Source organism: Mytilus edulis, chromosome 13 (genome assembly GCF_963676685.1).
Source record: "Mytilus edulis chromosome 13, xbMytEdul2.2, whole genome shotgun sequence".
NCBI lineage: Eukaryota > Metazoa > Mollusca > Bivalvia > Mytilida > Mytilidae > Mytilus > Mytilus edulis.
Window position 1 is genome coordinate 61294102 of NC_092356.1, and position 106813 is coordinate 61400914.

The 106813-nt window shown below is 32.1% G+C and overlaps 4 protein-coding genes and 1 long non-coding RNA gene across 8 annotated transcripts; 4 read left to right on the forward strand and 1 right to left on the reverse strand.

Annotated features, from left to right (window-relative positions):
- The first annotated feature begins 6732 nt into the window (after positions 1-6732).
- Positions 6733-27825, forward strand: LOC139500021 (uncharacterized). The gene is made up of 5 exons (XM_071288713.1): positions 6733-7198; positions 9972-10142; positions 11063-11192; positions 21202-21489; positions 25025-27825. Exons 1-5 carry the CDS (start codon positions 6750-6752, stop codon positions 25199-25201), a joined length of 1215 nt encoding a protein of 404 aa, XP_071144814.1. The 5' UTR covers positions 6733-6749; the 3' UTR covers positions 25202-27825.
- Positions 27826-31223: 3398 nt separating this feature from the next.
- Positions 31224-42405, forward strand: LOC139500449 (uncharacterized). Its single transcript, XM_071289187.1, has 6 exons — positions 31224-31254; positions 35242-35322; positions 38868-39010; positions 40393-40553; positions 41487-41671; positions 42344-42405. Exons 1-6 carry the CDS (start codon positions 31224-31226, stop codon positions 42403-42405), a joined length of 663 nt encoding a protein of 220 aa, XP_071145288.1.
- A 6204-nt stretch (positions 42406-48609) lies between these two features.
- Positions 48610-50431, forward strand: LOC139500022 (uncharacterized). The gene is made up of 2 exons (XR_011658291.1): positions 48610-49597; positions 50039-50431. It is a non-coding gene; the product is annotated as an uncharacterized lncRNA (long non-coding RNA).
- A 9979-nt stretch (positions 50432-60410) lies between these two features.
- On the reverse strand, positions 60411-87807 carry LOC139500712 (ubiquitin carboxyl-terminal hydrolase 5-like). Of its 2 annotated transcripts, XM_071289537.1 has the most exons (21): positions 87643-87807; positions 81205-81308; positions 80203-80328; positions 79437-79488; positions 78368-78486; positions 77718-77824; positions 77123-77358; positions 76250-76344; positions 75648-75841; positions 75208-75279; positions 74599-74674; positions 73823-73945; positions 73280-73433; positions 72433-72490; positions 71426-71548; positions 70882-70970; positions 65598-65702; positions 64829-64972; positions 63318-63451; positions 61288-61405; positions 60411-60713 (listed from the first exon to the last, which is right to left on the reverse strand). In XM_071289537.1, the coding sequence occupies exons 2-21, from the start codon at positions 81301-81303 to the stop codon at positions 60541-60543; spliced, it is 2397 nt and encodes a 798-aa protein (XP_071145638.1). In that variant the 5' UTR covers positions 81304-81308; positions 87643-87807; the 3' UTR covers positions 60411-60540. The 2 variants fall into 2 exon arrangements, with proteins under 2 accessions (XP_071145638.1, XP_071145639.1); XM_071289538.1 differs by lacking the exons at positions 81205-81308; positions 87643-87807 and adding an exon at positions 81125-81132.
- LOC139500713 (cell division cycle-associated protein 3-like) lies at positions 87779-99367 on the forward strand. 3 transcript variants are annotated; one of them, XM_071289541.1, is made up of 4 exons: positions 87779-87894; positions 94865-95084; positions 96913-97125; positions 97974-98446. In XM_071289541.1, exons 2-4 carry the CDS (start codon positions 94871-94873, stop codon positions 98222-98224), a joined length of 678 nt encoding a protein of 225 aa, XP_071145642.1. In that variant the 5' UTR covers positions 87779-87894; positions 94865-94870; the 3' UTR covers positions 98225-98446. The 3 variants fall into 3 exon arrangements, with proteins under 3 accessions (XP_071145642.1, XP_071145641.1, XP_071145643.1); XM_071289540.1 differs by having other exon boundaries at positions 87882-87980; positions 97974-99367; XM_071289542.1 differs by having other exon boundaries at positions 87885-87994.
- Positions 99368-106813: the final 7446 nt, after the last annotated feature.

Sequence of the window (106813 nt, forward strand, 5' to 3'; positions counted from 1 at the left end):
TATGAAAAGGGAAAGTTTGCTTCAAAAATTTTCATTAATGAACCTCTTATACAAAAGTTAACCGATATCTTCAAAACAATTAAAAGATTATCATTGCTAACATTTTTGAAAAAGGAAATAAAAGACAAGCAGTTAATGGCTGATAAGAACAACAAAACATTGAGAGCAGATGAAAAAAAAAATGTCGGCTGCTTGTCATAGCCCAGACAAGATAGTTGGTTTTGCGATAGGCTCTCCAGTTTGAATTAGGTCCTCTTCCAATGTATCTTGCAAACTTTGATGGTACACATGTAATGGAAATTAAAATCTGTCCTGGATGGTTGTTTTAGAAAATGGTCATTCCTTAGGAAAGCATGTGGATATTTGATGACATGGCAGTTATTCAACCCATTACTAGGATACCAAGCACTTTTTTTATTTGGCAATTGTTATTTTAAAAACCATTCTTTAGTTTCGAAAAGAGGTCCCGCATTGATTTTGTCACTGATAAGTATCCCACAATATCCATAAAAAAATTAAAACAGCAGTTCCTTGGGAGGGCAAATCATTACGGTAAGTTCTAGACCATCACAATCGTGTTCTTGGGAATGAAAGAAATGTTTGTTAGTTGGGGAAAACAAAGTTGCTCTTGTTGAAATCTTTGGTTTGGAAAAGAGTAAATAATCCTATAGATTTATACTTGAATGTATTGATTTATGTGTATCACATGCAAGTATATGCCACAAAATAAATGTTGGAAATGAAATGGCGTAGAATGGTTTTATCTTATAATCAAACAGGAAGAAGCCGATTACAAAATGTTTCTTAATGCAAAAATATGCAGCTGACAAAAGTTACGACTCCATTGTTATAAAACCTTCTGACATTGATTTTGAAGTATTGGCTTACTATTTTCACAGTTGCATATCAATTCTAACATTGTTAGATTGGTGAGAATGTTTGTAGAAAACTGCCAAGATTTCACGGCAGTACAGTACAGGTTGTGATTCAGTAAGTGTTTTGTCTGGTAAAGGAAAAAAAGCAAAGTATTCGGCTTTTTGGCACGTTATGTGTTTTAGAAGGTCTATTCCATCGTGGTGAAACCTTTGAAGAGGTTGACGAAGAGTTGGCAAAACACTCGAGAGGTTTTCGTGTTCTATATATGGCTACGAAATTAAAAATATCGACGAATAAAGATCAGAACGTTTTGAAATGCAACAAAAAAAAAAGATTTATTGTCATCTACTGCCCCCAACAAAAGATGCAATGTTAAAGCACATTAAACCATCCAACTTTCAGACGAAGATTTGGAAATCTGCTCTTAAACACAACACTGGTCTGTTGCTAAACAACTATAGTTGGATTGTTTAGAACGATTTGATCAGTATCAATTGGAAAGACCAACCACCAGCGTTAGATGCTTTAATAATTCTGAAGTGCTGTTCATTTAAAGCTGGTTGTGCCAACAACAGATGTTCATGTGTTCAACAAGGTTTATCCTTAACAGATACCTGTATGTAAATGCTCGAAAGGTTGTAGATATAAGGATTATTAAAACGTTGATATTGCTAACGATGACGACCAATATGATGGAAATGATGATAATGATAAGTCGGTAGATGCAGGTGACCAAACGGATGATGATTCTATGGATTGACCTTTTGCGTGACCGAAGTTAAAATGTAGTGATTCGGTTGTTAAAAAAAAATAAAAAGATAGAGATCTAGAAACCCTGACAGTTTTGTGTGTTTTAATATGCAAGTTATTTTATGAATATGATGTAAAAATTTATGACAGAATCGTGCATTTCTAGTTGCCTATGTTTGTGTCTGTCGTTGATTCTATGTTTTTGTTTCTTACCTTTAAATGGGTTTTTTTCAACAGCCTTTACATTGTAGTTACATTATACTCTATGTTTCAATATAAAAAAATATACCATTTTATCAAGAAAATTAGTACTTTTGCTGCTTTTCATTCAAAATCATGAATTTTGGAAATTACCCACCCCCTTTTTTCTTGGTCCTCTACGATTTGAAAATTAATTGAAAATTAGCCTGCGTTTGAATGAGATATGATTTGTTCCATTTAATAAAAAGAATAGTACTGAATTGTTGGTTATTTTTACATTTTTCTGTAAATATGTGCAAACCAAAATTTTTGATATACTCTTAAATAAGTCCCCTTTTTACCCCTTTTGGACACTTTTTCAAAAGTCTAACACCTCTTAAAATATTCTTCATATATTACTCTTTAAATTTATACCAAAAAATTGCGGTACCCTGGGTTGTAACACAGAATCGAAATTTTGCCCTACCAGCTGATGGACTAATATGATCTTTTTTTGTTCAATCATTTATGAAAGTGAAATAGTGCAACAATTATTCGCTGAGAAGCCAGTTTGATTCAATTTTATCAAAACCAGTTAGGAAACATCGCTGGTGAATTAAAGGAAGAATACCTGGTATGATTGCCAATGAGACAACTCTCCACAAGAGACCAAAATGACACAACTATTATAGGTCACCGTACGGCCTTCAACAATGCAAACTGACTTATTCGACCTCATAATCCGTATCCATGCGGCATTCTAAACTAAGGACGGGTATCACGAACCTGTCCTGTTCGTTTATTATAGGAACAGAATATCAACATTTAAAGTAAAACTACAAGGTAAACAAGGTTAAACCAATTGATTGACTGATTTAATCTACAAAATCAATTTCATACTATCGAATTCCTTACTAGTCTAGTAATGGTCTTCTGATAGTATGTATATATATATATATGTGTACGACCGACACTCGGCTAACCGAGAGATAGGTCGGTTAATCTATATTGAGTATGTGGCTATATCGGCGGTGGGTCTGTTAATCGGGTTGGTTATACGTCTGTTAAGAGTAAAACTCACAATTTAATGTTAAACTCTGTTAAATATACCGATTTTTTGCATATTATGAGAATCACATCAAAAAAAGAAAAGAGTCTGACAAAATAATATCTATCATAGAACATTTTCCACCAGTAAAAAAAATGCATAGCCTGCGCTATTTTAAGTAAAACGAAAAGGCGTCGCGCAAGTATGTGTTTTTATGCTTGTACGCATAGCAATATTTTGGATAAAAGGCTATAACACATTTTTAGATATGATTTAAAGGACACAAAATAGTACTTTGGTTGTAAAAAATTAATTGTCATTGATAAATATTTCATAATTGTTATATAAGTTGAGTTATACCACATTTTAATGAATATAAGGGGAATACACTGTCAGTCTGTTAATGGGTTGGACAATTCAAATCGTGTCAGTTAAGAGTTATTTAGTCACGACTGTTTTACTACCTTGAGTTTATATTTTCACATTGAAAAAAAATGAGATGTACTTGTGACGAAAAAAATACAATACGGTGCAACAAGAGCACTTTTATTTACATTTTTTTTCTTTGCATTTCATTAAAAGGGTGTGTCACTTCAATATAGCGTTATATGGATTGATTGGCCGCTCGAATTGGCATGAATTTATTATTTACGCCAAGTTATCAATCAGCCGTATTTTTTGGTCTGTTCAAAGTCTATGAATCTTTCATATGTTGCAATGCAGCTGGTTAAATTCAATGCGTTTTCCTTAAAATACTAAGGCTTTTTTACCTCAGGAATAGATTACCTTATGCCGGCGTCACACATTGGCGTATAGACCGGCGTGCACCAAACGTACAGAGAAAATTGACAAAGTCGGTATACGTTAGTTGCACGCCATAGGGACGCTTAGCAATCGTTCAAAGCGTGTTGCATAAGTTTGAAGTACGTCGAAATACAAAGGTAACATTGAGAAAGGAAATGGGGAATGTGTCAAAGCGACAACAACCCGACCATAGAGAAGGCAACAGACAAAGGCCATCAATGGGTCTTCAATGTAGAAAGAAACTCCCGCATACGTAGGCGTCCTTCAGCTAGCCCCTTACAATATATGTATACTAGTATAGTGATAATGAGCGTCATAATAAACTCCGAATTATACACAAGAAACTAAAATTAAAAATCATATAAGACAAACAAAGGTCACAGGCTCCTGACTTGGGACAGGCGTAAAATTGCGGAGGGGATAAACATGTTTAAGAGATATCAACCCTCCCCCTATACCTCTCGCCACTGAAGGAAAGTAAATACGCTTGATGAACGCTACAACCCGAGGAAATTTGTATGCAGCATAAAAAACATACAAAATACGCCAACATACGTTTCTTGAACGCCGGATAAACGCTTAGCCTTAGGTCAACTTCTAGTACGCCCAATACACGCTTAAAGCTCGTTTTACACACGTTGAAAATATGATTGACAGGTTAAATGCATCCAAAATTACTAGCATATTGGCAGCGTAAATGATTTTTAACACGCCGGAGCTATACGCTGATGTGTGACGCCGGTATTAGTTGTATTTCCTCAATACTTTTCAACTTCGTTTTTGGCCTTTTAAACATTTTTTTCGAGCGTCACTGATGAGTTTTTAGTAGAAGAAACGCGTGTCTGCCGTAAATATAAGGCGTAAATATCAAATTTCAATCCTGGTATCTATGAGGAGTTTATTTGCGGTATATATTTTCCTTTGTACCGAGTCATCATTCTCATTTTCTGCCGCATAAGGAAATGTCTGTACCAAGTTTTAAACCGTGGTTCTCAACAAGAAATTGACATAAGTAAGGTTTTTTTTTATATTTGTGTTGGGTGCTGATTTAATGTGTAACAAAAAGACAATTTTATATTCCTGTAAATCACAATAAATGCATAATATTAATTTTATTTTTCGAGTAATGATGTATTCCTATGATATCGTAAGTCATTTAGCCGACTCGCAGTCCGCAAACGTGCTTGTTTTTCTATCGAGTGACCTTCAAGGTGGTGTTTGTTTGCATTATAAGCATATTTCAGTTCATTTGATAAAATAAAATCAAAAGTGAAAACTAAATTATGCATATGTTACACATGGTCTTATAATATTAAACGTTTAACTTGAGTTTTCCGCGATGTACGATCACTACATACAAAGTAACTACCAATCTGTTTATCAGTACTGTATGAAAACGTTTGGAAACTTAATGTGATGATACAGTGCATGTAATATCAGATGCATCAATGGCAACATATAAATTTATGTTTCATTGTTCATTGTTGTTTTTATAGATTCTAGCCACTAATCTTGAGCCTATCCCTTTATTCAGATAACACCCCATATAGCAATTAAATCATACTTGTAATGTCATTCATAACTCTTAACAGACCAATTAACAGACCGGGTTTTATACATCCGACCCATTAACAGACCATACTTTTTATCAAAAATTGATTTATGTCACCAAAATACAGTTTTTCGTGTAGATTTTTCACATATTGATGTTAATATGGTAAACAAACATAATGCCTGTCTTTTTTTCGATGTTCAAAAGATTGCAAGCAAGTAAACTCAATTAACTTGTCATTTGTGTGTACATTTTGCGTGTGTAAAATGTGTATAAATTTACTGATGAGTAACTCGCCTTTTCATTTTATAGATCGTTTATTGAAGCTAGAAAACAAATAATTACACCACTGTATTCAGTATTCCAAATCATTTTGTCAGCTGACATGAATAGTTATTATGGTATAAATATTATTAAAAAGTTATACAATGAAACATAGTGACCTTGCACTGATTTTCACGATAACACCTGATTAACAGACTTTAGCCAACCCGATTAACAGACCCACCCCCGATATAGCTGACAACTAAAATAAATCATTCAAAGAATATCTCAATTAAGTAAACAGGCTTCCGATTCTCAACAATGTGACAGCTTATATTGAAAATGTGTCCCTTATTGTCTTGTATAAATGCCACCTTGACGCACTCCTTTACGGTTTAATAGTTTTAATAACATTTTTAAAATACCCCTGTTTATTCAAATTCAAATTCAAATATTTTATTGGACAAAGCACATATGATACAATGCGTATTCCAAGATATAAACACATTAAACATGACAATTTATGCAAATACAACATAAAGAAAACATTTGAAGTACCAATTATATATGTAATATCGCCGTATTACATAGTATTATACTTATGGTAGACCAACTGACATTAGATTATTATTACGAGCTTCAAAAGCTTGACTTAAATAACTACATATTTGTCTGGTGTTAACTAGATTTACTGGGTTAAGTAAATAGATCGTTGATTTAATATCATCATCATTATTAAGGTTTTTGAAAATATCAAACTTCTCTCGAAGGTCTTCATATAGAGGACAATGTAAAAGAAAATGAACTTCATCTTCAACTTTATCTTTACAAAGTTTGCAGTATCTTTCACTTGCTAAAATTTTTGGTTTGCTATACCTCCCAGTTTCAATTGCAAGTGAATGTGCACTTATTCTAATTTTTGTAAGCAGTGACCTATCATATTTTTTAATATCAAATCTTAAGTAAGCTTTCAAGTCAAATTATGAGCACATTTTACTATAAAATCTTAGTTTACCTGTGTTTATTATGTTTGACTGAGAATAAGCCAAAGGTAAACGGACAGAAAGTTACAGGACAAAAATTCACTGGACATAAATTCACAAATTATTTGTGGACAATTATTTGGATAAGTACGAGAAAGATCTTGAAATAATTAACGACACTGTCACAGTCATATAACATGAAACTAATAATAATTTGTAAACTCCCGCGTTAAATATGTACATCAATTACTAGTTTCTGTCCCTTTGCCGCAAGGTAACTTTCTCATCAACAATGGAATTTGAAGAAACTCTGTCACAGGACGGGTTAGGCATGAGACCAGTATTAAAGCTTGAAAATGAAAACCCTCATAAAGCAAGTCTTCCAAGATCATGCCATGTCAATTTTAAGCACACGAATCGTTGCCGTGAGGGGAGGTATCCCGGTCGAAAACGATCTCGCAAACTTCCCAGCTGCACTACGGCCTGGGATGTTACAGACTTGGATTCTGTTGGTATTTATTATAAAGATAAGCCAGATAAAATGTCGACAATACTTGACATGGTTTACAGTGAATCAGAGATGTTTGGAGGTTTATCTTCAGAACAATCAGAATTTGTTAAAACTCTAGAGAATTCTTTTACTTTCTCATTTGACACCAGTGACTTGCTTGTTTATTCAAGTCAAGGATTAGACATGTTATTAATAGACAGCATCAAAGAAGATGTGAATGATAATGGAAGGTAATAATCCATGAACACAACAGAGCTCTCACTATGGAGAGCAGAGGTGGATTTAGGGGGGGCAGCCCCCCCCCCCCCTTTTTGGGAAATAATTTGGCTGGTTATAAGGGAATCACTGAAGCGTGACTGGAGCGTGCCCCTCTTAGGCCAGTCATTGGCATGGGCCCCCACTAATGAAAATTTCTGGATCCTCCACTGGAGAGTTCTGGACTCCTGTAAATCTTGGTATCGGTAGTCGGTTTCACAAAAAATAAAGTTATGACTAAGTTTTTTTGTAAGCAGACTGGTTTGTTCCTGACTTACAATCAATTTTATTGTAAGTTTTTTTTTGTGAATCTGACTTCTGATCTGTTCTCGCCCAATACACTTTCCCACCCTTCACTGTAAGATTCACACCACACACTTTCGCCCACCAAGTCTGTTCGTATCATTCACCTTTGCACTTAATTTTATTCAAATACCAGTTTAATTATTACAAAATGTAGATAATTTTCTATATATATACAGTACCTAACCAAAAGTATAGGTTACCTGCATTTATTTGCTATATATATATTTATGTTTCATATAAAAACATATTTTTTTTAAAAATATTTTGAAGTCATTTATGGTTGGATTTCTATATTATAAACAATGTGTTAAAAGAAGAAGAATTGTCTAAAGAATATTTGTTAACTTGGCCAGTTTTATTTTCATTTGTTTTTGTTTTCTCTTGATGTACATTGTAAACACAGATAATAAAACTGTACAATTTATATATATATATATAATTAGTCATATGAAACAAGTGACTGGTGAAATAATGTTTATTCAATTTTTGAACCAATGCATGTATTTATCACTTTTTACGCAAACATATCATATAATCATCAATTTTTTCACTGTCTGTTATGATTTAAAAATATGGCTACTAATTATTTATCGTGTTTATAAGCCGTAGTTTACCGATTGTCACCTTATATATGTAGTAAACAATCAACAAAGAAGCATGAATATTGAGCACATGTATAACATGTACAATCAGATAATAGTTTATTTCAATGAGAGATCCATGCGCATTGTGATCACAGGAGTTTTTTTAGGAGATGGGTCATGCTAAGGTCACTTTGCATACGGAAAATATGCTTCCTGGAAGCAAGCAATAAAAAAAAAGTAAACTTTATATGATCTAAATGTGGAGAAATCAAAGAATTCTCTGCAGAAAAAGTATATTTACATACATGTAGGTTTTATAATGAAAACTATCCATTTTAGTTATAAAAAAACATATGCAACCTCTTTATTTTGAGGTTTCATCATGTTCATATGACTGTAATTTGGTTGAAATATATTATAGCAAATTTATGAATAGAAAATAATATTTGTGTTTATGTTCTGAGGAAATGAAACTGATCCGCACAAAAAATCGGTGCATTACGTTTGCGCGCATTACCATTACATTTTTTTGACAGGTAAACTTAGGTAAACTCAGGTAAAATACAGATAATAATACTTATTTATTCATTTATTTGTTTAATTTTTACAATTTTACAAGTATAAGTACCCCTTCCGTTATTCTAAGTCCCCTGCTCACCAACGATGAGGTGGGAGTTGGATTTCGAGCAGGATAAGTCAGTTTTATTATGCACAAGCACTAAATCCTAGAAATATATACAGATAAAAATGTTAAAAGATAGCTGATATAAAGGTAAAAGTACTGATATTACATGATTTTACATGTCTTGGTGTAACTTTACAAACTAACTTTAAGTATTTACTAATTTTAAAATGCGATCACTATTCGTTGAAACACTATTCACTCTTAAATATTCGCAATGAAGTTACATGTATGCCTTAAGCTATAACGGGGTTTATAATGATCATGAGGGGTTTATCATGATGATGATCACTTTATTCAATACATACATGAATATATAATTCGAATTAACAAATAATTTCAAAATTAATAATTGATTAGTCATATTTATTATGAAAAAATATAGTCAATTATGATTTGATTTATTTATCATTGATATTTTTACCTGAGTTTACCTGTAAAATGAATGCACGCAAATGTAATAAAAAGCTGCGCGCAAACGTAAAACATTTTAATCCCCAAATGCGTGCAAACTTAGTGCGCCCCAAAAAATACAAGCATTATGTCATTTGTATGTTAATTATGTATCATTATTACTGCTACTTATCATGTACATGTTTATAAACAGCTAAATTTGGTATTATTATTGTGTGATTAAAAATCATGATTGTTGTTTTATAAACTTCCTTTGATGAAAATACTACCTGAGATTACAAAACTTATGGATGAATTTATCAATCTGTTTATTTAAAAGTCACAATAATATATAGATCTTTAATCTTATATCTTATAACCAGTTTAAAAGAAGTAAAACATAAACATTAATGCGTTACTTCATTATAAAAGTATTATTTATCAATCTGTATTGTCACAATTGGAAACTAAAACAATTACAGGAAAGAATTTATTTGTGTTACATTGTACATGTAGATATGACAAAATCAGGTTGTACTGACACAGACGATTCCAATATACTGTCATCTGACAAACACATATATTTACCACTCCATGATTTATGCGGTTTATATTTACAAATTGTGACTTTGATGAGCGTTGCATGTCTTATTGGCACTCATACCACATCTTCTTATATCTATTATGATAGAACCAACATATTTTTAAAGTATAAGATACATGTATGCCTATTTGGGTGCTAGCCCTATCTAACATGTCTAATTTACACATGTTTAATTTCAGAATTCTGACAAATCTTGGTGAACATTTTATTAGAAATTTGATACTGATGATAAAGTGTTATGATTTTGAAAATGAAGGTAGCTTGAGGAAATATGGCAGAAAATCTGGATCAGAAGCTGTGTTTATAGATTTGTTTACAATATTTGTAAGAATGACTGGTGTTTTAGCAGGGTAGGTACATTTATACAGTACTGTATAAGCTCTAGGTGTATAGATATGCGTATGCAATTTTTGTAAAAATGTCTAATGTATTACCTACATGTAGGTATAAGAAAGAAGATGTGGTATGATTGCCAATGTGAAAACTCTTGAGAAGAGACCAAATTACACAGAAATTAACAACTATAGATCACTGCACGGCCTTCAACAATGAGCAAAGTGGCCATAAGTCCATATGACATAGTCAGCTATAAAATCTGTGTTTACTTTGTACAAAGTTGTAGTTGTATCCTTATTTACTATATAGTATCACCAATATAAATTTTAATCCATTTTGAATTGTGGACCTCCAAACGTTTAAAATTTGATATGGGTTAAAAATGTTCATCAGGTTTAGATAGATCTGTCTGCCCTGAAGGATTCACACACATCAGACAACCTGCTGTTGGGTTGCTGCCCCTGAATTGGTAATTTTAAGGACATTTTTCAGTTTTGAGATATTATCTTGAATTTTATAATAGATAGAGATAGAGATAAACTGTAAACAGCAAAAATGTCAACATGATTAAAATTGTCAATTGACCTTCAGGAGTTATTGCCTTTTAAAGTCTATTTTTCACAATTTTTTGGTAAATTTTTGTAATCTTGTACAAAAATCTTTTCCTCTGAAACTACTCAGTTAGGTTCATTTTGGATAGAGATAATTGTAAACGTCAAGCATGTTCAGTAAAGTAAGGTCTACACACAAGTGACATTGCCAAAACAGAATTTTGTCATGAATTCTATTCTAAATGTTATGGAGTGACGTTAGTTTACTATGCCCTACTGTGCCCTTACAGCCATGACAGCACATATACCAAGGTGAGCAACATCAGCTTTTAGAGCCTCTAGTTATTCTTATATTTATGTTGTATTATTTCCTGTGGTTTCAGTCCAGGTGCAATGTTCAAGTCGACTATGAATATTCTTCAGAAAAGTGTAACAGCAGAACCAGACGTTGTGATTCTTGCTGGAAACATACTTGAAAATCCAAAAGTGGTGTGTGCTGTGTCTGTTGTAGAGGTATGATTCAAAATGGAATTTTCACAAGAAAGGAAAGGTCTTATTTTTAGAAAGTTTAAAAATTGGTAGCCATTTTTAAATTGGTATAGAAACCATGTGAGCAATATGTACTCTTTACAGTAAATCTTTTAGAAAAAACATGTACAATGTACTAACGGGTGATAAAAAAACACCAAAATCATTGAAGACATACTATATACAGTCATGCAGTTTCATTTCCCACGACACCCTTTGAGTTCTCAATACACCCAAACTGTTTTCGATCAAGCCCAGAGTATGCTGTCAATTTCCATTTGTTTAGCTCACCTGTCCAAAGGGCCAAGTGAGATTTTCTAACCACTTGGCGTCAGTCATCCTTCGTTGTTAACTTTTACAAAAATCTTCTCCTCTGAACGCTGAACTTGGCCACAATCATCATTTGGATATCTAGTTTAAAAAAAAATTATCTGGTGACCAAGCCAACTTACCAAAATGGCCCCTATGTCTAAAAATAGAACAATGGGGTAAAATGTAGATTTTGGCTTATATCTCTGAAATCAAAGCGTTTAGAGCAAATATGACATGCGGTAAAATTATTTATTAGGTCGTTACCTATCTGCCTTGAAATTTTCAGATGAATTGGACATCCTGTTGTTAGGTTGCTACCCCTAAATTAATTATTTTAAGACATGTTTGTCGTTTTTGGTTATTAGCTTGGATTTTATTATAGATAGAGATAAACTGTAAACAAGCAATAATGTTCAGCAAAGTAAGATCTACAAATAAATCAACATCAGTGAAAAAACTATGTGAATTAAGTTTTATATCCTACACTGAATTTTTGATGTCACCCTAAGTCAACATGACCAAAATAGTCAATTGACCCCTTAAGAAGTTATTGCCCTTTATAGTAAATTTTTATCAAAAATTTTCATAAATTTTGTAAATTTTTACGAAATATTTTCCACTGAAACTACTGGGCCATGTTCATTATAGATAGAGATAATTATAAGCATCAAGAATGTTCAGTAATGTAAGATATATATACAAACACATCACTATCACCAAAACACAATTTTGTCATGAAACCATCTGTGTCCTTTGTTTAATATGCACATAGACCAAGGTGAGCAATTCAGGCTCTTTAGAGCCTCTAGTTTTTAACCTAAAGCCCAAGACGAGTACACAATTTTTTTGCGATTTTAATTTGAAGTTTTTCCATGTTCAGGGTCCCCCTTAACCACTCTCTATATCTTGGCTTCAAGAAAAACCAACAACAGTCAACTAAACATACATGAAACACTACACAGTAAAAATACAGGTTGAGCAACAGTAACCTAAAAAGGTGAACCCTTGCTTAAAGGTCAGCAGTTACTGCTTCTCTAATGAATATATCTCATTATTCTTGCTAAATTCAATTCTGTCATGTCTGTGTTTCTATTGACCCTAAACCACAAAATTAAATATGATAGAAAGAAATGTGAATACATTGCCAACATTTTAAGCTCACCTGGCCCAAAGGGCCAAGTGAACTTTTCCCATCACTTTGCGTCCGGCTTCCGTCATCGTTAACTTTTACAAAAATCTTCTCCTCTGAAACTCCTGGGCCAAATTAAATCAAATTTGGCCACAATCATCATTGGGGTATCTTGTTTTAAAAATGTGTCCAATGACCGGGCCAACCAACCAATATAGGGGCCATGGCTAAAAATAGAACATAGGGGGAAAATGCAGTTGTTGGCTTATAACTTAAAAACCAAAGCATTTAGAGCAAATCTGACAAGGTAAAATTGTTTATCAGGTCAAGATCTATCTGCCCTGAAATTTTCAGATGAATCAGACAACCCGTTGTTGGATTGCTGCCCCTAAATTGGTAATTTTAAGGAAATTTTACTGTTTTGGGTTATCATCTTGAATATTATTATAGATAGAGATAAACTGTATAGAGCAATAATGTTCAGCAAAGTAAGATTTACAAAAAAGGCAACATGACCGAAATGGCTAGTTGACCCCTTTAGGAGTTATTGCCCTTTTTAGTCAATTTTTAAACATTTTTCGTAAATCTTAGTTATTTGTACAAAAATCTTCTCCTCTGAAAGGGCCAAATTAATCCAAACATGGCCACAATCATTCTTGGGGTATTTAGTTTAAAAAATGTGTCCAGTGAACTGGCCATTCAACCATGATGGCCACCACAGCTTAAAATAGAACATAGGGGTAAAATGCATTTTTTGGCTTATAACTCAATAATCAAAGCATTTAGAGCAAATCTGACGGGGTTTAATTGTCCATTAGGTCAAGATCTATCTGCCCTGAAATTTTCAGATAAATCAGACAACCTTTTGTTGGGTTGCTGTCCCTGAACTGTCAATTTTAAGGAAATGTTACTGTTTTTGGTTATTATCTTGAATATTATTATAGATAGAGATAAACTGTAAACAACATAATGTTCAGCAAAGTAAGATGTACAAATAAATCAACGTGACCGATATGGCCAATTGCACCCTTAAGGAGTTATTGTCCTTTATAGTCAATTTTTAACAATTTTCATTAAATTTGTAAATTTTCACTAACATTTTCCACTGAAACTACTGGACCAAGTTCATTATAGATAAAGATAATTGTAAGAAGCTAGAATGTTCAGTAAAGTAAGATGTACAAACACATCACCATCACCAAAACACAATTTTGTCATGAATCCATCTGCCTCCTTTGTTTAATATTCACATAGACCAAGGTGAGCGACACAGGCTCTTTAAAGCCTCTAGCTTTTTAGTATGGGTGATTTAGTTAGGTAAGTTTCATTAATATTTTTATTTCAGCTTTAACAAAGTTTTACTACTTTAACTATGAAATGAAAAAAAATACCACTTTGTAAATTTTTTATATATGTCTAAAACTTGTGCTTTTCTTGTTACCCTAATCAGGAATACTCAAAACTAAGAATGTTAAAGCAGAGTGTATAAAAATATTTTAATACAGTTGTCCCCTACTTTGCATACTGTGAAAGTACTTTAATTCGTGGGTATCAATTTTCGTGGTTTGAGCAATATTTACATGTTCGTGGGTTTTTAAATTCGTGGATTTTAGTTTTCTAATAAAATAATTGAAGAAATTAAAGCCTTTAGACGCGAAGATTACAAATAGTCTGGATTGAAGGAAACTGCAAAGTAAACATTGACCCATGTAAATCCTAGTGAGAACACTTATTAACCCAAGATAAAATGATCAACAGATTAAAGACCATCAAAGGTGTTAATAGGCCATAAACATGTTACCTAAAGAAAACAGCAACATAAACAAATGCTTTAAATGTATCTTAAATTGTCAAATGATTTTTAGGCAGTTAAGCTGCCTTATGCGAGCACCCTAGATTTGTGTGCTACCCAATAGATGCTGAAATGTGTGTCATTGTTATTATCTAGCTGGATGTTATGTTATTTATAATTAATTGGACAGTTTTTTCATACTTTTTTATTCTTGATTACAAAACATATGACCAGAAAAAACTTAAATGATTGTCGATTTATCCAACAGTTTTGAAGTTCCACCTAGGAAGTAGGGCACATTAGGAATCTTTATGTAGTTTATTATCCCCTGAGATTTTGGCTAAGCTGTCAAAGAACAAACGTATGAAATGTTTAGTTGCCGAAAATCTCTAAAGACAAGTAGTTTAGATTTCCCAAATGGCAAAAAGCGTAGGAATATTGTGTGTCGTCAATACGTAGTCAACTACGTCAGTAGTCTAAAAATAGGTTTCACTGTTCATGCTGTTGGCGGCAATTTTAAATTATAAGACGAAATTGTTGTATCTTTTCAATTTGGAGGAGGGGTTCAAATAAGCGGTTGTCGATTTCTGTGACCTCCCACTTTTGCAGTCGGACTTTCGACTTGGTTACTAGCTACGCTCCACATGCCCTGGTCAAATTGGCACCCATAGCAAAAGTCAAATCGGCACCTGGTTAAATTGGCATCTAGTCAAATCGGCACCTATTTAAAGTCAAATCAGCATCCAATAATATTTGATGTAATATATGGGACTGGGACTATTATGCTAAGTTATTTATTTAAGTATCCTAGCATAAAAGTCTAAGATATATATAAATAATTCTAAAAATGTATAAATTCGATCGTGATCTATTTTGGGGGTTGGATTTTATCATGCATTACACATGTTACATGTTAAAAAGCATCAAGCAGTTAAAATACAAAAGTTAATTATTTAAATCGACCAGTTGCCGATTTAACCATGTGCCGGTTTGACTAGAATTCGCCCGACTTGAGAGAAAAAAAAAAAATAACTTTGCAAACTTTTTAACAAAGTCTCCTAATAAACGATCTCAAGACTTGTTTTTAGCATTATTATTCATGACAGCGATGTTCAATTTATTCAACCTCTAACTTTATACAGAAAATCGCCGACAAAGATTGTGTGAATCGTATCTGACAAAAACAACATTGAAAACAAAACGGCTGACGTGAGAAGAAAATTACAATATCGAATCCGATTCCGGAAGCGGATATGGGTAATTCCGGGTTTTGGCTATCAACTTTTAATAAAATCAGACAGATGACAAAATACATCTTTGCATTGTAAATAAATATAAAGACTAGAATTGAAAACCATAGGATATAAGTGAAAGAATGAAAAAACAGAAAATATTTTGTACTGAAAGTCAAAATATTTTTTGACAAATTTTACTGTGAATCCGATACAGTGTGAGTCTTTGTGACAGCTAGGAACAGTATATCTAACAATGTATATGGTCCTGGTGACAGTATAATTTTTCTTTATCAGTGATAAATGTTGGTAATGCAAGTTAGATGCTTTTAAAGTGTAAACATTTACTGCAATTTCAATGGGTATGTTTTTACCAATTTTTATGGATCAGTTGAAATAGCTGGAAGTTTCTTTTTTTACACATAAAGTGCAACTAGATTATATGATATCTGAATGTAAGCAAATCATATGATATGTATGTGGAGTCCTTTGGGACACTTTACCCCCTCCTGTTTAATAACTTTGAAACGGATTAGATCCCCACCTCTCAGCACATATACATTCATGTATGGGACTATATAGCTAATCAAATGAAATACAGGAGGAGTCCTTGGGGTCACCCCACCCTCCTGTTTGGGAACTTTGAAACAGTCGATATCCCCAACCTGAACCATATATATTTATGTATGGGACAATATGATAAATCAAATGAAATATAGGGAAGTCCCTGTGTGTCATCCCACCCCTCCTATTTGAGAACTTGGAAACGGTCGAGATCCCCTCCCCTAAACCATATATTCATGTATGGAACAATATAACAAATCATATGAAATATAGGTGGAGTTCGTGGGGCCACTCTATCCCTTCCTGTTTGTGAATTTGAAAACGGTTGAGATCCCCATCCATAAACCATATATATTCATGAATTGGACAATATAACAAATCAAATGAATTATAGGGGAGTCCCTAGGGTCACTGCACCCTCCTGTTTGAGAACTTGGAAACAGTCGAGATCCTCACCCCTGAACCATATATACTCGTGTATGGGACTAAATAACAAATCCAATAAAATATAGGGGGAGTCCTTGCGGTCACCCCACCACTCCTGTTGTTTCAGAACTTGTAAACAGTCGAGATCTCCACCTTTAAATTAAACCATATATTTTTATGTATGGGACAAGAGAACTTATCAAATGAAATATAGGGAGAGTCCTGAGTGTCACTCTACCCAATCCTGTTTGATAACTTGGAAACAGATGAGATCTCCACCCCTCAACCATATATATTCATGTATTGGACGATATAACAAATCAAATAAAATATAGGGGAAGTCACTGGGGCCCCCCACCCCTCCTGTTTGAAAAATTTATAACAGTCGAGATCCCCATCCCCTAAACAATATATATTCATGTATGGGACAATATAAAAAATCAAATGAAAAATAGGGGTAGTCCCTAGGGTCACCCCACACCCTCGTGTGTGTGTTTTGAGAAACTGTAAAAGATTGAAATACCATCTTCTAAACCATATTCATTTCATTCCTGTTTGTCATTTCAAAAAGATTGAATGACATACAAGGTCAATCTCAAAGACGTAACATATGCATTTCACTTTGCTAGACCTAAGATTTACCTAACACCTGTCATTTTATTCCAACATTAGACATCATGGACTTAGGGTGAATGTGGGAGTCATTTACATTTACTATGGACAGGTCAGACCTCACCATTGATCCCTGTAGTAGTAAACATTTGTCTAGTTTGTCTCATAGCTTTTATTCATACTTTTACAAGCTCGTACTACAGTCAACTAATACGAACAATTACGATCAACTAGAAGAACTGCAATCATTGCGAATTTGTACCACTGCTGACTCAAGACTCATGACCACGAAAAAATATATACTTGATATATGCGTTGCTATTGAAAACCGTGATAAAATATGAATTATTTGCCTTAATGATTATTTCATTAAATGAACAGAAATGTACAATTATATATGAATGTTTAATGTTTGTTCTTTTAAATCTTAAAAAAAAACATTTAAGGTAAAGGAACAGTAAATGGGCTATGTCGCAGATTTTGCTAAAAAAAAGATTGCATACAACCTTGGCTCGTTGAACTACAACTGAAAATCGAAAAAAATAATACATTTATCTCTTTTATTATCTGAAAAATTGCAGATTCATTTCTTTGAATATGGGTGAATATTTGTATAGAAAGCACATAAAATCGGCGAAAAACCTTCTAAAATTTGAAAAAAATAATACATTTATCTCTTTTATTATCTGAAAAATTGCAGATTGATTTCTTTGAATATGGGTGAATATTTGTATAGAAAGCACATAAAATCGGCGAAAAACCTTTTGTCTTAAAATCACCAAACCTCTAATTCTACTCCATAGATTTTTCTTAAAAAGCTATATATTGTTGACACATAAATTTCTGTTTTAATGATATAAAATAATCATAGGGTCACCGACTTCGTTTTTTGTCTAATAATCAATTTGTTACCTTGTTGGTAGTGAAAAACGTTAAAAATCAACGTTTTACGGCCTGCAACGCGATAACGTTACGATTATTTCGACGTTTTGTTGGATTTTTTTCACAAATAATACAACTTTGAATGATGTATACCGTAAAAACGAAGTCGGTGACCCTATCTTTATTTTGCATCATTATAACGGAAATTTATGTATCAACAACATATAGTTTTTTAAGAAAAATCTATGGAGTAGAATTAGAGATTTGACGATTTCAAGACAAATTTTAGAAGGGTTTTCGCCGATTTTATGTGCTTTCTATACAAATGTTCACCCATTTTGTAAGAATTCAATCAGTAATATTTCAAATGATAATTGAGATAAATGCATTATTATTTCAATTTTCAGTTGAAATTCTTCGAGTCAGAGTTGTATGCCAAAATTGACTGAAATCTAAGAAATAGCCCATTTACTGTAACTTGACCTTAAGCAACATTGCCGCAGTTTTCATTATTATGTTTGCCTTGCATTGGTTTTTGGTTAACTGACTACAGTGCTTTCGGCGTTTTGATTGTCATAATGAAGCCCAGCATGAAATTATCATTTCCCATGTGTACGAAAACTATGAGGATGTAAGGTGAATTCGAACACTTTAATATCATACATTGTTATAATAGCATATCAATACCGGAAATCTGACTTTCATCATCAAGATTGTTTTTTATGAGAATTAAAAGATCTAAAGTTGTACAGTTTAGGTTATTAAAGATTAAATGAGTATAATCTTGCATGCAGGTGTAGTTATGTGACTGCTATTACAGTATTCTCCGATTTGGCGTTATTCAATACATTTTTTAGATCATATCAGTAGTCAAACCTACATAAGGATCTTTCTTGTCTTGATTTGGACAATGATTGTTTTATTTCTGATTTTCGTTGGACACTTAAATTCGTGGATACAGTCATCCACGAAAACCACGAAAATTGGTACCTCACGAATAAAAGTACTTTCACAGTATATTTTTTTTCTGTCCAAATGCAATATAACTAAACATATTTCTTAGAAACTTTTATAAATATCTTATACCATGTATACAGGCATGTAGCTATATAGGCTAACTCAATTTTCAATATACCTTAAATTTACATTGCACTAGAACACACCCGTGATATCGCGGTCCGTGACTGAATTTAAGTATCTAACTATGCGCAAGACTTATTTTTGTATTAGTATTGTCATCTGATAAAGTCATGCCGATTATAAGATAGTTATCACAGTTTTCTCTGCTTTCAAATCTTTCTGTTTGACCCGTCTAACTGGAACTGATCAATTATTGGTAATATTAATTATTTGGAAAAACAAAACGTCCTGGGATGGAGTATTTTTTTTAATCAACAGCATTGTCCTATATCAGTTATAAATAAAGTTGAATTCTTTGATTCGCTGTTTTACTTCATACCCGCCTGAGACTACTATAACACATAGTAGTCTCAGTGCCCGCTAACAAATTGAAAACTGTACCTATACGCCTTATTTTTAGTATTCGTATTGTTATCTTATAAAGTCTTACTGATTAAAATACTACAATAGGTAACAATTTGACAATTTAGTAGTGTCAACCCTGTGATTATGACCCGTGTATATAGCATATCCTGAATACACCGTTTGGTGGTGCGCCTGTCAAATGCGGAACGTACAGATAAGGTAATAGGTAACAGATGAATATACTATTGGTATCGGTATCGGATTCGACCCGGAACTTCTTAATTATTGGCAATATTAATTACGTGGAAAACAAAAGGGCCTGGAGTGGTGTAATTTTTAATCTACACCTTTGTACTATATTAGTTATATATAAAGTTGAATTCTTTGATTCGTCGTTTTTACGTGATGACGGCTGACAAATTGGACCTCGTAATTTTAGTATTATAGATAGCTCTTTAAAATAAATATTTCTGCACAATTTGTTTTAAAATGCTAGACATTGCTGAAATCAAGCTAAAATGTCAATTTTGTGACAATCCTTGAAGAAATCAAATGAAGAAAAATGAGAATGCAATTCAATGCAATTTTTTCCAATCAGCATAACTTTTTATGGCCCATTCATGGGCATTATGTTTTCTGGTTTGTGCGTCTGTCCGTCTATTCAACTGTCTGTGCATCCGTTCATCCCGCTTCAGGTTAAAGTTTTTGGTCGAGGTAGTTTTTGATGAAGTTGAAACCCAATCAAGTTGAAACTAAGTTTTAATTTTAATGCCAAATTAGAGATTTTCCCCCATTTTCACGGTCCACTGAACATAGAAAATGACAGAGTGGATGGGGCATTTGTGTACTGGGGACACATTGTTGTTTGAAAAAAGTTGATTGGCACTGATATTTTTTTAACATGTCCCACACATTGCTGATATAAACCTTTGGTGTAAACTTGATGATATTTGGCAAGAACTATTCATGTTGAGAGCACTAACAATACTATTTTTGTGTAATTAATATTTCCGAGAGCATAACTCTTTCAAAAGCAGTTGGTTGGCACTAATTTTAAAACCTGTCTGAGACATTGCTTATATAACCCTTTGATATAAATTGCATAAAATCTGACAAGAGTTGTACATGTCAGAGCGCTTACAAGATCAGACAACATTAACTGGGTAATTTTACGTCCCTTAAAACATGTCCTGTGTGGGACATAAAAGGACCTTATAAGAAAAGCAATGCATATTACATACAAATAATGTTAACTTTCAAATAGTGTTATAAGAAAAGCAATGCATGTTAAACTTCCAGAGCACACGAGATCACCCCTAGTTTTTGGTGGGGTTCGTGTTGTTTATTCTTCAGTTTTCTATGTTGTGTCATGTGTACTATTGTTTGTCTGTTTGTCTTTTTTATTTTTAGCCATGGCGTTGTCAGGTTGTTTTTAGATTTATGAGTTTGACTGTCCCTTTGGTATCTTTCCTCCCTCTTTTACATACAAATAATGCTAACTTTCAGATAGTGTTTTAAGAAAAGCAATGCATGTTACATACACATAATGTTAACTTTCAGATACAATGTGTGGAGAAAGGTATGAGTTATTGTCAGAAAAGCAGACAGAAAGATCCTGAAACATCATCATCACTATCATCATCATCATTATCAAGTGATAGTGAACACTCAGATAATGATGAGAAACCTGTTCATGATCAACCAGATATTTTCAAAAGAATTCCCTCAAAACTTTTAGCACAGCATGGTGGACAGCTTCTAGTTCTTTCTCAGCTATATACTGGTCAGCATTTCACCAAGGATAAGATAAAAAAGCTAATTCCTGGAATTATTGTCATGGGAACCCAGGTAAGAGGTTTATAGAAGTAAAAAAAAAGTAGCTATGATCAATCCACTGATATTGATAAAAACGTGGGGTATACTGTTTTACTTCTGTCTCACTCTGTCTGTCTGTCTGTCTGTCCCAGGTATATTTTTCGTCACATCTCATCAGGAACGATATAATTTTAAGGAATTTCTGAAATTTGATTTCAGGGTCAGCTATACCGTATGATGTGTTTTCAGATTAATCCCTCAACAACTTTCTGGGCTGGTGTAGGTATCATCCGTGAGCAGTAGCTCTCAGTTTTACTTGTTTTTTTTAGCTCACCTGGCCCGAAGGGCCAAGTGAGCTTTTCTCATCACTTGGCGTCCGGCGTCCGTCGTCCTGCGTCCGTCGTCGTTAACTTTTACAAAAATCTTCTCCTCTGAAACTGCTGGGCCAAATTAATCCAAACCTGGCCATAATCATCTTTGGGGTATCTAGTTTACAAATTGTGTGGCGTGACCCCGCCAACCAACCAAGATGGCCGCCACGGCTAAAAATAGAACATAGGGGTAAAATGCAGTTTTTGGCTTATAACTCAAAAACCAAAGCATTTAGAGCAAATCTGACATGGGATATAAATGTTCATCAGGTCAAGATCTATCTGCCCTGAAATTTTCAGATGAATCAGACAACCAGTTGTTGGGTTGCTGCCCCTAAATTGGTAATTTTAATGAAATTTTGCTGTTTTTGGTTATTATCTTGAATATTATTATAGATAGAGATAAACTGTAAACAGCAATAATGTTCAGCAAAGTAAGATTTACAAATAAGTTAACATGACGGAAATGGTCAAATGACCCCTTTAGGAGTTATTGCCCTTTATAGTAAATTTTTAACCATTTTTTGTAGATCTTAGTTATCTTTTACAAAAATCTTCTCCTCTGAAACTGCTGGGCCAAATTAATCCTAACTTGGCCATAATCATCATTTGGGTATCTTGTTTAGAAATTGTGTGGCGTGACCCCGCCAACCAACCAAGATGGCCGCCACGGCTAAAAATAGAACATAGGGGTAAAATGCAGTTTTTGGCTTATAACTCAAAAACCAAAGCATTTAGAGCAAATCTGACATGGGGTAAACATGTTCATCAGGTCAAAATCTATCTGCCCTGAATTTTTCAGGTGAATCGGACAACCTGTTGTTGGGTTGCTGCCCCTAAATTGGTAATTTTAAGGAAATTTTCCCGTTTTTGGTTATTATCTTGAATATTATTATAGATAGAGATAAACTGTAAACAGCAATAATGTTCAGCAAAGTAAGATTTACAAATAAGTTAACATGACCGAAATGGTCAGTTGACCCCTTTAGGAGTTATTTCCCTTTAAAGTCAATTTTTAGCAATTTTTTGTAAATCTTAGTTATCTTTTACAAAAATCTTCTCCTCTGATAATACGTGGCCAAATTAAACCAAACTTGGCCACAATCATCATTTGGGTATTTAGTTTTAAAAATGTGTGGCGTGACCCGGTCAACTTACCATGATGGCCGCCATGGCTAAAAGTAGAACATAGGGGTAAAATTCAGTTTTTGGCTTATAACTCAAAAACCTAGGCATTTAAAGCAAATGTGACATGAAGAAAAATTGTTTATTAAGTAAAAATATATCTGCCCTGAAATTTTCAGATGAATCAGACAACCTGTTGTTGGGTTGCTGCCCCTGAAATGGTAATTTTAAGGAAATTTTGCTGTTTTCGGTTATTATCTTGAATATTATTATAGATAGAGATAAACTTTAAAATACAATAAATGTTGGCAAAGTAAGATCTATAAATAAGTCTACATGACCGAAATTGTCAGTTGACCCCTTTAAGAGTTATTGCCCTTTATAGTCAAGTTTTAACCATTTTTTCGTTAATCTTAGTAATCATTTACAAAAGTCTTCTCTGAAACTACTAGGCCAAGTTAATTATAGATAGAGATAATTGTGAGCAGTTAGAATGTTCAGTAAAGTAAGATGAACAAACACATCACCATCACCAAAACACAATTTTGTCATGAATCCATCTACGTCCTTTGTTTAATATTCACAAAAACCAAGGTGAGCGACACAGGCTCTTTAGAGCCTCTAATTTATAAATTTATAAACTAATTTAACCTCCCCATGTCAAAATGGACCTGTCCAAAGTAAGGAAATGTTTTGTTAGTATACATATCCATGTGAATAGTTGAGATGAACTTTATATAATGTTGCTTAGTCTACCCATTATTTTCTTGCATGAACTGAATTGCGTAAATTGCAACACATCAGGATGGTGTTTCGTTTGTGACTTCAGCCACCTGACCTATTTAGTTTGTCTCAACCAAATGTTTCACAGTTCTTGAGTTATGTCCCTTTATATATGTGAACATTTGTCAAATTTGCAGTTCTGCAATTAAACTTTATTTTTCCGCAACCAAATATTATGAAACTTATACACAATGCTTATTACCACAAAACACAGATCAAGATTGAATTTGGGTGGTCTTACTTTCACAGTTCATGAGTTATTTCCCTTTATAAATGGGAAAATTGTCAAATTTACAGTTTTGATAATCTTTCTGCCTTAACCAAACTTTATGACATTTAACAGGCTTAAACACAATACTTTTTATGCCCCACCTACGATAGTAGAGGGGCATTATGTTTTCTGGTTTGTGCGTCCGTTCGTCCGTCTGTTCGTCCGTCCGTCTGTCTGTCCGTCCGTCTGTTCGTTCGTCCGTCTGTCCCGCTTCAGGTTAAAGTTTTTGGTCAAGGTAGTTTTTGATGAAGTTGAAGTCCAATCAACTTGAAACTTAGTACACATGTTCCCTATAATATTATCTTTCTAATTTTAATGCCTTATTATATTTTTTATCCAATTTCACGATCCATTGAACATGGAAAATGATAGTGCGAGTGGGGCATCCGTATGCTTTGGGCACATTCTTGTTACCATCAAAATTAGATGAAATAGTAATTTGGATGGCTTCACTTTCACTTCTCTCAAATTAAATCCCCATTTACAATAAGGAAACAAAATCTTAATTTGCAGTTTCTTCACTCTAACATAAGTTTGCCTTATGTCACTTTTGTCATTCTTATGTTATGTCCCATTGTAAATTGAAAAAATGCAAAATTTGCTGTATGTGTTTCAAGCAGGGACATCAATGTCCTTTGGAAACATTCTTTATTTATTTTGTAAAGAGAAATAAAAGAGCTTGTTACTTCATATTTTATATAATATTCTGTATAGTTTGAAGTTTCAGTCTTGCCCTTAGATAATGAATTGTTTTAAAGTTCAAGTAAAATAATAGAAAGAATCTGTCAACAGCTAAAATGATCAGCAATACAAGATTTACAAAATTGCAAATATGACTTATACAATCAAGTAAGGGCTGTTCCATTAAAACATACATGGTACCCCTGGAAGGCTCTTTAAAAAGTGACCACAGTGACCATCCATAGAAGCAATTTAAGAGTCCTGCATAGCCATACATTTAAATTTAAGTATGAACAAGATAAATGCTCTAAATACTTTTAATTATTTGTGCTTTCAGGTGACTTTTACATTACTTGAGTACAGTGTTAACCATATGAAAGATTTATTCTTAAATAATGTAAATAGAAAAGAAAGAAGCTACATATATTACACAGAGCCAATGGATTACCTCAAGAAGGACGATCGTAATTTATTGTTTGAATCCATTGTGAGGTTGAGTAATGTCAAACACTGATTCAAAGTGTCAATTGTGAGGTTGAGTAATGGTCAAACACTGATTTAAAGTGTCAATTGTGAGGTTGAGTAATGACAAACACTGATTCAAATTGTCAATTGTGAGGTTGAATTATGTCGACACTGATTCAAAGTGTCAATTGTGAGGTTGAGTAATGTCAAACACTGATTCAAAGTGTATAATCAGTTTACCCTGAGAAACAAAAATCCAAGATATGATGGCGTCTCATTGAGGAACATGGCCTAAAAAGTGTACAATCAGTTTACCCTGAGGAACAAAAATCCAAGATATGATGACTTCACATTGAGGAACATGGCCTAAAAAGTGTACAATCACTTTACCCTGAGGAACAAAAATCCAAGATATAATGACTTCACATCACATTGAGGAACATGGCCTAAAAAAATACATAAACATACATGTGTAATTGGTGAACATGGGATCTATATATACATTAGCATCAGTTCGGGAACAAAGACTCAAGATATCATGACATAATATTGAGAAACACAACCCAAAAACATAACAACAAATGATTGAGCAATATGGATCCAATTGCATAACCTTTAGAAACGAAAATACAAGATATCATGACTTTTAAAAAGGAGAAATATTGCATCCTATTAACATAAAATTAAGAAATATGGATCCTATTACAGCATCATATTAAACCTTAGAGAACAAAGATCCAAGATATCATGATGTCATATTGAGAAATATTGCCTCCAGCAATAATTAACATGGATCCTATGTATACAAAAGCTTAATCTTCAGGAACAAAAATCCAATATACAGTACAATTTGTGACATCCTCTTAGTTATGTCCACCCTCTTGCATGGTCAACATCCAATGGTGAATATTTATTGGGGTATTCAATCTTGAGATGTTGGCCATTTATTGGGGGTAAAAAAACATAGGTTGATGTTTTATCTAATTATGTTACCTGTAAAAATCAATTAGGGTTGAAGTTTTCAGCTGGTATGGTACATTAATATTTACCTGTACAGGTAACTAAGGTTTCTTTTAAAATTGACATTTTACCTTTTTTTGCAAATGAAGAATAAAATATTGTTTTAGTCTGTTAATTTATTATTGTCTTTAATTAAATTTTATTTTTTTATTTTTAATTGTTTTGTTTTTCATTTTTGTATGATTTGTTTCTTACTGTTTTGTTTCTTATTCTTCTTAGTAAGAATCTTAAGTAGAAATGGCAAAAAGTCAAAGATAACGTTATTGATTAGCATTTGAAATAAACAGACTTTTAATAATTGTTTTTTAAGTAAAAATTTTATATAAATGTACATGATGTACATTGTATTCAATTGTCTGTTAACATTTTTAAATGAGATATTACCATTTGGTTCTGTTGTCAAAGTTAAGTTTTTGAGTTTTTGGTCTTTTTTTTCTAATACTATATGCAATAGGTCAACTATATTAGGTGTATCAAAATATTTTATGATCTATATGTCAGTCACACAGGTTTTATTTGACCCCTTTTTCACGGTTCATTGCTAAGAGTATTTGTGTTTTCGTCTGTTTTCTTAATTCATAAGCAATATGTCAACAATACATGTCTGCCTGGCATGATCCATCTGCACTTGACTTCATTTTCATGGTTCAATGATCAATGTTTTGTTTTTTGGTTAATGTTGAGTATATGTAAGTGTAATAAAGCTTTATTTTTAGGACTATCAACATAATATCAATGATAAGTAAAGAAGGCGAGACATTTCAGCGTGTGCACTCTTGTTTATGCTTTATAATTTATACAATTTGGAATTTGGAAATCATTGTTAATTTAAATATATATATCAAACTCTTATTAGAAACTTTGCCACAATTGAGTTTATATATCTCTGGTAATTAACCATCAGAACTCTTAAAAATCTCGTCTCTTTATTTGCACCCGTGAAGACCCCTTTTACAATATACAACCACATACATTGCATCATATTTAATCAACTATAGAACTATATACTTTTCACTTGTATTTTAATAATTAAATTACAGATTACTTCGAAAGTCAATAAGGAAATTAAAATAAATTAAGTTATTATAGACGAAACAATATCTAATCAAATATGAAATGATAACATGCGAGGCTAAATTAACAATGTACGTCCTGCGTTTCATATCCTATTGCATTAAATGTTCATATGTTATTGTGTTATCAAATGCACCAAATTGTGTGGACATAACATACTCGTGATGATAAATATATCATATAGATCTTCAAAATGTCCAATGAATTAATAATGTCCTATTTCCTGTTGTTATTAAATTAATTTAGCGTAATGTTTTATATATAGCAACTAAAACTGATTACTATAAATACTTGATCGCAAAACGATTCAACACAATTAATCTCTCTCCTCATAACTAAATCTCGGTGAGTTATCTTAAGTTACTTTGATTTTGATTTGATAATCTTTTGACATCATTACATGTTCTGATGTGTACAATCTGTATCAGAGAGACTAATCCAATTTTTTTATTTCTACCTAGAAATTTACAAAACATATTTACAGCTTTTTTCATATGTATTAGTCATATGTGCACGTCGTTCAATTTCTTAAAATTGTATATACTGACACATAATAACTTAAGATTAAAAAAATAAAAATACCGAACTCAAAGGAAAATTTCAAGCGGAAAGATCGTTATCATTATTAATGGCAAAATCAAAAGCTTTAATATACCGAACGAATGAAAAATAACTATCATATTCTTAATTTGGTACAGAAATTTTCTATGTAGAAAATGGATGTTCAACCTAGGTGCATAGCTAAACGTTTTACCTGTATGGCAGTTGCATAAAGTTTCATTACATTGGCAATGAAGTGTGAGCAAACTAAATACTGAGTAAAGACGTCATAAGGTTTGGTGCAACCATCAAGTGGGCTCCTGGTGTATAATCGTGACGTGGGATTGGCCGATCGTTTGTAAGAGTGAAAAAGCAAGCGTTATCAATAAAAAAAAACAATAAGCGCGGGGTCAGGATTAAACACTCCTTCCACAATTGAGACGCCCAGTCAATATTGTGTTATAATTGTAATGCTTTATGCCCGCGTCACACTGTCCCGATTTTTATATACGATGGAAACCCGAATGCAAAAATTGTAAGTTCGTACGAAGTTGGTCCCGATCTCGTTAAAATACCAAAAAGTGACCGAAGCTAGTACGATGAATAACGAAGTCTATACGATGGTGCCGAAATTATATACGATAGCAAAAGATGGACATACGAAGGTTAACCGAAGACGGAAATTGAAGCTTCATATCTCAGCCGAAGCCTACACGATGGATTACGAAGGCTACACGATGGATTACGATGATGGCGCGATGGCAATACGATGTCTCAAATACGTTCTACCTGTTTTGAACTTTTTTATGATACGAACAGAATTTCGACAACATATCGTTTCTCTACAAGTCTACCATGCATGGCGGGAAATCGATCTTTTTGTCTTATTCTTATAAACTTAGTTTATTATCCCCTCGCCAACTACATGTAAATTGCGTGTAGGTAAAATTGTTATGGACACTCTAGAGCCAAAATGCTCAAAACTTGGTATGGTGTTACTCGTTAAGAATATCTTAAGTGCTAGTGACTTAAAAGTTCAAAGGTCAAGGTCACAGTGGCAGTTGTAATACAAGGCAATATCACCCTTGTGGACACCCTAAAACTAATATGCTTCAAAAGATTTTAACCACATTTGGTATATTGTTCCTCCTTGTAATGATCTGACATTTTTTACGTTCAAGACCAAAGGTCAAGGTCATGCAGATGGACTTGTTTTTTTTTCCTTGAAATGGCATAATACATAGGAAATTGGTTGCTTAATTTTTTACCTGCTGGTTCTAAAGACAATATTAAAGGTTTTCCCAGTTACTGAATGTTTTGTTTGATTTCTAAAAAAATAGTTTATGTATCAAATATGCATATTCAATTTACCATTTTCGGCATGTGTCATATACAAATATAGTGTCCATATTTGTCCCCAATATGCTACATACGAGGGGATGCCACGCTCGGCATTGCCTTGTTTGAACTGTAAAATGTGTAGACTAGTCTGAATAAACACCCATAATTATGCCCATGTTTACTGATCTATCTTAAAGGTTAGGTAATGGGTTCGTTGATTCCTTCTATTCAAAAGAGCTCTTTTCAGGAAAATATCATAATAATATAGACAAAAGGAAGAATGTGGAGAAAGCAACAAATGCGTCAAAATATGACATATAGAAATTGGTTATTGAGTAAACATTTGTGTGACAACAACTCAGACGATACATAAACAAATCAGAATAATGAAGAAAAAGTTGGTTTCCCTATGTGTACCTGCAGTGTTGAGTTTATGATTTTCATTATGTTACTTGATATGAAAAATAATAGTTTACTTGTACAAGTAAATCCTGAGCCTGTAATAGCTGCTCTTCTTGTTCCATTTGAATTAATAGAAACAACGCTGTCGCCTTTCTTGATCTCATAGAATCATATGATATGAGCTCCATGTTTTGTAAACGCCTTTCTTATCTGTCGTATGAGACTGACCAGTGCATATCGCGCATGGCACTTTAAATGTATTTTAGCGCGAAAAATTAACTTACATTAAGCTGGATTTATTGCTGTCGTACTTTCATCTTGTCGCCTTCTTACTTTTATTCGACGGCAACACGACGGGATTACGAGGTCTTCACGTAGTCGTGTTGCCATCGTAAGACCTTCGGGTTGCTTCGTGATTCATTCGTGTAGACATCGTTATGTAAAAACTGCCCGCTGGAAACGATGGAAACACGAACGCAATACGATGTTTAAAGATGTATTCCCGGTGACATTACGATGGTGAGTATGGTGATACGAACTCAATACGAACCCTCAACATCGGACGCATCTTCGGGGATTTTTTAACATGTTAAAAAATTTAGAACCCTTCCCGAAGTTGTCCCCGAAGGCAAGAAAAAGTGGCCGATGGGTCTACGATGGTTAAAGATGGCACTTCGAATAGCCCGATATGATACGATCAGTCCCGATTTTGAAAATTTCAATAATCGTGTTGCCATCGTCGTAAAAATCGGGACAGTGTGACGCGGGAATTAACATTTACTATAATGAAATAATGTGTGAATCACAAGAGTTTATACATGTTTTTGTACTACCTAGTATCTCTGATGATAGCAGTTTACCCTCTGTTACAAAATAACTACTTAAAATTTAATTAACTTTAACAATAAAAAAAATAAAGGTTGTACATCTATGAAAACAGACATAGATAATATCTTTACACAGCCTTAACTTTTTGTCTAAATTATTTGCGTAAGATTTTCAAATTAAACGTATTGTAAAATGACAAAACTGCTTTATTGACTAGATCTTGTTTTCTATGTAATTGATTGTATGTGATTATTTGCTTAATGTCCATTAGAAAATGATTCATCCCTTGACCATTTTGACTGTTTAGTATCAATTTCATTCATGTATTGGAAAGATCAAAAGGTTGAATTTTTGAAAACAGTTAAACAGTTGTAGTTTTTCTGTTTGAAATGTTTTACACTAGTCATTGTTAGGCCTGTTATAAAAAGCTTGCTGTTGCTGTAACTAAAGCTTTAGCTATCCAAGGCTCCGTATGTAAGGCCTAATTTTGACCTTTAACGGTTTATTTGTTACTCATTGTGATTTGAAGAGAGAGTTGGGACATTGGCACTCATACCACATCTTCTTATGTCTATATAAAAAGATATATACAACAGAAAAACCAAGAATATTAAACGTGTATGAAATTGGGTTTTGAATGCTGTCTCGAGACCTTAATAGTGAATAAACTTGCCGTGACATAAGAAATATTGAGGGATAAGGGTTAAACGGATATACATTTAGCCCTTTGTACAGCCTCTCAATTTCAGCGTTTCATATAATAATACTTATATTGTTATCCTATCTGTTCATTATTATTTTCCAAATATTTTCAGTCTGTCTTAGGTATCATTCTATCATTTTGCTAATGTGTAGAAAGATCAATAATGGATTTTGCATTGTCCGGAACATTCCAGCGTAAGTTGTATACTGAACATTATTGACAGTTAACGTAAAAATATTAGACGATGTTTTTTTACTTCTAATTCGACAGAACGTTCATTTACAAATAGTATCCGCTAATGGTCTGAACACATTAAAAATATGTATTATGATGGTAAGATACAAACGACAACCACTAAATTACAGGGTCCTGACTTGAGATAGACACATTCAGAATAAAGTTTGGTTTAACATGTTTATTGGTGGCTAACTCTAGCTAGTTTGTCATTAAAAAGAAATATAAGAATCTACATATGTTCTAAAATGTATTGTTAAGACAACAAGCATATGATATATCACTACACAAATGTAACCATCATATCAATAAAGTCAAACCAAACACTAGTATACTAACTTCAAATAGCACATATTATACAATTATTTCAAAACAGTCAACCTAATCATAATGACGTCCATTTAACTTATTGTTTCTTCTGCTTGCAGTTTCATTCCAAACAATAGTATTTAGAAGTTATATATAACAATAAGAACGTATGAAAATATAAGTATCTTTATTTTCTAAAAAAAAAATTTTGGACGACAATCATATGATATCTCACTTCCAGTCTCTTGTCAACATTTTTAACCAGACGATTCATTTCAAATAATATTTTAGTGTGAAATTTGCCCTTCTAACATTTGTTGAACAAACATATAATATTTGTTTTTCGTTCATGATTTTGTATATAAATTAGGCCGTTAGTTTTCTCGTTTGTATTGATATACATAATAATTACACTGGTATTAAAGAGATAATGGTAACTGCAATTACGATTATCCCGGCCAATATGGCGACGGTAGATATAGGTAAAATCTTTACACTCATTTTTCTTACATGTAGCATGCTTTTGTCAATAGTTACTCAGCTGCAAGGTTTATCTATACCATTACATCATATTTGAATCGTAACGGTGCACTGGAATTGTCTAAGCGCTGTGAAAATAGCCGTTGAACAATTCGGGATGATAATCGTAACTCTATGGTATTTTTCTTCTTTGATAATCGTAATTTTCTTAATCGGATAATAGTAACTGAAACATAATAAATGTGTCTTTCAGCATTTCAATGGTATTTTGTGTGTTAAAAATGTAAATGCCCAGTTTAACGATGAAATTAACGCATATAAAAATAAATGAAGAGACTTACAGGTTAATATTTGGATAAATTTACCTATATATCTCTATTTGATGAGAAAAAGGATGAATAAGCTATATCCCATATTCTAAAAGTGCAAACTTTCAATTCATTGCTCAAAATGAAAGTCACGTATACAACATTTTCATATGTCATATGTTGTTTGCCTCTTATATCACGTTTATACTAAAATTCTGTGCGAAATGAACAAAAGTTTCCATCAATAACTTTATTTATCGCTATTTTGTGCATTTTTCCTTTGATCTTTTTTGTGATAATTTTCATATCATGCTTCTCGCTTGAGATGGAAAAATTATCGCTAGAAACTAAGGAGGCCACGTGGCGTTGCTAACGAAATTAACATTCAAAATTGACAACGTCGTCATAGGTAAAATAGCGATAATCAGATTCTCATTGGTCATCTCAACTCGATGGCTTTTCTCACTGTCGATGTACCAGCTCAAGCCAGAAAATCAATCTCGTTAAGATAATCAACGATAATCTATAAAACTGCATGATCGGATTTAGTGTTCATATCTGACCCCCCATATCTCCCTTTTCCTTATAATTCAATAAATTCAGCCGTCCATATTTTTCCCTTGGATTCACTTTTTTCTATTTTATACTGATATAATATATGATTTAAAAAAAAATAAGTTCAACTGTTTTGATCAAATTATACCCATGTATTTTAGGACGTTTTTTTAAACAGTGCAATGGTAAAGGATCTAGAATAGTTACCAGTTTATTGTTACTATTGTTTATTGTCGCTTTTGTTTTTTTTACTTTTGTTTATCGTTACTTTTGTTTATTGTTACTTTTGTTTTTTTGTTTTTATTAGCCTTACCTATAGTCTTACGAATCATTTGACAGACGAAAAAAACCCACAAATATGTATATTAATAAATTACACCAAAGGGCATAAATGTAGATCATCACAGTCGGAACTGGTTTAATTACAAAGATGTTTATAGATTTTGAAACAAATATTTTGTGCTTCAGAAAAATGCATGAAAATTAGGTAAGGCTAATTTTTGGTTTCATTTAATAGAAAAGTACTAATTATATGGCAAGCATGCAAATACAAAAATGTTCCTTGTTTAGTACCTTCAATATTTTTCTCTACAATATCTTCCATGCATATGTATGCAGCATACTTTTCATATACCGAGTATTTATGAATTTTTTATAAGTTTGTTTCTTATTTTGCGGAATATGCGTAATTTAATTCTCAACTTTGCAGTCATTCTTTGAATAAGTATTTCTTGTAAGAAAATTTAAAGCCACATCAATTTTATTTCTTGATTTTCGGGATTTTGGCCAAACTATTAAAGAACACAAATCCATGTTTGGCAATGAACTCCACGTTACTTAATTGCATAATACACAAAGAATCCGATGTAGGGCCAATCTTTCTCTAGTCTTATATAGCATTAAATGTTTCAAGGATGTCATATTATCATAATTCAAAATTAAATTTGTGTTTTTTATAGTTTATGTCTGAGATACTGAAATTTCAGTGACAGTCATGAAGTAGCCAATATAAATAAGAAGATGTGGTATGTTTGCCAATGAGACAACTTTCCACAAGAGACCGACATGACTCATCATTAACAAATATAGGTCACCGTACGGTCTTCAACAATGAGCAAAGCCCATACCGCATAGTCAGCTACAAAAGACTCCGGAAAGGGACTGTAAAACATTTTTCGAAGTTATCCCTTATTCATCATAACTTTTAAGTTGTGATATCATCCATGAAAAATGATCGAAGTGACATGAAAACTGTAGCAACTAATTTCTCGTCAAACTGTTTTTGACGAATACTAAATGTCTTTCCTGCTTCGTTATGGCATAACAGGCTATGTTCTAGAATTAAATCAGCAGTGGCTTCCCGGGGGCAGAAATAGCACATATAACCACATGCAATAAATGAATTTAAACAATATTAACTATATTTACTATTTACTTCAGGATAAATTAATTTTTGTTTACTGTCTTAATCAGAAATATGATATAAGGTGACACATGCGTGTCGCCTGACAATTATTGTCATGTATCATAATTTCCATCGCTCATTCACATATTTTGTGGCATACCTAGTGTTTGGAAATTTCTGTAAATTAACAAAGTTCGTGTTTTCCCATTTCCAAATTTCTTGAAGCTTTTCACCCTTCCAATTTTATGATATATTAGTATGTAGCTGTTTTCATCAGAACTATTGATTATATATGCATTAAAAGAAATGTCATAAGATGTTGGTACGTTTCGTAAATAATTCATCGCCATAATTTCATAATATGCTATCAGATTTACGTTTTAAGTGTCAATATCAATAAAACAGTTTCCAGTTACGATTATCTTTTTTATTTTTAGATACCATAATTACGATTATCTTTTTTCCGAGTTACGATTATCATCCCGAATTTTTCAACGGCTATTTTCACAGCGCTTAGACAATTCCAGTGCACCGTTACGATTCAAATATGATGAAATGGTATAGATAAACCTTGCAGCTGAGTAACTATTGACAAATACATGCTACATTTAAGAAAAACGAGTGTAAAGATTTTATCTATATCTACCGTCGCCATATTGGGATAATCGTAATTGCAGTTACTATTATCTCTTTAATACCAGTGAATTATGTCTATTCGGGATCTTTATAACTGGCTATGCGGTATGGGATTTGCTTAATGTTGAAGGCTGTGTGGTAATTCCCATAGTTGTTAATTTATGTCATTTGGTCTCCATACCATGTCATCTTATGATTAATATTTACGTTTTGAAAAAAATCTAGATATTATTTAGATCTTGTTTTACTTTCAGTCATCACATTTATCTCATCGATGTTAATGGTATACACTAAAGGAGAAGACTGGGTTCATGTATTTACAGCGACCACTGGAGGTAAGAGTGTTATCCTGAATATGTATATCTTAAAGTTTAAAGTAAAAATTATTTTCGATGCTGATTAAATATATATGTACATACAGTTGTTGGATAGCGGTTGATTATGTTTTTTCTATATGGTACATTGTTTTATGAATATACATTAGTGTGTCTTTCTTTTCTCTTCGTTGTAATCATTGATTTAATTGTATTCATTGATTTAATTGTATTCATTGATTTAATTGTATTCATTGATTTAATTGTATTCAAATAATTGTAATCATTTTGTAATCAGTTTGTACCAAATTTAACATGTGATTATTCTGCATGTAAAAAGTAAAATCACAAAAATACTGAACTCAGAGGAAAATCAATTAGGAAAGTCCATAATACATGGCAAAATCAAATAACAAAACGCATCAAAAATGAATGGACAAGAACTGTCATATTCCTGACTTGGTACAGGCATTTTCAAATGTAGAAAATGGTGGATTAAACCTGGTTCTATAGCGCTAACCCTCTCACTTTAATAACAGTCTCATCAAATTCCGTTATATTTACATGATGCGTTAAATAAACAGTCACAATCAATAAAATAGTCAAATATGGGTAATACTTAATTGACGTCTTTAATTGACAATAAAATTTATTTGATTTGATTTGATTCTATGGACCTCCCTTGTTTGAAATGCCTTAAAGTTCGGTCGTTTGTTTTACTTTTTTAAAAATAAATAAATAAGTAAAATACAAAATTGGTTAAATCAATATACCCAAACAACACTAAAACTAAAGTTTTAACTATTCAAATTCCCAAACAAATATTTATTATATATTCTGTGATACTGTTGTTTGATAAATAAAACAAATGTTTTACTATACAATTACGATAATTTGATTGAAATAAGTTTTCTACAGGTACAATCAAACTTCAAAATCAAATCTTTATATCTATTGAAAAATTTAGTAAAGGTTTTAAGTAATTTACGATAACGAAATCCCTGGCTTGATAATGCACCAGTAATACATAGATAGCGATCGTTATAATTAAAAACGTCACAACAGATGCGGCCACAGTGAACGAGCTGTCAAATATATAAACGCTGTAAGATGGTGCAAAAGAACATCACCATCTTAAAATGGAAAATTAACAATAGGGAACGAAAAATCGTCCCTTTTGTCGTTAATTTTAGTGTGGAGTTTCCTGTTTAAAACCGAAATATCTTAATCAAGGAAAGGACAGTTAAAAACGTTTAAATTTGATTTATTCAAAGTAAGTTCCTTTGGGTAAATTTTAGCAGTGTATTGATTAAATTCTTGATTATTTAACGAAAACATATCATTAATATAACGGTAAGTGTTGTTGAATTTATCAATAAAAAGCAATTTAGACGAGTCTTTACTGAGTTTAGTCATAAACTGTGACTAATAACATTAGAAAAAACAAGTCTGCTATTACAGGGGCACAATAAGGACCTAAATGGATACATACAACCTGTCGATAAACTGTGTTGCCGAAATGTACACAGATAGTAGCAAGGAGAAAATTAACAGCTTCAATCATCTCATCACACTTCCTGTAAATATATCTAGCATATTTACTTTTCTCATTAGAGAGGAAGGCTTTAAATGAGTTACAGCAAATATGTACCAAACGACCATTTATTTAAATAGGAAAACTTGATTTTGATAAGATAGGATGGAAGTGTAGTGTAATGTAAAGAGAAGAAGAATCAAAAGGACCATCAAAAGCACGTAGTTTTATCTAAACGTCCAAAGACTTTGTTACACTAAAAAATGTTTACCTCTGTACTCTTCACATCAAATTTACTATTATATTCGAATTTACATTTGTACGTTGTTTTATTTAACGCCATTTGTTTCCCATCGAATTAAGAGTTTTCTTAATGACAATACATCTTATATGAATGCTAAATGTAACGTCTATGTTATATAGGCACCTACGTTTCAATAGTGTATTTTACATTGTAATGTTATACCTCTGTCTCAAGTTAGATTGAAGGTTGTCGCCTGTTTTTGAGATTGGGAATTCAATAAGATCATATTTTAGTTCTTTGTTCTACTTAATGAACTAATTCAATCGTTAAGAAAACATCTTATCCATATTATGATTAGTGGCTAGAAGTTCGATTTTGTTAAGACATTTGCGCATTTATCAATATTTCTCCTTCTTCAATGTTGTTGATCCTTCGGGTACTTGAGTTTATATATCTTAACTTGTTTGGAGTTTGAATTCCAGATATATAATTATATTGAAATTCCTACTCATCTATTGCATCGATTTTTCAACTGTGTTAAAAAAAATCTGATTTTCACTTGTTACAGATACATTTTTTGTTTAAGAATGTCATTTGGGTTTTGTTTTCGATAAACTAGACGTTTGTATATCAGCAAATAATTTGTTTCCACCATTAAAAATAACAAAATCCACCCAAGACTAGTTTACATATTTTATTTCAAATGTGTTACAGAATGTTTTATCGTCTCGCTCGCCTTTATTTTAAACAGTGGCAAAAGATCCAAGAAGGACATTCAAGTCCGTATTCGGAAAATATAAAAGAAAATAATAAGAAAGAAGACCCTGAGCAACACAAACCTCAACAAAAATCGGGGATGGTCGCAGGTTCTCCGGAAGAATAACAAAATCTTTCTCACACGAGGCAGTCGTTGTGTTGCTCATATTAGTATAAGTTTCGATGAAAATTTGCAATCGGTTATGTCAGATTCGATGAAAAGAGGGCCGGATGTACTTACAAGAATTGAACATCATTATTTGAAAATTTAAAGATTTCAGTTTTTAAAGCAGCGACTTCCTTTTAGACACCTATCTTTTTATTTCTTCGGAAACCAGTCGACCGAAGTTATGTTTAAATCAATTAAGGTATAACGTCACAGAACCATCCTTGCACCGAGTACCCAAATTGAACCTATTCAACATAAACAGCTGAGAAATTCGTAAGAGTTTTCTATAAGACTAAACAATTTGTATTTCTATTAATTGACATTATGCACATCTTACAAATGTCTTACAAAAGAGGTGAATATATTCAAATATGCACTCAACGTTCACAATTTATATCAACAGATGTAGCTTTCACTGCAAAAAAAATGTACGATAACGACGATATGCGACGTTCATTAAAAGTCATCTTTTTAAAAGGAACAAAACAAATATGCCAAACACATCCATTAATTTTTTTTAGTGAGCTTGAATAAATGTCAAATGGTTCTAAATGTTTGAAAAAAAAAGACAAAACATCTGTTTATCGGTTGTTAATGATGTGAATATAAGCATGGATGCAATTTGGGTACTCCCCATTACGGAATCATGGATAGATTGAATGTCGATTCAACGCCACGAATCAATATGGATTAAAAATTAAATTGGTGTATCTATATAACAAAGAGGGATACGGCTACAAAATCAACATAGAATGGACAATTTTGTCTTGACTATAAAATAACGCAGTTAAAAACTGTCAAAAAGGTGCAATTTGGTTACCCTCACTTTAGACTATACATTCTATGTATGTACCATTTTGTAGGGAAAGGTAGTGTTTATAACTTGTATACTGACGAGAATTCATCTGTTCAGGAACAAAGAACCAAAGAAATTTCCTCATCGACTGTCAAACGCCATTACAAGTCTGACCTCATCAATTACTGGGAACACCTCAATATTGAAAAAGTAACGTTACAATCATTTTTAAATGTATAATTTCACATAATCACGTACAGACAACTGCAACTTTGCATAGCTGATACAGTAAAAAAATAAAGTCTCGAGGCTTTGACCTCTAGTTGCTAAATACAATCTACCATATCTGGTCTCTGAAGACAGTTCTTAAGTTGGAAAACATTCCGCATCTTCTTATTGTTGTGTTACGTAATGCATTTTTGTTTTCTTACAATAAAATAAAATAATCATAGATACCAGGACTAAACTTTGTATATACGCCAGACGCGCGTTAGACTTTTCTGGTATTGCATATTTATGTCCGTGAATGATGATACTAGAAATTTATCATATAAGCTTTGTTTTTTGTGATTTGTAAACTTTGACAAGGACTATAAAATACAGTTGTCAATGAGAACCCATGTTTTAATATTCTTTGTGTGAACGGAAAAGATAAGTTAATGGTTTCATGTCTTGTAAAATGTAATATGCTTAAATCACCTTTGAAATTTTTTTTCTACTACTGTATTTCTTGAAGTAAATAGACTTTTGTAAAAACAAATACTAGTACATAAATATACAAAGATGTTGTATGAGTTCCAATGAGACAACTCTCCATACAAAACTTGATTTGTAAAAGTAATCCAGATAAGATCAAAGAACTGTCTTCAATACGGAGCATTGGCTCACACCGAACAGCAAGCTATAAAGAGCCCCTTAAATGACTAGTGTATAACCATGCAAACATGAAAAACAGCAGACTTTTCTATATGTAAATACGAGAAACGAGAAACATTTATGAACCACATCAGCAAACGACGAGCATTGAAAATAAGGTTCCTGACTTAGGACAGGTGCAAACAAATGCAGCAGGTTTAAACGTTTTAATAGGTAAAAACCTTCACCCTTATCTGAAACAATATTGTAACATCACAACATAGAAAGACACCATATCAATTGAAATAGAACATGTAATACATGTATGTACATTTTTCATTGCTTTATATATTTTCAACTAATTCTCAAATGTACCATACTTATAATTTAATACGCCAGACGCGCGTTTTGTCTACAGAGACTCATCAGTGACGCTCAGATCAAAATAAGTACAAAGTGGAAGAGCATTGAAGCCGAAAAATTCAAAAAAGTGCTTACCAAAATGATATATCTGAAACATCTACTGTAAATTCAGAAATTATTGCGTGCGTTTTTCATTTTGATTTTGTCCTTTTAGAGTAAAAAGCGATTCTAAATTTTGCGATATCGTGGAAAAAAAACTGTAGATTCAAAATACGAATTCAAATAATTGCGATTATTATTCTGTCGCCATTTTCCACATAATAAAATTATCGCCATAATTACTACATTTACAGTATCCCTTTTTATATTAACAGGTGAAAGTATCGATCAATAAAGATGGTGCTGAAAGAGAATATTTTATATTTAATGGGACGAAGAGTAGCAAAACAGACTGGTTTTCTCGAAAAAGACTACTGAACACTAGTTATCAGGATTTGAATTCGACAATTCATACTAATTATTTTCAAATTAACGGGTATGTAAAATCTACCTATAGTTTTATTTTGGTCAATGTGGCCATGTACATAATGGCTCATTTGTTTTATCACCAAATATGTGATAATTCATTCCGTTATTAACGTCAATGTAAAAGTTACTCGTAACGGAATTTAAATGGGTTTTCAAGCTTTCTTGTGTCATTTAATGTTTGAAACAAATATCATCCGAGAGTTTTTAATATTAGAAGATAAAAAGATCCAACATTTTTATTTCGTATTCAATAGTTTATAGTTTTTCATGTGCTGAAGTCCACAAATTGTTCCTCTGTTATTAACAATCCAAGATGGCCGAAGACACATAAACTGTATAACTAATGTTTAAAAGTAACCTCAAATTGGCAGGTCTCATTTTATCATATATTAAAATATGGAGATGAGGTATGATTGCTATGAGACAACTATAAACTTAAGTTGCGATTAAGTAAATGTGGTACGTGTTGCTCATTCTTTTGGTTGTCTATGTTGTGTTTTATGTACTGTTGTTTGTCTGTTTGTCTTTTTGTGTAAGAAATATTGTTGTCAGTTTCTTTTCGAATTATGCGTTTGACTGTCCGTTTGGTAATTATTTGTCTCCGTTTTATGTAATAGTCCTGTTAAATATCTCAAACCACAGATATGGGTTGTTTATATGCACAATGTATCTAAGAGTTTGGAAGTGTTCGACGTAGTGGGTCTCTTCTTGTATTTGAAAACATTCAATGTGAATCTTGAACCTCATTCTTACACTAACAATTAAGGATTACATGGAGTAGTCGAACTTATTCTTTCTTATGATTATATTGGTTGCATGGGTAATGTTTTCAATTTGTGTGTATTGAAAATTTAATATCATTCGATCATGTTAAGAACAATCTAAATATTGCCTGTAATTGATCAATGCATCTTCTGAATAATCTGTATGTAATTTATAGAGACCAACAAAATAAAAGACGTTTTTTCATCAACAAATATTATGCTGGTTGCCAATATGATAGTGGTTGGCTAGTGGTATTGGATATGAATGCCAGGCGTTCGTGTACATGGGGAAAAAAATATAAACAGCAGGGACCGCTTGTGTCATACTGTCCATCGCACGTCGCTTGTATATATGACAAATGTATGTATTTACATTATACAATAAGCTCATAATCAAATATTGAAATGAGGAGATAATGATTAGATGAAAAAAAGTTGACAAAACGTTCGATAGTGTTCATTTTGGAACTAATATATCTCTCTTGTTGCAAAGTTCCGTACTGAATCAATCCTAACAAAATATGTACATTAGGACAGTTACTTTGATATGTTCAGTGTAAATGTTTGTACAAATATCCAAACACTTATCAATGTATCTAAAACTATATAATTGGTTGGCGTTCTCAAGATCATTCTAAGCTAATATAGATAAAAGAACAAAATCCTGCTCATTCTTTTATTCAAGATATTTTTGTTTTTAACTCTCTTAAAAATAAGATAATAATATCATTGTAAACTTTTGATCTAACGTATTTTAAGTTTTTTTCAGTAACTCGTGTAAGCATCTCGTAAACTCGTCGAAGAAAATTAAAACTAAACAACCCATATCGTCTTTCTTGTTCGAGTAAGCTTTAAAAACTCAAAATAAAAGAACAGAGGGCACCATAGAAAAGCAATTTGACAATATTAATTAAATCAAATGCACATCTTAAATTACACTAAATATTAAAGTAGAGACATAAATGATGCTAATTTTTTTTACAACAATAAGTTGTATTCTACAATGCAGTATCAGTGTTTTGTAAATATATAGTTGCAGGTAAAGATGATATGCTGGCTGATAATTTAGAAATATATATCAAATGTAAGTATTAAAGAAAGGCTGTTCAAAAGTCATAAATCGATTGAGAGAAAACAAATCCGGATTACAAACTAAAACCGTGGGAAACACATCAACTATGAAAAGGAAAACAACGAACGAAACAACGGAACACTGAAGTGCAACAAAACAAAAACGAAAATGAAACATACACAGAAGTGAACAATTAGATAACAACTGGCATATTCCCCTTTGGAACAGAACATTTAAGAACAAAACAGTTGGTTGAATCTGGTTTTATGGCTGTTAAACGTCTGTGCTTTATGGCAATGTTAAACAAACCGCTAGTTTTTTTAATTAGGTTTACTTATCTAAAGTATTTTATTACAATTACAAGAATATTTATATAGAATATTGTGTTAGTAATAGTGCAACTAACAATGTCGGCCTTTTTTCCAAAATCGAACTGTGTAAAACAAATACATCCTGTGCACAGAGTTGCTACAAACTAAAATCGTACACATTAACTGCGGGATTTTTTACATTTACATACAAATAGAAAATAAAAAAAAAATAGAATCGCCACTATAGTCCGGCGGCTACAAGCATATTTCAGACGGATTGTGCACATCCTGCTACAAGCATGAAATTTGGCATAGACCTTCCTCAATTATTACTCTTTCATTTCAGATAGGGAGGCATGTGAAAAAAATGTCTCACTTCCGGTAAAATCCAAAATGGCGGACGTCATACTTGAATCAGCCTTATATCGAAGGCTAGTATTAGAAAAGGTGTTATTATCATGCGTCTAGCATAATGTTTGGTTATGTACTACTTTTGGATAAATTAAATAGATAAGATGTCTTCAGAAACCCTACTTCCGGTTAAAATCCAACATGGCGGACATTGTACTTAAATAAGCTTATTTTTTAGGGAGGGTAATTGAAATGTATTTTAACATATTGCTACTATCATTACATTGTGCAGGAACCTTTCTTTGGTGCTTCTGATCGATACAATGTAAAGACATATGTCTTAAAACCCCTTACTTCCGGTAATATCCAAAATGGCGGACATTAAAATATCAATTAATTATTCAAATTTTCAACTTTTTTTAAAATGTAAAGAACATGATTTTTTTGTGCTGGTCATTTACCTTTTGCCATTAAGTTATCCCCAAAACCACTTATTCTATCATGTTGTAAATGTTTAAATATAAAGTTGACCCTTCCGGTAAACATATGACGTCAATTTCAAAGATGAGTCCTCAATCTATTTCTTCGATGTAGAGTTTTGGATAGATTGATAAAAACAAAATAAAATCACTATTGTACTAACCCCTATTTAAAATTACTACAATTTTCGGCCAAAAATAACGACATGCACACATCGCAGTGCACGGGAGACCCGATTTTCCACATTAAAAACTACCGCAGCATCCTTTCTTACATCCACAATGTACAAGCTTCTGTTTTTTAAAAGATATCCTCTTTGTCTTTACCTGGAGTGGGTAGCATACCCATCTGTTAAGTTTGTGCGATCTTACAGTAATATCCCGGTGATTTAGTTTGATCAATCATCATTCTTTATATTAAAGTCACATCTTCAAATACCATCAATATCTCCCACGTAGTATTTTTTTTTTCATTTCAAGAACAGAGATAACCAAACACAACAGGTAAAGAAATGGATAACAATAAGTGTGTCAGATCACTCACTGCCTAGTGCATTTGAAAGGCCATTGATAGCTATTAATCCAAAGTCTTTTGCCCTCCCAAACACACTCCATAGTTCGTCTACCTCTATGTCACGGAATAGCGAAACAGTAATGACAGCATCATCAGTAACGACTGTTCGAATAATGACTTGTTTAATTTCGTGTTTCACTGCATCAGACACATGAACCATGATTCTTGTGTCTGCTTTTAAATGTGAACTTGGTGCTAAACTTGAAATATATCACGTGGTGGATAAGATAGAATATCCTGACCATTTGTTGCTATAACTACCATACGCAAAATTTATGGATGTGCGAAACAATACCACATTCTTTGTAAATGTAGGAAATCAGCTCTCCGATTGTGAATTGCGGCCTAACGAGTATGCTGATTGGGTATTATGTCCTTACCTTAATAAAATACCTTGAAACTGTAATACGAGTGGATGAAGTCTTGGTTGCGTATGGTAGTTATAGCAACAAATGGTCAGGATATTCTATCTAATGTTAATGTTAACCCAATCTGATAAGGTTTTTTTCGATCTTACAACAAAACAACGTATCGTTGTTAATAACATTAAATTTATCAAATCCATATGGTGATGTTGGCTGGTCAATCATCATTCTAACTGCTAAAGTCACATCTTTAAACGCCTTTCATGTCACCAACGCAGTTCGTTTTCCAGCAAACGTGTTATCTTTTAATGCCTAGTGCATTTGAAAGATCATTGATAGATATATATCTTACGATTTTCCCCCTTCCTAATGTAAACCAAAGTTTTTCTGTCCCTATGTCACAGAATAGCGAAACAGCAAAGACATCAGTAGCGACTGTTCGAGTCATGACTCTGTGTTTCACTGCATCAGACACATCGATCTTGATTCTAGTGTCAGTCTCTTCGTATATACATGTTGCTAAATTTGAAACATCATCAAGTGGTGGATAACATTGAACATCCTGAGCATTTGTTGCTACAACTATCTTGTAATCAAAATTGTATTGAGCAAGCTGCTGTGAATAAAAACTTAAAAGTTGTTTTTTATTGTCGTCATCTCTCAGAAAACATTGCCAATTTTGAGGATGCTTTAACCCTGGATTCGTCTGTGTATTCCTCTTCCCCTAAATGTTGCTCTTGCTTCTTTTAGCAGCTTTCAAACTACCCGTATTGTCTGTGTTCGCATCCGACACTATATCCACTGTGAACTTGTTACAGTTTCAAGGTGTTTCCTAACGAGTATGATGATTGGGTATTATGTCCTTTAAGTTACCTTAATACAATACCTTGAAACTGTAACAAGAGTGGATCAAGTCTTTGATGAGTATAGTAGTTGTAGCAATAAATGCTCAGGATGTTCTATCTTATCCACCACGTGATGTATTTCAAGTTTAGCACCAGGTTCACATAAAGAGACAGACACTTTAATCATGATGCATGTGTCTGATGCAGAGAAACAGAGAAACACGAACTTAAACGAGTCATGGTTAACAGTCACTGATGATGCTGTCAATACTATTTCGCTATTCCGTGACATAGGGGCTGACGAACTATGGATTGGGTTTGGGAAGGCAAAAATCTTTGGATTAATATCTATCAATGGCCTTTCAAATGGTGATGTTGGCTGGTCAATCATCATTCTAACTGCTAAAGTCACATCTTTAAACGCCTTTAATGTCACCAACGCAGTTCGTTTTCCAGCAAACGTTCCAGCAAACGGGTTATCTTTTAATGCCTAGTGCATTTGAAAGATCATTGATAGATATATATCTTACGATTTTTTCCCTTCCAAATGTAAACCAAAGTTTTTCTGTCCCTATGTCACTGCAGAATAGCGAAACAGCAAAGACTTCAGTAGCGACTGTTCGAGTCCTGACTCTGTGTTTCACTGCATCAGACACATCGATCTTGATTCTAGTGTCAGTCTCTTCGTATATACATGGTGCTAAATTTGAAACATCAACAAGTGGTGGATAACATTGAACATCCTGAGCATTTGTTGCTACAACTATCTTGTAATCAAAATTGTATTGAGCAAGCTGCTGTGAATGAAAACTTAAAAGTTGTTTTTTATTGTCGTCATCTCTCAGAAAACATTGCCAATTTTGAGGATGCTTTAACCCTGGATTCGTCTGTGTATTCCTCTTCCCCTAAATGTTGCTCTTGCTTCTTTTAGCAGCTTTCAAACTACCAGTATTGTCTGTGTTCGCATCCGACACTACATCCACTGTGAACTTGTTACAGTTTCAAGGTATTTCCTAACGAGTATGATGATTGGGTATTATGTCCTTTAAGTTACCTTAATACAATACCTTGAAACTGTAACAAGAGTGGATCAAGTCTTTGATGAGTATAGTAGTTGTAGCAACAAATGCTCAGGATGTTCTATCTTATCCACCACGTGATGTATTTCAAGTTTAGCACCAGGTTCACATAAAGAGACAGACACTTTAATCATGATGCATGTGTCTGATGCAGAGAAACAGAGAAACACGAACTTAAACGAGTCATGGTTAACAGTCACTGATGATGCTGTCAATACTATTTCGCTATTCCGTGACATAGGGGCTGACGAACTATGGATTGGGTTTGGGAAGGCAAGAATCTTTGGATTAATATCTATCAATGGCCTTTCAAATGCACTAGGCAATGAATGATCACACACACTTATATCTGACCAATACCTTTACCGGTTGTAATACTGTTCTCTCTTTGCTTGAAAAGGAAAAAAAGACTGCGTGGGAGACATTGATGGTATTTGAAGATGCGACTTTAACATAGAGAATGATGATTGGTCAGCCTAAATCACCGAGGTTTAAATTTAAGATCGCAAAATAATATCAGATGGAGCTAACACGATTAACGAAGCAAGAAATTCCTTTTTTTTCACAAAACGGAAGGCTAATTATAAGTGAGGCTATTCCCACAACTTGGTCTAGTCTTTTCAAGCATGTGAAATGTGCAATATACTAATGCAGGTGTTTACTGAGACGACTTTGAGATTGGCTCTTATGCTATCCAGTCCAGACACTAATGGATTGCGAAGGGACAAAGAGGGTCCCTTTGAAAAAAACTCTTTCTTAGGCCTCGTAATTTTTTCAGAAGCTTGTACATTGTGGATGTAAGAAAGGATGCCGCGGTCAATTTTAATGTGAAAAATCTTGTTTCCCGTGCACTGCGTTGTGTGCATGTGGTGGTGACTGAGAAAAAACATGTATTCCTGACAAATAGTAGTTATTAAAAAAAAAGTTTTTGTACTATAGTGATTTAATTTTGTTTTAATCAATCTATCCAAAACTCTACTTCGAAGAAATGGATAGAGGACTCATCTTTGAAATTTACGTCATATTTTTACCGGAAGTGTCAACTCTATGTTTAAACATTTACAACATGATAGAATTAGTGGTTTTTGGGATAACTTAAAGCCAAAACTTTAATGACCAGCACAAAAAAAAAACATTTTCTTTACATTTTAAAAAAAGTTGAAAATTTGAATAATTAATTGATATTTCTATGTCCGCCATTTTGGATATAACCGGAAGTCAGGGTTTTTAAGACTTATGTCTTATACATTGTATCCATCAGAAGCACCAAAGAAAGTGTCCTGCACAATATAATGATAGTAGCAATACGTTAAAATACATTTCAATTACCCTCCCTAAAAAATAAGCTTATTTAATTACAATGTCCGCCATGTTGAATTTTAACCGGAAGTAGGGTTTCTGAAGACATCTTATCTATTTAATTTATCTAAAAGTAGTAAAAAACAAAGGTTTGTACCAAATATTTTGATAGTAGCATGATAATAACACATTTTTACACACTAGCCTTCGATATTGGGCCGATTCAAGTATGACGTGCGCCATTTTGTATTTTACCGGAAGTGAGACATTTTTTTCAAATGCCTTCGTATCTGAAATGAAAGAGTAATAGTTAAGGAAGGTCTATGCTAAATTTAATGCTTGTAGCAGGATGTGCACAATTTTTCACAAAGCCGCCGTACTTCTACAAAAGATAAGACACAAAACAATTTCCAATATGCATTACAAAAAAACTTCGTAACTAAATACTTGAACGCTGAATTAACAAATACCGAGACTTGTCTTAAAACGATGCGAATTCAAACTCAGCAAAAGAGTCATATCAGGTGATAGGTCACGGTCGATACTTAAAAGACCGTGCAGACGAATTAAATAGTTAACCAAAATCTAAGACGTGGAAAACGTCCATATTTAGTTTTGTATTAAACCATTGCATTGAAACACCTGAACATTATGTTATCTGAATTGTGATATTCGAACAATGACATCACCTAATAAATTATATAGTAAACAGCAGTGGCAATACGATTTTATTTAAATCAGCTTAACAAAGAAAAGATAAAAATGTAATCATTATTGTATAACTTTTAATATGAAAATAAGAAGATGTGGTATGATTATCAATGAGACAAGTTTCCTTAACAGACAATATGTCACAGAAATTAACCACTTTAGGCCCCTTGTGGCCTTCGACAATGAACAAAACACATGACGTTAAGTTATGAAAAAAAAAATAGTTTAATAATTTAAATATAAAAAAGAAGATGTGGTATGGTTGCCAATGAGATAACTATCCACAAAAGACCAAAATGACACAAACATTAACAATTATAGGTCACCGTACGGCCTTCAACAATGAGCAAAGCCCATACCGCTTATAGTCAGCTATAAAAGACCCCGATAAGACAAAGTAAAATAAATTCAAGCGAGAAAACTAACGGCCTTATTTATGTAAAAAAAATGAACGAAAAAACAAATATGCAACATATAAACAAACGACAACTCCTGAATTACAGCCTCCTGACTTGAGACAGACACATACATAATTAATGTGGCGGGGTTAAACATGTTAGCTGGATCCCAACACTCCCCCTAACCTGGGACAGTGGTATAACAGTACAACATACGAACGAACTATAAAAAGCAGTTGAAAAAGACTTAACTCATCAGATAGACAAAAAAATAAAAGTGGACGTGGCCGGGTACTTATACATCCCGACACAAAAAGACAAAATGAACAGATCTGAGAGTACTCGCAGTTATCTGACAGCTAGTTCAAAGCCATTAACAACTAATAATAAAAATCATGCCTCTAAGAGATATAGGAAGATGTGGTGTGAGTGCCAATGAGACAACTCTCCAACCAAATAACGATTTAAAAAGTAAACCATTATAGGTTAAAGTACGGCCTTCAACACAGAGCCTTGGCTCACACCGAACAATAAGCTATAAAGGGCCCAAAAATTACTAGTGTAAAACCATTCAAACGGGAAAACCAACGGTCTAATGTCTAATTTACACATTCTGATCACATGTTTAGTTCAATCACCTGATTGTGTTCAGAACGGACGTATCACAACAGCCGTTCCAAAAACGACAGAGTTTTCAAAAACAACCATAATTACTCCATCGTCATCAGGAGAAATGAAGGATATCCAAATTAAAATACAAGAACTCAAGAAGGATTTATATGTGAATCCAAAGTTAACATCAAGTAAGTATGTTTAAACAATTAAAGATTAGTTTAGTCGTACATAAAGGCACCATAGTATACCGCTGTCCAATTATCACTGGACATTTGTGTCATGTTTTTATAGTTACAAAGACATAACGCGTTGTTATTACTAATCTTTGTAAAAGCGATGGGCGACTTTCTTGGTAGTGCGATAGATTGACGTTGACGAAATAATTGCAAACCTTTCAATCTACATCATTGAGCAAATAAACTTGTTGGCTCAGACGATTAAAACATATAGTTGGATATTAATAGAGATTTTCTAATAGATTTTTTATTTTTTACTACAAAAACTTATTTTGCTTTTGCTGTTGAAATATAGCATTAATATAAATGTATAACAATAATGCAATAAAAAAAAAATCTTTTTTTTAATTCTCAAAAACGAATTTGTTGGCATATTATGATTCTTTTTTTCAGGATACAATAGATCTGTGAATAGTGTATATGACAGCAGAATATCATCAGTAGCTATAGGAACAGTGGCAATAGTATTCATTTCAATTGTTTTTGGAACTATTATTATCTTAGATTTGATGAAATTCGTCAATCATGTAAAAGGTATTATCATTCGACAGTGACGGTACGACAGTGTGAAAGATGGATAACCAAACAGAACATTTTACATTTTAAATACAATATTGATATTTATAGATATGTAGAATACAAAATGGAAATTTAGAACACAATTAGCAACAATAACGATGATAGTAAATGATAAACATAGTAACTATGATAAAACTGTGGTTCAGATCATAATCTATTTATCATTGCATTTTTACCATGCTTGCGATAAATGTTATTTATATAGTGTTATATTTTTTTCTTTGGTAATCAATAGGTGTTTGTATACAACCCTTTAAAAAAGTAAAATAACAAAAATACCGAAATTCGCCTTAATCAAATAGGGAAATCAAAATCTCAAGCACATCAAACAAATAGATAGCAACTGCCATATTCCTAACTTTAAAAAGGCACGTCAACTGGTTTTATTGCTTTTTTTTATTTTCTTATGTAAATATATTTTTCCCTTGAAACAATATAATACTTTTCAGACAACAATATTCAATGATTTATAAAATGCATATTTAGCTTTCCAAAACCGTGTGAATTTGCTGACAGCACTTTCAAAAGTTCAAATAACAAAAACAATGAACTTTGAGGAAAGTTCAAACCATATGTTCCTCTCAAATGGCAAAAAAAACCTCAAATATAACCAACGAATGGAATACAACTGTCATTACTTTTGAGTTTCTGGTTTTAGACAGGTATTTCATATCCAGAGGAAGTTAGTTGTTAAGTATTGATGTAGATATGTCTGATACTGTTGAACATGGTTTCGAGCGTCACTGATGAGTCTTTTGTAAACGAAACGCGCGTCTGGCGTACATACTAAATTTAGTCCTGGTATCTATGATGAGTTTATTTACAGATGCGAAGAAAACGCATTCTTAGCTTAATCTTTATAATGCTTGTTTAACGGGCCCTGTTTTGGATAAATGGGCAGAGCTAACGTCGACAATTGTTATTCCCATGCAGTCAATATTTCCTACGTATGAAATGTGTGTGAAAACATGCAATTCTCTTCATTTTTTTAAAGACAGTTATTTATTTTGCTATCTTTCTACTTGAAAATCTCTGTGAACATTAATGATATACTAAAAATATAACTGTTTTGCACATACTTAACTATTGCTCGTAAGATAAAATAACCTTATTTTGTTATACTTCATTTTTTTAAGACTGCATATGACCCTTAGCGTAAATTTTCAGAATTACTCAACAAACTGTTGTTTATAAAGTGAAATTATCATAACGGATAGTTCGGCAAGCGAAATCTATTGCAAGGGCATACAATTCGTGGCAAGTGAAGACTGTGTACTTATCGTTCATCATTATATTCGTACATTATAATAATTATGGTAGATGTTGTGTATACGATAGAAATAGCTGTACGACAATCTTGCAATACCCTGAGACGACATTTAGCTGAAAAAAGGGGCAATAGGACCCCAAACAAATACTAGGTTTTCAATCTCTAGCTAAAAAACTAACATACTAGAACCCCAAATTTATTCTTTTGTAAGCGTCTATGTACGACTTTAGTAATTTATAACGAAATTAGAAAAATAGTATATGGTTTTTTTTTCTTTATAAACATATATATATATTTCTATTGGCTAATACATAAATATATACGGCTCTCAATGATCATATGACATTTTTGTAATCACATTCAGCGTATAAACGGAGAATTTTCTTAAAGGCCTTTATAGGTTAAGAATAACTTTATAGAACAAACGGGTTAAATAGCTCTATTCGTTATGAAGGGGTTATTTTTTTCGAAAAAAAATTGAAGAAAATGAAGTTTTCCTTTTTTATTTGAGAAGCGCAAATTTCAAACTGAAATATCCAAACGAATAGTTATGACGGTATATTTTTCCTTTCTCTCCTTCGGAGAATGAAATTATAAGTCTTAATCTAATGAGGTTTTAGTTAACATGACTATTATAACTAGCTGTTAAGGTTAAAACGATATATAGATCCATTCCTTTTAAATGTTAGATTTGATCGTTTCTGATGAAGATTGATCTAAGGCAGCGGTTTGGAAGTTGTTGATTAAGGGTTATTTAATTTCCTAACATGTATGTGACATTACGGTGTTCCTTCATAAAAGCATGTTGAAACAGAGGGTACTGTCTTCTGTTCCGTGTGGGCAAGCAGTTTTCACACAAAGCACACCTCATATTGATATAGAAAAGAGGTGTCATTATCATGTTTTATCTTTCCTTTGCACTTTTATTCCAGAAGAAAATAACAAAACACAATCATTATCATTCGCCAATAATTCAAATTGAGATTCGATCACTGCAGCGATTTAGATTTCTGTCATTTCACAGATAACTTGTAATTGATGGTAATTGCTTACATCATGCCAGAGGTACGCAAAGGCATCTTCCATTGCTATGCATTCATCAGGATTACCAAAGTTATTCGGTTGAATATTAGCTGAATCAGATGTGTCCCAATTAGTATATTGAAATAGGTCCCCATCTGGTTGTAACCAAAGAGTACCTAAGAATAAGCCACTAATGAAAGTACCGTTCAAATTCTCATCGCGGAAAATCTGTTCTTCGAAGAAAGCTTGCTTCTTGTTGTTATTGATTTCAACTAGATTGGCGCCATATTGTGAACATGTATTCATTGCCATCTCGCACACCATAGTTTCCCGTACAACTTTATAGCAGGTGTTGATATGCCGCATGTATATAAATCCATTGTGAACATCACACCACTTTCTGTATAATAAGAAGTGTACCCCGGGGATGGGCACTATTGTTTCATATGTTTCAGAAGTTCTACATATACCATTTTCGAATGCAAGGGAAAGACAATCGTTGGCTAATGTACACTCAAAATAACACTCAATCCTTGATCTAACAGTTATATTCTGAATTAAACCAGCTTCTAAAAACTTAGCTATTTCAATGTTAGCAGACGTACCCTGTACAAATCTGAACTGTTGGTCAATTCCATTAATGGTTGCAATAGATGAGTCACTAAAGTTTTGTGAAAATAAAAACAGCAATAGTAAAAGTAACATTGTTATTGTGTGTAGGAAGTTAGTCGTCCGATTTTATAATATCAAACCAAAATCTGTAGATTCGAATGTTAGATCACAATCCTACATCGGCACACAAAATTGCAATTCTAATTATCTATATGATATCTCCATTGTGTTTTATATATTTTCAAATCTAAATTAGTCTATTAAGATATCATACCAGATTCGAAATTTAACATGTCAATTATTATTATGTATGGCAAAAATCAATCAGTCAATTGTAGCAATCTTCAATTGTTACATACATGTAGCAGGGAATAACATCTGCAATTGTTGACCCTCCGGCTAATATACATGTGATGAAGACATTGAATAAAAAGCCAAATCTAGATTGAAAGTTTAACCACGGTTTTTTAAATAACACGGTACTGTATGTACTCGGAATGAATGAGCATCTGATATTACATGTAATTGATGCTTTTGTCAAACAGAGGCGGTAATTAAAATCGTAACTGACCAATCAAAATGCTGACATTATTTGAATAATGAACTTGCTGCTTGTCTGAAACACTATATTCATCACAATCGAAAGCAAATACCCCATCACAACTCTGAAGGTCAAATGGATTTAAATAATAAAATAATCCAATACATAAATATATATCGTGGTCACTTTGTGCTAAGCGTTGAGAATAAATATTTTCTTTAAGTTTAATTATATTGGACAGAAAACAAATATAACTCAATAAGTACAATAATTAAATCGAGTTATACAATTATTTGTTTTAGAAAATAAAGCATTCCTCCACAAGGTATAGCATAACAGAAACTTTAATTGGCAATACTAGTCATGATTTTATTTGTGTTTTAATAGCTCTGGAACCAATCTTAATTGATCAGATCAAGTACAGAGCTTAAATACGTATATAATGGTACTCTATATTGGAAATCTTATTATTTGAAATATCATTTAATCACTCGTTTTTTGTTGTTGTCTATGGAATCAATTATGACATTGGTATATTTTGATTAGATTTAAATGTGTGTCAACAAGACATATTTACCACTTCCAATGGCATAATATTTACACATACTAATAGTACCCTGTTGTTGTAATTATTCCTCTCGCAAAATAATGGCATATGGGAGTTAAAAAAACAATCATCTCTGACTGAGGTGATATAGATTCAGATTCAACATTTAATTATAGTGTCACAACAAACAAACATAATTTTATATAAAAATTCACAACTCTTCAACTGCGTATTTTATTTTAACTTTTTGTTATTCGAGCGTACGTCACTCATGAGTCTTTTGTGTACAAAACGTGCGTCTTGTGTAAATACATAGTTTCGATCGTGGTATCTATGATGAGTTTATTTAAAAATTTTATGAAGGTTTCTTAAGATAACAATATATTCATACGAATTTGTTAACACATTAACATTTCAAATTTACAATGACCATCTATACTACATGAATGTCAAATATTTCTTTCTATAAAAACTAGTGAAATATAATTCTGTTTTATCTCAATAAAGTGTTGTTGCAGATTTCGGCTACTTAGTATTACAATTATAATTATAGCAAAATTCTCATTATTAAATAAAAGTATAACATTTTCACTTTCTGACGGAAGTTATTAAGTTTATTAGGATAAACAGCTTTATGCATCATGATATGTGTTCAATCTACAGGAGTTCATCTTCAATAACAGAACTACAGGTGTCTCATAACTCTTCATGAACTTGTTTTTTCACAACTTCCATTTTCTATTAGTAGGGAAGCTACCCAACAAGTAAATCTTACAAATTGTTTAAAAATAGTTATTGAACTGAAATGTATTTGATAAATATATTGTTAATTATTAAACACATAAGTGCTTTTGCAAGTCCTCAATATACCGCAATCTGCATATGCAACAACACTTCTACACAAGTCGGGCTTATCAAAATATCTTCCTCGATTTGTTTGATATTATAACTATAACTCAGAATTACAATAATTGCTCATAATTATAAAGGCAACCGTAGAATACTACTGTTCAATAGTCTAAAATCGATAAAGCCATAACAAATCCGGATTACAAACTTAAACCAAGGAAAACACATCAAATATCAGAGGAAAACAGAAAACCAAAACAACCGAACTGCAAAAAAAAAAAAACCCAAAACACCAACAAACATAGAAACCAAAGTTTATACCACCTTTATTAGTCTAAAGCTCCAAGTCTCAATTCTAGCATAACACTTTCTACTTGACCTTTTAAAAATTCTATATTTTATTATATGCTGGTCTATCATTCAACCCCTTGTCTCACATCTAAAGATGTTTGACCATCAGCTAACAAATTGTGTTTTCCAGCATATTTAAATAGCTATGGTAATATTATGTGTGCATTTAAAACTCCCGTGAAATGTTTCATGACCCTGTTTTTTGTATAGTTTTGAAGAAAAATAATGTATACAATTAACAATTCCAAGTCTCTACTGGTCAATTTTGCTACTGCTTTGGCCTTTAACGATCTTTAACGTAGTAGTCTGAAAATTTAGTCAATAGCAAGCCTAAATATTTACACATACCAATAAAAACAAGAGGCTCTCAAGAGCCTGAATCGCTCACCTTAATTCTTTTGGTTAAATCTCTCATCAATGATTATTTTGGCTTTTCAATTTATTTAAATGTTCTTTGGATCGTCCTATTTTCTTCAAAAGCCAAAAAAAATAATCATTTTCTCCTATGTTCTATTTTAGCCATAGGAGCTATGTTTCTTGACATACAAGGAAATAAAATATAAAATTTATACTAGATATTCTGAAACTCATTTAGCCTAAGTTTGGCTGAAATTGATACAGCAGTTTCAAAGGAGAAGATTTTTTAAAGTAAGTCAGCATGATGAACAAATTGTGAAAAAAGTCTTTAAAGGGCAATAACTACTTAAGGGGTCAATTGACAATTTTGGTCAAATTGACTTATTTGAAGATCTTACTTTGCTGAACATTATTGCTGTTACAGTTTATCTCTATCTATAATAATATTCAAGATAATAAACAAAAACAGCAAAATTTCCGTAAAATTATCAATTCAGGGGCAGCAACCCAACAACAGATTGTCTGATTCATCTAAAAATTTCAGGGCAGATAGATCTTGACCTTATAAACAATGATACCCATGTCAGATTTGCTCTAAATGCTTTGGTTTTTGAGTTATAAGCCAAAAACTGCATTTGACCCCTATGTTCTATTTTTAGCAATGGCGACCATGTGTGTTGCTAGATCAAAACGTCGGATACAATTTATAAACTAGATACCCTTAGGAACATTCAGTTAAAGTTTAGAAGTATTTGGCCCAGTAGTTTCAGAGGAGAAGATTTTTGTAAAAGATTACTAAGATTTACGAAAAATGGTTAAAAATTGACTATAAAGGGCAATAACTCCTAAAGGGGTCAACTGACCATTTCGGTCATGTTGACTTATTTGTAAATCTTATTTTGCTGAACATTATTGCTGTTTACAGTTTATCTCTATCTATAATAATATTCAAGATAATAACCAAAAACAGCAAAATTTCTTTAAAATTACCAATTCAGAGGCAACAACCCAACAACGGGTTGTCTGATTCATCTGCAAATTTCATGGCAGATAGGTCTTGACCTAATAAACAATACAACCCATGTCCGATTTGCTCTAAATGCTTTGGTTTTTGAGTTATAAGCCAAAAACTGCATTTGACCCCTATGTTCTATTTTTAGCAATGGCGACCATGTTTGTTGATTGATCATAATTTCGGATAAAATTTATAAACTAGATACCCTAAGGAACATTCAGTTAAAGTTTGGAAGTATTTGGCCTAGTAGTTTCAGAGAAGAAGATTTTTGTAAAAGATTACTAAGATTTACGAAAAATGGTTAAAAATTGACTATAAAGGGCAATAACTCCTAAAGGGGTCAACTGACTATTTCGGTCATGTTGACTTATTTGTAAATCTTATTTTGCTGAACATTATTGCTGTTTACAGTTTATCTCTATCTATAATAATATTCAAGATAATAACCAAAAACAGCAAAATTTCCTTAAAATTACAAATTCAGGGGCAGCAACCCAACAACGGGTTGTCTGATTCATCTGCAAATTTCAGGGCAGATAGATCTTGACCTGATAAACAATATTACCCCATATCAGATTTGCTCTAAATGCTTTGGTTTTTGAGTTATAAGCCAAAAACTGCATTTGACCCCTATGTTCTATTTTTAGCAATGGCGACCATGTTTGTTGATAGATCAAAACTTCGGATACAATTTATAAACTAGATACCCTAAGGAACATTCAGTTAAAGTTTGGAAGTATTTGGCCCAGTAGTTTCAGAGGAGAAGATTCTTGTAATAGTTTACGACGACAGACAATGGACGACGACGGACGCCAAGTGATGGCATAAGCTCACTTGGCCCTTCGGGCCAGGTGAGCTAAAAAAGGTATGTACATTAGACTGTACTGTAAAAAGCTCAAACTCCCCAGTAGATCTAGATCCAATCAGCATGCAACTAAAGGAAAATAGTTCCAGACCAAAATTAACAGAGATTTCTTATGGTTATTTTATCATTTACATCAGACTTTTGGAACATTCCATGTAAATTCCAATTTTTTTGTTTGTTTATAAGTTCAATTATAGTCACATTATTCACCTCTTAAATTGTGGATTCTTTTATTTTTGTGGGTTCCAATTTTCGAGATTATTGATTTTGTAGTTTTACAAAAGTCTGCATACCAGCCTTTAGAAATTTGAACTTATTTGAATATTGAATTAGAGGTCACAATTCGCCTGTATCCATTAAATCCATGGAAATGGTATTCCACGACCAGGGATGTTGTACAGAATTCTTTTTTACATTGATTTAATTCTTGTGTTTACCGGAGATTTTGTTCACACAAATTTCATTGCAATCTATGCACAATTTTGATAAAAAAAACAACTATATAAAGTTTTTATATTAAAGTATACATGATCATATTAATGATAATTCATGTCAACACAGAAAATGGGGTTGGACATAACATTGGGAAGTAAACCTTCAATTTGGCGTAGAATTTTACTATAGAGTACAAATGTAACTAACTGAAACATCAAGTCTTGAAAAATCTTGCAAACAATTAATGTCAATTCAGACTTTTACATTACACTATGCAATGGATTGTTTGTGTTTAAAAAAAGAAATTATAGAATTAACAATATGTACGTGTTTTAATTGATAATCCTTAGTGGTAAAATCTTGAAAGTTAAAGTGTAGATTTTTTATATCTGATGCTAAAATGTTTTTTTCACACTAATGCTAGTGGCCTGTAATTTTAATATAACTGGGGTAAATGCATAAAAAGGTGTTGTTTTGAAAACCTTGAAACCAGAAGTTGAAATCTGCTCTTACACACTCTTATATTTGTCATGCTTATAATACAAATGATTAAATTTTTTTCATACTAATTTGGTGCATGTAGTCTGTTGTCTATTATTGTATTGTTCTTGTTGTATCCCCTGTCTATTTTCTTGAGATATATTTTATTTACTTGTCCTTATGACCAAAGTTTCATTATGTAAACCTTCCATTGATGAAATGAAAAGCTTAGTGATCACATCAACCTGTATTTTAAGCTGTTATTTCGGGTAAATTATGTTCTTGTAGTATTGGCGAGAAGTCCTGATGTCAAATTCAAATCAGTTTTGGCCCTTGAGAAACACTCAATATACAAAATAGAATTTTTGTGCCTGCCTGACCAAGTGAGGAAGAACCTACCAGCCCAACAATGCACCAGTTGAGGAATACTAGTATGCAGGGAGGGTTGTCCACAGAGGAAATGAGACTAAATGTCTCCTATGCAAGGTCTGCATGTGTAGAGCCAATGTGCTTGTAGATAAGCAGAGACCTATCAAAACAACTCTTGAAGAAAAATGGTAAAAATAATCACTGAAATGCTTGAGGATGAATGAAATTTTAGAAGTTACCAGTGACTAGTTTCCATCAAGGGAATATAAAAAGAAATGCAAAATATGTAACTAGTAAAATTGCTGAAAAGTTTTCTTTGCATTAAAAATTATTGAAGGTGTTAGGAAGTATATGACGGGTGGTAAATTGAACTATAACAGCTAGTCAGACTGCTATGAACCAAGCAACTAATTATACAAAGACCATGTATATGATGGCTTTACACATAGATTGGACACATCAATCATATAGTGGGAGGAGACTGACCTCACTTGGCTTTCAGAATGATATACTATTTGCTGTGCAATAAATTCTATTATGTCGGTTATCATAATCTGTATTTCCTCACCAAGAGTAAAATGTGTTTGTGAAATGTATCTTATTAAGAAAGGATCAGTGTGCATCCTAGTGAGACTCCATTTGTAACCTTAAAGTGTCAATGCTGTCCTTAATTTCCATTTGCTATATTGGTTTCTCATAAAAAAATTTACATGTTTAACATGTGGTCATGCAAGAGCTTTCAGTAGATTGCCATATGGTTCTGGCTTTGGTCATTGTTAAAGGCAGTACAGTGACATAAAATTGTTGGTGCAGTCATATATGATCAATAACTCTTTGTATAACTAGTAGATCAGATGTATATTGCCATCTTGTATAATAGATAAACACAATCGGACTAGATCCTACGAAATATGCAAATTTATGTATGTTTAGAATTATTGTCTTATAAACATGATAAAGGACATTTTGTTTTATATCTCATTTTTTCAACTGTTTTCATTAAAAATTAACATTTTTTTCCTTTAATTTTGACTTGTAAGGGGGCAATGAATTAGATAATCTAACTTTAATAAAGGAATATAAAGATAATTTACCTATATTGTTTTGAAGCAAGTAAACAAGTCATGTGACCCCAATTTTTATATTTATAATCTGTAAGTACATTATAATACCAATTGTTTTTATTCAATTCTAAAATTATCTCATTGAGTCTTCTTATGTATAATGTTTACAAAATGTATTAATTTTGCACAACCTACATGTAGCTTGAAGAAAGCTTTGTGACCCTTACTTTTGATTTGATTTTTTTCAAAAAAAGCATGAACAAAACTTAATTGGCAAATTTAAAAAAAAATTCTACTGTTCTTTATTCAGATGCTTCATTCACCATAATTAGTGCATGAATTGTGAATTGAATTTTAGTTTTTCCAGTTCAGCTGAGCTTCATAAAGAGACTAAATATGCTGTAACAATTTTTCTAATTGCAAAATTTTATTTTGCATACATAAAACATTTGTTGTACAAGTACTATAACAAAGTTTTTCACAATAATTTCAGTCATAAAGCACTAATCAATGGATTTTTTTCTTTATTAATGTTTTCTTAAACTCGTTGGTATAGATATAAATAAGCCAGATCTTTGGGAGGATGTTCTGAGACAGCTACCTTTTCGTCATTGAATATCACCCAGCGTCCATCTTTTATAATATGACACACATAATGGCCTACTAGTGATGATGTTCCCATATGGCTGATGAAGGCAACCAGTTTATATTCTGAAAATAGATAAATATTGTGATCAAAGAAAACTAAGTATAAAAACATTCTATTTCAAGTTGTCATTTAGTGCCAATTTTTTACTACATAAGAAAATGCCTTTACCAAGTCAGAAATATGAGTTATCATCCATTCCTTATACCAAAATCATATCCATAAAAAGTCTTTGTGTGTTCTTAGGTTTTTTGTATCAATGCAGAGAATTTAATAGCCCGTATAACATGTATAATGTAATAGAACATGACAGAAATTTGCTAAACAAAAGAATGTGTGTTTGCATCATCCATTTGTGTAAACTGTTACTGTGGATTCATAATTTTCATTGGATACCATTTTTTTGTTTTTCTTGGATTCAGTTGAACCACAAATTCAATTGTTCATCAAATCATAAATTTTCTATTGGCTTTGTATGCAACGATCCCCGAAAATAAATGAATCCACAGTAAGCAGTTCTGAAACACTGCTAACTTGTACAAAAATGCTGTATAACATAACAATTGGTACACAACATATACAAGTAAAATGGGTTCTTATTGAAAATCGTACAAGTATCCAAAAATCTGATGAACTTACTTCCATTTCCATCCCTAACATTAGAAGTTTCTTGAGGTGTTGATTCCTCTGTTTCCATGGTATCCAGCTGATCAGCATGACTAAATATCCAATCAACTGCTCTCTCTACATTTCCTTCCTAAAACAAAAATATAAAATAATAACATTTACACAACAGGTTTTTCATGCATAACTTTACATACTTTTACAATACCAGATCTTTGCTATCATCAAGTAAGTTTACACAATATCTTGCAACACAATTTATACTGGTATGAAAATAAGGATATTGTGTTGTTGAAATTGGCTTTTAAAAATAATGGAAATGATTATAAACTAACAAAACAGATTCTTTGTCCAAATTTGGCTTTTCTTTTGGTCCTTTTTGGCTTCTCAGTGCTCTAGATCTTCAAAGTTTGTTCAAATATTTTTGTCTCCAGCATCACCCCATTCCATGTCGTTGCAGAGGGTAAAACAAACAAACATGACACTTTTAAGTTACAAATTTAATACCCCAGTAGGTCAAATTAGATACGATATTTTCAATAATAAAAGGCATAATAATGTCATATCAAATCTTAATCATTAGTTGTTTTTCTCTTTAGGGCACAGCTATCTTATTTGAAAATACTTTCCCTTAGTACTGTCAATGTATATTTGTTCCACTGGAAACTTTGTTATAAACAAATCCTGATAAAATATACTATACCACTTATTCTGATAGGAACATTTACTGTATTATCTATTTCAGTGGCAATTAAAGAACCTTAGTGAGCACGCTCACATACCCCACGTCCCCACATTGTCATTGGAGAAATGAAATGTGTGTAAGAAAAAAAAATTGTATAAGAAAAAAAAATTGAGTCATAATTTCCTGTCAATATGCACATAGTTTGTCCTTATTATCTACAAAGTTTTTATGAAATTATGTTGTGTGGTTTCAGAGGAGTTGCGATGACAAACTGTTGCAGAAGTACATTGAAACAAATAAGTTTAAAGGGGTGCAACTCCTAGAAAAAAAATTGAATCATAATTTCCTGTCGATATGCACATCTACAAAGTATGTCCTTATTATCTGAAAAGGTTTCATGAAATACTGTTGTGTGGTTTGAGAGGAGTTGCGATGACAAAAGGTTGCAGTAGTATATTGGGCAAATATGTTCAAAGGGGCGTAACTCCTGGAAAAAAATTGAATCGTAATTTCCTGTCGATATGCACATCTACGTAGTATGTCCTTATTATCTGAAAAGGTTTCATGAAATTCTGTTGTGTGGTTTGAGAGGAGTTGCGATGACAAACTGTTGCAGTAGTACATTAAAGTAAATAAGTTCAAAGGGGCGTAACTCCTAGAAAAAAAATTGAATCGCAATTTCCTGTCGATATGCACATCTACGTAGTATGTCCTTATTATCTGAAAAGGTTTCATGAAATTCTGTTGTGTGGTTTGAGAGGAGTTGCGATGACAAACTGTTGCAGTAGTACATTAAAGTAAATAAGTTCAAAGGGGCGTAACTCCTAGAAAAAAAATTGAATCACAATTTCCCGTCGATATGCACAACTACATAGTATGTCCTTATTATCTGAAAAGGTTTCGTGAAATTCTGTTGTGTAGTTTGAGAGGAGTTGCGATGACAAACTGTTGCAGTAGTACATTAAAGTAAATAAGTTCAAAGGGGCGTAACTCCTAGAAAAAAAATTGAATAGCAATTTCCCGTCGATATGCACAACTAGATAGTATGTCCTTATTATCTGAAAAGGTTTCGTGAAATTCTGTTGTGTGGTTTGAGAGGAGTTGCGATGACAAGAAACAGGACTGACGGACTGACAGACGGACGGACTGACGGACGGACGGACGGACGGGTCAAAAACATTATACCCTCCGCAACCCGTTGCGTGGGGTATAATAATATTCCATAACATTTTTTCCATTTGGAACTTCAAAAATATTATGAAGGCTTTTATTTTGTGACAATACCGTGTTTGTTCCAATGGAACAGCTCAACTAAAAGCAATATTATACTGATATTAAGTGATGTAAAAACTTTACTTACTGTAGCTTTCAAAGCTTTGATTGCCTGTTCTCTACTGAACCCCATAGACATTATCATCACCAATGACTCTTCATTGGGTGTAAACGAATCTTTCTTGTTCTGTTGTCCTGGTAACTGGAATGGTGAGGAGAAATCTGAAAATATAATAATATAATATGCATAAAAATAAGGCTAACAATTTCCTATAGTCTTATCACACTTTCAAGCAATATACTGTGGATTCATTCATTTTTGTTGGTACCAATTTTTGTGATTGCAGAAACCTTGCATATTCCTTTACCTAGAACTATGTATTGTTGGATATTGTTTTGATTTTATTGAAGTTATCTAAACAAATACATGCTTATTGGCTTTATATAGCCTCATGGTGAGCAGGATCTGTTTACTGTTTAGCAGCACCTTAGTAACCTTTGGTATTTTCCACCTTATTTGTTATATCTTACTTATATGGGCTAGACAATCATGACGAGTGAAACTACAAGCTACTGCTCACTGATAAACCTGACAAAATATAAGTATTCAGTTAACAGGAAGTTGTTGAGTGATGAATCTGAAAACGCATCACAAGGTATAGCTGACTCGTATCAAATCAAATTTCAGAAATCCATGTAATATAGTTCCTGAGATAAAGGAGTAGGTTCAATAAGACCCTAAAATGGCCCTCTTTTTTACCTCAAATTTTAAATTATAATTTTTTTTATCAATATCACAATGAATCATAGCTAATACATTGACTAGATATGAAATAAGCTTATTTGTTAAAAATTTACATTCCTGCGTTCTACTGATGACGTCACAAACATTACTCATTTTGATTTTCCACGAAAAATCAATGAAAATTGAAAATTGGTAAATTTTGCATTGATTATTGGACAGGAAACATAGAGTGCATACGTCGACAAAAAAGATTTTTTTAACACAATGCTTGTATTGACATTTTACATGTTTAACTTGAATATTTAGTTTGTCGACGCCTGCTCTCTATGTTTCCTGGTCCTAAATTTGGTTGAAATCTTGCCAATTTTGTCAATTTTCGTCAAAATCTCTTATTTGGATTTATCTCTTATTTTGATTTATTTTGGATGTAGAAATCAACTCTTTAGAATAAAAACTTTGACGTATATAGTTCAATTTTACTTTCTAACATGTCTTTAAGACAAATTAAAACATATTTTATCTTGTACAATTGAATTTTATAATCGTGGCCAAATATGGCCCTTTCCTAACTTACTTAATTTTCAACTGCTTGAATGTCATGTGTTAAATGATGTGTAAGTGTTCAGTAAACAGCAAGTTGTTGAGTAATAAATTTGAAAAAGCACATTACAAAGTGAGCTGATTCATGTAAACCCTGAAACCGAATTTCAGAAATGCTTATGATGTAATTCTTGAGAAATAAGGGATGAAAAATGTTCATGGGACAGATGGACGAACTGACCAATTGAAGAACAGACAGAGGTAAAACAGTTTAACCCTTCTTTTTTAAAGGAGGGGTATAATAATTTACTGACCATGATCTTCCATATGTTCCATCACCCAGTTCATGGCAGATTCTACTCCACTATTGTTTGTATTAAACACAGCCTTTTTACAACCTTCTACATTAAAACCCATGTCAGCTAATTGTTGTACTGTTGCCTCATCTATTCTTACTTCTGAAAATAAAGATTGCTATGAAATAGTTTACTAAATCTTTTTTAATATTTTTCTTTCTTTTCTTTAAAAAACCTGGATTTATGTACATCTTCAACTTTCCCCACTCTCCAAAATTGTTGGTTAGAATTATATAATTCACGACAAAAATCCCTATTTTGTTGACCTTGTATTGCTGAACATTTTATCTGATTAGTTTTCTCTTTTTGATAGTTTTTGCCAAAAACACAAAAAATCTTATGGGTCAAAGGTGGACAGACATTTCACCTTTGTGACCTATTTGTACAATACAATTTCAGTTATGATAAACTATTGTAGATCTTGTTTTGCATTATTTTGCTGTTAAAAGTTTTTTCCTTCTTTAATAAGAATTTTGGCCAAAAAAGCAGATCATAGGTAAAAATCTTTATACAAGAACTTCTTTTAAGAATGATACATTCAATTTGATTCTTTTCTCAATCCTACTATAAAAAGAAAATTTATCTATTTATTAAAAAGAAACAATAGGTTTGTAGTAAAAATAGTCAATGACAACATTTTGTGTGACAAATATCAAAAGAAAAGAACATGCAAGTGGAATGATGGCATTAAACAAAACCAAAAAAACTGAATAAATTTTATTCAAACCTTGTGCTTCTTGTTGTTCACCAGGTAAATCTTCCTCCCCTGGTTGTTTTCCTAACCCTCGTAAAGGTGTTAGGTCAAGGTCATCTGGAACATCTACTGAAACATCTGTAATCAAAATAAATTTGTTTCAAATTATTTCTATATATGTCTAATGTTTTCATATTATCTGATTAAGGATTAAAGTTAGAAAAGAGCTATTGTTTCTAAAACTCAAAATATTCTCACATTATATCATCTCAGATTTTGAAGAAAAGAGACTACAGACAATATACTTAGAACCTAAATGTGAAGTATTATCTCTGTTCTTGTATTTAAATGAATATGGGAAAAAACTGTATAAATATCATGCATCCAAAACAATTTTGTGGACTTAAATTAATCATATTGAACACTCAAAGCCAAATATTTGATAGCCAGGATGTATTTAAACTGAAACAGTTGAAGATCTATATGACCAAAAATAACCTTAATATAATAGCCAAACCTATCCAAGGTCTACTTTGTCTGAGGGTGATGAAGCCATAGTATAATTGTTTAATTATAAATAGACAATTTTATTAAATGGGGATGTGTCCATATCATATAAAGTTATAAGAGACATATAAACTGACAAACAGTTAAAGTGATACTAGATGTGAGTTTTGTGGTAATAAGTATTGTGTATAAGTTTCATAACATTTGGTTGAGGCAAACTTAAGTTTGAGAACAGAAACTTAAGATTCACTTATTTATCTTTTTATAAAACAAGAGTGCACATGCTGAAATGTCTCGCCTTCTTTACTAATTATTGATATTATGTTGATAGTCCTAAGTATAAAGCTTTACTAGAACACACCCGCGAAATCGCGGGCATTCAGAGCGGAGTTAAAAGTATGTAAAGTGTTGTTAGAAGTTTTATACCTCCTCCTTCATTTCCCAATTTTTGGTTTTCTATCAATTTCAATATGAACATACATTTGGTACAGTGTTCTCCCCAGGCCGTTTAAGCGTCGCGGTACCGCGACGCTATATTTTTTCACCGTGATGCTATAATAATTCCCGCGACGCTATAATTATTTTGAAGATGCTATATTTTAATACTTGTCCTCAATTTTGAACTTTCATCTATTATCGATTATGATCATAAAAATTAAATCACCTTTAATTGTAATCCCTTTAAGTCGGACATTAAAAGCAATTAAGAGATTAAATAGCCAGGTGTTAATTGCCCTCAGGGTTATAACTGTTTGGATGCGAATATCCAAAGCTGACACTTGTGACATGACTAATACCACGTGTCTGCAATCACCAATTTCGACATGGAAAAATGCAATCCCAAAACAATTCGAAATCTACGTTTTGTATAACGAAATTTCAAAGATTGAAACGATTTTTTTTTTTTTTTAAAAGTCGTTTATTTTGTGCAAGGATTTGTATAGTATACTATACAAATCCTTGTTTTGTGCAACTCTCCAAAAATTACTTTCTTTCTCTTCCGGTAATACGAGAACGAGAATTTTGGTTTTGAGCTAAAATAAGTTTTATACTTCTTTAAAAAGTTATCATAACTGGCTTAAGTTTATGTTTAATCCATTTAATGCATTAAAAGCGTCTTATTCATTCACAATCTTTTGTCAAACAATGTTTATTCTCGGACTCATTTTCGTAATTTCTACGGCCGCCATTACACATTTTTGTGTAAACTACGAATTGGAACCGGACCAGATATGACAAAATCCGCATTTTCACGATAATGACAACAGATGGACAGTAGACAGAAAAAATATACCAATTGAGAAAACTACGCATTAACAGACTATTTGTTAGATAACTTTGTTAAAAATACATATCATTTTGATGTAAAGATAAGAAATAACTGGGACTAATTCATTGAGTGCCATGAAACAATGATATTCATAAACATGATAAAAAAAAAATTAAAGTGATTTTTTTTTTGCTTCTTTATCTTTACTTAATATAATATAAAAATTAGTTAATTTTGGGTACTAGATATTTAGTTTTGTATATATACAGGTTGCACTATAATGAACCATTCATTCATTTGACTTATTGTTGGGTAACTGAAACCACATATTTATTTTTATTTGGCACAAGCTAGCTAGGAAAAAAATAATTCTGTAACTATAAATGAATAAAGAAAACATAAACTGAAACAACTGTTTTTGTGGTTATAGTTTAATTGTATTCTCAGTTATGAATTGAACAATATAAACTAAAACATATAAAGGAAATAGAGCATCAACGCGACGCGACAAATGACATTAAAAAAAAATACAGTTATATTTTTTTACGCAAAATGTGATGCTATCCAAAATTTCTGGGGAGAACACTGTAGTATGTTATGAACATTTAAGTAAGGAGCCTGTAGTTCAGTGGTTGTCGTTTGTTTGTGTGTTACATATTTGTTTTTCGTTCCTTTTTTGTACATAAATAAGGCCGCTAGTTTTCTCGTTTGAATTTTTTTACATCGTCATTTCGGGGCCTTTTAAAGCTGAGTATGCGGTATGGGCTTTGCTCGTTGTTGAAGGCCGTATGGTGACCTATAGTCGTAAATTTCTGCGTCATTTTGGTCTCTTGTGGAGAGTTGTCTCAACATGGCAATCATACCACATCTTTTTCTTTTGTAATCAATGAATTTTGTAAATAAAATACACTTTATTCGTACTATTTGTTTGTTCAAAGTATACAGAAAAACGCAAACCGGAAGTATAATCTGACTTAAAATTTCGTCCAATGACGGGACAATATCCGAATGCCTTTTTTCTCGTTTTTCTCCCAAAATAACTCAATCTGAATAATCATATGAATGGATGACAAATGCGACTATGCACTGTATATATAGGACACAGAGTCGTGTTGATTAATTTATTGTGGAAAGAAGAGAAGCGACACCAAAAATGAGGTCTTCTCGTTTAATAGTATAGATTAAAAACTGTCACATAAACTTAGCATTAACCAAGATAACTAAACAAAGACCAATGAACCATGAAAATGAGGTCAAGGTCAGATGAACCATGACAGGCAGACATGTACAGCTAACAATGCGTCCATACAACAAATATAGTTGACCTATTACTTATAGTTTAAGAAAAATAGACCAAAACACAAAAACTTAACACTGAGCAATGAACCGTGAAAATGAGGTCGAGGTCAAATAAAACCTGCAGGACTGACATATAGATCATAAAATATTTCCATACAACAAATATAGTAGATCTATTGCATAAAGTATGAGAAAAACAGACCAAAACACAAAAAACTTAACTATAACCACTGAACCATGAAAATGAGGTCAAGGTCAGATGACACCTGCCAGTTGGACATGTACACCTTACAGTCCTTCCATACACCGAATATACTAGACCTATTGCTTATAGTATCTGAGATATGGACTTGACCACCAAAATTTAACCTTGTTCACTGATCCATGAAATGAGGTCTAGGTCAAGTGAAAACTGTCTGACAGGCATGAGGACCTTGCAAGGTATGCACATACCAAATATAATTATCCTATTACAGTACATTCCGGTTATTTGCATAGCCTATTTGTCAGACGATATTATGCAATAAAGCGGAGTATGCTTATATCCGAAATGCCAAATTACGGAGTCAAATAACGTCGGTAGTGCAGATCAGTAAAGGAAATCCCTTCAGAAGAAAGATGAACGTCCAAAATCCAATTACAACATATGGACTGCTTATTTATTCTAATAAAAATATTTGTCTAGTGTCAGACATTTTATTTCATTGTGCATTCTTTCAATAAAGTTTATAAACACATTTTGTTTTTAGTTTATTTATGTACCGACTTTTCCTTTACCTGTGATACGAAAATAAAATTGTTCTAAAAATAGATTTGTTTCTATGACCCGGATGTACACATTACATTGTTACGCTTTGATTAAAACAAACTGTTTAACAATGGTACACAGTTTATAATCATTTTAAACAATAAATGTGTAATGAACTGCCTTTAATATGCAGTATTTACCGATTGCACAATGATGTAACACTTGTACTTTAACCTCGTGTATGCAAAGCAGTTTTAACAAGTAATGGGGCCCTGTACGGGTTATTTGCTGGACACGAGTGTTGAAAGTTAGAAAATATGATAATTGGAAGTAAATGTTCTTTTAAAAAATATTTAAAAATGAAAGATTGAATTACAAAATTCTTCAACCATATATAAATGTCCTGTAATATTTAACATAAATGTAGATCACCCCTAGCCGAATTACGAGATTAACACATTGGATAAAGATCGATAATTAGCAGGCGTTAATGTTTTAAAAATTCATCAAAAATTTAATCTATGAACAATGTTTGAAACCCAATCAATAATTAACACCTTTGGAAATAGATCATAGAATGGTTGTGTTTTTACAACAATCAGCTGATTGACATTTTTATGACCTCAAGGCTTAAAATAGAATATGGAAACTTTACCTGTGTAAACATCGAGGACTTTTTTATAATCATATAAAAACGAAAGAAACTGTTTTAAAACTTTATTCAAATAACACAGAAGTAAATGTGAAATAATGATGCATTCAAGAAAAATATACTTACCAAATTGCCGTTTCCGGTCAAAAATCTCATCAGTTTTAACTAAGCATATCTAGCTGGCGATTATTTTCTATGCAATTAACCGAAATGCCACTTGTAAGGCTATGCATATAACCGGACAATTTATCATTAGACGAATGGGAAATGGTTTTGTGCAGGAGAAAAGTATGCAAATAACCGAATTATGCTATTAAGCGGTATGCAATTAAGTGGAATCGACTGTACTTATAATAAGAGAGAATTCAACATTACAAAAAATCTGAACTTTTTTTTCAAGTGGTCACTGAACCATGAAAATGAGGTCAAGGACATTTGACATGTGACTGACGGAAACATCGTAATATGAGGCATCTATATACAAAGTATGATCAATCCAGGTCTTCCACCCTCTAAAATATAAAGCTTTTAAAAAGTTAGCTAACGCCGCCGCCGTAGCCGCCGCAGCCGCCGGATCACTATCCCTATGTCGAGCTTTCTGCAACAAAAGTTGCAGTCTCGACAAAAATAAAAACAATTAAAGTGACTTCAACAAAATGCAAACTTGATCTGTAATTTGTGGTATTAAATAAGCATTGTGGATAAGTTTCATAACATTTGATTGAGATACTCAAGTTAGAGAACGGAAAACAACTTTGGGACATACAGACGGAAAAAAGGGTTCTTATGTATATGTGTTGAATGCTCATCATATTCTATTAACAAACAATAAAAAACATACCTAGTTTTCTAGGGACCCAATCATCTCCAATTGTAAATTTCCTTAACTGTACCATTAAGAAGTCTGGAAATGTAGAAAATCTATTTCTCCTGGAATAAAAATGTTATAATACTTCAGCCCGATTACATATCTTATTGTTTATTATAAAATTGTATGAACTATAGGTTTAATGTGTCAGCATGAATAATAAGAAATCGAAAATCACATTTTCTTCTTCTAATTTATCTCTGACACTTTAATTTGTACATGTATATCATGCATCTCTTTGTTTATTTTGAACATTAATTACAATAATGTTCAGGTAAAAGAAGATTATGTTAACCAGAAAATATTATTTTACTATTAATTTTTCATCATTCATGAGTTTTATGGGATACCGTGAACCACACATTTTAGTGCTAATATACAGAATTTGTCAAAACCTTTATATAGAAATTAAATGTTATTAATCCCGATTTACAAAAAACAGATTCATGCTAAAAATAAATAAATAAATCAAAATAGTATCAAGTTTAAATTCTTACTGCCATAGAATGTTACTTACTTGCTTGCTACAGATTTTCCTTTTATTGCTGAACTGTAAAAATCTTCTATAGTTTCCGATGCAGCAAAACATTCTAAACAGGAAACCAAAGGAATTCTGGGACGAACTAGGTCTTTTGGATCTCTGAAAGGGAATTAGATGTTTAATTTGTTTTGTTCTCTTGACTTATAAAAAAACAAAATATCTTATAATTGTAATTGAAATTGATAAATACAAAAATGCATTATCAGCAGTAACGAACAACATTGCTGAGCTGAAATGGAAGTCTGGTGGCTTGTTCAATTTTACTGTTCAAATAATAATTCAATTAATTAATGATTTTTTTGTATCATCAACAAAATTCATCTAATGGGAGTTATTACCAAAAACTTGTATCAAAATCAGTGATATGTATATTATATAAATACATCAGCATGTAGTTCAACATGTTATTACATAAGCAACATGACGGGTACCACATGTGGAGCAGGATCTACTTACCCTTCCGGAGCACCTGAGATCACCCCTAGTTTTTGGTGGGGTTCGTGTTGCTTATTCTTTAGTTTTCTATGTTGTGTTGTGTTTACTATTGTTTGTCTGTTTGTCTTTTTCATTTTTTACAAGGTGTTGTCAGTTTATTTTCGAATTATGAGTTTGACTGTCCCTCTGGTATCTTCCGTCCCTCTTTTAAAGAAAGATGGGTTATTTCCCTTCTGTGAATGTGATGTCACTCCTGAGGTGTTTCACTGTTCAACTTTGTAATGAAGTTTTTTTATGTTGAACTGAATACCCTATATATGTAGCTGTTCAGTATTAAATATTTGTAGTGTGAAAGGTGTCACAAAAAAACTGGCATTAAATTTTGATAGCTTTGGTTGTAACTTTGTATAAATCAGTATTTTCTGAATCACAGTATTTGTCTTGCATTTTGAAACATTGTTCAATAAAAAATGCCCCATGAAATTTCTGAATTTGCAGTATATGAAAAAACATTTTTACTCCAAAAGATTTTAAGACAGCTTACTTACAATTTTTTTCCTTGCGACTCAGCTGCTGCTTTTCTAGCTTCATATGCAGCAACTTCATCTATTACAAATATAAAACAACAAATAAATATTGCTCAAGAAGAATTAGTCTTTTTATAATGATCCAAGACATGTCATAAATTTTATTTCCATATATATTTTTTCTTGAAAGTAAATCTCTTATAACCATGAAAATCTTTGATAATACAGATCACCTCAATATCTCTGATACTACTGATCACCATGAAACATCTATTTCTTACTATCATATCACAGTATGGTGTGAAAAAAAGAACCTTCCTTCTGTATTGCTTTTGTAAATTGAGGCAGCTCTCATTACTATTTGTTAGTATATTCATCTGTCTTTGAGTCAGCCAATACTGGTAGGGCATTAAACCAGTTTTTGTGACTGCTATCACTAGTATTAGCAGAGAAATATACTTGTATTTGTGTCAGTTTTCACATGAATTTTCAAAACTTACATAAACCTGTTATTGCTGTAGCATAAGTGATTTTGGCAGTGCTATTTACCTTCATTCTAAATAGTTCAAATAACATTTGCAGGGTATTTAGTCAGTTTTAAGTCTTCTCTGGTAGATACAATGCTATATATACACCAGTATTTGTAGATTTTTCCACTTCAGTTTAAAGAATAAACTCATAACTGTTATTGTTATGTAAATGATTTTGGCCATTCAAATTTTCTTTTTTAATGGCATCTTTTAATGGAGTTGTTGTTTTAAAACCCATTTTGTGTGATATCTTTTATAAGTATGATTGATTGATTAAAACCACTGACATCCTGTAGGAAAACTGAAAAAAGTATGAACACATGTACATAAATGTTTACCTTTATTTGTGGCAGCTTCCATAGGTATTGGCAGTGATAACATAAAATCATCACGGTTTGTATATTTGACTTTTTTACTTTGTAAACACTCCACTCTATCTTCTACATTGAATTTAAAACAATCTGCAGGGTTATCTGTCCCTCGTGTATTTCTCTGTAATATAAAACTATTTACATTTAATAACATTACATTTTAATATAAAGTAGTGTTCTTCCATTTTTTCTAAATGTTCTGTTTGTCTCTTTCAGAAAGACAAATTTGAATTATAGTGATGGTGTAAAAAAAAAGGTTTGGTTCTGGTGTTTGATGTAACGAACAAGTACAAGTATAATTCATATTTACAGTAGCCCTGGAGTATTTAAAAGAACATAGTTTTACCATAATCCCAAGTTATGAAATTTCATCTTTTGTATTTGTATATAAAATGTTTTACATAAAACCAGCAGAAGAGTGAGAATAAAATAACTTTAAAGTTAGTATCTGATGTTACACAATATATGTTATCTGACATCTTATTAAAAATGGAGTCGTATTACTATTACCTCTAATAAGTTTACTAAGTGCAGGAAATATTCCTGTGCATCTTGTTGCCTCTTTGTTGAGAATTCTGGATGTCCTTTACCTATCAAATTTTTGAACATCTGTGGACGGATTCCATTGGGTGGCTACAAAATATTAATTCCATTTAAAATCTTATGTTTGGTTTTATTTCCCACAAAAAAAGTAATTCATATTGTTATAAATGCTATGGCATATTTTTTAAGAAAAGGAAGTAATCCTAATCTACTTTAATGTAGAAAGGAAAAATACTGCTACATTCATGAAACATATTTGACAAAAAAATATATAAGTGAAATGGTTATGTATCGTTTTGTCACCCTTGTATTGCACTACTTGTGCTGACATGAATTATCATTGATATGGTTATATTTATAAATTTACTGTTCACAAATTTTGAATTTTTAAAGTACTAAGGCCTTTCTACCTCAGGCGTAGATTACCTTAGCTGTATTTGGCAAAACTTTTAGGAATTTTGGTCCTCAGTGCTCTTCAGCTTCATGCTTTGTTTGGCCTTTTTAACTTTTTTGGATTCGAGCGTCACTGATGAGTCTTTTGTAGACGAAACGCACGTCTGGCGTATATACAAAATTTAGTCCTGGTATCTATGATGAGTTTATTTACTATCCTATATAAATGTATGTGTAATTTCAGCTCTATCAATGAACAGTATTTTATCAAATCATTTTTAAGTAACATGAACAAACTTTGACTGATATTTTTTTTCAATTCATAACAAAGGTTATATTACATTACATACCAGCCCTTTTCCATCTGTGCTTTCTGTTGGAGGTTTGGAGTAATTTCCTGACAGAAGTCCTCTACCAAGCTTTGCCCTAAATCATAATTAAACATGTAATTCTATGAAAAACCATGTTTTATTTTAATATTTGTAGATGAAATTATGAAGAATTTTAAAATATAATATCCTGTAATATAAATACATGTAACTTGTCATTTGCACCAATGCAATCCATTAAAATTTGTACCCCACAAATAATAATGAATCTACAGTATTTCTAAACAGAAATAAAATCATAAAAGCTTATAATTATGTGGAAGTTGTTGCAATATTAAACAGGCATTAAGATAAACTCATTTAAGAAGAGAGTTGTCAATTGTCAATCACACCACATCTTCTATTTTATATGATCTGCAAATACTTAGATAATTGCTTGACTGTTGTCTTAAAGTCCTACTCCAAGTAATGATAGGGTTGATAGCTAGAAGATCAACCTTAAATGAGGTAATATACTATTCAATAAAATAAAATGTGGAAAAAAACTTAAAGACACACATAAAAAAACATTTCCCAGCATTTTAAAACATTTCAAGTTGATAATAAATTCTGAAAATATGATTTACTTACATTTGTACATTAAAGTCAGTGGACGGATCCTCAGGTGCTGAACTGAATATATCTTCTGCTTTGTCTGAATACCTGTAAAATATTAATACCAAGAACATAAATCACTTAGTTTTAAATCCACCATGTCCACTTGACCTCGTCAGTAATGAACTAATGAAAACAAATTGAATATTATCATAATATTTTGTCAGCAACTAATCTTCAATTTCCATGAAGTATTTGCTACTGAACAGTAAACAAACGGCATACAATTAATCAAGTCAATAATGAATATGAATTTTAACTTAAGGTAACACTTATTTTTAATAACAAATGTTTACTTCAATATAAACAACTGACATGTTGTAGCTAGGAGTTACCCCCTTACTGACTAGTAAATACAAATTTTTTGTACAATATCACTGACAACATGACCGATGAAAACATTCTTATAATCTCACCTTTTCTGAAAATCTGGTATGGTAAAGATAACCTGCATGACAGAGTTCATATAACAACTGTTACCCAGGTTTCTCATACCAGTGTAACCAGGTCCATACAGGGGAGTTAACTTGCTGCCAGCTTCCTGTATCACATTCCATTCTCCAAACTGTTGATTCAGGTCAATATCTAGTTCTACCATTGTCTTTTCAGTCTGCAACAAAGATTTTATATAGAATACAGCAAAGAGGAGAATAACTTTTGGCTAATTTTGTAATTTACAAAGAGAAAATCATAAAAAAATATTTGCTTGTATAAATATTGTCTCTTTAAGGAAAATCAAAATTCTCTACAGGAAAGAATTCTTCAATTCATCCGGCAAAGAAAACCACTAACATATTACCAACAAAGAAATTGCAAAAGTCTACAAGAATAAACTGCTTTAAATTACATCATACTTTTTTCTATAACATCAAATTCCAACCAGAGATTTACTTGACCTATATATAATTTTTAAATGATAGAAAATCAAGAATTTATATTTTTTTCATTTTGACAGACATATCCCAACAGTAACATTGGCGTTCTAAAATTAAGCACAGATGCCAAAAAGATTCTATACCTTTTCCAAAGCTCTCATATTAATTCCAAAATGTGTAAGGTGTTTATCAAGAAAAGGGTCCAATACCATGTCATCTTCTTCATAGGAATACACATCTAAAAAAAGAAATTAAACATATCTATCTGCAAAAATAAAGATACTGTCAGAGCAAAGTTAAGGTGCATAAAGTTATTATATATTATAACCTTATTTTAGAACACAGAAAAAAATAAAATGTGATACAGGGTATGTGTATATACATCAACTCATCAATACAAATAATATGGTTTTATTTTATAATTCTGGTAAATGCGTACATTGGATATAAAAAAATCCTGCAACAGTTTCAGGGCACTTTGAAAATTGCTAAATAAAATGTCAATTAAGTTTTAATTTCTTAGCATGTAATTTGAAAAATCACAATGATTTGGAAACAAAATAATATTGAGAGCACACGAATTCTTCTTGCAAAAATATCCATCTATGAGAGCTTTAAACATTTAACTGAGCTGTGATTAATTATCTTCAATATAGTTTTGATACTTTAAAACTGTAACAAAATCATAAATAAATCCATATGTAGAGCTACATTTTCTCTTAAACTAAACCAATAACTTGTGTGTCATTTTAAGTGACTTGTGAAACGAATCATCTCACTCTTAAAATCATTAAAATCATGGTACCGTGTACTGTACTCGTCATCCTTAAAACTATTTAATATTAGAATTGGTTGTCCTTTATCATGTTTTTGGACTTATAATAATTTAGAATTTATTCCTATATGTTCTATATAATATCAACAAAAAGTCCTTCAAAGTTTCAAGATTTATGCAAAATATCTGTCCATCATATTTATGATTGTGATTATAATGATTTGTTTACAATAGAACCTACCTGCTCCCTCTGCTGTTATGGTTCCTAATTTCACAGCCAATGGGTGTTTGACCTGATCATAATGTTCCACAGCATGATTGTTGCCACCACTTCCATCAAAGAACTTCCTTCCACACAGAATACTGCCATCAGTTAGATTCAGCCAAAGGTTAGTGGTCAAGTCACATTTTTCACATTTCCATCCTTTGGGTGGAATTTTTATACCATTGTCTTGCTGTACCAAGTTCTCTGCATGTCTATAAATATATAAATATATAAAATACAAATAAATAAAAATATAATTTATGTACACTTCATCAAATTAGACAGGTACAATGATGATAATGCTATTGAAAACAAACGATAGAGACAAAGATATCTAATATTTTGCTAAGCATGCTTGTTAAAATGTCTATGAGAACAAAACAAAAATGATACTCTGAGGGAAAGTGAGCCATCATTGGCCCTGTAACAACAACTTAAGTATGGACAGAATTTAAATGATATGTTTAGCTTGTAAAACTTCCATTAAAAAAAATATGCTATTCTGCTCAACTCTCTCTATTTGGATTTCGTAATTTCGAAAATTTGGAATTTTTTGTGTGTAAATACTTACTTTGACACTTTTCTTTCCTCTCCTTCCCATGTACCTGCCATTGCAGCAGCCTCAGCCATCTTACTGGCATCCTCAGCTGACAGGATAGACTCAACAGATATTTGCACCTAAAATAGGATAAATACTAAAGTACAAAATACCTCATTTTACCATAAATACTTTTTACTGCTTCAACTTTTAAAACAAATATGTTTTAGACATATACAGGGTTAGCTCATTGTTGAAGGCCTTACGGTGACCTATAATTGTAAATTTCTGTGTTATTTAGTCGCATGTGGAGAGTTGTTTCATTGGCAATCATACCATAACTTCTTTTTTGATAAGTTTAATTTTCAATGTAAATCATTTTTGGTTTATTGGTAAACTAAACAGAAGAGAATGACTAATGTAATTACATGTATTCGTGAATTTTGTAAACTTACATTTATGTGGGTGTTTGATTTTCGTGGTTTCACCAAATTCTGCATGTGTATATAAATTTGTAATTCATTGGCTTTTAAATTCCTGATTCAACTATATCCACAATAACCATGAAAATTGGTATTCACGAATAATAATGAATCCATAGTAATTCTTACCTGATTTATTCTTTCAACAGAAAAATTTTAAAATATTAAATAAAAAAATTTCATGTTCTGTTGCTTTCTTACCATATCTGGTATATCTTGATTAGGTAATGGTACCACTGTCCAGCTTGGGAGAACTACTACAGAATGGCTCTCTTCAAACTCGTACTGTTTATCATCTACACTGAATCCTCCTTCTACTCCTATTAATATCAAATATAATCGCAGGTGTGTTATTCAACTGAACTTTTTTAATTTAAATACAATAAAGATCTGAATAAATGGATTAAGTCAATAAAAACAGAAACCCATCAACATCGAAAACATGTAAAGGTCAACACTAGAAAAGTGTCTTTTCCATACACTATGCTTTAAATTGCCCAAAGCTCTAAAGAATTTGCAAATAATTTCATCAATTTTTATTGTCTTTGTCCTTGCCAACCTTGGATATTTTGGTTTTTGTTTGAATTGTTTTACATTTAATTTGTCATTTCAACTACTTTTAGAGTTGGTTGTGTTGTATGGGTTTTGCTAATTGTTAATGGTCGTACAGTTATGAGTTGCTAACTTTTGCACTATTGGTCTCTGGTTGAGAGTTTTCTCATTGACAATCAAACCACATCTTATTATTTCTATACCTAGTCACACATCTCATCATTGATGTTATTTTCTAAACCCAATGAAGTACAACACCTCTTCTCTAATTTTGTGCCAATTTAACCATTCACAACCATGACAACTCATTGTATTAACAAATTCAATCAATGTGTGCACATGGTTGCTTGTGTTGGTGATCTCAGTTGACAATTGGATGAGTTTACGGTCATAACCTTTATCAGTTCACTGCATGCATCAAAATATGCTTACAGGTGTGTATGAAATTGACAACTTTGTGGAATGTGGAAGGCACTCGAAGGGGATCCAGATATTTGTTTACAACTCTTTTTTTTATCATTAGAGAAACAGATTCTTATTTTAGTTACTTGTAAATTATCAAATTTGTCCAATCTCGATAGTAAAATTATAAATTTTAAAGTCCTCAATGAGGCATGGACTTCAAAATTGATAATTTTACTATCTCTATTGGATAAATCTGATAATCCACTTGTATGGAATTGATTCAATGTAAGAATCTATATATATAATGCTTTACCTATTGCTAGTTTTGTTATTTTCTTCTCAGGAGGATCTGCTGGCTTAGGTATCTACAATTACAAGCATAGTTATTAAAATAATTAATGCATAACTAGACCATGTAGAGGCTCAAAGAATAAATAGAGTAACAGTTTTTTGAAATTATGTTCACTGATGGTAAAAAATTGTATGATTAATAAATCAGGTTTCTCTCGATACTATCTTTTGATTGCAAGAAGCTTCTGTCCAAGTTTGGTAAAAATCCAGGATAGTTTATGAATCTACTAAATGTTTTAAAAACTTTAACTGGAGACTGTATGTAATATTAACTGGAAGAAAAACTAAGTCTATTTATAAGTAAAATACAAATAAACAGGTACAAAATTTTAATAAAATTTCCTTCTAGATTCTAGCTTTTGATCATAAACATAAACTATAGTTGAAGGCTAGACAACAATGTCAGTGCTCCTTGGAAATGAGAGGTGCCAATGATTATACAACTATAAAGTGCATACCAAATATCATCAACTGACCTCATCACAAACTAAAACATTGTTGTTGTCACTGATAATTAAAAGGCTTTATTTTGAGTTCATAAAATCAATAAAAATTAGACAAATTTATATTACTAGTGTTCTTAAAACCTTAAACATGTTAAACACCTGGCATATAAATATAGAAGTTTTAAGACAACTACAAAATGTCCGCTCCACAAAAATGATTCATTTTTTTAACATAATATACATTTTAAAAATATCATTAGCTACAGTCTTTTAACTCTATACCTCTTTTCTTATTCTTTTTATATGTAGAAATACAGCATTTCCCGTTTTCTTGAAGTATGGTTCTACAAACTGCTTTCCAAGTCCAATAAATCTGTTCATACAAACATACAAGCCAGTCTCCGATTCCTGTAAAAAATGGAAAAATTATGTAGTAAATCGTTATCTGACACAAAAATGTCATCATGACTCTGGTGTTCTGCCAACAAATCTCACATTTCATTCTGATTTATAAACAACAAATTTTCATATACCATCTTATTTCTAGAAATTATACCATTACACTGCTAATACAATTTTTAAGAAAGGAATTTCAGACAGCATCAGATTGAATACCATGATGCTATAAAGCCATGAGGAGAACAACTATCCATAAGACCATAACCATGATAACATTTGAAATGTTTAAATTCTATTTGTTTTGATATTACCTATTCATAACAATATAGAAATCCATCTACATCCAAGAATACACCTACTGTTAGTCATGTACAATGTAAATTAAACATGTTAAAGCTTAAAATGTCAAGTAGAATTAATTTACAAGGTATTCAATGAATCAACCTGAGCACTGATATTATTTTTATTTCTTTGTTTAATAATTTGAGGACACATTCACCATTCCCTTAAGAACAATAATTAAATGAAGCAATTATTATTTATGAAAATTTATCTAATTTTTCCATAAATGTTCTTTCTGTATTTATACATGTATCATGATACATCAGTGTACACATTTAGATTGATTGATTTTTTTATTGTTGGTCCATGAACCAGAGTAGAAAATGAACATGATGAAAAGTGTTTGTCATACTACCAGACTACTTACTGGATAATCAAATGAACATGATGGAAAGTGTTTGTCATACTACTTACTGGATTACCAAAGGAGAAAAGTGTTTGTCATACTACCATGACTACTTACTGGATTATCAAAGGTTTGTCATACTACCATGACTACTTACTGGATTATCAAAGGTTTGTCATACTACCATGACTACTTACTGGATTATCAAAGGAGAATGCACACTCATCTTTGAAAACTTTCTCTCCACCAAATGGAGCTTTTATCTTGGTAAGGTGCTGTCTTAGTATATCTACCATTTTATCTGAAATAAAAGTTAACTTTCATTGACTTTGCTAATTCAATAAAAGCATCAAACAATACCGACCATTAATCTCCATTTACTTGAAGATCCAGGACTTTGGAGATCTACACCACATGTTGGTGATTTGTCTAACCTGTACAAATGCACTCATTGTTGAAGGCTGTATGGTGACCTACATGTATAGTTGTTAATTTTTGTGTCATTTTGGTCTCTTGAGGAGAGTTGTCTTATTGGCAATCAAAACACATCTTTTTTTATACAAAATGTGATCATGCTGATGCTTATAGTAATTATATAAACTTTAAAAGACAGTGTTTTGTTTATCAGCGCAGATATAATTTTTGTGGAAGCAGGACAAATCGCCCCACTGGCAAAACGCCCCACACCAAATCGCCCCACTTTTAAAAAAATTGCCCCAAACTGGTTTACTAACTCGCCCCACTTTTTAAAAAATCCGGTGCCTCAATTATGAAAAGGGTTAAATCCCGTTAATGTTTCCCCTTTCAACTCCAACTAGCCCCTACTTTACGTGAGTCTGCATTTATGTATGCCGTCATACGACAAAATTATTTTTATGTCTACCTGTGCGAATTTCAAACGCGCAATTTTACACCAGTAATGAAAACCTTCTATCATTTATGGGTAGACTTTACATAGATAAATTCAGCCGTATTTGACGTGAAACTGTACTTATGTGTCCCGTCATACTTTGAACCACACCATTATTTTATTTATTATTTTTACTGCAAGTCTGTTTTTTGTTATATCTACTTTACGTGAATCTGCATTTATGTATGCCGTCATACGACAAAATTATTTTTATGTCTACCTGTGCGAATTTCAAACGCGCAATTTTACACCAGTAATGAAAACCTTCTTTCATTTATGGGTAGACTTTACATAGATAAATTCAGCCGTATAAGAAAAGCAAAATGAGAATGTTAAATTTGATGTATGCCTTTTTGTGCTACTTTGTTACATTTGTTGTTTATGTAGTGATATTAAGATGATAACACAATATTGACTGTTGTACCCCTATTTTTGACATTTTTACTCTTTGAGTATGTTTGTTTTGTTCATGCATCGTTGACAATGTAATGGAATTTGATGCGACTGTCATACAAGTGAGAGGTTTAGCTAGCTATAAAACCAGGTTCAATCCACCATTTTCTACATTAGAAAATGCCTGTACCAAGTCAGGAATATGACAGTTGTTATCCATTCGTTTGATGTGTTTGGACTTTTGATTTTGCCTTTTGATTTTTGATTTTCCTTTTTGAATTTTCCTCAGAGTTCAGTATTTTTGTGTTTTTACTTTTTAAATGAAAACTAATCTACACTGTCACAGAATACCCCCAAAAAACGAAATTTATTTAACCGTTATTTTTTTAAATGAAATGATTTTTAACAGTCTTAAAATATAATTGCAAATACATTTTCGTATCATTATTGGAGAATAACTTTATACATGTATGCTTAGTTATTTGTATAACAATTGAAAAAAAAACCTGTTAATTGAATCATAATCATACAATTGCAGGATTTCAATTAACAGCAGTTTGATATATAGCACTTCACTGTTTTCATGGGTATTGAAGTGGGGCAGGGACATATATAGATATACAACGGGATTGTATCTTTTTTCATAAGTGGGTCGAGTTGGCACCAATAAAATCATCGTGTTTTTTTTATCTATTTGTTAAGAGTGGGGCGAGTTGGCAGACCTTATGTCAGCGGGATTTTAACTCTTTTCAAAAGAGGGGCATGTTATCCAACCTATTTGCAATGGAATTTTAGCCTTTTTCGTAAGTGGGGCGAGTTGGTAAACAAGAGTGGGGCAATTTTATAGAAAGTGGGGCAAGTTTGTGAAAAAGTGAGGCGATTAGGTGTGGGGCGATTTGCCAGTGGGGCGATTTGTCATGGATTCAATTTTGTCATGTGACAGTGACGTCATGAAAGATTTTTCCTGATTTACTCATGTTTTTAATGGAATTTTGAACTAAATTGTAAGGAATGACTGTATTAATGTTTGTTGTCTATTCGAAAATAACATAAAAAATGTGGTGCATACTTAAAAATTACTCTCTACACAGGTTATTCAGTATGCACCACATTTTATATGTTATTTCTTCATAGACAGAAAAAATATAACTGTCATTCCTTAAGCCAAGTTAAGGTGGAACATAACAATACAGGGAGATAACTCTGTAAAATCAGCTAAACGTTTTAATCATGGTGTATTGTTAAGGAAATATTAAGCTTCTCAATGATAAAAAATTATGTGTTTGTCAAACTGCTTAGTGGCCAAAGACCACAATTAATGATCCCGCTTTTCATTGTCCAAGAATATAGTTCCAATTAATTATAGTGTATTGTTTTTTTATTTTTATTCTTCCCCTTTCTCATAAATTTCTTAGTTTTTTTTGGGTGGAAATTAAAGAAGAGAGCTGAAATAAACTTTTGGATGTTTTATTTTAACAGATTTTGATATGGAAAGAGAGATTAGGCCAGGTGCAAAAAGGTAATATTTACACTTTTCGGAACATCTCTTGACTTGCCTACTCCACTAGTACAGAATACACCATATTTTGCAATGTTAATTGCAAGACTACAAATTAAATGTTGTGCATCTCCTACAGTGTACATGTGGTAAACAGTATGTTGGTGAGTCAGAACAGCTGTTTCACAAACGAATAAACAGTCATCGTAGCAACTACCAATGCAAGCCAGACCTCCCTCTCAGTCGATATTTGAGATCCCCTGGCCACACTAAGGCAGATCTCAACCGACTGAGCATTACAATCATTGACCACAACTCTGCTTGGTCTAGGGAGGATAGACTCACTCAGGATAGATTTTGGATAAGAAAATTAACAACTTTGGCACCAAATGGGATAAAGGAAAAGATGTAGTTAGACTTTGTGTAGTGCTTCACATTTGGGTATATATATTATATATTATTACAGTCTCTGTTTCTATTTCTTTACCTTACCTTACCTTACTCATCTTAAAATAATGATGAATATAAATACCAATTTAAATTGCTTGATTTTTTGAGGGATATAAAAGTACCAAGCCACGTTCAACTAGTTAACCGTAGTCAAAATTTATTATTATATTTTAACGGCCTTTTGTTTGCGATGTTTAATAAAGTAGACTCTGCTGTAACTCTACCGTTGTCAAATTTGAATTATTCCATGTATTTACAAATTAAGATTATTCAGTGCTGTTTATTTGAAATTTTTATTGACGCAATCGTTCTTCATAACATCATAAAGCTAAAGTTTTAGAAATGTGCTAATTCATATTGCACATTATTATTTTTATTTAAAGCATATATTTGCACTCTCTGTTGTAATTAGCCATATAACCTAGGTCATCATGGTCATGTTTAACAAATTTTTAGAATGGTTCAAGCGTTTTACCTGATGTTTGGTTCGACTTTGACAGAGCTCCAGATAAGAATTCACAAATTGGGGTTTTTACCCACTATTTTTTTATTTAATTGAGTGAAGTAGTTTTTCAATTATATTATTAATTCCAATTCACCCCTCAAGCAAATATCAAATTGGGTTTTTCACCACCAAGCTCCTGAACCTATTGTATTTTTTCATCAATACGATACTGAATTTAAGCATGTTATAATCACATTAATCTACGCTAAAGTACGTGGTTCCATACACTGAAGTGCAATGGTCCGGGAAAATATAGACGTAAAAACGTAGTTCGATAATGACGTTAACAGTTGTTTATACAAACTAAAAATGAACATACCGAAAAATATATTAGGAATATCTGATTAACAATTTTTTACACCATATGTCCATGACTTAAGAGTAATTGATTGAATTTAACAGTTTTTTGTCGGCTGAATCACAATGTTTATTTTTTTCGAGTGCTGGAAAAAGGACTTGTCCTACAGTCGACCATTTTACTATATCAATACAAAACAGTATAACGCATACTTATCCTGCTTCTATTTGAAGCGAACCGATACATTTGAATCATTGTTTATGTGGCAGTTTACTTAAGTGATCCCCGTTAAAATGCTGTCGATTTTAATGAAAAGTAACGTCGGAAAAATAGAGATACATGTTTTCATGCGTTTACTATAAATTGTCTGCTAAAACATAAGTTCGTATTGTATATTGTAGGAAAATACGGAAAAGGAGAATGCTTGGCGAACATTGCATTTCTCTCGCATTTAGATTTAAGCTTATGCAAATAAATGTTGCATTTTTCGACAATGAAAGAATTAGGGATTTTTAATAAATTTTCAATGACAATTGAAGGGAAGTTGTAACATTAGTGTGAAATGCAATCTACACCAATTATCCAAATATTCAATATGCCCCGAATTGTTAAAAATTTATTTTACATGAAATATAATATTAGCAAAACATAAATAACCTTTATAGCAATTATTACTTGGTCGGACTTGTTAATTTAGAAACAATTACTTGCCTACCGGTTCAACCATTCAATCTAAAATACCTTGAAGTCAAGAAAACTATATACGTATGTGCATAATTTCCTAAACAAACCCTGAAGCAAGAACGTATATTAAATGTTTATTAAACGACCTAGATGGTTCTCTATTTCTTTATGGAAGTACAATCTCAAATATCAGCTTTATAACTGCACTTCAGTTCTTATATGACAGAAACAGATTTATCAGAATTCAGACAATTCTAGCATTTTACCAAAACTGGTAATTCCCTCTGACGTGTTTCTAAATTTATAAATACATTGTACACTAAATATAAATACTGCTTAATTCTGATTTTCCGTGTTGTTAAAAACACGCATATAAGTCAAGGGAATTATCAAACATGAAGATTATGAAAAGAACAATATAGGAAAGTTGTTTAAGTTCGATCCCTTTGTTTGTTTTTACCTTTTAAAGCAAGACAATCATAAGAATCTGAGATGTTCCTTGATGTTTAGAATAAAACGATTGACGTGAGGGAAATGCTCTGAGCCACCAGTATAAGTCTACACATTGCTTGAAAGCAATCGTATCCCAAAAATGCTTCTATATCTTTTTTTACCAGCTTACTTTCGTTTTAATTACATATTTTCGAACATCCTGGCACTTTAAATTTCTAGGAGGTGAAATTCTCGGGATTTTACCTCAAACTCTATGGGAAAATACAATTTTTAATTACAATTTAAAACCAAACGGTAAAAGGTATCACAAAGATTTTTATAACACATGTCTAATATGATAAGGAGATTTGAAAAAACGATCTCAAATTCAATTTTAATGATTCAACAAAAATTAAATTGAGTTTTAAGTTTGTGTACCTTTATATGGTAAAACCCGAGGATTTGCCACCGCTTCAACTCCAATATTCAAATAGATAAACACAATCTAATTATCTGATTGGTCAATCTTCAGCTGTGATGCAAGCATGAAATTATGCTAAGAGTAATGTTAAATCCCAAGCAATACGTAAAGAATTATGACGACATGACTAACGCTAATTGGATAGAGACAGAGAAGATCGAAATGTTTGGTATCCGGTCATTCCGGCGCCAACTGATCAGGCCCCAAGTCAATGTGGCCCCATGTCGATCCGTCCCAAGTCGATCCGGCACACGTCGATCTGGCCCCACATCGATCTAGGAAATTATAAACTATATAGACTTTTAATTAGTATAAATGGGGGCTTCACTTAAAAGAGTACAAATATAAACAGCGTTAAATTTGTATTCCATTTGTTTGTTAGGGAGCTACCATTTGATTTTTATGGGGGGGCTAGGATGAAATTTGAAAAAAATAGGCAGGACAGGAGTTTTGAGTAAAAAAAAAGGCAGGATGAGACACTTGCAAAAAAAAAAAAGTCAGGACCACAATTTAGGTAAAAAAAGTCAGGATAAACTAAAAAAAAAAAAGGCAGGACGGAACAGAGTGAAAAATAAAAAGGCAGGACATAGATTACAGCTAAAAAAAAATGTAGGACAAAATTTTTCATCCTAGCCCTCCCATAAAAATCAAATGGTAGCTCCCTTATATATAATCATATTCAATATTTGTAATTTATCGTTGTGTCTGGACACAAAATGCATGTCAACTATATTTTGCACCGAAACCTTGCCACTAATGAATAGTTATGTTAATTGGGGCAGGGTCAACTGAAATTATGAGCCCAACAGACTTTAGCTAAAACAACATGAAAGCATATTAATTATTATCATGATGATTCATCAATCTTTATATAATTTGTGAATATACAGATACAAACTAGTTCGTAAATGAATATATTATGGTTTCTGTGTGATTTTCAAGTATCAGTAATAAACACTGGGTCGAGAATTTGCATAATCATACCTGTAACATGTACAAATGTGATAAAAGAGGCAACCGGCGTTTACAAAAATCCTTCTGGAAAATTGCTGATTTTTATTAGTGCAGCGTCAATTTGAATTTAGAATCAAGTATCATTGAACTACGTTCTCAAAAACGTAGAAGGGATCTTATTCTTATTATCCAATCGGAGCACATTTAACGTAGGTTTTATTTTTTCCCTAAAGTTTGTTATCGTGCTTTTTGATTGGACAGAGCGGGAACTTCAAAAAGCAGGTAAACACACTTGTTTAAAAATTTTAAACAGAAGAGATTCAAGAGTTCTCTGTGATTTGATGTTTTATGCAAACTACACTACAAAGGTTTAAAAGTTGACGTAAACATCTTGCAAACTTATTTTTTTATAATTAATACAGAAACGGAAAAAACCCACCAAAATATGAATTGTAAAATAGTCAAAATCGGCACCTGGTCAAATCGGCACCAGTCCTGGTTAAATCGGCACCTGATATAACTAAGCAAATGAAGCAATTGTGCCTATTATTGAAGATTGATATAGTCAATTCGGCACCCATGTTAAACATGTAAAATATATTTGATTTACATATATCTTACCAGTATTAACTATTATGTAAAAATGTATATATTTTTCTCTCTCAACTAAATGTTATTCCACCTAAACGATTGTCAAGAATGCCGAATTGACTTTAAATAGGTGCCAATTTGACTAGATGCTGATTTAACCAGGTGCCAATACACCTTATCGCTATTTGTCCGCCATTGCTGGAAATCACACAGGTTCCCGTAAAATTTTGACGTCATAAAACAAAATGTCTGACGCCACAATGGAAAAGTGATTGTTGTTGACGTCAAAAGTTCAAGCGGACGGGTCAGCCGGGAATAGCGATAAGGTGTATTTGATGACTTTATGTTTTTCTATGGGTGCCGATTTGACTAACTTGTACCCCAAAATATATATAATCTTTCTAATATTCATGGATGATAGCTGCGGAACCGTAACTCTTATGGTCCTTTTTTAATTTTTTTTGATTTTGCGGTCCGCAAATAGTCAAAAAATAACATAGGACCTAAGAGCTACGGTTCCGCAGCTACATGGATGAGTGTTCTGAAACATAAAATGTATTAAATTTTTAGGCACCTTACTTTATATATTTATCATGCATAATATAGACTAGTGAATGCTTCAGGTTTTGTCTGTAATTCGATGTGGTATAAAATACAACCGTTTATATCAGTTTGTCAAAAACGTTATTGTGCAATAACAGGGAAAAAAATTAAATTATGGTTGCCCATTGGCGACCAGAAATTGCCCTGCTGGCTATTGGCCTTTATAAGTTAATTTTGACCCCTGCAGCATTGTAAATTCATTTGCCACAGCGTCTTAACCCAGGCTATCCCAGTTTGTGCTTCAATAATAGGCACAATTGCTTCATTTGCTTAGAAATTAATAAAAATCACCACACAGCACATGTACATGTATAGTCATACACAGCCCTCTCCGGCCTAATAACACACCAGCAAGCAAGACACCTTATCGCTATTTGTTTGCCATTACTAAACCATGTAAACATCACACATGTTCCCGTAAAATTTTGATGTCATACATGTAAATGTAATACAAAATATCTGACGCTACAAAAATATTAATGGAAAAGTGATTGTTCTATGATGACAATAGTTCAAGCGGAACAGATTCTCGTGTTAGATATCTATAATACTAAAGTTACGAGGTCCAATTTGTCATAACCACAGGGTTGACACTACTAAATTGTCAAATTGTTACCTTTTGTAGTATTTTAATCAGTAAGACTTTCTGAGATAACAATACGAATACTAAAAATCTGGACTAAAAATAAAGCGTATAGGTACAGTTTTCAATTTGTTAGTGGGCATGACGTAAAACAGCAAAGCAAAGAATTCAACTTTATTTATAACTTATATAGGACAATGCTGTTGATTAAAAAATATTCCATTCCAGGACCTTTGTTTTCCAAATAATTAATATTACCAATAACTGATAAGTTCCAGTTCAACGGGTTCAAACAGAAAGACTTGATAGCAGAGAAAAACTGTGTATCTTATAATTTGTCAGCCGTCATCACGTAAAAACGACAAATCACAGAATTCAACTTTATATATAAAATATAGTACAAAGGTGTAGTTTAAAAATTACACCACTCCAGGCCCTTTTGTTTTCCACGTAATTAATATTGCCAATAATTAAGAAGTTCCGGCTCGAGTCCGCTACCAATACCAATAGTATATTCACCTGTTACCTATTACCTTATCTGTACGTTCCGCATCTGACAGGCGCACCACCAAACGTTGTATTCAGGACTAATATGCTATATACACGGGTCATAACCACAGGGTTGACACTACCAAATTGTCAAATTGTTACCTATTGTAGTATTTTAATCAGTAAGACTTTCTAAGATAACAATACGAATACTAAAAATCTGGACTAAAAATAAGGCGTATAGGTACAGTTTTCAATTTGTTAGTGGGCATGACGTAAAACAGCAAAGCAAAGAATTCAACTTTATTTATAACTTATATAGGACAATGCTGTTGATTAAAAAATATTCCATTCCAGGACCTTTTGTTTTCCAAATAATTAATATTACCAATAACTGATAAGTTCCAGTTCAACGGGTTCAAACAGAAAGACTTGATAGCAGAGAAAAACTGTGTATCTTATAATTTGTCAGCCGTCATCACGTAAAAACGACAAATCACAGAATTCAACTTTATATATAAAATATAGTACAAAGGTGTAGTTTAAAAATTACACCACTCCAGGCCCTTTTGTTTTCCACGTAATTAATATTGCCAATAATTAAGAAGTTCCGGCTCGAGTCCGCTACCAATACCAATAGTATATTCACCTGTTACCTATTACCTTATCTGTACGTTCCGCATCTGACAGGCGCACCACCAAACGTTGTATTCAGGACTAATATGCTATATACACGGGTCATAACCACAGGGTTGACACTACCAAATTGTCAAATTGTTACCTATTGTAGTATTTTAATCAGTAAGACTTTCTAAGATAACAATACGAATACTAAAAATCTGGACTAAAAATAAGGCGTATAGGTACAGTTTTCAATTTGTTAGTGGGCATGACGTAAAACAGCAAAGCAGAGAATTCAACTTTATTTATAACTTATATAGGACAATGCTGTTGATTGAAAAATACTCCATTCCAGGACCTTTTGTTTTCCAAATAATTAATATTACCAATAACTGATAAGTTACAGTTCAACGGGTTCAAACAGAAAGACTTGAAAGCAGAGAAAAACTGTGTATCTTATAATCGACATGACTTTATCATATGACAATACTAATACTAAAATAAGGCTTGCGCATACTTATATATACTTTAATTCAGTCACGGACCCGTGATATCACGGGTGTGTTCTAGTACACATATAAGTAAATAAATGATGTTTGAATAATCTCCCCTTAATTTTCTCAAAAGTAAATTTTTCTTACAATCCCACAAAAGTCCTCAAGTTTTGAGATGTAAATTCATGCCTTTAACATGTTTAATGATTTTCCCAGGTTTGCTCAATTTTTTTTATACTGAAATAAGTGATTTTTAAATCACTTGTATTTGAGTAGCAAATTCGAGGTTTTGTCACAAATTTGGATTTTGTAGTTTTTTAAAAATTTTAAACACATAGGTTTAAATAACATCTTTTAATTAGTAAAATTAAAAAATATGAACTTTTTGCTTCTTTTAAGTAGCAAGGTTTATGCCTTTGATGCTATCATTTACCTGAAAATTCTATTTTAGTTGAAAAAATGCTATAATAATGGCTTTACATAATGAACTCATACTTTCTTAACAGATTTTTCCCAGCAGTGGGAGTATTTTTCCTGTGAAGTTCAAGGTTTTCATCTTTCAGATTATGTAATAAAATTCTACTGTTCGCGATAAAAATTTCACTGTTCGGGGGTGTTGAAATTAGTGGGGCCGGGGTTATTAAAAGAATGATACTTAAAGAAGTGATTTTTGGGAAGGAAATTGAGGTCTGGTACTTAAACAAGTGATTTTTATGTCATTATCCTAGATTCAGTACAAGGTCATCACCTGAAATGACCTGGTCATCCTAGACAACACAGATGTTGGTTCTGATAAGTTTAGAAACATAATTAGTCCCTGGATCATTAGTATTCTATATCTAAACATGCTAAAGCTACACTAATATTAAATCACTTCTTCTAGTGATTAATTTGTACTACTTAAATAGGTGATTATTAAAGAATCTGATTGCGCAAAGATCTTAAGTACTTGCGCAAGGCCTTCAAAAATTGCTCCTTGGGGCAGGGTTGGAAAAAACCTGGGTTTACTTATATATACACATGGAAAAAAGTATTGCAACACCAAATTGAAATTGAAATTAAAAAAACACTTTTTATTTTTTTGTGATATAATTTGGTAAAATAGAACTAATTAAACATTATTTAAGTATCACCTGAGTTTAATCAATAAATATCGATTCGATAAGTTTTTATCTGCACATGCAGCTACTGTACCCGTAAACAGCAAAACAGATGTTTTCATCCTCATTGTTTTCAACACTTTAAATAACCAAGTTTTTAAAGTTATGTGATTGACACCTTGTAATGAGTCCTCTACAACTCTAAACTGCAGCAAGATGGCAGATTATCAGCATGAGAGAAGCAGGGATGTCGCTGAAACAACTGCACGTATTTTTGGTCATCACCATTCCACTATAAGTCGTTTTGAGAATAAAAATAAGGCACTAAACAATGTTAAAGACCTTCCGAGATAACATGGATAAAGAAGACCCCCTATACCATTTGCTAGGGAAAATCAAGCATAATGAAGGTTGGTCAGAAGGAAACCCATTGCATACAATACAATTCTAAAAAGAGAGTGGTGGGCATACAGGAGCCTTTTAACAAGAACTGTTCGAGATCGACTCATCGCTACTGGTTATCGTGCGATAAGACCATTTCGGATACATTTGCTTACGAACAGACACACAGTTTTCCGTATCCAATGTAGTGCAGAGCTCGCTAAAGTTGAAAATTAGCATCGTTGAGGAAGATCCATTGTTCCAATGGAATTCGGTTCATCTTCCTTGGACGGATCGTAGCCCGGATTTGAACCATATCGAGCATATATGGGACACTATTGGGCGGAACGTGCGCGAAAGGACACCCCAGTTCAAACACATAATGAAATAAACAATGCCTTTCATCAGAAATGGTTGCTGCTACCTTAGCAACAAATAAGTCGATTTTTGGCAAGAATCAGGAGACGTTTAGATGCGGTTATCCGTTTGAATGGAGGCTGCGCACAAAGTACTAATTATTTGGCGTATAACGATCAACCATGATGTGAACAGTCATCTGAAGATTAATTTTGAAATGTCTGACATTGTAAAGTTCGACTACAGTAAAAGTTGGAAAATGCATTTTTTTGTACAAAAAACACTTCATTTTGTTATTAAAATTGTGGTTATATAAATCTTTTTTTTTTCAAACATTTTTTGTTTGTTTCAATGCCAATGTTATCATAAACTATGTTTCAATAATATTATACAAATATTTTATTATATTTCATCCAAAAAAAGAGGCTGATTTTTCAAATTTTTAAAAATCAAGGTGTTGCAATACTTTTTTCCATGTGTATACATGTAAGTATATTAATATTACTTCTTCAAGTAATTAAAAATAACTTGTACAAGAAGTACCCCTGACTGACTGGACATCACAAAAGGCTCACTTAAAATTTTGATGTTGTTTTAGAAAATTTCTGACAACATAATGTAAAAGTGATTTCAAATGGTTAGGGGGGAAAAGCTTCTTGTGTCAAGTGTGAGAGATTTTCAAATAGCTATAAGGTGTATCAGTCTGTCAAAAAAGGTATGGTGGAAAGCACAATGTAAGGTCAAATGTCAGAACTGTAAAAGTCCATAATGAAAGATGATAATTGATTACTATGCCATATTTTATTTTCAAATATATTTATAAAATTATCTTGGAAAAACCTTTTTATGATGAATAAGGCTTTGAAGAAAAGATTATATTCATTGACATTGTTAACAGTCATTTTATTCCTATTTCCTAGCGTAGAGAGCAAAAAAAGATTAAATGTGTACTTCAGTCATTTTGTCAGTCGAATCTCTGAATCAACCAACTTTTCAGTCCCATGATAGGACTTTCTGGGCATAGCCAGAACTTGAATGAAGCAGTCCCAAAATCAATTTGGCAAATTGGCCATGGATTGGAGCCAGTATACATTGTTGATAGCTCTAACTTAGTTCATTTCAGCCATTTACCACTTTGGCCGTGAAAAATATCATTTTAAGTCATTTTTGCCATTATTTTATAATTTGATTTCCAAATAAAAGAGTTTAATTGTATATACATGTACATGTATAATTTCATCCACCTTAGTTTATTGCTATTTGTCTAACATTACTGGACATTACAAAGGTTCTTGTAAAATTTTGACCTCACAATTAGAAAAATATTTGACACTACCATGACTACGTATACCATGTATACCATCATTGACCATGTAAAAGTGACTGTTGTATGAAGTCAAAAGGTCAAGTTGTAGATTTCCAAATACCTTTAGGATTTTTACATCTGAAATTACTTGTTTCAGTAAACGTACATGACATACTAGTGATACAAAAAAGTCTTGTGTCTATTCTTGTGAAAATTTTCAAATTTTCTAAACTAAAATCACATGTTAAGTTTATGTATTACCTCTGATAATATTTTTCAAAACTAAAATCACTTGTTGATGTAATACCTCTGATAAAAATTTTCAAAACTAAAATCACTTGTTTATGTTTACAATACCTCTGATAAAAAAATTCAAAACTAAAATCACTAGTTTATGTTATACCTCTGATAAAAAATTTTAAACTAAAATCACTTGTTTATGTAATACCTCTGATAAAAAAATTCAAAACTAAAACCACTTGTTTATGTAATACCTCTGATAAAAAATTTCAAAACTAAAATCACTTGTTTATGTAATACCTCTGATAAATGAATATATGTAGGGTTTTACTTCTCAAATTACTTGTTTCAGTATATATGTACTAGTGATAGCAAAAAATCTTGTGTCTATTGTTGTGAAAATTTTCAATTTTTCAAAACTTAAATCACTTGTTTATGTAATACCTCTGATAAATGGATATATTAATTTTTTTATATTTGATTTTAGTTTGAAATGGGTGGTACACACACAAGGATAGAACAAAATGAAGATGCCCTTACACCTCCACGTCAGGGACCACATACCAGAGTCCTGGAGTTTGACCCACGATCTCCTACAACAGAAATAGCAAGGACACCAATTGTAGTAGACAAGACACCAGATGGATTGCTAGACCCTAGATCTCCAACACCAGGAGTTCTCAGGACACCAATTCCTGATTATCATGGTACAAATTAATACAAAATCATTATCAGTCAAGGAAACTTGATTATTTTATAAATTATTTGAAATCACTGGCTTATAGAATTGATATAAGAAGATGTGGTATGATTACCAATGAATGATACAACTCTCCATCCAAGTCACAATTTGCAAAAGAAAACCATTATAGGTCAAAGTACGGTCTTCAACACAGAGCCTTTACATGCTTTTATTATTATTAGTTCCTTCATCCATTTGTAAAGGTCACCTTTCTTCAGTGGTCATTGTAAATGCTTCTTATGAATGACTGCTAAATACAGATTTGATTATGTTAAATCTCCTGCCAAAGCTAAATTAACACATCTTCCATTTAAACGAGCGACCAGTGTCTGTCAAATAACTAAATGGGGTGGAATAAATTAATGCATAATTCCAAAACCTCCCTGGCATGTTCATGATGTTTGGGGATTTGTTTAAAATTATTTAACAACAATAAATATTTTTTTTAATAAATCAAATTTTGTTGCATTCACTACAAATTTGAAGGATTGATATATATTTGTAACATATTTGAATAATAACTTTTACGGGTCATAGTTTATTATTTCACATGCATGTCAACAAATCAATTACAGAGTTTTTATCAACCATTTTTTTTGTCAACTGAATGATCATAACTTAATATATCAGTTTTTATGCCCTACCTACGATAGTAGAGGGGCATTATGTTTTCTGGTCTGTGCCTCCGTTCGTTCGTTCGTTCGTCCGTCCATCTGTGCGTCCGTTCGCCTCAAGTTAAAGTTTTTGGTCAAGGTAGTTTTTGAAGAAGTTGAAGTTCAATCAATTTGAAACTTAGTACACATGTTTCCCATGATATGATCTTTCTAATTTTAATGCCAAAATATAGTTTTGACCCCAATTTCAGGGTCCACTGAACAAAGAAAATGATAGTGCGAAGTTCAGGTTAAAGTTTTTGGTCAAGGTAGTTTTTGATGAAGTTAAAGTTACATCAACTTGAAACTTAGTACACATGTTCCCTATGATATGATCTTTCTAATTTTAATTCCAAATTTAAGTTTTGACCCCAATTTCACGGTCCACTGAACATAGAAAATGATTGTGCGAGTGGGGCATCCGTGTATTATGGACACATTCTTGTTAAAAAAAAATTAAATCCTCTCAAGAATTTTGACGTTAGCAATCTTTCAGAAAAACATGTGAAAAGTTGGTTAGATATAGATTACTCTTTTTACTGATGACTGTTATAAGCATATGAAATAAAAGACCGCAAAGACTTTAAGAGTTTGACCAGATAGGCATTGATTGAAACTCAACATATATTATTGTTGGCAGTGTAATCATCAAGGTAAATAATTTTGCCACCATCTTTTCTCGTAAAGTTATGGACTGATGTTAATACTCAACTTTGTCTCTCATGAATCATTGATCATGATGATGATAGCATGTCTATTTCAATTTATTGGAGGTATGCAAATTTGTTTCAATGGGAAAATTGTTATTTATAACTCAATTATATAATATCAAAAATATTGAATATATAAAAAAGAAGATGTGGTATGATTGCCAATGAGACAACTCTTCACAAGAGACCAAAATGACACAAATTAACAACTATAGGTCACCGTAAGGCCTTCAACAATGAACAAAGCCCATACTGCATAGTCAGCCCCGAAATGATTCTAACAAGAAAACTAACGGCCTTATTTATATAAGAAAAATGAATGAAAAACAAATATTTAGCACAAAAACAAATGACAACCATTGAATTACAGGCTCCTACCACAGTTTAACTATTTGATAGAATTGACATTAATTTTGTTAATTGTTTACAGGAAAATTTGATGATATTCAAGAGAATAATCTGATGCATGACCAGATGGTTGAAGACGCATTCGCAGATGCAATGGCTGAAATGGACGATCAAGCTAATGACCAACAACAGTTGTTATTGGAACATAACACAGAAAATATACCTCAGTTTCAGAAATTAACCATTAAAGAAGATAAACAGTTGGCAGTTGAGTCTAATAAACGTTTTTATCATGGTAATAGCATTATTTAAGTGACTTATTCCTTAGCAGTGTTGTAACTACATATAGATCATCATTAATTCTTTCAAAGGACCGTATTTCTATGCCACAGTTTATAAAGAGAAATATTTTCTTACTAACAACTTTTAAGCCTTGAGACTATTCAGAGCATGCATGTGACTCATTATATAAACACCTCAAATCAAAGACTACTTGTTGCTTTCAAGATGTTTTTGGTAATGGTCTTATTTTGGTTTTGGTTTACTGTCTCATTGAAGTAAACCTCACATCAACTTTTGTTCATTATAAAAACTATTTGAACTTCTTGTATTACAGGCATATTATATGACATTATTTATCCGTAAAACGGTATACTATGCCTCTTTGGTGACTGGATAATAGTTTAACTACTGTGTCACTAGTCTGTCAGCACTAAGAATGTGAATATCAATACTGCATGTGGCAGGTGCACTCAACTCCGAACCTAATTGACTGGAATTGTCAGTTTTCCTACTGAACTTAAGTGAAGGTTGGTCGTTCTCTCCAGGCACTCTGTCTTCCTCCATCAATAAAAACTTACCAGCAGGAAATACTGAAAGTGGCATTAAACACAAATCAATCAATCATCTGTATACTGATATTAACTTGGTAGAAGTACAAGATTGTTGTATAGGAATTTCATAACAATCTGAAGGGGAGGGTCACAATGGTTATAATTTTTGGGAAGTGCTCAAACAAAACAGCTTTGGTTATTTTGTTCAACCACAGACGACACCAAAATAGTTACTTCTTATCTCAGTTGCCTTTGTTCTATATGCAAAACTGGTTTATATTGTAATCAAACTTTTTTTTCTTTTTTCTAGATAAAGATGTCACTATTCTACCAAAGAAGACGAGAGCACCACAACCCAAGCAGCTGTTTTCTAACAAGAACATTTCATCTATCAATAAAGACCTTACTCGTTCACCATTGTCTACTAGGAACATTGACATGAACTCACCACTAAACATTGTACAGAAAAAACAATCAAAGAAAGTAGAAAAAGCCAGATCTTGTAACTTGGAGGCTATGACCAGATTCAATGTAGAAGAAAAAGAGAATCTGCACTCGTGATATGTTATTATATTGCAAAATCCCTATTGTATACATTTTTACTGTCTGTTAAAACTTATACAAGATGTTGAACAGACAATATTTTCATTCCTAAAATCATATTTACTTGTTGAAATATTCTCTGTATAAAGGGTTGCCTTTCTTTTCTTTTCTTGTATTGATATTTATTCATTTCAGGGTTTAGTTTTATCATGATAGTAGAAATATAATATTGTATTGAAAGTGTTAGTGAAAGTATCGTTCATTATTTACATGTATTTGCCCTTTCCTGGGATATATAGTATACATGGTATAGGGCCTTTCCAGGGATATATAGTATACATGGTATAGGGCCTTTCCTGGGATATATAGTATACATGGTATAGGGCCTTTCCAGGGATATAATAGTATACATGGTATAGGGGCATTATATTTTCATGTCTTTGCTAATCAGGTTAAAGTTTTGGTTAAAGGAAATTTGTGTTTACATCAACACAATAACTTGTATATATTAAATGTACAAACAACATGTGTTCAATAATATTTTGTTAATATTATAGGGTTATTGCATTCATGAATATTGGGGAATATTGTCCTGAGTAGAATTTTATATTGCACGAGCTTGAGAGTGCAATATATGTTCTACGAGGGACAGTATTCCCAAATATTCATGCAATAACCCTTTTATTGTATAGCAATATAATATTTGAAAGTAAAATTTGGTTTAAAATAAGATTTTTTCGTTGATGACGTCATGAATTTTGAAGATTTATTGAACTAGTGCAATATTAGAATTTATTGCACGCTAACTTTAGTTTACTTTCTGTGGGAAATATCATATTGCTATACAATAAATATTGATATGGTTGATGTTATAAGTAATTTAGTCCTCCAAATTAGAATATATACCAACAAGGTGATTTAGTCTTAGAAAATGTACTTTTTACGATCAAAGAAATTTAAAAAAAATAATTTAAAAAAAATAAAAACTGGTACATTTGATTACAGTGATGGATATGTGGGAATATTTGTATTATGAAGTAATAAGGATTTTTTGGTAGACTGTTTTATTATTTTTAGATGTCAAATAATATTGTGTATATGATTGACAGGAGGCACTGGAAATATGATATTTAATATGTTACAAGTAAAGTTCATACATTGTATAGTTTGCACTGTTTACCTCCTTCTGTAGCAAGTGCTTACTTCTAAGAAGTTTTATACTAAGTTCAGAATGGTTTTCAGTATTAGCTGTAGTCATCCTTGTTCTAAAACTACAGAATAGATTTAAAGGGATATTGGGAGGTTAAGTAAGGATCCTACCAACACCCACTAAAATTAATTTGGATAGTTTAATTTTCATAAAATATTGACAAAAATTTCAAAATTTCAAAAAACTTGAACTACACACTTTATCGTAAAATTTTCATTGGGCATATAGTTTGACTAAAACCAATTTTGATCAATAAGAAGCTAAATATTTCCTTATCAGTAGAACATCATTAAAACGTCCAGCTGATTTTTACAGAGTTATCTCCCTGTAGTGTTATATACCATCTTAACCCCTCTCTACACAAAGTGGATAAAGACAGGAAAGAAAAGACCTGCCAGTTACCCATCTAACATATCATTCCTATCACATCCATAGATCACATAACATTGGTAACTCATTCATTGATCATATGTTATTCATAAACGTATTTACACTTTTGGTATTTAGCTGAATTATGTCTCCAAATGACCTTAGATTGCCTTTGAATAACCTTCTGACGTCAAGCAACAATCACCTTTTAATTGTGACGTCAATTTTTTTTAATTGTTATGTCAAAGTTTACGGGAACCTGTGTGATTTCACGTAATGGCAGACAAATTTGCATACAAGTGTAAATATGTCTATTGATTACCTGTCGTTCGTTACTCATTCATAGATCATATCATTAATAATTCATCTTTAGATCATTTGTCATTAATAATTCATCTTTAGATCATGTGTCATTCACTATTCATCAATAAACTCATTCATATATCACATGTCATTCATTGATAATCTGTTATTCATTACTCATTCATAGATCATGTCATTAATAATTCAACTTTAGATCATGTGTCATTCAATATTCATCAATAAATTCATTCATTGATGACATCTCATTCATTGACCACATGTCATTAGTTGCTCATTCATAGATCATTGCATTAATAATTCATCTTTAGATCATGTGTCATTCACTCCTCATTCATAGATCACATGTCATTCATTCCTCATTCATAGATCACATGTCATTCATTACTCATTCATAGAACACATGTCATTCATTACTCATCCATAGATCACATGTCATTCAAAACTCATTCATTGATCATATGTCATTCATTACTCATTCAAATTCATAGATCATGTGTCATTCACTATTCATATATAAACTCATTCATAGATCACATGTCATTCATTACTCATTCATAGATCACATGTCATTCCTTTCTCATTCATTGGTCACATGTCATTCCTTTCTCATTCATAGATCACATGTCATTCCTTTCTCATTCATTGATCACATGTCATGTGTACTTTATACACAGATCACATGTCATTCCTTTCTCATTCATTGATCACATGTCATGTGTACTTTATACATAGATCTTATGTCATTCATTGATCATATGTCATTCTTTTCTCATTCATTGATCACATGTCATGTGTAATTTATACATAGATCATATGTCATTCCTTTCTCATTCATTGATCACATGTCATTCCTTTCTCATACATTGATCACATGTCATGTGTACTTTATACATAGATCATATGTCATTCCTTTCTCATTCATTGGTCACTTGTCATGTGTACTTTATACATAGATCACATGTCATGTGTACTTTATACATAGATCATATGTCATTCCTTTCTCATTCATTGGTCACTTGTCATGTGTACTTTATACATAGATCACATGTCATGTGTACTTTATACATAGATCATATGTCATTCCTTTCTCATTCATTGATCACATGTCATTCCTTTCTCTTTCATTGATCACATGTCATGTGTACTTTATACATAGATCTTATGTCATTCCTTTCTCATTCATTGATCACATGTCATTTCTTTCTCATTCATTGATCACATGTCATTCCTTTCTCATTCATTGATCTTGTGTCATTCCTTTCTCATACATTGATCATATGTCATTCCTTTCTCATTCATTGATCACATGTCATGTGTACTTTATACATAGATCACGTGTCATTCCTTTCTCATTCATTGATCATATGTCATTCCTTTCTCATTCATTAATCATATGTCATTCCTTTCTCATTCATTGATCATATGTCATTCCTTTCTCATTCATTGATCATATGTCATTCCTTTCTCATTCATTGATCACGCATCATTCCTATCTCATATATTGATCACATGTCATGTGTACTTTATACATAGATCACATGTCATTCTTTTTTCATCAACGGATCATTATTCATCAATATATTAATATCACATGTCATAAACAACTTATCCAGATATCACATGTTGTAGATAAATCATTCATTTGTCAACCTCAGATCACATGACATTCATTAGTTATCCAGTTGAATCATTCTTTACTTGTTCATAAATCGCATGTCAAACATTGCTGATCCATAAATTATATATATGTCATGTGTTACTGGCTCATTGTCCACATGTCATTAAATACTTGCCCATAGATCACATATCATTAAGTGCTTAATAAAAAAAATACTTATTTGATGTCATGTTGTATGCTCACTTTTAATTAGTGAGGCATTATATTTATATTTTATCTTAACACTGACCTAAGCAAGGTGTGAAATAATACCATGCCTACCCATGTTGAAATTAGTGTAATGCATGATAGGTGTAAGTTTGTTTCCAATAGGTCAATTTAGAAACAACTATAAGTAGACATTTAAAATTATTTTATTATATATCCTTGGCAAGCTATCCTAACAGAAATTTCAAAATAGTTCAAAATACAACAAACCTATCATGTTTAGTTTTGACATCACACATATATGCAACTTGTCTTTTTTTAATTGAAGTTAGAAGATCTTTTTTTACAAGCAACAAATGAGGGTTGTGTCAGATCATATGTCATTCATTAATCATCAGCAGATAACATGTTATTCATTACTCATCAAACTTCAAATGTCATTCATTACTTATTCATAAATCACGCGTCATTCATTACTCATTCATAGATCATATGTCAATTATTACTCATTCATAGATCACATGTCATTCATTACTCATTCATAGATCACAGTCATTCATTACTCATTCTTAGATAACATGTCATTCATTACTCATTCATAGATAACATGTCATTCACTACTCATTCATAGATCACATGGTATTCATTACTCACTCATTGACCACATGTCATTCATTACTCATTCATAGATCACATGTCATTCATTACTCATCAAAACTCAAATGTCATTCATTATTCATTTATGTTTCACATGTCATTCATTACTCATCCATAGATCACATGTCATTCATTACTCTTTCATATATCACATGTCATTCATTACTCATTTGTAGATCACATGTCATTCATTACTCATTTGTAGATCACATGTCATTCATTACACATTCAAAGATCACATGTCATTCATTACTCATTCAAAGATCACATGTCATTCATTACTCATCCATTGATGACATGCCATTCATTACTCATCCATAGATCACATGTCATTCCAAACTCATTTATAGATCAAATGTCATTCCTTACTCATCAATAGATCACATGCAATTCATAGATCAAATGTCAAATGTGCAATCCTCATTCATTACTCATCTATCGATCACATGTCATTCATTACTCATTCATATATCACATGTCATTCATTACTCATTGATAAGTCTATTCATTACTCATTGATAAGTCCATTCATTACTCATTGATAAGTCCATTCATTACTCATTGATAAGTCCATTCATTACTCATTGATAAGTCCATTCATTACTCATTCATAGATTACGTGTCTTTCATCACTCATCAATAGATCATATTGTCATAAATTGTTCATCAATTGATCACATGGCATTTCTTACTCGATCATATATCACCTGTCATTCATTAATCATCCACAAGTCATTTATTTCTCATTCAAAGATCACATGTCATTCATTACTCATCCATAGATCACATGTCATTCATAACTCATTTAGGGATCTAATGTTATTCATAAGCAAGAATAACAAGGTTCATCAGACTTTGAATTCATTTTAATGGTTCATGGTCAGCAACTAGTGTTTGTGAGTTATTTTTTCGTAATCTATAAGTAATAGGCAAACTAGGATGTATGGAATTAGTGTAGGGTGTGCATTTCAATTTCCCATGGTTTATTTGTCCTCGACCAAATATTGACCCAACATTTAGTTTTTGTGATTAAGCAGGTTTTTCTGATACTATAAGCAGAATTTTAGCCTTTGATTGTAAGGTATACATGTCTGTATGAGAATTTGATCAGATCTTGACATCATGACCCACATCCAGTCAGTTTTTCTTTTCTCTGGATTAAGTACAATTCATAGATATCATGTCTATGAATTTGAAAAAAGGCATATCAAGAGTAACCAGAATACACTTATTTTTACTTATTGATCAACTCATTAATCATTTGTAATGTGATTATCTAAAAAATATCTAGGATAGGTTATGATTTGTCTGTTACATGTATAATACTGTATGTGCCACATTTCAGGGTAAAATAAAAGATAGTTTGGTATAAACAATTTTATTAAGTTTTGTTCTCTTTATTCTTTTAAATTAGCCTGGCTTTATTCAGCTTAACCAGTAGTGGTCAGGTAATTTTGTATTCATTTTATTTCTTTTCTCCTATTTGTTATGACTTTATTTGGTGTATATATAATGGTTGGAAGGTATTCATGTCTGAAACATATCATTTACAAAATGAATAAACACGAACTATACATGACAAATCAATCTTAATAGGAGTATACAATAACAGTTATGTGTAAACGTCCATCCTACTGGGTTCATTCTAGTTAGACCTTTATTATTCACTAGTCAAATGTTTTAGTTTAATTCCTCCGATTAATTAAGCAATTGCTCAATCCTATTAGGAATATGGTATGATTGCTAGGTGTACACGTCCTTTAGGCAAAGTTCATCTGACCTTGACCTCATTTCATGCACCTTTGATCAACGTTGATTGTAATCAGATGCTGTCAACAGTGAGTCTACCATATTTGATGTATGGGGATGGTTGTGTAGTGTACTGGTTTTTTTTTAACCTTGTTTTTGAGGATCACTATTTATTGTAAATAATGCCTGTCATACCACCATGCATTTATTGACTTCAATATAGAAAGCAAGCCAGAAATATCTGCTTGTCTACGGTAGTATCACTCCTTGCACATCTGGATAGACCGTTTATTTGACAAGCTCTTGGTCCAACTGGTTATCGCAGTTAATAAGCTGCATGGTTCGTTCTTTACATTCAAATCTTCTTTGTTTAAAGACCCATTCGTTTTTCATCATCATTACAGAAGCAATCCTTCGATATATCTCATCACTGGATTTTGCTGCATAAGCATTTCCACTGACAGCGACATCAAGGTTAGGATGTATAATATCTATTTACGGTCATTTAGCTGTCACCATGGTAGGAGATCGGGAAAACTTCTGCAAAACAAACAAGAAGGAATTTTCAAGTTACATTGTATTACAGTACTCGTGAACTATTGAGAGAGAATTAGTTTGTGCTTTGCTGCATGCGTCAGGTTAATTTGTACATAATTACACTGATGAAAAGGGAATAATTTAATCTTTTATCTAAGTATTGAAAAGCGAATTGATAATATCCTTAACACACATAAGTACACTATGCATTGATTGGAAATCAACAGTAAAATACATATTATTTTTATCAAAAAGTCTCTTTTTAAAATGGAAAGAAAGATTGGATGGACAATTTCTAATGTATTTGCCCGTATAAAAATATAATATCTTCAGTTACATGAAAAGATCAACTGTATCATTGACGAGTGCTTTATCTCCACCACTACAATACCATTCCTTTACTTCACCTCTGCTGGTAAAACGTTTAGTTGTTGCATGCTGTAGATGTGCCAGCTTTATGTAGTACTTCCATACAAAGGAATTAAATGCAAATACCGGTAATTGATGAAGTGATCAAGGGAATGGGACTCGGACTGTTCATGTGAAATATGTTTGCGAAAATAGATAGTCTTTTAATGCGTTTTGGTTTTCCTTTGTTTTTCTTTCTTTGTTTGTTTGTTTATCTCATTCTGATTATTATTTTAAAAGGGGAGCGAGAGGATAGAGGATAATAGAAATAAGATTTGAATGCAAGGTCTTGCATACCTTTACTGTACGATCCGTCGCCATAACAATAATAGAGAGTAATTTCACAATGTTGTGCTGACTTAACTTACAGCATTGGTTCATTATACAATCGAACATCGATACCAATTGTATATTTATCAAACTGTTAAAGATGGGGGGTTACCTGTTAAGTACGCATACCTCCAAACTAGTACCTGCTATAAAAATAAGACGTTCAACAAGTACCTGTTATAACTATAAAACATTCAACAAGTCCCTACTTTACCAATAGGATATTCAACAAGTACCTGATATAAATATAAGACATTCAACAAGTTCTTACTATAAAAATGGAAATTCAACACGTAACTGCTAAATGTATAGGACATTCAACAAGAACCTACCATACCAATAGGATATTCAACAAGCACCTGCTATAAATATGACATTCAACAAGTACCTGTTATAACTGTAGGACATTCAATGAGTTCTTACTATAAAAAAAAAGGAGATTCAACACGTAATTGTCAACCGTAAAGTACATTCAACAAGAACCTGCTATATCAATAGGATATTCAACAAGTACCTGCTTTAACTAAAAGACATTCAACGAGTACTTGCTTAAACTATAAGACATTCAACAAGGATATTTAACAAGTACATTATATACTTATAGGAAATTCATGAGAGAGCTATAGAACATTCAACAAGAACCTACTATGTCAATAGGATATTCAACAAGTACTGCTATATATATAGGACATTCAACAAGTTAATGCTATACATATATGATATTCAACAAGTTAATGCTATACATATATGATATTCAACAGTTCCTTTTAAAAATAGGTAATTTAACACGTAACTGCTAAATCTATAGGACATTCAACAAGACCTTACTCTACCACTAGGTTAATAACAAGTTCATGCTACAACTATAGGTATTCAACAAGTTCTTATTATAAAAATTGGATATTCAACACGTCACAGCTATATCTATAGGCATTTCAACAAGAACCTGCTATGGATAAAGGACATTCATCAAGTTCCTGTAATGCCTATAGAGGATTTATCAAGTACACTATTTGACTAAGTGAAAATCAATACTTAAAATTGCTATAGCTATAGGAGATCCAACAAGTACTTGCTATATACATAGAACATTCATCAAATACCCAGTAATATTATAGACAATCGGCTAGAACTATTGAGCATTCAACAAGTTCCTATTGTAACAATAGGAAATGCAACACCGTCCTGCTTTATGTAT

Excerpts from the sequence above, each read along its gene's own strand:
- LOC139500713 (XM_071289540.1), top strand. The coding sequence starts at position 87,954 with ATGTTTTATGCAAACTACACTACAAAG. Across the intron at positions 87,981-94,864 it reads ATGCAAACTACACTACAAAG|TTTGAAATGGGTGGTACACA; the intron begins GTTTAAAAGTTG and ends ATTTGATTTTAG. Across the intron at positions 95,085-96,912 it reads ACCAATTCCTGATTATCATG|GAAAATTTGATGATATTCAA; the intron begins GTACAAATTAAT and ends AATTGTTTACAG.
- LOC139500449 (XM_071289187.1), top strand. The coding sequence starts at position 31,224 with ATGGATTTTGCATTGTCCGGAACATTCCAGC. Across the intron at positions 35,323-38,867 it reads ATTTACAGCGACCACTGGAG|GGAAAGGTAGTGTTTATAAC; the intron begins GTAAGAGTGTTA and ends ACCATTTTGTAG. Across the intron at positions 41,672-42,343 it reads CGCTTGTATATATGACAAAT|TTGCAGGTAAAGATGATATG; the intron begins GTATGTATTTAC and ends GTAAATATATAG.
- LOC139500021 (XM_071288713.1), top strand. The coding sequence starts at position 6,750 with ATGGAATTTGAAGAAACTCTGTCACAGGACGGGTTAGGCATGAGACCA. Across the intron at positions 10,143-11,062 it reads ATGACTGGTGTTTTAGCAGG|TCCAGGTGCAATGTTCAAGT; the intron begins GTAGGTACATTT and ends CTGTGGTTTCAG. Across the intron at positions 11,193-21,201 it reads GTGCTGTGTCTGTTGTAGAG|ATACAATGTGTGGAGAAAGG; the intron begins GTATGATTCAAA and ends GTTAACTTTCAG.
- LOC139500712 (XM_071289537.1), bottom strand. The coding sequence starts at position 81,303 with ATGGTAGATATACTAAGACAGCACCTTACCAAGATAAAAGCTCCATTT. Across the intron at positions 80,329-81,204 it reads CATTCTCCTTTGATAATCCA|GAATCGGAGACTGGCTTGTA; the intron begins GTAAGTAGTCAT and ends CATTTTTTACAG. Across the intron at positions 73,946-74,598 it reads GCACAGATGGAAAAGGGCTG|CCACCCAATGGAATCCGTCC; the intron begins GTATGTAATGTA and ends AATATTTTGTAG.